The sequence below is a fragment of the Vombatus ursinus genome, unplaced genomic scaffold (assembly GCF_900497805.2).
Source record: "Vombatus ursinus unplaced genomic scaffold, bare-nosed wombat genome assembly UNPS02014818.1, whole genome shotgun sequence".
Lineage (NCBI taxonomy): Eukaryota > Metazoa > Chordata > Mammalia > Diprotodontia > Vombatidae > Vombatus > Vombatus ursinus.
The window spans coordinates 16,109,687-16,253,865 of NW_020954596.1; the positions used below are offsets into that span (position 1 = coordinate 16,109,687).

Genomic DNA, 144,179 nt, shown 5'->3' on the forward strand with positions numbered 1-144,179 from the left:
CCCTGTCCCTGCTACATGGATCTCACAGTGTTACATATAACGTGTCATGATAAATACATTGCATTCCCTGCAAAAGTTATACTCTGATTCCATATAGTGGCATGGATATGATTATGTGATCTCAGTATTATTAGAAGCATAATTTCTGGTGTGAGAAGAAACAGTCTCATTTTTGTCTCTGACCTTTGCCTTGATCAGGCCATATCTGGAGTATTGTATTGATTACACCAATATTGGAGTATTCTATTGATTACACCAATATTGGAGTATTCTATTCAGTTCTGAATGTCACATTTTATGAAGGGTATTTATGAAGGTCAAACTCTTGTACTTCATGAAAGCAACTTGAAGTTCTTGAAGTCCATATCAACATCACTCCAGCAGGTTCTGCCCAGTTAGAAAGGCTTTCAGTATGGCTCCAGCTGTCATGGACCCACTCATTTATGCCTCTTCTCATTATATCTTCCCCTCTAGTAAATATTTAGCAACCCCTAAAGATCCTACTGAGTACACAAGTCTATCTCTAGGAACATATCGTAATATATTCATTCATATGTATATAGGATTAGAAACAATTATTTGAGATATACAGGCCCCATACAAGTACATGGCTCATAAAATCCAAATTAGAGTTGCTTGCAATAGACATGCAGATATAACACATGACATCATAAATCAGGGTTGAATAGAGCAAAACAAATGCAGAAGTCATAACATCACTTATTGGGTTATTATACAAAGTGTATATTGTAATATATACCCCACCCCTGAGCATCCATCATTTGTTTACTTGAATATTTTCCTCACTTGTTATGCTTGGAGCATCATCTTGGAGATTGGCTGGATAGTCTGGCCAATTCTTCATTGACCTGTTATCCATTCTGTACTCTCAATATCCTCAGACCCAAGGGCCTTTATCTCCAGTCTTAAGCTTTTTGACGGTCCAGGCTGACTGTGGCTGCCCCATCCCCTAATGGGTTAGGTTCTAAAAGTGGTCTGACTTCCCTTGGTATGACCATAGCTGGAATATTAGGCAGGAAAAGAACTGCCTCTTAATTCGGTGTTCCAAATCTGGGAGCAAAGTCTGGGTTATCAAATGTGTTCTTTCTACTATGTCTAAACTTAATGATGGCTTTTTTTTTTCTTGGTGGGGAAGGGGAAGGGACCAAGTGATTTCCTTGATAGAGGGGAAGTTCCCCTTACTAATGCAGATCAAAAGTCTTAACATTTGCCTGGGGGCACTAAGGGCTTAAATGACTTGCTCAGTGTCATCTAGCCAATATGTGTCAGAGGAGGGATTTGAACTCTGATCTTCCTGACTCTAAAAACAGCTCTCCATCCACTCTGATATGCCATCTCTCATCATTAGATAATGCTGTACATATATCTCATTAGAAAAATACCTAACATGTTCTGTTGAAGTTCTCTCCTTCTATGTCTCGTCATGATGTGGAGGTGATCCTAGTTTCTAGAAGGCTCCATTGGCAAAGTACTCGCTCCAACAGGGTCTTTATAGCTGGAAAGGCTTTGAGTAGGGACCCAGTGATACACGGTCATCTGAAGTACCAGCCTAGCTCATCTTAGAGCGGCTCATCACCGGAAGAGTGCCAACCAGGCAATAAATTGGTTTTGGCCATGACGACCCTTGAGAATTGTCTAAGGATCATTTAAGAGTTGGGAGGGACTTCAACAGCCATCAAGACCAATACATAGATGAAAGGAATCTACACTTGGTTTTCGAAGAGGTCCAATGACGTCATGGGGTGATTGACATAAGCATGAGTAAGATTTAAGTGAGACAGAGTTACCCAAAGTCATCAGCCTCACTCTCTCTTCTTGAGTCATCAAAGTCCAGTGGCAGGACAAAAGTCAAGATGACCGGCAATGGCCTGGGATGCAGTGGATGCACCTGGGGTCTTTGATATCTGATCAAGCTCTAGGTGCTCCCCGGTGCCTGCTTCAGCCACCTTCGTGGCCTTTGGAACAAATTGTTCTCATCTATCCATTCTGCCAGGGGAAGTATTCACATGCTTGGAGTAGACATCCTCTTAATTTGCCAACTGGTTTGAAGTCTGTCAGTTACCTTCAGCCTGGTTTAGCCCATCTGCCAAGATGATTTACTGGGGTGTAGCCACTGTGCATGCTATAGATTCCTAGAGCCGCAGGTGAGAGTTAGGCGAATCAGGTGGACACCAAAGGATGAGCAGCCCTGAAAAGGGCTCTGCAGCCCTCCCACCAGAGGTACTAGTCCTCCTTGAACACCCCATACACTGTAATATACCTGACAAAAGTGGTCATCTATAGAGAGGTTTTATTCTCCACTAGTGGATAGAATATATGAAATAATGAAATGATAGATCATTCTTAGTATTGGGTTAGAATTATATATTTATAGTACATGTCAGGTTATAAAGCATTTTAATATTAGTAGCAGCAGTAGTAATAATAATAGCTGACATTTATATAGGGGCTTAGAGTTTATAGAAACCTTTTACGTACGTTGTCTTATTTAAACATCACCACATCCCTGTCATAGGAATTCTTAGTCAAAATGATCAGTTAATAGTTTAATACAACATTATAGGAACAGTCACAAGGAAGTGCATAGACTCATAGAGTCTTGGAATTGGAAGGGACTTGAGGGGATGTTTTGTCCAGATATTAAATGTTATGGCTGAATAGAGAAGGGTGAGAGAGAAAAATCTTCCCTTTCGCCTTTCAGGTAGAGTTTAAACTTCACTGCCTGGAATTGAAGGCCCACCACAATCTGGCATCTCTCCCTTTGTAACTTTCTTTGGTACTTATGTAATGATGTGTAATATAGCCATCTTTTGGTGTTCCATTCCCTTACTGGAATGTGAATTCCATGAGGTCAGGGATTTTTATAAACTTTGTCATATATAAACTTTGTACCTCAATATGAGGTTCTGTGTCCGGTAGTGTTTAATAAATGTCAAATTGTTGAGACTCAACAGAGTCAGTGTGGTATGATAGGAGTGTCTGATCTAAAGTTAGGAGAGGCCTAGGTTCAAATGATGCTTGTATTACCTTGCCTCATAGTTATTATGAAGAAAGTGCTAGAGAAATGTTAGTCCTTGTTACAAAAGCATGAATAAATTAGGCTAATGTGGTCACTTGCTACCTGAAACCTCACTCCTAGTAGAAAGTGAAAACTCCCTTTATCTATCCATTCATTTCCAGATGCCTCTGTCACACTGTTCAAGGCGGCTTTTGGCCCCCAGTAAGAAGTTAATCCAGGCCCATTGCAGAGGCTGCTTAGTAAATCAATATGCACTTGCTCTGATTAGCCCAGATTGATGTTTGGGAACTCCGGGGAACAGGAGTTAATGCTGTCAGACAGAACTGATCTCATTTGCAGAAGGGCACATTAATCATTGTGTCAAGAGAAAGGTGCAGGATGCACCCAACAAAGCCTTTCTGCAGGTTTCATCAACTCTGTCAACCCAACACAGAGAACCCCCAAAGCCCAGCTAGGTACATATATAAAGGGAAAAGATGCTATGTCTTTGCACCTGTGTGTCTTTTACATTATAAGCCAGGTGATTTCTGTTTTTCCACCCAACTTCCAGAATCACATTAATCTTAGAAGTGGAAGGAACTTCAAAAAGCTTCTAATCCAATCCATCATTGAATACAAATCTTCTCTAGTACCTTCTTATCTCAGCCATGTCGGAAATGCAGCCATGGGCTTGATCCTCCTGCTGATCCAACTGGAGCTTTATCTGCTGTATTTCCAGTCTGGGCTGGTTTGTCTCTCTTTGGGTGCCCTGGTAGCCCCCTACTCCCATGGACTCACCATATTGGTGCTGGACTTTTTGTAGACACCAGATTGGCTTTAACCATACTCTAGTTTAGAACCTCTAATCTCAGCCTCTCCAGGATTATAGGCATGAATTGGTGTTCTAGGCTTTCCACAAGGGATTATGACAGAACAAGGAAATAGTACCTGCATTTTTCTCAAAGGAAACTAACTTCCAACCTAGGTAGAGATTCAAATGAAAAAAGAATTCTTAGGTATGAAGAACCAGATGTCAGTTAATTCTGAATCATAAGGTAATTCGTAAGATTTGGTTCTGGAAAGGACTTTAGTGGTCACCTGGTATAACACCCTCATTTTCTAGAGGAAAGACTGAGCACAATACAAGATGGTGTTATTGTTCAGTCGATTCAGTTGTGTCCAACTCTTTATGACCCCATTTGGGTTTTCTTGGCAAAGATACTGGAGCGGTTTGCCATTTCCTTCTCCAGCTCACTTTACATTATTAGGGCCTCTCTCCCCATGGGCATCCAGGGTGTCAGGGAATGAATTTTTTAGGCCCCTACCCTGGCAGCTCCCAAGGGGATACAATCTGTGTTTGTTCAGGGACTGTCCATTCTCATGAAATCATGGATCTCCCAAGGATCAAAGTAGGCCAACAGTTAATCAGCAAAGGTAAGAGAGGCAGTCAAAGCAAGGTGGAAAGACCTCTGGACTAGAATCAGAGGTTCCTGACTCTGCCACTTAGTATAGTAGCTAAGTAATTTGAGCAAGCCCTTTAACATCTCTGGGCCTCAACTTTCTACATCTGCATGAACTAGATGACCTCTAAAGTCTAATACTGTATTGTCTAATGTCCACTCTAGTTCTAATATTCTGTGCCCCAAGGTGCCTTCTAGGCATGCCATTCTATGGATTTTTTTGGCATTCATACTTATTTTAAAATAAAATGTTATTGATATCTTTTATTTTTATATCATCTATATTTCTCCTCTCCCTTTCTCAGATAACAATCCCTTATGACAAAGAATAAAATGGAAGGGGGCAAACAGTTTAGCAAGATTAGTACTGCTTTGAAAAAGGCTGACATTATTTGCAGCGTTCTATACCCATATTGGGCCAGGTAGATGGCAGAGTGGGTAGGGTGCTAGGCTTGGAGTCAGGAAGATTGGAGCTCAAATCTGGTTTCACACACTTAACTAACTGTGGGACCCTGGGCAAGTCAATTAACCCCTATTTGCCTCAGTTCCTCATCTGTAAAATGGGGGTGCACCCAAGGAGGAAATGGGAAACCACCTCAGTATCTTTGCCAAGAAAACCCCATGGACAAAAGTTCATGGGGCCACGTAGAATGAGACATGACTGAATGACTCAACAACAACAACAGTAAACACCCATAGTCTTCTACCTCTGCAAAGAAGGTGTGGAAGCACTTTTTCCTAATCCTACTCCTTTGAAGAGGTGGGAAGTCTACTGGTGTGAATCATTAAATATACAGGGTGGTACAAAAGGCTTAATGTTGTCTTAAGCTATTAGTTGTTTAAACTAATAAATAATATTTAATAATATTATAATTATTATATTTACATATAATAATTATAATAATATTATAAAAAATAATAAATAAACTAATAAATAACTAATAATAAAGCTAATGGCTTAAAACCACACTAAGACTTTCAGGACACTTGGTATCATCTCTGTGAATTACTGTCATTTTAATCCCATGCATTGTTAATTAACATTTGCATTTATTTTAAGCTCCTGTAGTGTAGGAACCATTTCCTGTTGTATCTTCCAGCTTGATATGTGGTAGGCACATGGTAAACTTCTTGAATGAATGAATTCTGAAAACAGTGACAAGAATATTAATCAAGAAAGACATATAAATGAAAGCATTTTGACTTGAGGGCCTATGACGCTGGCACAGTCACAAATTGAGCAACCTTCCTAAGAGGAAAATGGTGAACCCCACATTGGGTCTTGGGATCCCCAGATGTAGTTAGGGGCAGGTTTAACCATTGTCTGTATTGGTCATTTTCTGACCAGTTTGGAGGATCTGGAACCCAGTGTTTCACAGAATCACAGACTTTCAGAGATAGAAGGGACTTTTTCAGAAGGGAAAATCCTCACTGTGACACTCTATCGATTGTATATGAATAGGGATTGGATCTCTGATGCTATGGAACTCCCAGGTGAGAAACCTCTAACCCCAAAGTTCCTAACCTGGCCTCTGTGAACTTTTTGTTTTAAAACATTTTGATGACTATTTCAATATATTGGTTTCCTTTGTAAAATCTGACATGTTTTATTTTATGTATGTTAAAAAAAAACCAAATAAACAAACAAACATTAGTCTGAGAAGGGGTCTGTAGCCTTCACCAGACTTCCAAAGGGGTCTATGACACATGAAAAGATTAAGAGCCTTCTTTGCAATGTTATAGTCTTAGGGAGTTACTTAGAGGACTGAGAGGTTAAGTGCTTTAGCCCAGGGTCACACAGCCAGAATGTGTCAGAAGAGGGATTTAAACCCAGGTCTTCTTGGTGCTAAGGCCAGTTCTCTAGCTGTAGTGCCATTCTGCCCCCCTATCATTTATATACTTTATACTAATTCCTAGGAAAGTCACTTGAAGATCCCCATTATGTTTTTGGAGCAGCTAGGTGGTGCAGTGGATAGAGCACTGGCTTGGAATCAGGAAGACTCATCTTCGTGAGTTCAAGTCTGGCCTCAGAAACTTACTAGTGATGTGAGCCTGGGCGAGTCACTTTGCCCTGTTTGCCTCTGTTTCCTCATCTGTAAAATGAGCTGGAGGCAAATGGAAAAGGAAGTCCAAAAGATTACTGAAGAAAATACTTCCTTAAAAATCAGAATAGAGCAATTGGAAGCTAGTGACTTTATGACAAATCAAGACACTGTAAAACAAATCCAAAAGAATGAAAAATTAGAAAACAATGTGAAATATATCATTGGAAAAACAACTGACCTGGAAAATAGATCCAGGAGAGAGAATTTAAAAATTATTGGACTATCTGAAAGCCAGGATCAAAAAAAGAGCCTAGACATCATCTTTCAAGAAATTATCAAGGAAAACTGTCCTGATATTTTAGAACCAGAGGGCAAAATAGAAATTGAAAGAATCCACCAATCTCCTCCTGAAAGAGATCCCCAAAGGAAAACTCCTAGGAATATTGTAGCCAAATTCCAGAGTTCCCAAGTCAAGGAGAAAATATTACAAGCAGCCAGAAAGAAACAATTCAAGTATTGTGGAAGCACAATCAGGATAACACAAATTTAGCTGCTTCTACATTAAAGAACCGCAGGGCATGGAATATTATATTGCGGAGAACAAGAGAGATATGATTACAACCAAGAATCACCTACCCAGCAAAACTGAGTATAATCTTTCAGGGGAAAAAATTGTCATTCAGTGAAATAGAGGACTTTCAAGCATTTTTGATAAAAAGACCAGAGTTGAATAGAAAATTTGATTTTCAAATACAAGACTCGAGTGGAACATGAAGAGGTAAACCAGAAAGAGAAAATCATAAGAGACTTGCTAAGGTTGAACTGTTTACATTCCTGCATGGAAAGATGATATTTGTAACTCATGAGACCTTTGTCAGTATTAGGGTAGTTGGAGGGGAAAAATTATATGTACCTATGTATAGATATAGATAGATAGAGGGCACAGGGTGAATTGAAAATGAAGGGGTCATATCTGGAGAATAAAATTAAGGGGTGAGAGAGGAATATACTAGGAGAAGGAGAAAGGGAGAGGCAGAACGGGGTAAATTATCCCACCAAAAAAAAAAAAACAAAAGAAAAGGCTCTTACAGTGGAGGGGAAACAGGGGAAGGTGAGAGGGAATGAGTGAATCTTATTCTCATAGGATTTGACTTAAGGAGGGAATAACATACACACTCAATTGGGTGTGGAAATCTGTCTTACCCTACAGGAAAATAGGGGGGAAGGGGACAAGAGAGTAGGGGAATGATAGACAGGAGGGCAGATTGGGAAAGGGAGTAATCAGAAGCAAATACTTCTGAGGAGGGTCAGGGTCAAAAGAAAGAATAGAATAAATGGGTGGGCAGGATAGGATTAAGGGAAATAGAGTTAGTTTTTCACAGCATGTCTACTATGGAAGTGTTTTGCATAACTGCACATATATAACCTATATTTAGTTGCTTGCCTTATCAATGAGGGTGAGTGGGGAGGGAGGAAGGGAGAAAATTTGGAACCCAAAGTTTTAAAAACACATGTTTAAAAAAAATGTTTTCACATGCAACTGGGAAATAAATACAGGAAATGGGGTACAGAAATCCATCCTGCCCTACAGGAAAATTGAAGGGGATAAGAGAAGGGGGGGAGAGATAGAAGGGAAGGCAGACTAGGGGAAAGGGTATTTAGAATGCATGTCATCTTGGGGTGGGGGGAGGGGCGAGATGGGGTGAAAATTTGGAACTTAAAATCTTGTGGAAGTAAATGTTGAAAACTAAATAAATAAATAAATAAAAATTACCATAAAAAAAAAAAGAAAGTTGTCAGAACCTGACATATTTAGGACTTGAACCCAGGTCTCATACCCCCAAACTGGCCCACTAATAAGTATATCATGCTTTTTCTCAATTAAACAAAACTTATGACAATTGTGAACTTGATGTTTGTAAGTGATAATGTATTTTTAAATCATATATATAATGTATGTATATGTAAATATGCATGTATTTTTAAATTATATAAATATATATTTAAAACACACACAAAAAAACAAAAAAATAAAATAAAATGAGCTGGAGGATGAAATGGCAAACCACTCCAGGATCTTTGTGAAGAAAACCCTAAAGGGTGTCACGCAGAATTGGACATGACTGCAATGACTGAACAACAACTTATGTTTCTGGGTAAGCTAAAGAGGAGTAGGTTAACATGTAGTGAATACAGATAGAGAATGACCCCCCACCTCATCGGTCTAGGGAAGCATCCTCATGTTGACAAGACCAAATCTAGGGCCACCAAGAGCATGTGTGTCAAGACTCTGGCCAGTCCCCCCAAGTAAACTGTCTTCCTTCTCCCTCCACAGTGTCATCATGACTGGTGCCTACAATAATTTCTTCAGAATGTTTGACCGGAACACCAAGCGTGATGTCACCCTGGAGGCCTCCAGGGAGAGCAGCAAGCCCCGGGCCATCCTCAAGCCTCGCCGTGTCTGCGTGGGTGGCAAGCGCAGGAAAGATGACATCAGCGTGGACAGCTTGGACTTTACCAAGAAGATACTTCACACGGCCTGGCATCCCGCCGAGAACATCATTGCCATTGCAGCGACAAACAATCTTTACATATTCCAGGATAAAGTGAACTCAGAGATGCACTAGGTTTATCAATAATCCTCTGTATTTATCAACCAGCCTTTTGCAGATTGTCTGTGACCATCAGAGAGAGAAACAGAGCAAAAGAAAAGTGGTTGTGGTGGTGGAATTTGTCCTTCTCTGTCCCAGCTGCCCACCGCCGCCTCACCCTCCCAACCCCCCAGAATCCCCCAAGATGATGATGATGCTGATGGCCATTTAATAAAGCAGAAACCCAGAATTCAATGTAACTAAGAGGCAAAAGGCACTCCAGCAAGGTGACAGGCTTGTCAGTTTTTTAACAAATAGGGTCCATTATACACTCTCTTCCTAGGTCTTTAGTGTTTACCACATTATTAGAGCTTTTTTACATCCACAGGTTAAGTTTCCACTTCAAGCTTCTCTCGGCACTTTGGTTCCTATACAGACTTAGCATGAGGGATGGAGAAACCTTGCTCCATCACCATGGCTCTGGAGACAGCTGATGAACCCGAGACCAGCTCTTATGGTTGGCCTGGAAAGAACCCAGGTTCAAACACTGACCTTGCTATTTATTCACTATATGATCTTGGGCACGTCACTTCTCTCTTTTTTTGGGGGGGGGCTCAGTTTCTTCCTCTGTAAAATGGGAGGAAGTTCAACTGAACGATCTCTAAGGTTCTTTCCAGGTCTCATTGTTTTAGGACTAACATTCACTCTCTCTTTTTCTCCCACCCACCTCCCTCACATCCAAAAGCAACTCCACATATTTGCCAAGTTCATTCAGTTTTACTTTCCCCTCCTTAAATAATCCAGGTTTATTTCAATTTCTGGAGGAAAAAAAATGGTGACTCATGATGGCTAGTGGTCCTTGAGACCTGACTTTAAGGTGACTTTTTCATCTCTGTAGGATATGCATCCTGGAAGAGATAGAAACAAATTCGATTTGGCTTATGTTCTGCAGATCTCAGAAGGTAGGAGGTGGCCTGTTAAAAGCATTGTCTTCCATGGCTGGTACAAGGAGTATTGGAAAGAACCCTGGATTGGGAGGGAGATGACCTGGGTTAGATACTACCTCTGCTGTATGTTATCTTGGGCAAGTCAATTCATCTCCCTGAGCCTCAGTTTCCTCAATGTGCAAAACGATGTAGTTAGACATGATGCACCCTAGGGTCTCTTCCTTCTCTAAATGGGATCATAGGATTTTAGGACTGGAAGGGTTCTTAAGGATCATTTAATTTCCATTTTCCAGATGAAGAAAATTAGGCCCAAGGAAGAAAAATAACTTGCTCAATGAGGCCACACACAGGTAGTCAGTGGCAGAGCTGGCATTCTCACTCAGGTCCTCTGTCTCTGAAGCCAATGCTTGCTCATTGCCCCCACACCATGCTGCCTACAATCCCAAGTTTGCTCTGCCATGTTTAAAGGTTATGAGCTTCGCCCTCTGTGTGCATGTGCTGCTCATTACCCAATGGCTCATGTCCTTGGATGATTGAGCTGCCTCTAAAAATTAAAAAAAAAAAAACCAGCCCATTTAGAATCCATTTTTTGGGGGGAGGGGAATAATTAACACAACTAGGCCAAGAAAACAAATGGCAAATTTGTTCTTTAAGAGTATTTTACTGCACATATGGAGTTGAGAGCTCTAACTCTCCCAAAGTCAGCAAACACATTTTGCAAACTGTGGCTGAGACAGATCACTGATTTCATGAGCCCATCTGTGTCTTAAAGCAAAACTCATCAGTCCCTTGAGAAAGTCCATATTCACCATTCCCCCATCAGCAAACAGAAAGTGAAATGATCCTGCAGCATTTTGTATTTTGATTTAGAAAGCAGAGAAACATGACCATGGCTTACACAGATTACCAACAGGATCCAACTTTTTTTATAACGATGTCTTGACATGACCCAGGAAATATTGTCCAACTGAAGTTTTCTCGACCAATAACTATTTTTGTGTATTTAAAAGCACAAACGCATGTGCACCCACTTCCAGCCATACTATACAGACACTATGAAATGTGTACGTTACTTTTTTTTTTAAGAATCAAAGGGAATGAGGAATGTTTGTTTATAAATCACTGTATACTCTAAATGACTTGGACAGTATTATATGTACATATTTATTCTAATTAAATTTAACAATCAGAGGGTTGGTTTGGGGTTGGTTTTGTTTTGGTTTTGTTTTCCTTGTAAAAAGGTTTAAGAATGTGGTAAATTGTATAGAAATCTTGTTAGATCCAAACTAAAGCTTTGAGGGCCTCACACAATTATTTGGACATTTTTCCATTTACCCATTTCCCCCTTTTGGCTCAAATGGCTAACAGCTTTTACTTGCATTTACTAAAAATACTGTCAAACCATATACTTAACTTTCAACATCTTCAAAGTATGAGTCTATAGATAAGGTATTATAAAGCAGGTCTTAATACAACAGTTATCATTTGGATTTCTTGTACCTTAATTCCGTTTTTAAAATTTAGGTACAAAAAAAAGCTCTTCTTTGAAGGAAAATGTGTCTCTGGAACTCTGAGAGATTCCTAATTTCCAGACAGAAGCATGCTCTCATCATGAATCAAGTGCAGAAAGTGTTATAGGAGGGAAAAGAACTAGAGAAAAAAACAACATTAAGGACCAGTATGTTATTCATAAACTTTGCATTCTTACTGTGATTCAATTTTCTGGTCTTCTTGAATGTATGAGAGGTAACATTGTCATTGTGAGGGTTTTTTGTTTATTTTCTGGTTGGGTTTTTTTTTTTTTTTCATTTTGTTTTTTAACAACTTTCTTTGGGGATTAAGGTTTCGGTGGTGTAGAGTAAGTGGTGGTAAAGTTGGTCAAGCTGATTGTTTGGAAAGCTGTAGTTCATGGCTGCATTCTTTCTTTGTGTTTCACAAACTAGCTAACTGTTGGATAAAAATATAAATATGTTAATACCAGCTTTTTCCAATAAAAGGACAACAAAAATGACAGACACAAAGGACTCTAAAGTGTTCTTCTTTCTGTCTGCAGACAATATGGGAAAGGGGAAGGATTCAATTCAATTTCATTCATCCACCATTAAGTGTGCTCCCTGCTAAGCACAGTGCTGGATACTGAGGATAGAAACCAAAAAACAAACAAACAAAAAAACAACAACTGAGAGCCTGTCCTCAAAGAGCTCATATTCATTTGTCTGATTTAGCCTAGCAACCCAAATTAATGAACACTAGTGTGTGGAGTGGCTTCCCATAGTGGGGGGCATTGCCTAAGAGTTTGGGAAGCAAGTCCCTGGTATATTGAAGCAAGCCTTCCTGTGCTGTGTTACCACAATCAGTATCTGATCTCTCCTGCTGAAAAAGCTACAGCTGCTGCCAATAATCCTGACATGGACACCAGCCTTTCTTCCTTCCTGAGAATGCCTAAAAGATGGAGTTAGATCAGGCTTCTGAGCTTGTTTGATACTAGTATTAGGAGGAAGAGCAAGAATGCCTGGTCAAACCTCTGGCAGAGCAGGACAGTTCTGGGGAATCAGGTTACCTGGATGACTTTCTGTATGTATCTCTCTGGGTCTATGTTTAGTGTTTGTGTGTGTGTGTCTGTCTGTGTAAACAGCATGCTCACTAAAGCCATTGAGATTTGTACACACAATGGATTGTATAAACATCCTACACCGAAGGGCTTGGCCAGTGATCACACTGGGCCACAAAGTTGCTGATGATGGGATCTTTAAGTATACAGTATCTTCTGAACCCTTCCCTATTCTAAAACCCAGAGTTGCAAGGAGCCTTTAGATCAGAGGCCAAGAAATGCCTCCAGCCAGGATTCGACATGGTGATGGCTAAGATCTTTCTGAATATAATAGCATGAGGCCTGGCCATGGTCTCTCCCTTTGCGGAATTCACAGTCAGGGAATGGGGTGTCCATGGGAGGATTAGACCCCATGCAAATCTAATATGCGATATTATATAAATAAGTTCCTCAGAGACAAAAGAAAAGTGAAGTGTGAAGTCTGTAGGGGGAGGGGATTATTACTGAACTGAGAAGATCAAAAAAGGTTTTAGTCGGAGGTGGCATCAGAGTTGGACTGTGAAGAATGGGTAGGAATTTAGTAGCAGACTATGAAGGAGAGGGGGAAGGCCATCTTTGCCCTAATTTGTTATACTCAGTGAGCTGAAAGCACCTGTGAGTTTAGAACTGGAAGACACCCAGTTTCTCTAATTGTTGCCATTGTGGAACAAAATCATCCAGAATGGGAGGCAGCTGTTTCTGGTGGCCATCCTGGAAGTCTAGCAATCACTAACCCTGACTTGGTACTATCAGTAACCAACCATTTGGAAGGTCACTTTGACCTTGTTCTTAATTGGCTTCATGTTTTTCCACCTGTATGCACTTTACCTCCTATTCTAGATGAATGATAATAAAAATTGCTCTCCTATGTGCAGGGATTTAGGGTTACAATATTTTCTAGCTTAGTAGGAAGAGCACAGGATCTGGAATCAGGGGCTTGGATTCAAAACCCTACTCAGACATTTATCAGCTGTAGTACCTTGGATAAGTCACTCCTCCTCTCCAGGCCTCTACTTCTTTAACTGTAAAATGAGAGGGTCTCAAAAAACCCTCACAATCCTTCTTGTTCCAAATCCTGATATATGGTATGGCAATTAAAAAGGTTCAAGAGACAGAATTTCTGGGTAATTAATAATTTTATTAATAATGCCAACACATTTGTTAATAAAGGGATAGTCATTTGGCTGTCTGTCTTAGGCCAAAGACAAACATGGCAGTGGGCTCACAGTTTATATACCCTTCAAAGAGTAGGTGTTTCCTGGGGTGGGAATCAACCCTGATTGGTTAACAATGAGAGAACGAATATTTCAATGACAGACTGAGAGTGACACATCCTTAGAGACTATACCTATACCCAGTTCACCCCCAGCCTTGGGCAGTTTAGACAAAAGGGTCTGTCTCCACCCAAGCTTGATTGAATGGAATTCACCTTAGACTAGAGATTCCTTGTAAGATTGGGTGGGATTGGATAGAGGAGAAGGTTAACTCAACCTTCAGAGACTGAGGTCCTGAAAATAGAAAAAAGGGGAACTCTGGATCTCCCCAAATCATTAGTTACTAATAACCATTTCTCTCAATAGCAGACACTTAGTAAATGCTTGTTTCCTTGCCTTGCATATGGCCTAAAGAGGACAGCAATAGCTGATATATGTAAATATGTTAAGCATAGCTTGATTTACAAGTTGCTCATCCTGCCCAAAGCCCAAACAAATTGGTATTCCATTCATATGGTGAGATTGTTCAGATTCTTCTGTTTGCAAATGACTTTGTTCTGATTCCCAAAAACCACGGGTTCCTAGATGCAGCCAAAATTAGAAGAAAAGCAGGAAACTGATGAAAAAACATTTTTTATAGCAAGTTTCCTTCAAAAAGAAAACCACAGGGTCCTCAGTCCCTTCTTCTTGGGATCTATAACCACTCAGGAGATCAGTCTAACAATCCAGAAAAGAAAAGCCCCCAAATAATCTAAACTGTGACATTCAGCTGGACAGATTATAGGTCTGGGGCAACAGTATGCGTGTTTTGGATCGACACTGTAGGTGATCCATGAACTGGGCCCAGAATTGAATAGAGAAGATTGAACTGCATTTGGGAAACTATGCAGTGCTTTCAATGTTCTTAAGGTGCTCTATACCTCCCAATCCCACCCATTCCCACCTCCTACATCACCACCACCACCAAAACCCAGTATCTTTTTAATATCAGCATTTTCTCAGTGATACAAATCATGGGTCTTCTTGTAAGACAAAGGTGAAGAAGGAGATAGTTGGGGAAGGCATCTGAGTGATATGTGTTGAGGAGCAGGATGTGAATGACATTTTTTTTAATTTTCAGCAAAGCAAGGTTCTTAGCTGAGGGGGTGAGGGAAGAGGAGCCAGGTGAAGTTTGAGAAGGAATTAAAAGGTTTGGAAATGCTATAGTGGTGAATGGAATAGTAAGCTAATTGGGGAGGTGTAAGAAGATTGTCTTGCCCAAGCAAGGCCCCAGGTGAGATAACATAAATTTGTAGTGGACCCAGTAAACTCCACTTTGTGGTCTTCTCCAGTTCCATTCAACAGCATGCACATAGGAGCAAAAGCATCAGCTGCCGGATGGGAGGGGAGGGGAGTAATCCAAGGTTGGGACTTGACAAGGTACGATCATCAATGAGTTAAGGACAAGGGACTCAAGGCAGAGGATAGTGTAGATTTGGACTGGTTCACTGAAGAGTCAAGATGGGGAAGGGAGAAGAGTGTCACCAGTATAAGGGTGATGGTCTAAGAAAGCAGTGAGGAGTTGAGGGATTGATGTTCTCAATGAAGATGAACAGAATTGGGAATTGTAAGGCAGAGGGAGAGCTGGGAGGATAAAAGGTTATCATCAGAAAAAGGCACTTCCAAGTTCATCACCATGGACGTGAACTACTCATGGATGATGGCAAGATCAAGAGTGTGGCCATCTCTGAGTAGAGCTCAGGTAAAGTGGAGGAGTAGGCCATGGGAGATGAATAGGATGATCAACTGGGGAGGTAGGATATTTGAGACAGGATCCATACATGTGTGTTAGAAGTTCACAAGCATAAAGTGAGACTTGAAAGTAAGTCCTTTGGCTCCATCAGGAAAAAAAATGGTGCCCCAGGGAAAGAAACATCAGAAACTGTACAGAATGAGCTCTACTCCTTCCTTCCCCTCCAGGGCCTCATATAGGTCCCCTCTCTTTATGGGTATAAAGAGCCCACCTCAACTGCCACCTTCTCCATGAAGCTTTCCCTGTCCCACAGCATCTTCCACTAAATCATAAGCTCCATTAGGCCAAGGGCTGTCTGTCTCTCCTCTACATGTTGTACATACTCCATTGCTGTACACAGCAAGTGTTTAATGTTTGTTGAATGGATTACCAAATTCTAAATTCCTTATCAGAATCAAAAAGATCTCCAGTTTGCTCATAGATTTGCCTCCAGAGTTAACCCCACCTGTCATCCTAGAGGAAATGAGAACAGAGGTTTTATTTTATTTAAAAATTTTTTTTTATCTTGATAGTTTCGTGTGGGTAAAGCTCATTTTCTGGGAAATGAAGAGCTCTCTATGTTTTATGCAATAGTTTTTGGCTAGTTTCTGATGTTTTAAATTGCACATTAATTATGTGATTGAGAACACACCAGTTTGGCCAGAGTGACCTGGAGGAAAAATTGTTGCTTAATGAGAGAAGTTAAGTAGTTTGAAGGAAGCAATGTCACCTTCTTTTTCTGGTCCTCATGGTCCTCATCTGTAAAATGGGGATAATTGAACTAGACATAAGGGTCTTCCCAGCTCTAGCATGCTCTGTCCTCTTCTGTGCCATTCGATGTTTTCTGATTCTGTTCCGAACTTTACTGCGATTTCCTGCTGTATCCCTTTAATCGTGTGTTTTTGGTGAGAAGACAAATGAGATTACAATGTCAAAATAATATTTACCCGGGTGTATGATGAATCTGCATAGATAATGCACATGAAATCTCATTAACTAGCTTAGCTTCAGAAGACTTTGAGAAATTGTTGGTCACTTTTAACCTAATCTGCCACTTCTCTGGGCAGGGAGATTTTCAGAAATAATTGAACTTGACATCATCCTCATTCAAAAGAATTGAGTCATGAGTGATACGACTTCTTAAGGAAAAAAAAAAGTCATTTGGACAACAGGGAGAAGCAAGGGGTTCGTTTTGGAGGTACTGATAAAAGGAATTCAGAATATAATGCATTCAGAGGGACTGCGATGAGTATAAAGCCTCCTTTATAGCTGGAGCACGTGCACTCTATGGCCTCATTGACTTTGAATATTAATAATAATAATGATGATGGTAATTCCCAATTCTATGGTTCCTTCTCAAATGAACCCTGTGGGGTGTGCAATGCAAGCATTATTATCCACATTTTTCGGATGAGAGAACTGGAGTATAGAGATAAAGTGGAATTTCCTTATATACCAAGTCTGTTAAATTGGTTGACTAGGAAGAGGGCAAGCAGATGTGACAGGAGCCATCAGACACAGATCTCCTAAGGTGTTCTTCCCTGGGTAAACAACAGGAAGTAACTGTATAATAAACTTGCCTCCATACTATAATCCAGGCCCAGAGAGGTGCTGGAGGTAGCTCAAAATGGCTGGAGAACCCATTGTTAAATTTTAACATGGACACCTTGGAAATCCCCAAACATTACAGATTAGGGTTTGGCTTGTTGTTTTGTTGATTATTTAGATTTAAGAAAGTGATTGAGAGAATATTCACAATGCAGATTAAACTTAAAAGTGAATTGTGGGTACATTTTTCAGAGAACCAGTTGAACATTTCATGGCCCTCCCAAAGCCAAGTCTGCTCTAGAGGCTGGGTCCTGGGGGGTCTCATTGTTGGCTAATTTTAGATCCAAGGTTCAACTTCACTGTATATGTTTTTTTTTAATCATCTTTCCATAATCATTGGGCAGCCACCCTCCTCTGTCAACTTTACTAGACAAGCTCAGTTTAGATTCTTTGCACACTTACTATTGGTGTGACCGTAGGTGAGTCATTCAATCTCAGCCTCAGTTCTGGGTCTGTAAAGTGGAAATACTTTATATCCTTCATACATTCAGGGCCTCCTGCATACTCTGGGTCCAGTGTTTCTGGAAAATATGGCAACTCAAGAAGGCAAGTTCACAGGGCCCCTTAACAACAGATAATATTTGTCCTCTCTGCTTTGAGAGGATTATGATAAGAAAAACACTCAGTGGTGAGGAAATTGGAGCCATTATCATTTCCTCTCCCCAGAAAAGATTTCATTTACATTTATATGACTTATTTGCCAATTGGCACCAGCATAAATTTGATTCAACAAATATTCATGAATATTATTAATTATTAATTTATGATTATATAATATTACTAATTATTAAATAGTATTATACAACTATTAACAATTTATTATTATATTAATATGAACACATGTACTGTTTACTACATAATTATTAATTTATGAATAGCATTAATTCATATTCAATATTTATTTATAATAAATATTTATTATTTATGTGTAAGGCACCAAATTTGACATTGGGGATACAATGATGAAAAATGGTATAATCTTGGTTCCCAGGAAGATTATAGTCTGGGGCAGAGGGTGGGGGATATAGATATGACATAGATAAATATAATTACCATATGAAGTACATTTTACATCAATAATAGCTCATATTTACAGATTTAAGTTTAAGGTTTCCACATCCTGTTATGTACATTATCTCTGATCTATACAACCCTGTGAGATGGGTGCTGTTACCCCCATTTTACAGATGTGTAAACTGAGGCTCAAGGAAATAATGCAACTTATGCAGGGTCCCGTAGTTAGTAAATGTCTAAGGTAGGATTCAAACCCAGGTTTTCTAGGATCCAAGCCCAGGACTCTAGGTAACATATCATGCTTCTTGACAAAATGCTCTAGGAAAATCTGAGGCAAGAGAAAATATATTTAGTTAAGAGGAGCAGAGGAGGTTTCATAAAGAAGGTGGCACATAAGCTAAAGGGAAGGAAAAGGTAGAGTAGAGGAAGGAGTCCATTTCAAGCATGGGGAAAGGCAGGGGAATGTACGGAGGGAGGCAAGAGATAGAGAGAACTTTAGAGAACAGCTATATAACATTAGCTATGACAGTTAAAAAGGGCCAGGTCTTCAGACACCCAAGGCCACCAATTCTTTCTACTTCTACTTACTGCCTTTGGAAAAGTTGAGTAGTCAAAGGACTATAGCTTTGTTTTGGACAGAACAGGGTCAAATGAAGAGTTTTTATGACTTTCATGACTTGAACATACAGACAGTTCTGTTATAATACTTGTTTCAAAAGCGCAAATTTGTTCCAACATGATTGATTCATTAGGGAACATTTTTAGCAGAACTCAAATTTCAAATGGTCTCATGCCTGACTTCTTATGCAAAAAACAGCGCCACTTCACAATAACTCACAAGCTGTGAGTCTTCAGATGCCTCTTTTCATAAGCAAACTTCAGGTCTTTGTCAAGGTACGGTGCCAGTAGGTGAGGAGGATATTTCTTAGTGATAAGACCTATGGGAGCCATGCCCACCTTGCCTGAGACTTTGCCAGTCCAGCCTGTGGGGGAAAAAGACATGGGCTAAGCAGCCTCAGACCCCACGATTGTTTATTGTGATATTTATACATTTCTTAACCATTTGACATGTACAAAACTGTGGTACCTTTTAAAATTCAGTCCCTACCTATTTTGTGTGTCACTGAGAAAGTTTTTGAGTGTTACACCCCTTCCTACCTCAACTGCCCCCATAAACCTTGTGGCTTTTATTATTTTTTTATTATTGTGTGATTTTGCATAGCAAAGTTCCTTTTGGGAATGCATACTTTTGTGTCAATAGCAGAACTGACTGTATTTGGAGGCAGGGGGTAAGAAGTCATGACAAAGAGCCTAGGATGGCCTGACTATAGTTGGCATTTCAGAAGCCTAAGTTATAGTATTGCAAACTCATGGCATTTTTGAAATACCAAAGAAGTATTTACAAGGGAAGGGTAATTTCAGAAATATCAACATGTGATTACAGATAATTAGAAATATGTGTAGGACCAAGACAGCCATGCAAAAGGAACAGTGAAGGGGAATGCATAATTCAAAGGAGACTTACAGATACTGACAAGTTGTTATAGGCATTTTGTAAATTGAAATTCATTTATTCAAATGTAAATAGTTGTCAAGCAAGTTTAGTGTTATTGATGTTTAATCTTATTTATAATACACCATTTTAAAGTGTGTACAAGAAATTTACCCAGATGGAACTAAGCAGCTGTATCATAGAATTTTCATGGATATTTTTAGGGGAACCAGCGTGGTTAGGTACAGTGGAAGGGTGCTGGGACTAGGGTCAGAGGATCTGGGTTCAAATCCTGTCAGCTATTTACTGCTTGACGTTAGGCAAGATTGTTTAACCTCTCAATTTTCTTGCTTGTAAAATCATGTAGTCTAACTCCCTCATCTCGTGGAAGAGAAAATCTAAACCCTGTGATTTAGAAAAGACCTTACAGGTCATCTGGTCCAATTCTCTCATTTTACAAATGAGGCAACTGAGACCCACAGAGGTAAAATTCATTGCCCAAGGTCACACACTTGGTAGAGATTGGATTTTCCAGTTCTCTTATCATGGCACAAGGCATCCTTCTCTTATCACTTACTAAATATATCCTAGCTTAATTAGTCCTTCATTCCCACCTTCATCTCCCTTCTAATGGCTCCCCATAATTTTCAATTTTCCAGTTCCACCTGTACCTTTTTATCAAAGCCTAGAAGGCTTTTTTTCTTGCAAACATGTCCCAGCCCAGCCCAGTTTGGGATCCATGTATCTTGAAACAGAGGTCATTTGTTTGGTTTTTTGAAATCAGCTAAAGAAGAAGCCTTCCATTTTCTAAGGGGAAGGGAGAGTGTTTGGCATTTTACCTACACATTCCTTTTAATCACTAACTTTCTGAGTCACTGCCCCCGCCCCCAGGAGAGAAATAGGAAGGTTCTAACAAAAGTGATAACACTTTCCCATCAGCTATCAAATAGGAATCATTCTCCCCACAATTCACAGAGAAATAAACTGTTCGTTGCCAGCTAGTGGACAGGAGGAGGTTAAAGGTGCTTGAGAGAGAAGGTGATGATTAAAGACGGAGGAGGAGAGAAAGGGAAGAGGGGAGAATGAGAGATTAGCTTTGGGAGCAAAACTATGGCAGGGATCAGAAGAAGTCTTCAATTCCCCACCTTCCTCGTTCTCAAATTCTACCCAGACAATACCTCTGCCAAACCCCAGGAGCCAATTTGCTTAGGGTTGTATGCCAAAGATATACTTTTGTGTTAGAAAAGGTTTAAATGCCATGAATCCAGCTCCTTTGTTTTACAGAGGAAGAAACTGAGACCCAGAGAGTTGAAATGACTCATTTAAAACTATACCGGAATTTGAACCCAGGTCTTCTGATTCCAGATCCAAATATTTTCAATATGGCCCAGAGATTAGAAGCAAATGGACAAAAACAAAAGGCCTTTGTAAAATGTTTTCCCTCCCTGGGATTATTCCATCACTAAGGAATGGTAAGACATCTTCCTTGAGCAGCAGACAAATTGGGTAGTCAACCAATTCTTTTTCAAGGAAGCTTTGAAGAAGATTTGTTGATAAATGGGAAGACAATGGTCCTTCTGGCTAAATATTTACATCAAATGCAAATAGTCTATTCGTGAAAAGAAAACAAGATGGAGTTACTTTGATGTAGTGGTAACACCTGTATACTTCCTCAATTACTTCTCTCAAGCACCCCTGGAAAAGAAAAGGAGAAAAACCACTGAATTTTTGTTTTAATTGCACCTTCTCTAGGTTTGGAAGTTATACTTTCTTGCAGGTTAACAAATCTTCTCTGGAAGATTTCCAGGAGTGTCTCCTAGCAACCACAGAAGCTCTTAGAACCCGGGGGGGGCGGGGGAGAGAATGCCAAGCTTCAGTGATTCGTGTCTAACAGTGACAGCCCTTTCCTAGGAAGGGAAGCATCTTCGCCAAGCAGTTTTCTTAGCCTCAATGTCATCTGAATGACAAGGTTTGGCCGAAGCCGCCAAGAAATGCAGTAGAGTGGAGAGAGTGCTGGCCTCAAAGACAGAAGAACTGGGCTGGAGTTCAGCTTTGCTGAACTTGCCAGCTCCATCATTTCGGGGAAGTCACTGCCCTTCTCTCAGGACTGTTTGCCCATCTATAAAATAATGAGGTTGAAGGAGATGAACTCTAGATGCCCTTCTAGAAAGGCATCATGGAATCATGGATGGAGCACTGGACTTTTGAGAGCTGGGTTTCAATTCTGCCTCTGATCCTAGCTGTGTGACCCTAAGCAAGTAGTATAACCTCACTGGACTTCAGTTTCATTGTCTGTAAAATGTGGTTAATAATAGCACCTCTCTGTTAGAGCTGTTGTAAAGAACACATGAGACAACACAGGTAAAGAGTGCTTTGCAAACCATAAAGGGGTACATAGAAATTGTCAGCTAGTGGCATTCTACTTTTGGGATTTTATCTTTTATATTCTAAGATCTTCCTTTTGAAAAGTTGCACCCTCACAATGTCATTGATCCTTTCAAGAACAAAGGATTACTGGATGAGAGAGAAGGCAGAAGGACTTCTCTGTTTTTGCTGGTGCTTTCCCTGCCTTGGAGAATAATCTTGAGACTAGGAAGGATAGAGCAAATCACTAAGGGGACAGTGTGAGCAAGCCAAGAGAGGGCAAAATGGGATCCGGGAATAAGACAACCATCATCCAACTTGGCTGGAACTTAATTCAGAGCTAAATTGTAGTAATCTTATGGCACAATAATATTCCATTATATTCCAACCATGATTCCAGAGGACCAATGATAGAGCAAGTTACCCAGCACCTGGCAGAAAACTGATGGACTCAATGCAGAATAAGATACACATTCTTGGACATGGGCAAAATGGGAATTTATTTTGCCAACCTGGGTATATTTATTACAAGGGTTTCATTTTTCTTACTTTTTTTTTCTTCTTTTATTCCAAGGGAAGGGAGGAGGAAGTAGAAAGAAGAAAAAACAAATGACTGCTAATTGAAAACCATTAAAATTAATTTTAAAAAGAAAATGATAGTAACCATAACGTGCATTTGTATAGTGGTTTAAGAAATAAATAATAAGTTAGTGGCATAGCCATAATTAGAACCTCTACACATAAAAACTGCTATTGACATTGCCAATTGAACCCACTGACACTTCTAATAGCGTCCTTATCTAGCTTCTAGATCATTGGTTTCCAAACTATTTTGATCAGTAAAAGATGCTTGAGCAAAACCTCCCATATATAATTTATTTATTCATAAATTATATATGTGTTTACTAAGTTAATAATTATGTTATAAAACATACAAAAATAAAAATGAAAAACAATGAGATAAAGATTTGATTCCAGAGTCAATACAATGCCAATAAGGAATGTAAGAGGCTGCTGAAATAGAATGAGAGGTGATGAAGACCTGAATTTTCCAATAATGGCCTCTGGATTAAGCCTTGGGTTTTTTTCTAAATCCTTTACAGTGGCTTAATAGAGCTTTACCTAGGAGTTGGCAAGATGGATAGCCTCTTAGGGTGCAACCAACAGAGTAGGGCTCAATGAACAACCTTTTTTAAATGACACTTCTTAGAAAGGTACATACAGGCCACCTTGTTCTAGACTAGAGGATAGAATGACTCCCTCGGAGCCAGGAAGCCCTGGGTTCAAGTCTGCTCTCTGACACACTGGCAGAGTGACCCCAGGCAAGGCACTTAATCTATCAATCCTCTAGGCAATTCTACTAGACTAAAAGGTCTAATGGATAAAGTGTGGATTGTTATAAGGAGTTTCCTTATTGAGAGTTCTCTACCCCAAAGAAAACACACATCTTGTAAAAAGCACATTTCTATTAGTCTTATAAATCTCACAAAAGGTACATTTCTTGTAAAATCTTGTAAATCTTGGGGCAGAGCCAAGATGACGAGGGAAAGCAGTAACTTGCTTGGTCTCTCCCCCAAACCCCTCCAAATACCTACAAAAAATGGTTCTAAACAAATTCTAGAGCAGCAGAACCCACAAAAAGACAGAGTAAAACAAATTTCCAGCCCAAGACAACCTGGATGGCTGATCAGAAAGGTATATCGCTCCGGGCGGGGAGAGGAGCTCAGCTCGGCATGGGTGCGTAGGCCGCAGTGAACCTGGAGCAGGCCTCCGAGGACTGAATCGTGGGCAGCTGTGGTGGTTTCCAGACTTCTCAACCCAGGAACACCAAAGACAACTTAGAAGGTCAGTGGGAAAAGTCTGTTACTGCATCGAGAGAAGAAGCTAGATCTCAGTCACCCTGAGGGCAGCAACTGGCTTCTGAGCTTCCGAGCCACAGACTAAGGGGGAATTGAGTGGATGATCAGAGGGGGATTGCAAGGATCTCTTTGCCAGTGCTGAGGCAGGAATCTCTTGCTTTACCGGTGCTTGGATCTGGGTCACAGTTCTGAGGGGTGGTCCTGGGGCAAGGAGGAATGCTGGTGCAGTGGAGCTTGTTGTGGCTGTGGAGAGGGAACACCTCGCCCCTTATCATAGCACCTTGGAAGAACTGACACTTTTCAAGTCCCTAGAAGTATCTCTGAAAACAGCTGTACAAACCCCCAAAGCTTGGGACAGTACATTCTCCACATTGGAAACAGACTTTTACCTTAACGAAGAGTTTAAAACTCAAGTAATTGGTTGGGATCATGAGCAAGCAGCGCAAAAAGAGTCAGACTATATTATCTTACTTTGGTGACAAGATCAAAACATATAACCAGAAGAAGAAAACAAAGTCAAAGCTCCTACATTCAAAACTTCCAAGAAAAATATGAATCAGTCCCAGGCCTTGGAAGAGCTCAAAAGGGATTTTGAGAAGCAAGTAAGAGAAGTAGAGGAAAAACTGGGAAGAGAAATGAGAGTGATGCAAGAAAATCATGAAAAACAAGTCAACAGCTTGCTAAAGGAGACCCAAAAAAATACTGAACAAAGTAACACCTTAAAAAATAGCCTAACCCAAATGGCAAAAGAGGTCCACAAAGCCAATGAAGAAAAGAATGCCTTAAAGAGCAAAATTGGACAAATGGAAAAGGAAGTCCAAAAGATTACTGAAGAAAATACTTCCTTAAAAATTAGAATAGAGCAATTGGAAGCTAGTGACTTTATGACAAATCAAGACACTGTAAAACAAATCCAAAAGAATGAAAAATTAGAAAACAATGTGAAATATCTCATTGGAAAAACAACTGACCTGGAAAATAGATCCAGGAGAGAGAATTTAAAAATTTTTGGACTATCTGAAAGCCAGGATCAAAAAAAGAGCCTAGACATCATCTTTCAAGAAATTATCAAGGAAAACTGTCCTGATAGTTTAGAACCAGAGGGCAAAATAGAAATTGAAAGAATCCACCAATCTCCTCCTGAAAGAGATCCCCAAAGGAGAACTCCTAGGAATATTGTAGCCAAATTCCAGAGTTCCCAGGTCAAGGAGAAAATATTACAAGCAGCCAGAAAGAAACAATTCAAGTATCGTGGAAACACAATCAGGATAACACAAGATTTAGCTGCTTCTACATTAAGGGACTGCAGGGCGTGGAATATAATATTCTGGAGGGCAAAGGAGATAGGATTACAACCAAGAATCACCTACCCAGCAAAACTGAGTATAATTCTTCAGGGGAAAAATGGTCATTCATTGAAATAGAGGACTTTCAGGCATTCTTGATGAAAAGACCAGAGCTGAATAGAAAATTTGATTTTCAAATACAAGACTCAAGTGGAAAGAGAAATCATAAGAGACTTATTAAGGTTGAACTGTTTACATTCCTGCATGGAAAGATGATATTTGTAACTCATGAGACCTTTGTCAGTATTAGGGTAGTTGGAGGGAAAAAATTATATGTATGTACATATATAGATATAGATATAGATAGATAGAGGGCACAGGGTGAGCTGAAGATGAAGGGGTCATATCTGGAGAATAAAATTAAGGGGTGAGAGAGGATTATACTAGGAGAAGGAGAAAGGGAAAGGTAGAATGGGGTAAATTATCTCACAAAAAAAACAGAAAAGAAAAGGCTCTTACAGTGGAGAGGAACCGGGGGAAGGTGAGAGGAAATGAATGAATCTTATTCTCATAGGATTTGACTTAAGGAGGGTATAACATACACACTCAATTGGGTATGGAAATCTGTCTTACCCTACAGGAAAACAGGGGGGAAAGGGGACAAGAGAGTAGGGGAATGATAGAGAGGAGGGCAGATTGGGAAAGGGGGTAATCAGATGCAAATACTTCTGAGGAGGGACGGGGTCAAAAGAAAGAATAGAATAAATGGGTGGGTGGGATAGGATTAAGGGAAATAGAGTTAGCTTTTCACAGCAAAAAAAAAAATCTTGTAAATCTTGTAGAACCTTGTAAAAAGTACACTTCTGTTAGTCTAAAAGTTCCATTGAGGGTGAGAGTTACAGCTTACTTATTTCTGTCCTTCTCACTGCTCATAACATAGAGCCCCTCAAACATAGCTTGTGCTCTTAAAGAAGAATTGAATTGAGCAGAGTCTATTCTAAAGTGTCATCCACCTAGGACATTTTAGCTCAGACATTCTATGTTCTAAGACCCATTCTTGCTCAGTCTATGTTCTAAAGGTATCTTCCAGTAGATAATATATGCTCTAAGGTCTCTTCCAGTTCAGATATTCTCTGTTCTAAGGTCTCTTTTAGATCAGCCATTCTATGTTCTAAGGTTCCTTCTAGCTCAGATATTCTGTGTTCTAAGATCCTTTCTAGCCAGCTCACATATTCTGTGTTCTGTAGTCTCTTCCAGGTCAGACGTTCAATGTTTAAGGGCTTTTCCAACTCTAACATCCTATTTCACTTGTCCTAAGGATCTTCCAGCCCTACCACTCCAAACCTGAGTACTTTTCTAAAGCTCTGGCAGCCACCTTTGCCTTCCTCCTTCCCCTTTAAACTCAGGGCCTTTGCTCAGAACTGAACAGATAAACCATCTTCCTGACAGCGACCCAGCTTGGGAGCTCTGTTTCAATCATTCTCACTGGAGTAGAGTCAGTTTGCAGACACATTGGATGGACAGGACTAAACAGACTTCCTGGGCCTCAGTGGGAAAGGCTCTCTATTTTCAATTACCTAACTGCTGTTGAATTCAACTGCTGTTGAATGCCTCTGCCAACATTATACTAAGAGTCGTGTATCTCCGTGTGTCTGTGAAAACGACCAAGTGCAGGCTTTGAGTGCCACCTGATGGAATAGAGGGTCATTATTCTGCTCTCCTAAAACATGATAAAAGGCTTTAGAGGCCCAAGGGGAGCGAGCTCACTGGATCTCTGTCTGTTCTGGGTAATTAAAAGGAATTGTTGAAGCTAAGACAGTGGTTGGAGAGGGACCTGAAATTCCATGGCCTTTGCTCAGTCTACATCCTCTGATGCCTCTGCAGCATGTGGTACTGTCAACTATCCCTTCCTCCTGGAAATTCTAAACTCTTAGTTTTTGACATTGTTTTTCTTTGGTTCTCCTCTTGCCCATCGGACCACTCCTTCTTAGTCACCTGGTCTGCTATCATCCATGTATTACCCCCTAATTGTGAGTGTCCCCAGGGTTCTTGAGATCTCTTTCTCTCTCTCTTGGTCTCTCTCTCTTTTTCTCTCTCTCTCTCTCATGTTTTGCATGATTGAATATATATAACCTATATCAAATTTCTGACCATCTCAGGAAGAGGGGAGGTGAAGAAGGTGGGGGAAAAATTTGGAACTCAAATTTAAAAAAATGAATGTTAAAATTTGTAATTGGGGAAAAATAAAATAATATTTTTTAAAAGACTGTAAATTACAGAGAAGATGCTAGTCTGCATTGATAGGGGGCCTTGCTTCCTGGAAACTCCTGACATGTGTGGAAACATAATCTGATAAAGCAAAAAAACCCCATGCCCTCCTTTGCTCACAGTGTAGTGATAAAAGTGTTTTGTAAACTTTAAAGTGCTAGGGAAATGTGAGTGTTTTATTGTTAAAGTTGAACCTAATCTGAGGACCTTTTGCAACTTGTGGGTTTCTTCTGAACCCTTCTGAAATCAATAGGCCTCAGGAACAAATTCTAGGTAGCTAGGTGGCACTGTGGATAGAGTGCTGGGTCTGGAGTCAGGAAGACTCATCCTCTTGAGTTCAAATCTGGCCTTGGACACTTACCAGCTGTGTGACCCTGGACAAGTCATTTAACCCTGTTTACTTCAGTTCCTCATATGAAAAATGAGCTGGAGAAGGAAATGGCAAACCACTCCAGTGTCTCTGCCAAGAAAACCCCAAACGGGGTCACAGAGAGTTGGACACGGCTGAAAAACAAGTGAACAACAGCAACTGAAACAAATTGTGAGCTGTATAAAACATGTCCACAGTGATCTCCCCCCTCCTGTGTCCACATCTTCTCTCTTCTAAGGCTCTCCAGGCCAAACTGGTGTTTGATGCACTCACGGGATCACAGAACGATAGGGCTGGAAAGAACATCCCAGACCCTTCTACCCCCCCCCCCCCTCATTTCACAGATGAGGACCTTAGAGCTGAGGAGTGGGAGGTCACATAGTGCAGGAATGGGGGACCCTGCACTCGAGCCCCTCAGGCAATCTGACTGCCAATCTGATGCTCTTTCTCTGACACCATACTTGAATCAGGAAACCACATCACCCTTTAAACAATAAAATCATTGAAGCTCTTAGCCTAGAGCACTACAAATTTGGGAGGAATATGATAGTTATCTGAGGGCTGCCATGTGGAAAAGAGATCAGATTTATTCTGCTGGCTCCCATTAATTCAACAAACATTAATTCTGGCTTCTCCCTCTGGGGATCTGGGTGGAAGGTTGCTCCTCACCCCCACCCCATTTGTTTGGGACTTGTGATTTGATCCATTCAAGAAACTCCCATTGAAGCCAACTGATCTATTGCATATAGTCTTTATTGGCTGGTAAAGGAGAGGTTGTGACATATCAGTGTCTACAATGTTAGCACCAGATGCAGCTCCTAAATCAGGTCTTCCCAACTCCAAGCCCAGTCTTTTATACACTATGCCATGGCCTCATGTGGATGGAAGTTATAGGAAAGCAGTTTAATATAGGAAACAACTTCATACACTTAGAAGTAACAATGTAATAGGTTTTTAATAAGGCAGTGAGCTTCTCAAAACTGGAGCCTGGACAGCCCTGTTGGGGAGGCCTGTGGAAATTCCGCATAGTGCCTGATACTATGTAGGTGCTTAATAAATGCTTATTGATTGATCGCTGATGAATGACTTCCGAGGCACCTTTCAGTGCTAATAGTCTACCATGTTCATCCTGGTGGCATGATCGGGTAGGCACAGTTATTGAACTTGGCTTATACCTTACCCAGCCAATGAGTCGAGCCTGCTTACTTAAAGCAGACCTTCCAAGGTCCTTAAATATGAAGCAGTCAAGTGAGAGGGTTTTCCTAAGATGAGGAGTCTCCTTTGGAGCAGGAATTAAGGCAGGCAAGGATGCCCCAAGGTTCCCCTTTATAAGAGAAAAATTGGGCTGTGAGCTAGAGAGAGAAAGAAAGAGGGGGAAAGGAAGCTCCCTTGTGTAGGAGCATGTGACAAATGAGTCAGATTGCCACACCAGCAAAGCTCGTGTGTAGCAAGGGAAGGGTGTGTGTGTGTGTGTGTGTGTGTGTGTGTGTAGGGGATGGAGAGAAGGCAGAGGACATAGACCATGGGTAGAGTGTGTGAGAAAGACAAAATGATGAAATCTCTGGAGGGGGGTGGTCTGTGGTTTGGTTTTTTTTTTAATTTATCCTCCTCACTAAGATATTATTAGCCTTTAGGGTTCTTAGCAACACCTATTCCATGAAGCCAAATGACACAATGGGAGAACTCTGGCCTGGGAGTCAAAACGCCTGTAATTTGAGTTCCTCTTCCACCAATGAGTAGCCCATGAATGAGGGCAAGTCAGTTAATCTGAACCTCAGTTTCTTCACCTGTAAAATGGAGGGAAGGAACTATCTGCCTTACACTCTAGTTGTGAGGAAAGCACTCCACAAATGTGTAAAGCACTACAGAACCATGAGCTAGGGCTTTAAAGAGGTTGGATGAGAAAAGACCTTCTGAGGTCCCTTCTAGTTCTAAAATTCTAAGGTTTATCGTTATCTGACAATCCAAGATTTTAAGGCTAGCCTCATCTGTGTTGAATAACCCAACAGGTCACAGTTGTCTCCATAGGTCTTTAAGGTTTATTCAGTGAGGTAGGCGAGTATTGTCACCTCCATTTTACAGATGAGGAAACAGGCTCAGAAAAAGGAAGCAATTTGTTCAAGCCATTTAATGAGGTAAGCGCTGAAATTGGAATCACAAGGCCTGGGCTTGGATTCCAAATTCTGTTACAACCCATTTGGTTTTGGTCAAATTACTCATTAATCAATATGAACCTCACTATTTATCATCAATAAAATGAGAGCAGGGAGACAAAGATAGTCTGGATCCTTGATTTTTAGCCTTTTGCATGTCATGGACAATTTTGGCAGTCAAGGGAAACTTCAGAATAATGTTTATAAATACTTGAAGGAAATGCTAAATTTCACTTAAAAATTAGTGAAAATAAAGATGTATTTTCCCCATCCAAGGTTATGGACCCCTGCCTAAGCAAAGGTCCCCATGAACTCCTGTTAAGAGGATCCTGTGGTCCTTTCTAGGGCTTTCTATGATCCTATGACTTTGGAGGCTGGGTCTAGAGTCAAAAAGTGGACTAAAGAAGTTTTCAAAGGTCACATTCCAACAGCTATTCATAATTGAAAAAATGCAAGATGGTAAGGGTCACTCACATACATAGAACTTTCTGTTCTATGTGTCTGAAAAAGTCCCTCAATATCCAGCAAAGTAACCATTTCTTTAATGTTAAACACTCCTCAGAAATGGAAGGGTTATAGCACTTGGGGATGTAATATTTGAAATAACTGGGCCTCACTTTGGGCTGTAATAGGAAAAGAAAGAGCTAAGTCCCAGGTGTAAGTGAACAGAAGGCTGGACTGTGGATAAGCTAGAAAGTCAGCGACAATAGAGATGCTCTAGTAGTGAACTGTGGACACGATTAAAAGGTCAAGTGGGGAGACTTTAATTTGGTTCAGACTTGATTTTCATCTGCTGAGAATTCTCTATTGCAAAACACAGAGGAAACAGGGACACATTGCTTGGTTAGTTTGCCACTAGGGGAGGGAGAGACAAAGTTAATCACATTCCAGAATTTACAAAGGCCATTATAAATTGAGAGCTAAGGTGACCTGTGTCCCCTTGAGAACACCAACGTAAATGCTCTGAGACAGGGGCAGTTGTCTCATTTTCTCATCGTGGGTGAGCCAAGTGCATTAGATTAAGATTTGGGAGTTCAAGGACACAGGCTCAAATTCCGGTCCTGTATGACTAGACAAGTCACTTAGATTCTTGCAACCTCAGTCAGTCAGTTAATGCATTTAAGCATTTACTATAGTTCCTGCTGTTTAATGAGCTCACATTCTAATGAGAAACAACATGCAAGCAACTACATAAAAACAAGATATATCCAGGATAAATTGGAGATAATCAACAGAGGAAAGGCACTAAGATTAGTGAAGATCAAGAAAAGACTTCTTGCAGAAGGTAGAATTTTAGCTGGGGATTGAATGATGAAGAGGGAGGGCATTTTGCATACGGAGACATCCAGTGAAACTGCTGGAGTATCGTGTGAGGAACAGCAAGGAGGCCAGGGTCTCTGGAGCTTAGAATATGTGGAGAAAAGTGGGGTGTAAGGAGACTGGAAGGGGGGCCAGTTGTATAGGACTTTAAAAGCCAAATAGAAGATTTTATATTTGATCCTACAGATAACAAGCAATCACTAGAGTTTACAGGAGGTGGTGATATGGTAATATGAGGACTTTGGACTAGATACTAAGATCCTTTTCTTCTAGGGGATAGTAAGATGAAGCACACATGTCTTCTAATGTACTGAATTAAATATACAATATTTAGATGCCATAAAAGGGCATCTAATGAGGGGCCTAAAAAAAGGTACAGGTATATACAATCTGCATGTAAACCAAAGTGTACATGTATATCCTTGACATTTTTTGTGGCTGGAAGTGATCCTGGGCTTTTGAAGGTTATGATATAAGAATGCAAGCACAGATAGGTTAATTAAGCTCAAAAAAGGTTTGAATATGGACCTAGGAATGAGATGTGTGGCTTTGCTATGTTTGTTGTTGTTCAGTCATTTCAGTCTTGTCTGACTGTGACCCCATTTGGGGTTTTCTTGGCAAAGACACTAAAGTGGTTTACCATTTCCTTCTCCAGCTCATTTTATAGATGAGGAAACTGAGACAAACAGGGTTAAGTGACTTGCCCAGGGTCATATGGCTATTAAGTGTGTAAGGCCAGATTTGAACTCAGGTCTTTCTGACTCCAGGCCTGGCACTCTATGCACTATACCACCTAGCTGCTCACCAGGCTAAGTACAGTGAGGCTAATGAGCAGGATGCTGGCCACAAGCTGGTGAATTTTAGCTACAATGCCGCTTTACTAAGATGAAGAAGGGTTGCAATCGTTATTGGTGGAGAGAATATCTATATACCTATATCTATGTGTATATCTATATATATATATTATATGAAATATAAATATTTACACCCACAATCCATGATGTTTCCTACTTAACTTTCTCCTCTTATTTCATATATTTCTGTCTTCAAACACTCTCTATCCCAACCCCAGTTCCCAATATACAACTTTTAATCTCCTGCCTTCATGGCATTGCAAAAGTGGTCCCCCATGTCTGGAATGCACTTTCTCATTTCTGCCTCAGAGTCCCTGGCTTCCTTTAGAACACGTCTCTGCCGTCACCTCCTACACAAAGCTTTTCCTGATTTGCCCTTTTGAAATTACTTTGTGTATATATATTCATATCTAAGAGTTATAGTCAGAGAGATTTAAGTTCCTCAGATGTTTTATTTCAGTTCAGTGCTTGCATATAGTAGGTGCTTAATAAATGTCTGTTAAATTGAACTTGAATATACACACAGAGTATATTTATGACACACTTAAACATACTTCTTTCAGGCCACTGTGGTCATATTCCAAAAATATATTAAATAAGAATGTCATCCCATTATTTACATTCCAGTGAGCTTTTCTATTATTAACCTCTAGGATCATATATAAACTGTTTTTGGCATCTAAAGCTCTTTTCAATCTGGTCCCTTTCCAATTTTCTAGTCTTCTTGTACAATACTTCCTCTACACACTATACGGTCCAGCCTAGTCTACTTGCTGTTCCTCATGCATGACTTTGTCCATCTCATCTGTGTCTATAACTGAACAGGGTAAGCAGGGTGTCCTCCCTACTCACCGCCATCTTTTATTTTTCCTGGTTTTCTCAGCTCAAGAGCCACCTTTTGCAAGAGCCATTTCCTGGTTCTCCAAGCTACTAAGACAATCTCTCCTCTAAGATTACTTTGTATATAATTTGAGTGCATCTTGTCTATACCTGTATATGTGTATGTTGCTTCCTCTATTGGGATGTAAGCTCCTGGAGGGCCCTGGCTGTTTTTGTCTTTCTTCGTATCCCCAGCACATAGAAAAATGCTTAATGGATGCTTGTTGATTGACTGATTAGTTTTCGGCACCTTTCACCTTGGTGCTCATTTTTCCAAGAATAAAAAAGGTCTATGGACAAAAGTACTTAAGTTGTTTGTATTTAAAATCAAGTGTCCCGAATCAGGCAAAATCAGTTTCTATTCTTTGTGCTCGTATGCCGCAAGAAAGTTTTCAAATCACACCAACCAAGGATATGACCACAAATGTTTTATTTCAGCCTCTTCTGTCCCCTGATTTTTCTGCTGTACAGCATTAAAGATCACCAAACTTTTGTGAATACTTGGGGCAGAGCGCCCAGCGCTGAGCTGTATTTCACAAATCAATATAGATTAGACTTGGCACATTCCCATACACGGTAGTCATTTTATACAGGATTTTGAAACCATTCAAGGCAATACGCTGTACGTACACTGAAATCTGGCGTGTGAAATAAACTCAGAGATCAATTCAAAACCCACCCGAGCTCAGTTAGTTCTATATGTCACCACACTCAGAATACAGTTAAAACTAGTATTGACAACTGAATAAATACAAATTAATATAACTTTACTTGCACACCAGATATTTTCGGTTCATATTTTTAAACAATAACAACAACAATAAATCCAAAGGTATATAACAGGGGAGGGGTATCGCCTATAAAGTGCTTTTAATATCAAGCATTTTTTTTTTTTTTATTCCAATGACCACAGCAACTTTTGGGCTTTAGATAAGCCTGTGTGCATGCAATTTCCAATGATAGTCTGCATTCATAAACAGAAAAAGTTAAATAGTTTTTTTTTCACCAAGTTCATTAGGAAATGCCAGTGGTACAGAATCAACACGCTGAATTAACACACAGTTCTAAATGAAATGTTACAGCCAGCCTGGTGAAGAAGTCAAGCTTAGAATAATAGGAACAGTGTAATCTAGGTATACTGAATGGCACTACCCATTGGATAGGCTGCGACCCCGATCAAGCTGCTGATAAGAAGGGAGAGAAGAAAAAGTCAAATGCAAACTTAACGGCGCCATGTACGGCGCTTCTCCAGTCACGCTCGATCTTCACGTGTCGCCTAGCGGGGGTAAGTTGGGCCATGCAGTTGAGACAGCTGATTGCCTTCAGTTCAAAGACTGGCCACTTGCTGCCAAGTCGACCTTCGAGAATTGTGCTAAATTCAATAACGCTGCCCTGTCTCAGATTCAGCAAGATGTTTCTGAACTCGCTGCTGGCCCTCAGTACGATATCTTTGGTAATATCATCTTCTTCAATGGTCTTGTTTCCAGTGTTGCTGTAAGGCATGCCCACCGTTATTTCAAATTTGTACCTATCAAACTTTTTAATGTGGCATTCATGTTTGGCAAGATATTTGAGCCGACAGAGCTCTTCTTCCGCGGTGCTAATGTTTCCAGGGAGGCAGTTGGGGTAGGCCTCGCCGTATAAGCACCTCATCCAGTCTCCAATGAAGAATGGGAGCATGTTTATTGCAGACTCAGCACTGTTATCAATATCGGTAACCCTGACGTATTTGAACCGTCCTGTCCACGTGACCCTGTGTCCTTCCAGGTGGCTGCACAAAATCTGTGTGCGTGCCATGTTGGTTTCCTTCCAGGCCCGGGGTCCACACAGGAAGCCATACTGTTGCCAGGTCAGAGTGGAGTTGTAGACTTTCATTCCTTCTGATCGGTAGACATAGAACCAACAGAAGAGCACAATGGCTGTGATCCACACAAGGATAAGCTTGACAATGGAGCTCTTGGTTAAGGACTTCACCATCTCAACCACAGAGAAGCTGGCTTTTGTCCACCAGCGTAAGAGCAGGGGTATGCTGCACAGAACCAGGGTGACCATGATTTTGGTGAGCTCCAAGGAGACAAACCATCTAGAAAACTGGACAATGCACATCAAGGCAATGCCAACTACTAGAATTGGGAGGGCAAAGAGGAAGAGAAAATAGCCAACTGATGCTCGGATAAGACCAAGACCAGAGGACTCAAGCAGAATGACAACAGAGAGTTCACACCACATGAAACACACCAAGTAAGGGACCAAGTAGCAGTAAGTGCCTTTGAAATTCCTCAGCTGTGCCATCCTAAAGAAGAGGTAAAAGAGGTACATAAATAGGAAACATGGGACACTCACATTCAGTATGATAAAGTGGCCTATGGGCACAGTGAAAAATGTTTGACCAAGGAATTTCAGATAGTACCAATCGACAGGAAAAGTCCTCAATACGGAGAGCAGTCCAGCAGTGACTTCAACCACCAATGCTCTTCTGGTATAAGGCTCGGCTGAAGTACTCAAACTCATGTAACTTGTCACCGTGAAGAAAATGGAGATGACGGCCAGCTCTGAGCAAGGGATCCACTCTTTGCTGGCTATGGGGAAAGAGAAAATGACAAAGAACACAGACAACAGGAAGTGGATATAGGGCTCTAAGTGGTTCCAGCCAAAGTTAACCTCGGCTTGCTCGACATCCAAATTGGGCTCAAAGCGCAGCAGTAAGTCAGTGAGGGTCCGAAAGTTTTCCCAGGCCTTACTATCTTGAAAAACCTTCAAGGTGCAGATCACCATGGAAATGAAAGACAGGTAGAAGATGACTAATGGGATGAAGAATGCAAAAAAGTCAATTGTCAGGTTGCTAATGATGAAGAAAAAGATGAGGGCATTGATGTGATGGGTTGGGATTATGCTGGAGAGCCAATGCATGCCTGCTTTGGAAGCCATGTCGATCAGGTACTCTTTGATTTCCATGATGGCATGAAGTGGGTATTTCACAACCTAGGAAGGAAGAAAATGAATTTTAAGGGGTGTGTGTGTGTGTGTGTGTGTGTGTGTGTGTGTGTGGCAACCAAAGTTCAAGATGGGAAACATGTCATAAGAAACATTTCCTCCCATTCTTCCTCTAAAAACCATAACAAAACACTTCCAGACATTTAAAGGGGCAGATTCAATCAAACTTCCAAAGCTTTCTAGAAAGGCAAACCCTAGCCTTCTACTTAATGGAGCATTTGTGGAAAATAAATCTCTTTCCAGGGTACCTCTGGGCACAGATTCCTCTGAGCCTTACCGGCTGCTCTGCTTTTCCACCCAGGCATTGCCATCTGCCCCGCTGATGCATCTGAAGGACACCTGGGTCTCTTCAACAATCTGCCACCAAATCCTTAGGATTTCTAGACCTTTCTATGCACCCTGAATCTGGAACCTTTCAGATGTGTTTTTTCCCTCTATTAGAATGTGAACTCCTTGTGTGTGTGTGTGTGTCTCTCTCTTTCCTTCTATCCCCAGTATTTAGTATAGTGCTTGGCATATAGAAAGCACATAATAAAATCTGTGTGATTAAAAGCACCAGAAGCCAGCTAGTAGTCAAAAACCTTCCTGACAGGCAAAGGATGAGCCTGTGATGACAGAATGGACAAATGAATTCCTTCCAGAGACCCTGAGTGGGGAGCAAATACCAAAATTACATGGAAGATGTTCAGGGCAGAAAGAGGCAGCTAGGTGTCGTTGCGGATAGAGTGGCTGACTTGGAGTTAGGAACACTTGAATTGAGAGCCTGCCTCAGTTGCTAACCTGTGTGACCCTTGACAAGTCATGTCTGCCTGCCTTAGTTTCCTTATCTGAAAAATGGGGATAATTATAGTACCCTATGTCTCAGGGTTGCTGTGAGGATAAAATGAGACAATATGCATAAATTGTTTTGCAAATTTTAAAGTGCTAAACGAATGCTAACTATTATTACTATTGTTATTATTTATCTTTTTTGAGGAGAAATGGGAAGATGGTGTGCCAGAGCCTTAGAGGAGATCAAGGGGACAAAAGACCTAGCTGGGATAAATGAGATAAGCTTTCACATAACTTAGTAAGAGTCAGAAGCTACCCTAGGCTGGATGGGGGTAGCACTGTCTTATGCATACTTCTGATTGCCTGACACTTGCATATTGTTGAATTATATGTTCTTTTCCCTTATGACCAAACCCTGTATGACTAAACTATGTTTTTGTAGTCTGGAATTTTGAGGTTGTAGTAATATCATTATTATTGTTATTAACAGTGATAACCATTACCCACATTTTCATAGTGTGTTTTAAGGATTACAAAGTCCTCTAGCACTCTGTCCTAACAACTTGGGTATATTTAGTACAAGTGTTATAATACCAGTAACTAACACATGACGCTTTAAAGCTTACAAAGCATTTAACACACATTCTCATTCCTTCTTTCTAACCCTGTAAAATGGGTAAGGTGAGAATTATAATCCCCATTTTACTGACGAAGCCTGAGCTCCCAGACGTTGAGTGACTTGTATGGGTATTAAGTTACACAGCTGGGATCTGAACCCTGTCTTCTGACTGCCGAGCTCAGCACTGTGCCCACCACAGCCCAGGGATGGTGCTATGCTTGTGCCAGGGCACCCCAGGCATCCACAGGGCAGAGGAAAGGGGAACAAGTGACCAAATGGGAACCCAGGTTCTGGGGATCAAGATTAGAGCACTGTGTCTCAAGCCAGAGTTCAGAAATTAGCAAGGTTTAGACAAGACGAAGAGGAATCCCCAGGTCAAAGGGGCAGCACTGCCCTGGCTTAGCTCCAGGAAGAGACTGATTCCCCAGCAAACGGAGGTCCTAAGCACAGCTCATAGTGAAATACATCATTCCTTTATGTGTAGATCTCACCATTTCCTCAATGGTGAGATCTCCTTTCCTTTCCTCAATAAACTGGTAGCTCCCTTCTGCCTCTAGGATAAAATACAGCATCTCAGTTTTAAGCTTTAATAGCTCCAGACAGCAGTGTGCCTTTTGGAACACCCTGGACTCATCATTCACTACTCCCCTTTCTATATGAGCCTTGGGGAAGCCTTCAAGGGTTAGAGCCCACCTGGACACTGTTCGGTAGCACACTATGGTGGACAAAGTATCAGGAAGATCTGAATTCAAATCCTGCTAATGTGTGAACAAGATCAATCCGGATTAATCCACCCCACTAAGCCTCAGTTTCTTCTTCTCCAGAACGGGGACGGTATCCACAATATTCCCCTTGAAGGGCTGTGTGGTTTAAATGAGATAATGAATGCAAAACTCTTTGCCAACTGTTCTATACCGAGTTCTATATTGGTTCCATTATTATCATCGTTACTATAGGGGGAATTTTTTTTTTTGCTTTTTTTTTTTTTTAAAGTGGGGTTAAGTGACTTGCCCAGGTTCACACAGCTAGTAAGTGTCAAATATCTGAGGCCATATTTGGACTCGGGTCCTCCTGACCCCAAATCCAGAGCTCTATCCACTGTGCCCTAGCTGCCCCTATTGGGGGAATTATTAATACACATGTGCAGCCATGTTGCAAATGTACCCAGCGACCCTCCTTCCTCTCAGTTATTTCAATAAGGATCATAGCTCCGGGGCCTCACTGAGGTCACCTCATCCACCACCATCAACTTCATTTTATTGGGTTTTTTTTTTTTTTAAGGCAATTGGGGTAAAGTGACTTGCCCAGGGTCACACAGCTACTGTTAAGTGTTTGGTCTGAGACCGGATTTGAACTTGGGTCCTCCTGACTTCAGGGCCAGTGCTCTACCCACTGTGCCATCTAGCTGCCCCCTACAGCCAGTAAGGGTCAAGTGTCTGAGGCCAGATTTGAACTCAGGTCCTCCTGACTCCAAGACTGACGTTCTGTCCACTGCGCCACCTAGCCGCCCCCCCCCCCAAACTTCATTTAACAAAAAGGAAGATTGGCATGTCTGACGTTTCCTTGTGGGGAGGGGACCCAAGTTCTCACTGACCTTCAGGCGCAAGGGGAGGTCTTCTGGGCTCTTTCCTGCCAGCTCATCATCATCATCGTCCTGCAGAAAAAGGCTGCTGGGGATGATTCCCTTGGCATACTTCTTGGTTATTTCAACAAAGTCATCCAGGGCGACGTAGTTCTTAGCTAGGTTAGGAGAGAAGACCACACAAGCAAATAAATCAAAGTGTGCCCTTTATAGAAACAATGGGCAAGCCAGCCCTAGAACAGAAAGGGAACATCTGAGGTTGAAAGAAGGCCCCTGACCTTCTCACAGTACCTGGTCTGGACCTCTCTACAGTTAGCACTTAGGAGATCTTTTGTATTGTTATTTCTGTCCATGGTGATCTTCCCTACTAGCTTGTGAGCTCCATGCAGGCAGAGACTGGGTCCTCTCTAAACTTTGTGTCTGTCCTAGCACTCAGAACAGTGCTCTGGAAACAATCAAACACTTAAAGGAAGTAAGGTGTCACGGAAAACATCAAGCTGAGTTAACAAATATTTATTCAACACTTACTATGTGCTATGTGTTGGTAAAACAAATATAAGCAGAAAGAAAGCCTTCTACCCTCATGGAGATTACCGTCTAACGGAAGACATAAAAGAAAGCTGAAAATTTGGGGTGAGGGTGGGGGAAGAGATGAAGGTGCCAGAGCAGAAACAATGAGGAGCAAGAGCTGGACAGTAAGGTGTGCAGCCTGAAGATAAATGAAGACATTGCCGGACTGGGCATCCTCCTACAAATGGAGATTCTGGGGAGAACCAGACCATCAGAGGGATAGGCTACAGGCGTGGAGGGTTGGGGGGAGGCATTTGGGGTTAAGTGACTTGTCCAGAGTCACACAGATAGTATCTGAGGCTGGATTTGAACTGAGGTCCTCCTGACTCCAGGGCCAGTACTCTATCCACATTGCCATCTAATGTGCTTCCAGGGTGAAAAGGTTTCTGGAGCATTGTAGACAACATTTGGGGAGGGAAATGGAGATAACTGGACACGGAAAGAGCTGTGGTCCTGGAGTCAGGGAGTCGGGTCCTGCCTCCAATAGTTACTAGCTCTGAGGCTGCTTCCTACGCCCTATAAGGAGGATAATCATCCCTGTAGTACTCACTAGAGAGGCTGTCATGGGGATGCTATGAGATAAGGTACTCGGAGAGCTTATCTCCGTGTCAGCCGCTGCCATTATTATAATAAATGCTTGCTGGAACCTAAACTTTAAAAGGGGCTGGGAAAAGCATACAGAGAAGAGTGGGAGGCAAAAGTTTTGTAAGAAGAGATGGGAAAAGAAAATGATACACAGGAAGGTGAAATGGAGAGTTACTAATGACTGCCTCCGTGCCACGTGGTGGCGGGAGCTGCTTTGGGATCCTGCTGCTATCTCGTCATCGGAGGCAGTGAATGGTAACTGGAGAGGCCCGTCAGCCCCAAGTACCAGGCTAAGGCTATTCCCTTACAAAATGCGTGACAGAAAGGGCAAGAAAACCATGGTCACCAGCGGTAACAGCTTGTACATCAACCAGTCCAGCCATTTTGTCTACCCGGAGGTATGCAAGTGAGTGGGCAGCTAGGTGGTGCAGTGGATAGAGTGCCAGAACTTGGGCCTTCCTGACTCTAGGTCTGGCACTCTACCCACTGAGCCACCTAGCTGCCACCCACCCACACACACATATGTGTGTATATACGTGTGCATGTGTGTGTTCATACATGCATGAAGTCTCCCCAGCTAAACCACAAGCTCTTAGCGGGCAGGCATTGCGTCTTAGCCCCCTTGGCATCTCGTACTGAGCCCTGCAGTTAGTAAGGAAGGCAAACTGATGAGAATGATGAGCTCAAAGAAACAAGACTTTGAAAGTGCTTCAAAAAGTAGCCCAGCACTGCATCTGCATAGGGTACTATTTTATCTAAATGATCAGACTCCCAAATTGGAAAGAACCTTAGAAATCAACAAAATGATGCAAATGTCTACCCTAATCCAAGAAATAAACCGGGGCCAGAGAAATAATAATGATAATAATACTAATAACAAAACAACAGCTAGCATTTATATAGTGCTTTAAGGTTCACAGAATGCTTCACAAATATTCTCTCGTTTGATTCCCACAGCAGCCCCGAGAGGGAGGTGCTGTTATGATCCTTGTTTTACAGATGAAGAAACTGAAGCAGACAGAGGTAAAGTAACCTGCCCAGGGTCACCCAGCTGGTGTCTGAAGCCAGACTTGAGCTTCTTGACTCCATGTCCGGTCAGTGCTCTAACCACTGTGCAATCTAGCTGTCTTCAGGGAGAAAGGAAGTGACTTGCCCAGGGTCACGCTGCTAGTCGGTAAAAGAGCCACCCATAAGACTCCATTAACAAAACACAAATCACATATTGTTTGGAAGTCAAAGCCGAATGGAATGGGAGGAATTATTTCCCGTAATCTCCACTTTCTTTCTCCAATTCTGTTGTCAGGAAGAGTTAACAACCTCCTACTCTAACTGTCTTACAGAAACTTTTCTGTTCAAAATGCCATTAGGAACCTGACACCAAAAAGTTTTGTTTTTTTAATTTAAAATTGATATTCAGAATTTTCTCTTGCTTGTATTCTTCTGAGATTTTTTCCCCAATTTTTTGATGACAGATTTCCCCCCACATCCTCCTATTTTTTTAAAGGGGGGACCAATGCCTGCCCCCAGGAACGTGTGGCTTCATTTACTATTCTGTTACTTCAGCTGCTACTTAAACCTGCAGTAAAATTCCCGGCCAGATTCCTTCATGGTCCCCTGAGACGCTGGGCCAGAGGAATCAAGGCTGCAGCAACCCGCTGGGCAGGATGACTTTCTTCCTGAGAAAGGGTAGTTTTGGGGGGTGAGGGGGAGTGACCAAGAGCAGGAAAATAGTGGCAAGGGAGGCCGCAGGCAACCAGGCCATGAGCCCAAGCACTCAGGGGACAAAGGCGGGGATGGCCTGAGGGAAAACAGTGCAGTTGAGAGAGAATGTCAGAGCTGGAAGGGACCAGGGACGTCATCGAGCTGTCGGAGGGGTTCTATCCAACCATGACAGACTCCTTTCTGTGCCTGCGGCCTCACCCCAGGGTCTCCCCTCGCTAAACCTGCCCTCCGGAAAGAATAAAATAGTATAGCATTAGTATACATGAACTTAATGAATCATTACTAATATTAATTAATCATTAGAATAAATTAATCATACTAGTTAATCATTACATTAATCATGCTAATTAATCATGAGTATAAACTTTAGCATTTTTGTGCTGAATTAAAATCAACGTGTTTCCCTTTCTAGCGGTTTTTGAATGGTGACATGGGGATCACATCACATCACATCACAGGACTGATTACAGATTCGGAGTTGGATGAGGCCTTAGAGGTCATTTGGTCCAATCCCCTCATTTTTTAAAGGAAGAAACTGAGGCACAGAGCTGTTAAATGTCTTGCTGAAGGTCACATGGCTAGTAAGTCTCAGAGGCAGGATTTGAACCCTGGATTTCCTGACTTTGAGTCCAACGCTCCGTGGCTCAGGAGACAGAACAATAGACCTGGAGTTGGGAAGACCTGAATTCAAAGCCAGCCTCAGACACTTATTTGCTATGTGACTTTGGGTAAATCACCTAACTTCTGCCTGCCTCAGTTTCCTCATCTGTAAAATAGGGATAATAACAGCACCTACTGCCCAGGGTTGTTGTGAGGATCAAATGAGATAATATTTGTAAGGCACTCTACAAACCTCAAAGTGCTATATAAATGCTATCATCATCATCATCATCATCATCACTGATATTACACTATGCTGTCTCAGGAAAGTTATTTGTAAATCTTGAGGCACCTTGTAAAATTCAAGCTGTTGTCATCACTGCATGTATCTTACCTCCTTGGTACTTCAGAAGAGGGAAGGAAAAAATGAGATAGGCTGGTAATCTTGTAATTATTTGCAAGGGCATTTAAGAGATACCAAAGGAGTAAGACTCATGGTACTCTCTGGTTACAAAGAACTTTCACAACTAAGTCAAGTCAACAAGCATTTATTAAATGCCTACTAGGTACCAGGCACTGTGCTAATGATCTCTTGTGAACTCTATCTCTCTTCCCATAAAGTCTCATCCTTCTTATCCATTTATAGGGATAATGAAGAAGACTACTATCTATGGATTGTTCATAAAGATAATACCCGATCATATTTCTTTAGTCCTTTAGGAGTTAGAAAGCACTTTCTTCATAACAATCTGGTGAGGTGGGTAGTATAGTTATGCCCATTTTATAGAGGAAGAAATTAAAGGTTAGAGAGGTGGAATGATCCACCCTGGGCTCACAACTAATATATGTGAGAAGCAGAACTCCAGCCCAAGTATCCTGACTCCAAAGACATTATTCCATGTCCATGGGAGAAAGAAAATCCAATGTTTGCTTAAGCTGTATTGAGACTAGCACAGGGTTCCGAATGAAAGGAGACTTCCATTACATTCCTGGCCTGGTCAGACCAACCTGGAATATTGTATTTAGTTCCAGAAAGACAATTTGGACCCCTTGACCAACTATATTCTCAGTTATTTCACTAGGTCCTCATACTGAATGTTATCTAGGAAAATGAAAGCACTGAAGATACCACGCAGTATGAGGACCTGGTCTTAGGCCCAAAGAGTCTTAGGAGGGACATGACAGCTATGGGTATTTGAGGGACCATCACACAAAAGAGAGATTTCACTTACCCTGTTTACCTCCAGAGAGAAGAAAAAGAAGCACTGGGTAGAAATCAGGATTGATGGATAAAACTTGAGAGAGAGAAAAGCTTCCTAACCTGAGATCATCAGCAGTAAAACATGAGCTGATTTAGGAGGTAGTGGGTTCCTCCTAATGGAGGCCTTCAAGCAGTTAAGGCTTTCCAGGTATGTTGCAGGGAGGACAGCCTGAAGAAGGTATTGGCTGGATTAGACGGTCCCCGATGTCCGTTCCTATTTGCTGTTGTCGTTTGTCCTCCGTTCTCAAAGAGGACCAATGACATCATGAGGGGAATGCCTTGACTTGCTGGTGAATTGGACTGAAGTGAGGCAGAGCTTGCAGTCATCAGCCTCACTCCTCCAAAGGGGACTGGGAGGCAGGATACTTGGCTTACAATTCCGTCTCTAGCTATGTGCCCCAAGTAGTTAAGTTCTTCTCTCTCTGGCCCTTAACTTCTTTATCTATAAAATGGGAATAATTACACTACCCACCTCAGTAGGTTGTTATGAGGAAAACTGCTTTCTAACTCTTAAGGTGTTACAGAAGTATTATTATATTATTATTATTTTTTTAAATGAAAAATCCATAGTATCTTCAGAGTGTGGCTTTTTTTATGAGATCAGGTTCTTACTCATGAACACAATTTTTCTTTTAAAATGACTTAAAGGTCACTACTTTCCAAAGGGCTTCAGATTCCCTGAATATCTCTCTTTAAAGGGTGGCATAACATAAACAGCATTCATCGGCTTTGGAGTCAGAAGATTTGAGTTTGAGTTGAGAAAGATCTTAGAACATGGAATGTCAGAGCTGGACAGGACTTTTGAATTTAGCTCTTTTCAAAGGACCCAGAGAATATAAGTAAGCTGGATCATTCCAAATAAACAATACCAATTCTTCAGTCATCTCTGGAAATTATTAGACTGGATGAAATGTCAAGGCCTTCCTTACAGAGAGACAGAAGACGAAGTGAAGGGACAGGGAACTCTGGTGAATCTGACATAGAGCTAAGAGAAGAGAAGGCGTGTGTGCAGAAAAGAGGTGCTTAAATTAAAAGAGGGAGGGCAGACAAGAAGTCTGTGCTTACATTCGCTGCTGACTAACCGCTCCAGCACTCTTCGCTGTTTCTGGATTGATTTTGGAATGGGGCCGGGCTGCTTTCCACCATCTGTAAGACAGCGAGAGTTTATTAAAAATCAAACTCAGTCATCCAGTGAACAAACATCTGAGCGACAAGGTCTGCAAGCAGTTCTATGAAGCAAAAATTACCTCCAAGTCCCCACCTCCACTTAGCATAAAAACTTTCACTGTTCAAGGCAAGGCCCAACTAAATTCCTCTCCTTCCCTGAATTCCCTGACTACCCGCTACGAGTTAGACTTCCTGTCAACTCCTCTAACACTTAGAGAGTCAAAGTTAACCTCAGAGCTTTGGCGTCCTCCCCTGAAGATGGGGATAATCCTACCTACTTCGACGTGAGGGCCAAATGAGATGATAGAAGGGGAGGTGCCCTACAGCTGTAAAGTATTAGACAAATGTAATGCGATGAGAGTACTAATATTATCCTAACAAATTAATACTTCTTGTTTAACCTTTTGCATTGTGGGATCTTGAGTATGTATTTTATGCAGTCTGTTACAGAGGATTCCTATATCATATATACACACACACACACACACACTCACAACATATATACACACATATATATGTATATGTACATATATGCAGATAGATAGACAGATGGACAGGATTAAATGAATTCCAGGGTCCCTCCCAGCACTGACATTCCAAGTTCTAAGGTCCTACTCAACTCTATGCTTTTGAGGTTTTCTCCCAGTTCTGAAATTCTATGTTCTAAGGAACTTTTGAGCTCTGAAATCCATATTTTAAGGACCCTCTCAGCTGTTCTAAGGCTCCACCTAACTCTAAAACCCTGTGTTTTAATGTCCCTCCTGGCTCTGAAATTCTATGTTCTAAGCATGCTTTGAATTTTGAATTCTATATTTTAAGGACCCTCCTATTGCCAACATTCTATGTTCCAAGATCCCACCTAACTCTAAAACTCGTGATCTAATGTCCCTCCCAACTCTGAAATTCTATGTATTAAGGACTCTTTCTCTGAATTCTATTTTTTAAGGACCTTTCCAGTTCTAACATTCTATGTTCTAAGGACCTTCTCAGTTTTGATAGTCTATGTTCTAAGGTCCCACCCAACTCAAATACTATGTGATCTGAAATTCTATGTTCTTAGGACCCTCTGAACTCTGAATTCTATGTTTTAAGGACCTTCCCAGTTCTGACACTTAATGTCCTAAAGACCCTCCCAGCTCTGAAATTTTCTGTTATAAGGAACCTTCAAGTTCTGAATTCTATGATCTAAGGTCTCTCTCACCTCTGAAATTCTGGTTCTAAAGACTCTCCTAGTCCGTATTCTATGACCTAAAGAACTCTTTTTAACCTCTGAATTTTATGTTCTAAGGTCCCTTCCCCACTCTCACCCCCAACTCTATCTTAGGACATTCTTTGTTCTAAGATCCTTCCTAGCCTTGACATTTTATGTACAGCATATAATTTAATGTTACAAAGCACTTTCCCATGGGTATTTGACTCTCAGAACAATCTGCTGAAGTAGGTAATACTACCACCTCTATTTTACATATGAGAAAATGGCTATCAAAAAATAACTTACCCGCCCAAAGCTGGGACTAGAACCCAGGCCTGTCTGACTTAAAACTCAGACCTTTGCTACTACTGTGTACGACGCTGGTCTTCCTTAGTAAATTGTTCCTGGTACCTATTTACCTTGTTCGTTGACTTGGCCAACATTTTCTAGAAGCTCCGAAACTGCCACCTGTTTTTTCTTCTTTGGGTTGAGTTTCCAATACATGACTAAGGCAGCTTTTCGCACAGCCCTCTCTAAATCGGTTTCGGAGGACAATTTTTTCACTTCCTGCTCATTTTCCGAAGTGACGCCTAAAAAAAAGACAATAAAGAACAATAACCACCATTATCCCACATTGCCAGGAAGTCATTAGACAAGAGCTGACAATTTATTACTCCATCAACTTAGTTTCAAAGTCCTTGGCCAAGGTGATTTATGTCTCCGAGCAAAGATAAGCTCCTTCTCTCCCCTACTCCAATACTTCCCCCTCCTCCCACCAACCAAACGAACTCTATTAAGAGACTATTCATATTTTTACTTAGTTTCAATAACATTAAGAAAATACTGGGGAAAATACTTCAATAAATTATGGGCATCTGGTTGGAGTTTCTTCTCTAAAATTAAACAAAACACTCTGTCCGGGTCCACACGATGCTTTTTAAGTGAAGTGCCCCCATGCTCACCTCTTCTGTCCGCCAGGCACCGACGCAGCAGCTTGACAGCTTCTCGCCGGCCTTGCTTTGCAGCAAGAATTAGCCAGTCCACAGCACTGCAGTCGTTGAGCTCTTCATCTGCATCATCTGCTAATTTCAGGTAGTGTTTCCCCACCTAGGAACCCAGCAGAAGATGATGCCCAGCCCCTGAGTTAACACAACCCTCAGCTGGTTTATACACCAAGCTCAGCATCTTCCATGACCTTTCTGGCCCACCACCTTACCCTCTCTGGAGACCAATCACCCGCCAAGTGCCTGTTACCATTCCCACTCCACATATTCCAATCTCCTGTCCCTTCCTTCCTACTCGTGGTCCCCACTCAATATCCTTTTAGCCCCCTGGATACTTTGTACCCACTGAACCTCTCATTCCCAATGTCATTCTCCCATGCTCTCATCCTGAAATGTACAAACGTCTATTTCGGTATTGGCCAAAAATTCTGATAGTTCAGTTTGTCCATCTCCTGGGACCTCAAAGTCCGAGTCAGAGAAAAATTAAAAGAGAATATCACAGCAAGGACTTTGGAGACCACACAGTCAAACCTCTTCATTTTAGGGAGGCACAGTGGATAGACTGCTAGACCTGGAGTCAGGCAGACTCATCTTTGTAAGTTCGAATCTGGCCTCAGACACTCACTAGCTGTGTAACCCTGGGCAAGTCACTTCACCCTGTTTGCCTCAGTTTCCTCATCTGTAAAATGAGCTGCAGAAGGAAATGAGAAACCACTCCAGCATCTTTGCCAAGAAAACCCCAAATGGGGTCACAAAGATTCAGACATGATTGAAATGACAGAACAACAAAAAATAGGATCATAGAATTAAAGCTGGAAGGTTGGAAATGATTTTAAGTCTTTCATTTCACAACTGAGGACCACAGAGGTCAAGTGATTTGCCAAAGGTCACACAGTCATTATGTGTCAGAGGCATGATTCAAATCCAAGTCAACTGACTTGGAAACAGGACCTGATGTTATCATAATATAACTATACACGTCCAGGTAAAATCCATACATGATTTTGTGCTCCAACCTTAAGCCTGGATAAGTATGATAAAATTTCACACTTTTTCCTTGATGAGTCAATCAAATATTTTATAGTAAATGGGAACTTTGGTTATTTAATTCTCTCTTCTGAGGCTAAAAGCAAGTCCGGGCCTACACACTTTTGCTTTTCTCTTCATCAACCCACCCCAAGTTACTACCGTAGATTCTTCCTTATGCCACATCTGCTGGTGCCCTGTGAAAATGACTAATGAAAGTCAGAGTGTGGGAGCTATACTCTAAGTATTTATACTTTTTTACAAGCAGGTTCACTTTTTTTTTTAAATGATAAATCCCGCCATCTGGGGATTTCACAGAGTCCAGCTTGTTAGCCTACTCAAAATGTGTTGGGCCTTTGAGGAGCTAAGCAGGGCTTTTAATGAAGATTCTGCAACATTCTCACCACTTCTTTCCAGCTCTGGGCCACTTACTACCAGGTGCCCAATTTTAAATACGTTTGCATCACCTTTGAAGGGAAGGTATAGTAAAGGACACCAACTGTTTTGAATGGCAGTAATTTGTCTTGAAGCTCCTCCAACCCATGGGATTTAGAGCTGGAGAGGAACTTAGGGATCAGCTTCCCAATCTTATCCCCTTATTTTATAGCTGAGGCCCAGGCAAGGGAACTGACTGGTCCAAAGCCATAAAAGCACCAAGGAATAAGGTAGAATTTCAAGCCAGGCCTTCCAACTCAATACCATGAATCCTCATTATGCAGATAAAATATAAAAAACAAAAAAAGACCCAAAAACTAATTGCCTTTCAGTTACCTGGAAAATGGAGAAGAATCAATATCAGCAGAAATTATGTTTAATTTTATAAAGAGTTCGGAATACTCCAATCCTTTCCTTAAATTCAATCAAGTTTGTTTTCCCATTAGTACCATGTTCTTTTCCTCCACTAGCAAACCCATGGCAATGACAGAGTTGTATTCCATCAGGGAAAAGGGAGCTTGGCCATGAGCAATGGGAGACAAGACAGTGATGCCACCCTCCTCATTTTGTAGATGAGGAAATTGAGGCTAAGAGGGTCAAAATGACTTGCCCAAGGTCACACACAAGTGGCATGCGTCAGAGGTGGGATCTGAACCCAGGTCCTCTGACCCCAGATCAGTGCTTTTTCCACCTTCCTCTGCTGCTAGAACCAGTACTAGAACCCAGGCCATTTAACCCTCAAATTCAGTGATCTTTCATTATGACTGTCTTTAAATATCTCTGCAAAGTTAAGGGAACATTAGAAAAAGAACAAGGTACTCCAAATTCATTATTGGTCTAACAGAAATCGACTAACATTCAGTCAATTTACAAAGAAAAGACTTGAGCTACTGGAAGTCTATGTGTCTTCAGTTCTATATCCTCTCAGAGCCTAGCACGGTGTTCTGCATGTAGCAGGTGCTTAATAAATGTTTGGTGAACGAATGAATGATATTGAAGGAAAAAGCTCCAAGTGTCAGTAGGCAGTCACCTCAACCGTGATGGATAACTAAGTAAGTTCAGTAAAGCTTGGAACCCTCTGTCCAAGTTAGACTATGAACAAAGGAATTTACCTAATTTTAAGGAAACTTCAGATAGTGATTTAGCTTCGACTGTATTACAGGTAGTGATTTTGTCGGCCAACATCAGAGGCCACCAACACCAGTCTTACTCTACGGGGACAATAGCATCTCAAAATAATAAACAAGCTCACACCTACCTGTAGGGCCTTCCCTTTGACAGCCCCAAATTCTCATTTATCTTTCAGCACGGTCAGTCCCTTGTCCTTTCATCAAAATGGCAATATCAATGATCTGGCTTTTTATCCACTCCCACTACAGTAGAATAATGGTATTTTCTCCCATATTTGGTATTTGAGAGAAAAATGGACTTATAAAAAGGAAGCAACAGGAATGTTAAGAATGGATGTTCTCTTTGAGCTGACATCATTACGGTGACATGGCAAATGTCCATAAAATTGTTGGACTCGCCGCAAGAAGCATGGCAGGCACTGATCTCACAAAGTAACATGGTAAAAAGAAGGCCAACAGGGAAACAATGCACTGAGTGGAAGCTCTGGCTAAGGGGGGCCAACACAGCTGATGTTCTCAAAAAAGGCCAAGACCAGGGGTGGGGAATTGTGGCCTTGAGGCCACATGTAGCCCCTTTAGGTCCTTAAGTGCAGCACACAATGTTCTATGAAGTTTGGATTCAGTCAAAGGGCTGCACTTGAGGACCTAGAGGGCCACATGTGGCCTTGAGGCTACAGGTTCCCCACACCTGGCCAAGACCACAGGGAAGACTCAACTGAGGCGTGAACCCAAGTGCAAGTCCTAGAGGATGCTAGTGGTTATTCAGTGGGATAAGCATTTTGAACTGGGAGGGGAGAAGAAGGGAAAGGGCCAAGTGATCCTATTCTAAATTTCATCCTTTTTTTGTTTGTTTTTATAATAAAAACAATTAAAATGTTGAAACTGCATATAAAACAAAACAACTAATGGAGTTACCTCTGTCTGTGCCTTTGGATCTCCTGCCTTGGCCTTTTCCAGGATGTCTTCAAAGGATATTTCTATTTCTTCTTTCATAATCTCTTTAAAAGGAAAAACCAGATACAAAACACAAGTCAGAACTTTAAAAGTAAAACCAGTTTCCATTCACTGATTCATTCAACTAACATTTACCAAGGATCATCCTGTTTACATGGTTAAAATTATGACTCTGGAGGCCCTGTGCTGGGGACTGCGGGTGGATGCTTAAAAGATGAAGCAGATACATTCTTGCTCCCAGGAAGCATATAATCTAGTATAGAGGCATGAAATATAAACAAATATCCAAACTACAAAGGATAAAGTGAAAATTACTATAAAGGCTACAAGAGAGGGCTGCTCAAAGTATCTTGCAATGGGATAAAAATCCTGCTTTTTCTTCATAAAATAAGGTGGGATATTACAAGAACAGGTACCATGCAAACAAAAAAGTCAACCTGGGGGAGAGAAGTTGACTTTTTTGTTTCCATGGTATCTGTTCTTGTAAAATTGTAGGAAAGAGGGTCACCAGAGGCAGGTAGGTGGTGCAGTGGATAGAGCACCAGCCTTGGAGTCAGGAGAACCTGAGTTCAAATTTGGTCTCAGAAACTTGACACTTACTAGCTTGTATGACCCTGAGCAAGTGACTTAACCCCACTGCTTAGCAAAAAAACAAACAAAAAAGAGAGTCTCCTTATTTATATGTGTGTTGAACACATACATAATTATGTCATATTGTATATATATAGTATATATATAAAATAGTGAATATATACAATATATATTTATATACAAATTTATTTATATACAACATATATGTACTATATAATTCCATATATAATAAAATATATATACACACACATACAATACAATATGACATATAATATAATATATACATACACATGTTGGTACATGTTTTTTTCCTAAAGAATATATGTGTACATAGACATACATATACTTTTTTCCTTCTCAGCACTTGCTTTGTAAATGGGCTCCAGCACATATGGATTTGGGAATTCAGGCATCACACGTGAGTAAGCTTTCTCTTCAATGGGCCCAAGCCTGCCAGGGAAATGAGCAGAATCCTAAATTCGAGTTACTGTGACTGAAGAACTTTCATGTCTGTAAAGGTCATTTTCATTGTTCTATGTCTGAAGGACTTGAAATTACTTTTGGGAGTCCGGTCTGTGTCCATCTAGTTCAGGGTTTTGTATCTGACAGGGGAAATACCACATGGTGGGAGTTAGATCTGTCCCACCATAAGGTCAGTTTTGAAAAGGGTAATCACAGAATAAAATGTCCAGGATGGAAAATAAGTGTGGTACAGTGGAAAGCATGCTGGATCTGGAGTCAGAAGATTTGGGTTCAAATCTCTCCTCTGCTCCTTACTATCTATATGACATTTGGAAAGATAAAAACTCTCTTGGCCTCAGTTTCCTCATCTGTAAAATAAGGGCATCTAAGGCCTATTCAATTTATAAGGTAACTTCCAAATCTAAATCCATCATCCTATATGTCAGGTACTGGAAATACAGAGATGAAAATGAAACAGTCCCTAGTCTCCAGAAACTGACATTTTACTAAGGGAATTTAGTCTAACACTTGCATTTTACACATGAGGAAACTGAGGTCCTGAGATGAAAAAAGACTTTTCCAAGTTTGCCAGGGATAAGACTAGAATTCTATTTTGTAACCCTAAGTTTCACTTGCATTAGTGGATCACGAACTCAACGTGGTATAATAGTCCTGAACCTGGAGTCAGGAGAGACCTAAGTTCAAATCCTACTTTCAAGCTATGTCTGGTCTGCCCAGGGGTAAGTCTCTTAAGCTCCGAGTCTCAGTTTCCTTCTCTGTAAAATGGGAATAAGTACCTAAAGTGCCCACCTCAAAAGGTTGTTGTGAGAATCAATTAAGATAAGATGTACAGGACCTTACACATCGCAGAATAAGATATAACTGGCCACAGATATGATTTCATGTTCTTGTCTTTAAAAAAAGCGGGGGGGAGGCAGCCCCTGAAACAAAGGTTGTAGTTCATGATTATTTTGTATCAGTTAATTATTCATAGCAAGGCATTTCCAAGATTGCCTGAATACAGTGTATTTAAAAATGAAAGACAAAAAACAAACGACACACCACACATTTTAAATGATTTTGGCGAGTCAAAATATTTTAGCAAAGATAAACTAATATTTGAGATCAATTACAGCTCCTCCACTGAAGGAAGAGTCGGGGGAAACACCAGTCTGTGTTTATTGCTTTACAACAAAAACAAGAATTGAGAATCACAGAATGGCAGAGCAGAAAGGAATCTTAAAGATTATTGGGCCTAATTTCCTCTTCTCACAGTAGAGGTAACTAAGTGACTCGCAGACAGGGTAGTCCAGTGATAAGAGTGCAAGCTCTGATTTTCTGGGGTCACAGATTCTGAGCTGCAAGAACCCTCAGGGGCCCTCTAGCTCAGTCCCTCTCATTTTAAAGATGAGGAAACTAAGATCCTAACCCTCCCTAGCCCCAGGCAAAATTTTGAGCCCAAGGTCATCCAGCTCTTAAATGTAGCTGGGTTAGGATTAGAAGCCAGGTCTTTGGACCCTTGACCCAAAGATGGTCAGCTGTTAAACAGGAGGGAAAATAGAAGTCAGGTTACTGGAAGAAATGACAACCAATTACACAGGTTTTATTTTAAAATGTTATATCAGAAAGGCTAGAAGGGATCACTCAGAAACCCAGCCAGAGGCATAACATTCACTGACTTGAGAGCAGAAATGTCTTATGAGGTGGGAGCAGTATCCAAGGAAAAATACAAGTACCAATGATGTCAACAGTAGCAACTAGGCAAACCAAGCCAAAGCTAGGACAGCATGGATAATGAACACACTTGGGAGGATGACAGAATGGAGGGTTAATAAGGGCTGCCCAGGCAAAGTTGGGCCATTTGGCAACATGTTGGCTTTTGGTCAGGAAAAATCCTAACCTCAATCCCAACCGCCCAGCTGTCATGGATGGGGACAGGAGGTGGTTGGGAAAGGATAAGTTAATGTCTTTTTAAACTTCATCTCTTCCTTCTCAAGACAGAAAGTTTTCTCAGAGCTGAGGAAGGAGTAAACAGCATTATTGGATAGACACATCCAAATGGCTGGCCATCTTTTCATAATTCCTATAGATGCTTACAGAATTCCAGAGTTAGGAAAACCCTGGCAGGTCATCTAGTCTAAACTCTACCCAAGATGTAAATCCACCCCTATAATAGTTCCTAACCAGTGGATAGCCAGCATCTGCTGGATCAATCAGCCCTTCCTGATTGATTCTTTAGTGAAGGCAAAGTAGACCATCTTTTACTTCACTTCTCACCTAGCCTTTAACTACCAAATGGGTATTGTCTCAGACAAACTGAGACCTGGGAAAGGCCTCAGTTTACAAAGGCCACGGTCTTCCACTGCATCGGGGGCCATCTCCAATTGTCCTGACCTATGTCTTGCCACTGGACTCTGATGACTCTGGGGGACAGAGTGAGCCCGATGACTTTGCACAGCTCTGCCTCACAAATCCATTTCACTTGCAGGTCAAAACATCACCCTCCTGATGTCATTGGTCTTCGAGAACCTAGGACAATCAACAACAATCTAGATAGCTGAACACAAAGGCTAGGGTTCCCTTTAAGTCATCTCTATTTGAAATTAAATACTCCCAGTTCCTTCAACCAATCTTCCTAGGGCAAGGCTCTGAGTCACCTTAACATCCTGGCTGCCTTCTAGCTTGTCAACGACCCTAATGAAATCTGGCACCCAGGACAGCATAATGCCAAGCACAGTACAGACACTCCAAAAACATTTACTGAATTCAGCAGAAGATGGTGTTGCCATGAATTATTTTTAACGGAGTTCCAAAGAGTAATTTTATGGAATGGCTTTCTCCTAAACAGCATCATCGTTGGGATGGACCAGTGCATTCCTGTTTTGATTTACAATCCACGACAAGGCAGATACAGAAAGAGACAAGGTGTCTCTTGTGAAAGGGTCTCACCTTTGCAACTTCCTGCCAAGTCTAATCTGGTGGCACTCTCACTGATCTGTTTTTAGTGCACTATTCAAATCCCAGTGCAGATGGCAGGGGTATAGTAAGACATTTTTTGGTGCTGTTTCCCCATTAACATTATTGCTGCTGTCAATACATTTAAATTTCTTAAAGTGAGGCTGGGCTCATGCCAAAGGCTTCCAGCAAAAGCATATAATTTTACAGTTCTAATAAATATACATGATATGCATTCACTTTCAAATTTCATCAGGAGGAAGGAGAAAAAGCACAAGATTAGGTGTTAGGAGACCTGGGATCTAGCTGCAGCTCTGCTACTCACTAGCCAGCTATACAACCTACAGTTCTAGACTTCTGGTCCTCAGTCTCCTGACCAGTTGGGATGCCCTCCAATCCTATTCAGGCTAGAGACAAAATAAGCAATTGATCTCTTGCATTATCAATTCCATAAGTTTGGAATTCCAAAGACCAAGCCGAGTTCACAAGGCTCTGTAATCCTCCTGCCTGCCTGCCTGCCTGTTCTTTCTCAGTCTCCTATGCTGGATCTTTATCTAGGTCATACCTGCTAACCCTAGTTGTGGCCAGTTCTCTTCTCCCTCTGTATTTCATTTGGTGATCTAGTCAAGTGGATTCAATTATCATCCCCATGCTGATAGCTCTCACATCTACTCATCCAGCTCTAATCTCTCTCTTGGATGGCCAGGTGATGCCATAGTGCACAGAGAACCAGGCCTGGAGTCAAGAAGACTCATCTTCCAGAGTTAAAATTGGGCCTCAGATATTTGCTAGCTATGTGACCCTGGGTAAATCACTTAACCCTGTTTTGCCTTAGTTCCTCACCTGTAAAATGAGCTGGAGAAGGAAATGGCAAGCCTTGCCAGTATATTTGACAAGAAAACCCCAAATGGGGTCATGAAGAGTCGGACACAACTAAAACGGCTCAACAACCACCCCTCTCTTGACCTCCAGTCTTGCATCTCCAACTACTTACTAGATGTCTCAAACATGATGTCCTGTCAAGACAGTAAACTCAACATGTCTAAAATTGAACTCATTTATCTTGCCTTCCAAATCCTCCCATCTTCCTAACAGCCCTACAACGGTACCGAAAGGGCACCACTATCTTCCTCATCACCCAGACTCAAAAACCAGGCTCCACCCTCAACTCCTCACTCTCATTCCCCATATCCAATCTTGTGCCAAGATCTGTCGAGTCTATCTCTGTAACACCTCTCACACATGGCCACTTCTCTCCTCTGACACTGTACCTTGGTGCAGGACCTCATCACTTCACACCTGGCCTATTGCAATGCCTTGCCTCAAGTCTCTCCCCATTCTAATCCATATTCTTCTACTCAGCTATCAAAGTGATCTTCCTAAAGTTAAGGTCTGACCATGTCACCCCCCCCCCCATTCAGTAAACTTCAATTGCTCCCTATTACCTCCAGAGCAAATATAAAATACTGTTTGGCTTTTGAAGCCCTTCACAACCTGGCTCCTTCCTGCCTTCGCAGGTACCTTATGCCTTACTCTTCTCCATACACTCTATGATCCAGTGACAGGGGCTTCCTTGCTGTTCCTTACACAAGACACTCCGCCTTCTCACTCTGCATTTGCATTGACTGTCCTTCATGCCTGGAAGGCTCTCCCTCCTCATCTTCTTGTGGCTTTCTTCAAGTCTCAGCTACAGCCCCATCTTCTGCAAGAAGCCTTTCCCAGTTCCCCTTAGTCTTTGTGGTTGTTGTTATTTCAGTTGTGTCCCACGCTTCATGACCTCATTTGGGATTTGTTTAGTTTTTTTTTGTTTTGTTTTGGCAGAGATACTGTAGTGTTTTGCCATTTCCTTCTCCAGCTCATTTTACAGTTGAGAAAACTGAGGCAGACAGGGTTAAGCAACTTGCCCAGGGTCACACAGCTAGTAAGTATCTGAGGCCACATTTGAACTCAAGTCTTCCTGATTCCAGGTCCAGCACTCTATCCACTACAAATCTTAGTGCCTTCCCTTTGAGATGATCTCCAATTTATCCTGTATCTATCTTGTTCATACATTGTTCCTTGCATGTTTATTCCCTCATTAGATAGTGAGCTCAATTAGGGCAGGGGCTGTTTCTGACTTTCTTTGTATCCCCAGCCCTTAGTACAGTACCCAGCACATAGTAGGTATTGCACATATTGTCATTACCTAACACACCTAGCATGCTAGGCTCTCCAATATAGCAATCTACATAAATACAAATTCCCTTGCTCAGATAACAGTCACTTTCAATCTAGTACAAGAAGTACTTTTCTATACTGAGATTCATTAAGTTGATTCCTGAAGCAAAATTGCTAAAGTTAGTTTCACCACTTTTCGGCAAAGAATAAAAGGCATGTTTAAGTCTTGCACCACAGAGACGTCACTTAAAATTGCCATAATGATTACCTGAGTCATGCCAAAATGGAATAATGATTCTCCCGGGCTAGGTAAACAGACTGGCTTAAAAGCCTTCCATCAAGCTAGGTTTTCAGAAATAGACATTAACTCCATCCTCCAGAGTTCCTAAGATAATATCCTTTGGTATCCTTCACATATGTATAATAAGAACAAGAAGGAAAAGGCCCCGGCTGCATTTTACATGTAAATTAAAATTCAGCTTTTATTAAGCACCACTGATGCACTAGATGTAGTGCTATGCCCTAGGACAGGGATGGGGAACCTGCAGTCTTGAGGCCACATGTGGCCCTCTAGGTCCTCAAGGGTAGCCCTTTGACGGAATCCAAACAAATCTGTTTTGTGAAGTTTGTATTCCGTCAAAGGGCTGCCCTTGAGGACCCAGAGGACCACATGTGGCCTTGAGGCCGCAGGTTCCCCACCCCTGCATTACGGAAATGAAATGTGTGGCCTCAAAGAAAAATGTGATATCCAACCTGCAGAGCAAAGATAGAGGGGAAACCAGGAGAGCCCATGAAAAATGTGGCACCCTGTCCCTGGGTCTTGGAGGAAGAGGATTTCAAATAGCTGAAAAGTAGAAATGTCTTCCAGATCAAAGGCAGATGAATGAGCAAAGGCAGAGAAAAAGAAAGCAAGGATGAGATCAGGAAATAGCTTCTCATAATAACAACCATAATAACAGGGAAGATTTACATAGTGCTTATTGCATGCCAGGCATTATATGAAGTGCTTTAAATTATTTTATTTGTTCCTCACAACAACCCTGGGAAGTAGGTGCTATTGATATCCCCAATTTACAGATGAGGAAACTGAGGCAACTAGATTTGCTCAAGGGTCACACAGCTAGTAAGTGTGTGAGGCTGGATCTGTACTCAGATCTTCCTGACCTCAGGCCCAGTATTCTATACACTTGGCCACCTTAGCTGCTCATCTAATTTGGGTGGCCCATGGAGTGCATGAAAGTAGCAAAGTTAAACAGGCTTCTTGTATAAGGTAGAACCAGACTGTAGAAAGTCTAGAATACCAGGCAAAGGTGGCTCTATTTTACTTTGGGACAATAAGAAATTATTGCCAGGTTTGTTTGTTTGTTTTTTGGGAGGGCAGGAAGATGAGAGAATCATACCTATTTATTAAGAAGACTACATGAGCAACCATAGAAATAATGGAGAGGGAAGTGAGAGAAGACTGGTTAGAAGGTTATTAACAGTAGCCTAGGAAAGAGGTAATGAGGGGTTGGAGTAGGGGGGTGACAGTGGAGGTGGAGGGAGCAGAAAGGATGGTAGGAACATTTGGAGGTCAAATTGACAGGGTTAGACTAATGACTTAATCCTCTCCACAGCTTCCCCACCTCCCTTCCCCAAAGATGACTAAAGGTTTGAAACCAAAGTTGTGTTTCAGACATGCTGAATTTGACACTGGTGGGCCAACCAGGTAGAGATGTCAAAGCTGCACGTTAGAAAGGTGAGGCTGCAGTTTAGGGAAGATCTAGGCTAAAGGGTCACATCTGAGAATCATCTACATGGAGATAAATGAAGCCAGGGTAACAGATTAGATCAGGACAGATGAAAAGATGGTGAGAGAAGAGAGCCAATGACAGAGTCTAGGGTGGGGGATGACTACACTTTGGGGGGATGAGGAAACCAGAACAGCCCAGAGATAAAGTGGTCACAAAGGTACAAGGATAGACAAAAGACAAGCAATATCATGGAAGACTGGAGGACAGAGTATTAAGCAGGTACTGGTTAATGGTCTCGGGTTCCATGGAATGACTGAGCATGAAGACTGGGAAAAGTCCACTGGAGTTAGTGATGAGGTCAACAGTGGCCTCTGGGAAAGCAGTAGGTAGTAGAAATAAGGAGTGTGTGGGTGGCAAGAAAGCATCTACTCAATAAATGAAGATGACTCTTTCTGGACAGAAGAGATGTGCAACAAGCCAAGAAGGTCAACAGGGAAGATCATAGTCAACTGTTCTTATTCTGTGATACTGCTATCAAATTAACAAACTGTAGTGCAATTCAATTGAATAGGACTCTTCAAATGACCCACAAAACAACATACTATCTCTTTATTACTGAAGGAAAATCAATGAATGGTGGAATTTATCAGAACAAAGTAGATGCTATCAGTTAGAATGAGACCAAAGTCATTGTGCAAATGGACATTATGGGTTGTCCTGAAAGTGTTAGTGCCATTTTGCCCTCCCATTCTCTTTATGTGAATTGATGCCCATCTTTAAAGCCCAACTCAAATGATGTCTTGTCCAAATAGCTTTCCTGGATCCCCAGCCCCTCTACTCTGTACCACCCTCTGGTTTGTAACAACCATTCCCCCAACTGACAGACTCAGAAAATAACAGAAGGAATCTAGAAGACACCTAGTCCAACCCGACTGAGAGTCACCTCTACATTTTCCCTAATAGGTGCTCATGTAGTCTTTGCTTAAGAACAGTTCTAAGCGTTGGGAAACTTTTGCTTACCTTGGGCCTAAATCTTTTTTTCTCCCAGAATGAACCACATCTAAGCCTTCTTCCTTAGTAAGGCCCTTCTAATACTCTACTACGGCCATTATGACCTCTCCCCCACCTGTAGGGCTTCTCCAGATGAAACATCTTAGTTCCTTCAACTGATACTCATTTGTCATGATGAGCTCAAGACTTTTTCATCATCTTATCCACCTTCTCTTTGATGCTTTCTGGGTCTGTCAATGTCCTTCCTAAAATGTTAGCAAAGAACTGAAGAGGATGCTCCAGATAATCTGATCAGGACAGAGGAGAGTAAGACCACTGCCTCCCTAGTCTTGGCCATTATATTTCTGTTAATGTAACCTAAGACTACACTAATTTTTTGACTGCCATATCACAAGCTTGATTCATACTGAATTTGAAGTATATTAAAGCCTCCATATACATATATATAAAACCTCCATATATATGTATATACACACACACACACATATATATATATATAATATTCACATATACACACATATATTTTATAAGCATCTATACCAGGGGTAGGGAACCTATGGCTTTTCCAGATATTTAAGTGTGGCCTTTTGACTGAATTCAAATGAATTCAGTCCAAATGGATTCAGTCAAAAGGCCACACTAAACGATATAGAAAGCCACATGTTCCCCACTCCTGGTCTATACCAATACACATTATGAAACACAGAAACAAGTATCTGAGCATCTGTGAGAACATGTATGAAGCACTGTATTATGTACTAGGGCCATATTTTAGGAGGGATATTGACAAACCCACAAAGGAGTTTGACTATGGTGGGGGGGAGGGGTGGCAAAGGGTCTGTGTACCACGGCACAGAGGGATCTGTTGCAACCCCTATGAATATTTAATCATGAGAAGAGAAGACAGAGAAGGCCAAGTCAACATCTTCAAGCATCTGAGAGGCCCTCATAATGTTGGATGGAACCCTATAAGGTCCCACAGGGCAGAAAGGCACCAGTGGGTACAACTACAAGGAGGCAGACTTCAGCACATTCTAAGGGAGGTCGTTTCTAACACAAAAAGCTCCCCATGGTGGAATGAGCTATTTCACAAAATAGTGAACTCTCTATCACTGGAAGTATTCAAGCAGAGAATGGATAACTGTCAGGCAATGGGTTCTTGTACTGAGTAGGTTTCAATATGACTAATGAGGTTCTATTATTATTCCCTAATTCATCTGGTTAAGCACTGATCTGAGCAACTTCAGTTGAACCACTTTCATGGGCTAATGTAGACCACTAATCATAACAACCATAGGAGCACAAAGTAACAACTCAATTCTGCCAGAATCAATGGGGGAAATCAAAGCTTCTAAAATTTCAAAAGATTAAGAATTGGAAAGATCCTTAGAGGTCATCTATCCTGAGTCCCTCATTTTATCAATGAGAAAAATTAGGCCCTGAAGGGATAAAAATGACTTGTCCTAGGTCATACATTTAGTAGGAGGGTCAGAACTTTAATAAAATAATAATAATAAACAGTATTTACATAGTACTTTAAGGATGTAAAGTGTTTCACATACATAATCTCACTTGATCCTCACAACAACCCAATGAGGTAGGTGGTATTATTATTTCCATTTTACAGATGAGGAAACTAAGGCTGAGACAGGTTAAGTGATTTGCCCAGGGTCACATGGCTACTAAATAGAGGAGTAAGGACTTGAATCCAGAGTTTCCAACTCTAAGCCTAGTGATTTTCCACTCTACCATCAAATTATGTGGAGAATTTGAGGACTAAATGAATTTTGCATAGAATCTCAGAATTAGAAGGGCTTTCTAATATCATATAGTCTCATTTCTGAGAAGAGATGCCCTCCATAAGGTTGTTGACAAGTGGTTGTCCAGCCCTTAAGTATTCCAGTGAGGAGACCCCCACCACCTTCCAGGCCAGCCATTACAGTTCTGAACCGTTTTCATGCTTTTGAAATTACTCCTCACATTAAGCTAAAGTTTGTTTCTCTGCAGTTGCCTCAGATTGTTCCTAATTCTTTCTGTCTGCCTGGACCGAGCAGAACAATCCTAATCTCTTTGCCACAACGACAGCCCAATCCTTGTAAGGCATGGTTTCCATTTCTCCTGCCACCCTTGTCAATACCCTCTGGACACGATCCAGTTGTCAATGTTCTTTCTAAAATGTGGCACCCAGAGCTCCATGCGCTACTCCAGGTGTTGGCTGACTAAAGCAAAGTATAGTGGGACCATGAGCCTCTGGGGTCTGGATGCCATGCTTCTCAATGCTGCCTAAGATCTCAATTTTTTTTTTTTTAATTGGCTGTCAATCCACTCTGTTGACTCATATTGGACCTGCAGTCTTCAAAAACAAAACAAAGCAAAACCATAAACTGCTAGCCACACCTCCTCCACCATGTACTTGTGAAGTTTATTTTTTTTTTAATATCAAGTGCAAGACTTTCTATTTATCTCCATTGGATTTCATCTTCTTAATTTGGCCCATCATTCTGGCTGGTTGAGATCTTTTATAGACTTTGACTCTGGCATCCAGTGGGCTCATTATTACTCTTAACCTTGTGTCATCTGCACATATAATAAATATGTTATCTACGCCTCTGTCCAAGTCACTGATAAAAATGTTGAACATCACAACAGCAAAGGATACTTTACTGGCAATCTCCTCCAAGTTGACACAGACCCATTAATGACTATTTTTGGGTTTAGTCATTCAATCAATTCCAAATCCACCAAACCGGCACTACCGTCCAGACCGGAGGGGTCAAACTCATGGCCCACTGGTTGTATGTGGCTCCCAACACTCCTAGGTAGGACCAAACCAGATTAAAATATTTGCTATTGTTATTCAGTGGTTTCAGTCATGCCCAACTCTTTGTGACCCCATTTCTTGGCAAAGATACTGGAGTGCTTTGCTATTTCCTTCTCCAGCTCATTCTACAGATGAAGAAACTGAGACAAATAGGCTTAAGTGACTTGCCCAGGGTCACACAGCTAGCAAGTATCTGAGGCCGGATTTGAACGCAGGTCTTACTGATTCTAGGCCCAGGGCTCTATCCACTATGCCACTTAGGGGCCCCTCAGATTCAAATATATGCATTAACAAAATAAATAAAAATACAATAAAACATAGATAATGTTAACTTGTGGTGTTCTAAATCAACATGTGGCTTTGAGGATTCATTTCCAGTTCAGTTTGACACCACTGGTTTAGACCATATCTATCATGTCCCCAATAGATGGAAATTACAAAGCAGCAAATTTAAGCTTGATGCTAGGAAAAAAAATTTCCAAATAATCCGAGCTGTCCAAAAGTGGAATGGGTCGCCTCAGGAGGTGGTAGGGTGGTTCTACTTGCCCAGAGATCTTCAGCAAAGCTCAGGAATATTGCAGTGAGTATCCCCTTTGGGTATAAATTGCACTAGATGCCCCTATATGACCAATGAGATCCCTTCTAACTTAAAATTAAAAAAGTTCAGTTGCTGGGTTTATGTCTTGCCAGCTAGAGAATTATCACCACCACCCTAGAACATAAGCTCCATGAGGGCAGAGAATGTCTCTGGCTCCTGAGAGGCTAGTTCAATGCCTTAAACACGGTACATGCTTGCTAGGTATTTGCTGAATTAATGAACTAAGCCAATACCAGCCGCCAGCATGCACAGATATGAGCCTTTATCATAAAAACAAGATAAAACAAAACAAAAGCAAGTAACACAGAGCTCATTCAGCCAGATACGGAATGGTAGCTGAGAGGCAGTGCGACACAGTGGACAGAGATGGATTTGGAGTCAGATGACTTAGATTTGAATCCCAACTCTGTCCTACTTGTATGGCCCTGGTCAAATTACTTAACCCCTCTGGGTCTCGGTTTATTCTCCTATGAAATAACAGAGTTGAGTTTAATGGCACCCAATTCTTCCCACTCTAAATCTAAGAGTCAATGAACCGTAAAATTTAGCACTGATCTGGATAATATTCATCACTGGCTACAGATAAAGAATATTACAAATCATTTAGAGAGGAGGGGCATTTCTTTTTCTATTTGCAGGTAAGATGACCCCTCCCCCCTTTCCTCTTTTCTTTTTTTAATTAATTCAGTTTTCAAACCTCAAGGGAAAAAAAAAGTCTTTAAAAAGCGTGAGAGGAAAAATGAGGGTTACTCAGGAAAGATTTCAGGGTACAACACTACAAAAAAGGAACACCCACAGATATTAAGGATCTGCTAGAAGCCTGGGTGGTATGTCTGTGCTCCGTGATCACGACTGTTCCTTCACGTGGGTAATGAAAAGGAGATGCTGAGAGGAAAGGGGGGGATTAGGAAGTGGGAGACAAATTGAGATGCGAAGGGAAAAGTCTCACGAACATTCATACTTGATAAAGTAAAATGAAAACTTCAATGAAGAGAAATCCACAGAGTCAAATGCATGACCTTGAGGGGGGTGGGGTGGGGAATGGACATTATAAAATCTAACTGGAATGGCCAGGATCTTAATTGTAGTAGAAATAGCACTATCTAGGAAGCAGATGATTTTGGTTCAAGGGCTCTGCCCACTTTTATCTTGGACAACCCCCTCACCAGGTATCAGTTTCTTCATCTGTAAAATGGGGATAAATCTAATTTCCTTACTTATGCCCCAGAGCTACTGACAGGAAAGACCTGTATAAACTGAAAAATGCTAGCAAATTGTGAACTAGTATTAAAACACAGTCCCTATCCTCATGACTAGGCAGCCTGTTAGTGGATGGGAAGCTGGCCTCAGAGCAAGGAAATCCTGGGTTCAAGTTATGCCTCCATGAGTTAACATATATAAAGTGTTTTGCAAATCTTAAAGTTCTATGTAAATGCTAGCTATTATTATTATTACTGTTTTACTAATACCTAGTATTTTACATTATATGCTTTGTACATTAATTTTTATATTGAGGCATTTCATATTTATGATCATAATAATAATATCAGTAACAATAACAGACTGGCTTGTGATCCCAGGCAAATCCCACAATCTCTGAGGATACAGGGGTAGGCATGAGTGATAGAAACACAAAAGTGACAGCCTTTGCCTTCACAGAACTTACATTCTGCTGGAATATGACATATTTACAGATAAAGCAAACACAAGGCTACATAAAAAATGCACTGGGATTGATTTTGGGGGAGTGGTAATCATCATCTGGAGTCATCTGGAAAGGGAGGAAGAGGCCTACAAGTGTAACTTAGAAGAATGGAGTCATGAGCTCCAAAAGGTAATGGAAGGGTGATAGCATTCTAGGCATGGGGGACAAAAAGCACCATGGCAGGGGACAGAGTGTTCTATAATGGGAACAGTATGCATGTTTGGCTGGAAGGAGAGGTCTTTTTGAACCTTTGTGAATGTCATTCACAGAAGAAAGATATCCTGTTCATAGTGATGGGGCTAAGGATTGGCCAACTGGGTCTCTGTGGAATGACCCTAATGTGGCTTCCTAAAACATAACACAAGTTCAGGGATTTGTATGAAGTCACACCACAAGCTACACCCAAGGAAATCCTGCTCATAACCTAATGATTTCATTGAAATTACAGGCCCAATAGCCATCAATGAACTCCTTCAATAATGGCACGCTGAAGTCATGTTTAGGGCTGGCAGAGGTCACCTTATATGAGTGGAGGTCACCTGAACCAAAAAGGATGCTCAAGAAAGACATGTGTGCTGAGGACAGTCTCTGTCCCTGAAGACAAAGAGTTCCAGGGATGGAAGTTCTTTTGATTTTGAATGAATGTCAAATATCTGGATACCTACTTTGTATAAAGCATTGTATAGGCACCCTGGGTAATGAAAAAGATCTTGAACACACAGTCCTTTTCCTCAAGAGACTTACATTCTATACAGAAGTGGAGGTCATGAGATGCTAGCTGTTGGAGGGGATACAAAGTCTAGTTAAGAGTCAAGACCATGGCTAGCACAAAGACCAACAGAAGGATGAGACTTTTCACAAACTAGGAATGATAATACTATTTGATAAATGCATTGGAGAGCTGCAAGACAACAGTGCTGGATGAAGTCTTAGGAGCAAGGTCGTTATCACCTGGGGGAGATCAGAGAAGCCAATTCTGAGTTGGGCTTTAAGGGATGTGTAAGGATTCAAGAGGCAAAGAAGGAAGACATTCCAGGTGTATCAGCTTGAGCAAGGCACTGAGGTATGATTAAGGGGACTGAGACCAGTCTAAGTTGGCTGTCTAGCAGTGAAGTGGGCATGGAGAAGAGAAATGTGCACAGAGGCCAGAAAGGCAAGGGAGCATTGGGCTGCAGAAGGCCCTGAATGTCAGGCATTAGAATCTGCATTTTATTCAGGAGGCAATGGAAGCATTGAGGGTTTTTGAGTAGAGGAAAGACATGCTCAGATATAGTATATAAACAATTTTTTCATACATATTTTAGACACAGAATGTTAGTGCGAGAAAGGACTCAGGGTCATATATTCAAAAGGACATAAAAAGAAATTCATTTTCTCTTCATAAAACTCATAACAGGAAAGGGAAATGGAGGAAGGAAGTGGGACGGGGGCAGAAAATAGAACAAAGCTAAGTGCCAAAGTCATCAGGGACTAGATTTGCTCCTGAGGAAGAGGGAGGAATTACTAAGAATTGATTCACAACATTTACTGTGGAGCTGGTTGACCTGCCACACTAATGTACTTTAAAAAAGAAAAGAAAGAAAAAAAAAGGAAACCTTGATCATATTCATTGTATAACAAAAAAGAAATAGCATTCTAATAGCTTTTAATGTCATCTGCTTGCATTATTTTGCATTTGATTTTCTGAGGAACCAGCTTCAACCTCCCATGAGGGGCCCTCCTACTCTCATTCCAGAAGTTTCCTGAGTTCCGTAACAGTGAGGTCCTGATTGGTCCGAACAATGAAGGCCTTAAAATGGTTGTGGGCAGTAGAATTCACACTATTTGAAGTTATAATTATGTCAGCTATGGTAAATGGTCACAGCCTAATGGAAATATGCAGTAAAAATTCAAATAATACAACCACTTCAGGGGTTTCTTCATTTGAAATAATCTGGACCTAGCTGTAATCTGGCATGCTTAAATTGGTATTAATCCCATGAATATATCCAAGCTTTGTAGTCTAGAAGGGCAAAGAATGTCAGTCTGTCAGTCAACATCCATGTGCCAGGCACCATGCTAAGGACTGGAATGGGAGGGCTAGAAGGGCCCTCAGAACATAGTAGGTATGGGAACGTTCCAGGTATATAGCTTGATTAAGGTAGGACAGCAGAAGTCTACATAGAAAAATCTTACACCTAACATGGCAAACATGGAAATATGTGTTGTGTGACTTCACATATCTAATGGGTATCATAGTGTTTGGGGGGAGGTGCTGGAGGAAGGGAATTTGGAACTCAAAATTTTAAAAAATGAATATTAAAAATTAAATTTTTAAAAAAGAACCCCAAAAATCTTATAGCTAGAAGGGACCTCTGAGTCAGTTTAATTCAACCCTTTCACTTTACAAGGAGAGGTAGCTAGATGGGTGAATGTTAGACTTGGAATGAGGAAGACCTCAGTTCAAATCCTGCTTCAGACAAGTATTAGTCGTGTGTCTCTAAGAAAATCACTTGACCTCTCTGTGCCTGTTTCCTCATCTGTATAAAAAAAAAAAGGGCTATCAATAGTTCCTACCTCACAGGGTTGTTTGTAGGATCCAACGAGAGAATATATGAAAAGCCCTCTGAAATTCTTAAAGCGATAAATAAATGGTACTAGGAGGAAACTGAGGCACAGGAAGGAGGAGCAACTTGGATAAAGTCACAGAGTAAAGTAGTGAGGGAAAAAGGGAATGGAAAATTCCTTATTAAATGTCCTGATCCTCCTTTGTAAAATGAGGGGGATGGGCAAGATCACTGCGGTCCCTCCCAGCTCCGATACTGTCTGTTGTAAGAATATCAGAATATGTTCCCCCTTTACACTTTCTGCCTTTCCAGCTCTGACAGTCAATGGTGCAGGGATTCTAAGCAAGCCCCAAGGGCTCAGTCCCATTCAGTGCCTTGTTATAGATGGCAATCTGCCTGTTGCTGGGCCCACGTAAGGTTTAAGTGCATCAGGTCCCACGGATGACAGCTCTCCTCCCTCCCCACCACGAGACAAGGCTAAGTCACATACAGTGTAGGTGTGATGAGACTTGTGGAACTGCAGCGACTATTTAATAATGATTTTTCTACAAGTCACAAGAAAGAATGGAGGAGGAATTTTTAAAACAAGCATTTTGGCAGCAATCTGTACTTTTTTCCCCATTGTGCTCACTGCTGCACAATGAGCATTTTAAAAGCCACTTGGGAGGGGGCCGTCTTTTTGAAAACACATACAATGGTCGTTCAAAGCCTGCTGCTGAGTTCCAGAACTCAGTTCTTTAAAGAGACACTCCCAAGTGGACCTGGGCACTGGTTTGCAGGGAGAAACAGCCTGGTCTGTTTGGAAGAGCAATCAGGAGAAAACTCAAAGTGATATTGGCCAAGGCATATCCTGTATGGAACTGGGTTTCCTCCTCTTTAAAATGAAGGCGCTGGAGTTGATAGTGTTTCAAGTGTCTTTTTACTCTGAAGTTCTTATAAAATGTTCTTTGAAGGCATGGTTGATTATGGTCTAATGGTTAGACCAAATTCTTTTTTTTTTTCAAATTTTTTTATTAATTTATTTTGATTTATCAACAATCACTTCCATATGCCTATGAGTTTAAAATGACCAAATCCTTTCATTAAGGGGATTTGTTCTGAGAAGTTTGGATTCAGTCAAGGGGCCACATGTGGCCTCCAGGCTGCGGGTTCACTACCCCTAACCCCTAGGTCATTCAGTAATCCGATTTGCCCTGTGGCTGCCAAAGAGGATACTAGTTTCGAGGGAGCTAGGTGGGCCAGTGGATAGAGCACTGGGCCTGGAGTCAGGAAGACCTTAGTTCAAATCCCAATTCAGAGATACTTCCTAGCCGTGGGATCCTTGGCAACACTGGAAAAGGAAATGGCAAACCACTCCAGTATCTTTGCCAAGAAAACCCCAAGGACAATATTGGTGTGCTATGGTCCACTGGGTTCTTATGAAGTGTCAGATGTGACTGAAGGAATAAACAACAGTAATTTTTCCGTTGTAGAGAAGTGGAAGTGTTGTCCAAGGGCTGAGGAGAACCAGGGACTTCTCTTCCCTTTGTCACTGCTTTGCTCCGTGATCTTGTGCAAGTCTCTGGGCCTGACTTTCCTCCTCTGTAAAATGAGGGAGCTGGAAAGATAAACTCTAAGGTCCCCCCTCCAGCTCTAAAAATCTATCCCAGTGGCCAGGATTAGGAAGATGATGTTCTGAGCTGAACAGAGCTCCTTTGGAATTCTTTGTTTAGCTTTGGATACCATAGGCTTAGAGGACATGCAGGGGAGGGCAACAAGGACGCTATGGGGTCTCAAAATCAAGACATAAGAGGACTGGTTAAAGGACTGAAGGCTGCATATCCTAGAGAAAGTAAACCCCTCGAGGGCAGGGGCCGCTTCACTTTTGTTCTCCATACGCTGCCTCCTCTCTCCCTGCACAATGCCTCAAACATAGGAGGCACATAAATGCACAGACAGTAATAATGGCTGGGCTTAGGATTTTGTTGGCACAGGAGATGGCACTCCTGGGTGCCAAAACTATGAATACAGGACGGTGCTACCGCCTCAGATACAGTGCTAGACAGTTGCCTTGGGGTACTAAGCGACAGAGCCAGTATGGGTCACAGGTGAGACAGAACCCAAGTCTTCCTAGCTTTGAGTTCCACTCAATGCCAATCTGTGTCTAAACGTCAATGTTGATCATACTGCACTAAGTGAAGCCTTTGCGGAAGGGGGAGGGCAGTGTATCTGTCTTCAATTATTTGAAAGACTATTACATGGAATAAGGATTAGACTTGTTCTTCTCAGTTTGACAGGACAGACGTAGGAGCAGTAGGTATGATTTGAACAAAGGAAAAGTTACCCCAAAATTAGTTATCCCAAAGCAGAGCAGGAATCTCCAGGGGGATTCTCCCTCCCTGGAGCTCTTTAAGCAAAGGAAAATGAGCAGGTTGTAGGAAAGATTCTTGTTCAGGTATGAGCTGGATGAGACGGCCTCAGGAATTCCAGCATCTTTGGCAGGAAGCCTTTCACATCCCTCCAGCTGCTAGTGCCTTCTCCTTTCATATGACCTTCCATCTACTACATAAATACCTGCACCCTTACATGACTGCTTCCTGGAGGGCAGGGACTTTTTTTTGCCTTTCATTGTATCCCTAAATCTTAGAAGTGCCTGACTTAAAGTAAGTTCATATTAAGTGCTTGCTGCCTGTCTGTCCCTTTCAAGTGAGGTTCTGTGAGTCTCATAAGGACCCACACCAAAGGGAAAGGAGTTATCATTTATCTGGGCAATTGCATGAGTCCCTGACCACCAAGCCCATATTGTCTAAATGGAAAATGTTCAAAAAAATAAGTCAATTAAGCCAATTCTCCACATCTAGCTTTCCCTCTCTCTCTCTCCCCATCTCCCTCTCCCTTCCCTTCCCTTCTCTCTCTCTCATACACCGCCCCCCCCCCCCCAGCAGTTTGCTAAATTCTCTTGGATGTTTAAATTTTTTTTAATTTTTGAACTGAATTCAGCAAAATGAACTTGATTATCTAGACAGTCAATGTCAAAATCTCTATCTTGTAGAAGGTGCAGCAAATAATTTTGTATTCTATGAAGCTCTGTGTGATGGTAATTATAATAATTATAACAGCAGAAGCAGCTCATCTTTTTGTAGCGTGGGCCTGTTTTTGGATGGAGTGCTGTGCTGTGGGGGCTCTGGGAAAGGTTAAGATTGACCAGGTAAAAGTGAACAACTATGATTGCCTTTAATTATTCTACACCATCTGGAGAAATCTGTCCCTAAAGTAGTCATGCTATATAGTATCAGTTCCATCTGTTATGTTTTTAAGAAAGTACTTTTTACCTCTCCCCATGTCTCCCCTCCCCACCCACCCCAAACTTAGCACGTGTTATTATAGTATCGTTTTGTATGAGGTTCAGAGAAAGAAGCATAAAGGCAAGCTGGACAGGGCCTCAGAGGCCACTTGTATAAGTGCCTCTCCTTGTACATATAAGCAAAACAGGAATTCAGGAAAGAGGTAAAGTGGTAGAGGTAAAGTGATTTATTTAAGAGCTAAGATCAAAGACTTATACTTTAGTCTTGGACATGAAGCTATACATTTATTTGACAAGTTAACTCAATAGGCATTTAGGGATACATTACATACAAAATCCTTGCTTCTACACAAATAGCCGGCCGCTTTAGTGGCTACAGCCCCGAAATATAAACTCCTCATTGTCAGAGACTCTACTCCAGTGGGAATCAAAAGACCTGTGTTCAAGTCTCAGATCTAGCTCTTACTAGCTGTGTGACTGTGGGCAACTCATTTAATTCTCTGTCTCTTTTCTTCCTCAGAAATGGTAATGCTTGCACTTCCTACCAGACAGGGTGGTTGTGAAGAAGGCACGAGGGAAATTAAAAAAGAAAATTTTAGCCTTTTACATCTTCCTCTATGCCAAAACACAGGCGGGCACTGAATAAATACAAGTTAATAATGGGGATAATAAAACTGCTTCATAAACCTTAATGATTGTACTAAATTAAATATGTTGAATTACTGACTCGTGTAACCCTTTGGAGGTTTACAAAGCACTTTCATTACTGTTTTCAATATTGCCCAACTTGTTAGAGACGAGAAACAAACAACTCACATGTGTATGGCACTTTGACCAAGGGCAAATCCAGCATTTGGACTTGGTTCACCAGTTTCTTGCTTGTACAAGGTCACAGATGTCTTACCCTCTATTTGGTCAGTCAATAAAATGGAGTCTGGCCCATGCCTTCCTATCTGTCCCATAGGAACAGTAAGGAAACAGATGAGTATATATTTTAAAAATATGCTCATCTTTTTGGATGGAAGCTTCTATTACATATGTGCATATGTGGGTGTACATATGTGTGTGTGTATTATATATATTTAGATTTCTTGTAATACATTTCTTGTGTGTGTATACATCTGTACATATACATACATATGAGAAATATAAAAATGAGAAATATATATCTATAACTATCTATATCTATCTATAAATATGAGAGCAGCTAGGTGGCTCAGTGGATACAGCACTGGGCCTGGAATCAGGAAGACCTGAGCTCTTGTCTCACAAGCAGAAGGTTAATAAGCAACTTAGAAAGAACTATTTATTTAGGAATGAAGAGGAGAAGAGTGTTTATTTGATTTCTTCTAAGGAAGTCAAAATTGCTGGTGGGTGTAAGGGGTTGTGTCAATCATCCTGATCCTGAAAGTTCTTAAACCAGGAGGAACTGAAGGGCCTCACACTGTCAAAAGATGCCATGGAAATGCTAAGCTGGAGGTCATAAGTGAGTGGACATGTCAGAGATGTAGTCTTACAACAGGAGGAAACAAGGCTTTCGGAGGCCAGAATTCTCAGCAAAATGGCATTAGTGACAGGTGTAGATGACAGTTGTCAGTTTCCTCAGACTCACTGTAATGTACACATCGATGAATGAAATGCAAAGGGATTGATTGGATCCCCTGGAAAGGAAACTGAAAATAAAATGGGAAGACAGAAGAGATCTCCACCCATGTTCCTGTTTTAGGAAGTTCATTTTATTGCATGGGATGAAAGAGAAATTTCATTTTCCCCTCTAATTAATGCATCAATTTAGGACTTTGATCTAACTAGCTCATATTTTTTTATTTTTATTTTTTTTTGGGGGGGGGTTAATGTCTTTTGCTTGTGCTCCCTGAACAGATTGCTATTTTTATTGCATTGTGGTTTGTAAGGTTGTGTTTACTATTTCTACCTTTTTACATTTATTTGCAATAACTCTGTGCCCTACTACGGGATTAACTTTTGTAAAAATTCTACATGGTGCTAAGAAATATGCAGTATGTAGTCGGAAAGACTGAGTTTGCTGAGAAAAACAGAGGCCCATTTTCCAGCCTTTCTGTAGGAGCTGATAGGAGGAGATACAGAAGGTATCCTTAGACATTTCAAATCCTTGGTCAATCAATAAAAAATGAAAATTTCCCTTTCATTCCATGCGGCAGGGATTTGAATATCTAAGACTGACCACAGGGCAATGAAACATTTCCTTCCACAAGCCACAGATATATACATATATATATATATACACACATATGAAGTGTTTTGCAAAGAATATATATATATATGCAAATATATAATATATATATGAAGTGTTTTGCAAAGCTTAAGGTACTGCACAAATGTTAGCAATTATTATTATTAAAAAATAAATTCCAACTCTTTTGCCTGACATAGAAAGGCTCCTTATAGTCAAGCAGGAAGCTGAGTCCCAGAGAAGAGAAGGGACTTACTTGATTTCAATTTAGCAGTCAATTAACAAATATTATTAAATGCCCATTATAAGAGAGAGGGAGGAAGGGAGAGAAAGGGAGAGAAGAGACAGAGAAAGGGAGAGAGAGGAAGGGAAAGAGAGGAAGGGATAGAGAGGGAAAGAGAGAAAGAAAAAAAGAAAAAAGAAAAAGAAAGAAAGGAAGGAAGGAAGGAAGGAGAGGGGAAAGAAGTGAAAAGAAACAATTCCTACCCTGAGGGAGTTTGCATTCCATCTAAAGTAAGTTCCATGAAGGCAGGCATTGTAATCTCAGCCCTCACTTTAAGATTTAGAAAGTACTCTTCCCACAACTATCTTGCAAGTATTTAAGCATTATTAAACTATTTAAGAGAGGAGGAAAGTGACGGTCAGAAAGGAGAAGTGGCTTGCCTCTAGTTAGTTACCGCGAGCTGGGACTGAAGCTGAGATTTTAAGTGTCTTGAATCTTCAAGCTCAACACTCTTTGCCCTCTGTCCCCCACCCCCATTTCTCTCTCTCTCTAATTCTTTCTCTCTGTCCCTCCCTCTACCCCTTCTCTCTCCCTCCTTCCTTCTTTCCTTACACACACACACACACACACACAGTGCCACTAATGTGTACAATAGTGTTTTTTTACATCAAGTTTAAAGGATTAATCACTGGTGTGTTACACACAACAAAGTAAAATTATTAGATACACTTTATTTGGCAGTTGGGGCAGCACGATCAAAGAGATCAACTGTGATCTGGTGAACCCTGAGTTGATATACGCAAAGCACTTTCTAACCATAATGCCTAACCAGAATCATATGGTTTATTAACCATATATAAAACATGAAGTAGTATCACTATAACCACCACCATGAATTTCAAGCCAGCTGTGTCTTACATATTGGTCGTCATCCACCATCAATCTACCTTGGTCATCTGACAGAGAAGGGTGGGGAAAGGAAAAGAGCAATGAATTTAAAATTAAAAGATCTGAGTTCAAATTCTAGCCCTGTTATTTAATTACTCGTGTAAACCTACAGAACAAATCACTTAACCTTTCTGACTTTGGTTTTGTCATTTATAAAATGAGGGGATTGGTCTGGATGAGCTCCAAGGTCTCTTTCCTTATTCTAATTTCTTTGACCCTCCACCAAATGACCACTCTCATCCAGCTGGGCTAATTTGCTTCCCCTGTTCAACATTGCGTTTCTCCAAGGCTCATTTCTAATCTATCAGTAATGCCTTCCTACCCCTGAAGAACTCTATCCCTTCCCTGAAACTGAAATAAAAAATTCATTGAGAATTACTAGCCTAAAAACAGGCCTTGGAAGGGATCCAATGTACCCTCTTGTTCAGGGCAGGAATCCTTCTTATGGCCTCTGCCATGAGGCCTTCTTTAAGGAAGGAGAAAGACGTGAATAAGATATTTGCCAAGGTTCCTTTCGACGCTAAACCCCCTGATCCTCTGATATTGGTCAGAGTACACAGCTAAATACTAAGAACAGGAGAATTTGCTTATGTAACTGCAGCAATGATGACAGGCTGCAGGAATAAGTGGGATGTGAAGTATCCATGCGAGGGCAGGAACTTTTAAAAGGGGCACAACTGAACTCAATTGGCCAAGGCTGGCTTGAATCATTTTGACCTCACTCAATGAGAGGCCACCGTGACCAGAGGCTTAGCATCAAAGGATACGGCTTCCTTCTACCAAAATAAAAAAGGTTCTTTTCTGCATCACAACCCTGAGACAACAGCTCATGAAAACCAGATGATAAACAACAAGATACGACAGAGAGAGGAGTGACTGAAGCTCAATCTGATAATCTTCTTCCATGAAAATTAAAATTTGAATTCATCCCAAAGGCAAAGAGACTATCTTTGGTGAGACTCTCATGCTACAGCCTTAGCATTTCTTCTTATAGCTGGTGGGCCCAAACAAGGGGGAACGAATATGACCCTACTTCTGTGTGATGCTTACAAAGCTCTTCTCATTAATCAAAAGTAGGTATGAAGTGCCTGTTACGTTCCAGGCGCTAGGAATACAAGTACAAAGATTAAAACAATCCCTCCCACGAAGAAGCTTACATTCTAATCTAATGAGGGAGACAAGTATATATATGCAATGTGAATATAAAATCAATAAATACCAATATAAACTCATTAGTTCAGTGTGAGGCAGCCCAGGAGGGAGGGCACCAGAAGTTGGTGGTGATGGTGGGGAGGGCTGGGAAAGGCTTCATGAAGAAGACAAGGACTGAACTGCATCAAGGAAAAGAAGGCCCCAGTGAGGCAGAGGGGAAGAGAGGAGGCATTCCAGGTTTGCTGTTCTAACTGTTGCTTGTCCTTCGTTCTCGAAGAGGACCATGACATCAGGAAGGTGACGCCATGACATAAAAGTGAATTGGATTTAAGTGAGGGAGGGCTGTGCAAGGGCACCAGCCTCACTTTCCCCTCTGGAGCCATCTGGCTCCACTGCCAAGATACAGGTCAGGATGACCAGAGATGGCCTCCAGGCATAGAAGACAAGTCAGGACGTGAAGGTAGGAGATGGAGTCATCTCCTTGAGTTCAAATCTAGCCTCAGACACTCACTAGCTGTGTGACCCTAGGCAAGTCACCTAATCCGGTTTGCCTCATCTGTAATATGAGCTGGGGAAGTAAATGGCAAACCACTCCAGTATCTTTGCCAAGAAAACTCCAAATGGGGTCCTGAAGAGTTGGATGTGACTTAAAAAAAAAAAAGACTGATGTTGAGTTAAGAACAGAGAGAAGACCAGCGTGGCTGGCATGCAGAGTTTGGGAAAGGAAGTTATGTTTAACAAGATAGGAAAGTCAGGCTGATGTCAGATTGTGTACAGCTTTAAAAGCTAAACAAAGGGCTTTATATTCTGTTGTAGAGGCAAATAAGAAGACACTCCAGTCGGATAAGAAGGGAAGTCACATGGTCAATTCTGCATTTAGGGAAAATCACTTTGGCAATGGTGTACAGGACAGCTTGGAGCAGTGAGAGACAGTGAAGCTGAGAGACCAGTTAAGAGGCTGTTGGGAGAATCCAGGCAATAGGTAAAGAATGAGGAATTTAAGCTACGTGAGTGGAAAGGAGTTGGATGTGAGAGCTGTTTTCACATGATCTCATTCCAGCATCACAATAACACAGAGAGATCACACAATTCAGACCACAGGGATTTGACTGGGGGACCAATGGCAGGGCCCTTCACTTGGAAACCTCAGTTTCTCCATAAAAAAGAACAAGGAGATCTGTAGTACTTACTTCCCAAAACCGTGAGGCTCAGATGAAATAATGTCTGAGGCATTTTTCAAGCCTCAAAGTTTCACAGAACTGTCGGTCATTACTGTCATCCTCGTTTAATCCACCTTTTGGTAAAAGGGGAAATATTTTGCCCAAGGTCACCCAGCTGGTGAGGTTGACTGGGATTCAGACCTCCGGTCTCAGACTCCAAATTCAGCAAGCTTTCCGTTTTTTACAGATTGTATCACACCTTAGAGACCATAAGGTCATACACTCCCTTCTTAACTTCCACCAATATTCAGGGCATCCCAAAAGTCTCAGTGCCGTTTTAAGCTTTAGTAGCTTAACGTCAGTAGCTGAGTGGAAGACAGATTAGAGTGGAGAAGAGATTGTAGGCAGGCTAACCAACTAGGAGGTGAGATGATGAGGGTCTAGCCATACCAGGGTGGCTGGTGGCTGTGTGAGTGGAGAGAGAAGGAGACAGAGGAGATACGTACTGAATGAACAACACTGGACAGCAGACTGGAAATGTGAGGAGAGCACAAGTGAGCAGCAGGGGATGCCAATGAGCTGCTTGCCTTGGTGACAAGGAGGATGGCAAACTATTAAAGCTTCAAACTGCACTAAGACTTTTAGGACACCCTGTATGTATCAAAATTATTCTTCAAGGGGAGAGCAGGACCTACATGTAGGGCAGCATGATCTGATGGTTCCATACCCTAAAAATCATCTTCTTTCATACTAAGCCAGCCCACCACAGCCATTGAACTTCATCCCTCAAGGGGTTACTCCTCTGGATTAAAAAGTAGGTTTTCTAGGGGGTCAAAGTTTACTGTACAGACTGTAAGTTATCTTGGTGGCTTTGAAAGAGCACTCATTGAATATGGCAGCAGGAGACCTGGGTCCAAATACTGACTCTGCTATTTGCCACCTGCGTGATATCTAAGATAAATAGCTATCCCTCTCTGAGCCTCAGTTTCCCCATATGTAATATCAGGATATTGTATGCAATGATTTCTAAAGTCCTCCCAGTTGTAGAGCTCATGATAATAAACAGTCTTGTTTACATTTCTGTACCCAGCAACACTGGCATGGGCTAATTTATCAAATTAGCTAGTTATCATCCTACAACGCAGAGAGAACAGCCCATAAAAGACAAGTACATTTGCATAAGGGAAATTTAGAAGAGAAAATTTCAGAGTAAAGGAACACGCTTAAGACAAAAAAAAATCAGCTTAATAGTAGTTTTCTATGTCTTCTTACCATTTTTCTCTACTCCCTCCTGGCTAGCGGGATGCCTAGGAGCTGGAGCAGCTGGGGCAGCCGGGGGTGACGAGGATGGGCCATCTCCTGATTGAGGCCCACGCCTCTGATCTTTAACCTCTTCTCTTGGCTCTGAAGAAGCAGCTGCATTGAGCTGGGACCGCCCATGTTGTGACTGGAGGTGAGATGGACTCGATGGAGCTGGGTCGGGCTCCATGCTATCTGAAACAGACAAACAAGCGTCTAAGGAGGACAAAACCACAGTCCCCCAACTCTCTTAATCTATTTGGAGCATTTTCCTCCTTCTGAAAAAAAAAATCCACACACACATATTATATCCATGACAATCAGAGTAACTCAGTTACAAAACAGAAAGAAAGCTGAACTTGAAATCACAGAATCTCAGACTAAGGCAGTGAGTCAACAGGTTTAATTAAGCATTTATTATGTGCCAGGCACTGTGCTATACGCTGGGGGTACGGAGAAAGGCAAAATCATTCTCTGACCTCGAGGATCTCCCATTCTAACAGAAACAAAGAACTGCATATAGACAAGATTCTCCAATAGACCACGTAAATGGGTGGTCATCTTGGAGGGAAGACACTAGCAGTGGGAAGGGGACCAGGAAAGGCTTCTTGAAGAAGGTGGGATTTGATATGAGTCTTGAAGGAAGGCAGGAAGTGGAAGTGAGGAGGGAGAATGTTCCAGGGATGGGGGCCAGACTGTGAAGAGGCACGGATTCTCCAGATGGCAGTGCCACAGGCAAGAAGGTTAGTGTTGCTTAACTGTCAGATATGTGAAGAAGAGTAAAGTGTGAAAAGACTGGAAAGGTAGGAAGGGGCCAGGTTGGGAAGGGCTTTAAAAGCCAAAGAGCAGATTTTATATTTAGTTAGGGAGTCAGTGGAGTTTACTGAAGGCACGGAGGAGGTGACGTATTCACACGTATGCTTTAGGGAGACCACTCTGGTCACTTCAGGATCACACATCTCAAGCACCTCCAACATCATCTAGTTCAACTGCTTCATTTTATAATGGAGGAAACCGAGGCTCAGGGAAGTTGAATGATTTGTCTTTGGTCACATAGGTAAGTAGCAGGGTGGAGGGGGGTCTCCAGTAGTTCTGATCTATGTCTTGCCACTGGACCCAGACGGCTCAGAGGAGAAACTGAGGCTGGTGACTTTGCACAGCTCTCGTCCCTCAAATCCAATTCACTTGCATGTTGTGGCATCACCTCCCTAATGGCATGGTCGTCTTTGAGAACAGATAACAAACAAGTATCCGAGCCAAGAATCAAAGTGAGGTCCTCTCACTCTAAATTCAGTGCTCTTTATATCACATCCAAATATGAGGTCACACAGAAGGCAAGAGCTAGAGACAGGATTGAACCCCAGCTCCTCTGATTCTAAGTCGACGGCCCAGTCTTCCATTCTACCATACTGCCACAATGGATTTAATCCACTGTCTCTCATATGGAGTTTCTACCACAATATATAACCTTGAAAATTGTCCTCAGCTCCCTATTTCCATAGCCGTCTTTGTGACTTACAATAGGAATCGCCTCTCATTCAAATTTATCCCCTTTTGTGAGACCACCATGCAAATAAGTTCACTTAATCTTAGAAAATACTACCACTGTTACAAGAACAACTACAACAAAAAATTACTCGTATGAACACAGTAATATTTTTTAAAGGGACCATTTGGAACACAGACCCTGGAGGCCAAACCTGGGCACTGAGGGAAGATGCTATTCCCAACCTTTAAATGGATTCAAGTCCTGGAAGAATGTCAGCCACGTGAAGAAGCAACTTCTGCAGAAATCACTGTGAAACTATATTTACTAACCAGAGAATTTCAGAAAACACGCACCCAGCTGTTTAGAAGATAAAAATAAGCAACGAGCATGGCAGTGGTGTGCTGTCACTGCCCACCCAGGCACAGACAACTGGTTATGTTCATAGGAAGTTGACCATGGTTAGTATGATTCCGCAGTGGGACAGCTAGTTCAGAGTCGGTAAGAATACCAAGGCCAGAGTCCTTCCAAGCAGGGCTTTATTGTCGTAAAAGCAAATGGAACCAGGCAGCTCAGGATACGGGTTGGTTGGGTGGAAGGGGAATGGGGATTTGCTTATATCAGAGCTGAAGGGGGAGTAACTTAGGGAAATTTGCTACGGCATATTCTTTGTGCTACACAAGCAAAAAAAGACTTGCGCCTGCGCTGTACTGGGTCTTCCGGGTGGCTATCTTGAAATAGCCATACTTTCACTCTTGAGAGTACCTTCATTACCATATACATAAGATGTAAATGGCGACTTTGACATCACGTAAGTTACTATCGGGTATTGAGGAGTCTTATTGAGCTTGTGAAGTCTTGGGAAAGTCCCCTGACCACCAGGTCACTGGTGATAGGGTGGGCTACAGAGTGGTGAGGTTGTCTATTCAGCAATATGGAGGAAGTAGTTGCCTGCTCAGCATATGGGGAAGTAGTTGCTTGCTCAGCATTTAGGACTAAGAACATAGGGGAAAGGCTTGCCTAATCAGGATATGGGGAAAGGATGGGGCCTCACTGCTCCAGGGGAAAAATAGGACTTTGCTGTTCCTACTCCAATTCTACATGAAATCAAAAGACTTGGGTTCTAGTCCCTTACTCTTAATCTGTGAATTGGTATAATTTACTTCCTCTCTCTCACTTATAAATTGGAAAGGTTAGTATATTATCATGGGTACAAGACAAGCCTTGGAGGCAGGAAGACCTGAGTTCAAATCACATCACATCAGTGTCCCAGCCAACTTCAAGACCACAGTGGTGTGTAAATTCCTTGGGAATGAGCCAGGAATTGACCCCAAGTCCTTTGTTTCCAAATCCGACACTCTTTCTACTGAAACACACTGTCTTGTGGGGGCAGGAGGTGGGTTGTGCAAATACAGAGGGAGGAGACAGTGTTTCAAGTACAGGGAACAGCTCATAGTCTAATCTGGCTGGAATGTCACTACAAATTTAAACTGTACAGAGTATTCAGAAGAAAGAACTCAAAAATTATTTTTCTAAAAAGATAGGAATGATCATCAGAATGGTAATTTCACAGATAAAGAAGAAAACTGAGGTTTTTAAATGCCCTGGAAAGCCAGCACTCCTTGAATATATGCCCCATGAAGGCTGGGACTACAGTTCACTTATCTTTTTATCTCCCTTGGTACACAGCACAGTGCACTGCATAGAGGAGGTTTCCTATGCATTTTGTTTAAGGAATTTAAAACCATAATTCTGAGAAGCTATTCACAGGCTTCAACAGACTGCCCTAAAGAGAGGCCCATTACAACAAAAGGTTAGATGACCACTCTAGTCCCTTTCAGCTTTAAAATACCAAAACCTTAACCACTTACCAATATAATCTTCCTAGTACCATGCTCTAGGCAACTAGGTGCTACACAGAGCACTGGGCCTGGAGTCAGAAAGACTCATCTTCCTAAGTTCAAATCCAGCTTTAGATACTTACGTGCTGTGTGACCCTGGGCAAGTCCCTTAACCCTATTTGCCTCAGTTTCCTCATCCGTAAAATGAGCTGGAAAAGGAAATAGCAAACCACTCTAGTATCTTTGCAAGAAAACCCCAAATGGGGTCACAAAGAGTTGGACAATGACTAAACAAGAGAACCGTGCTCTCGCCACCTTACTCCCTAACGCAGGCTGATGCTATTAGTCCCTTCACTCAAGGAAGGTAAACGGAATTGCACACAGTAACAGCTAGAGAGTGACTAATGAATACCCATGACTGTAATCTTTGACTCCAACGGAATCCTAACAACTCCTGTATTTATGTTTATCTAAACTGTCCCCATCCAAAGATGGCTTGGGCTTGCTCACCCTTTGTATTCCTCAGAATAAAGCCCCATAGTCCTAACATCTGTGGGGAAATTCGAGAATCACCCATGCCCACAGATCTGCTTCAAAGGTCAAAAGAGGGACTCAGCATCACCACAAGACAGGAGTGCACATAAGCTTGTGTTAGTGAGCATATCCACATAGACACACTCAGGATTTTAAAAACAGAAAAATGGCTATGTCCCCCAAATCTCCAAATCTGACTAATATACTCCCTCACTCAAAAACCATGCATGGTCCTTTAATGACTAATGCCTAAAATGTGAACTCCTTAGACCTCCCTGTAATCTGGCTCCAATCTATTTTTCCAACCTTATTTCTGGTTCATTTCCTAGAACACACTTCATCTAAACTGGCAAATCTACACCATCCTTGTGTGGTTGAGAATTTTGGTTTGATTTGGTCCAATCCCCTTATTTTACTGATGAGGAAACTGAGTCCTAGAGAGAGGATGCAACTTACCTAAGGTATGAAAGATGAATTAGAGATGGGAGAGAACAGTGATGGTACAAACCAAATCATCACCATCATCATCATTTATATAGTGCTTACTCTATGTCGGGCAGCATATCATCTTATTTGATTCTCACAGTAACCCTGGGAGGCAGGCGCTATTATTATCTTCATTTTACAGATAAGGAAAATGAGGCAAACAGAAGCTAAGTAACTTGCCCAAAACACCAACTCGAAAAAAAAAAGTATACCTGTGTTAAGCCTGAACTAGAATATGTTACCAGGGCCTTCCCATTCTGTGTCTTAGTTATGCTTTTATTCCATATCAAACTTAGTGCGTTGACTTAAATACTGTGGCAAAGACTTCAGTTTTTGATTTTTTTAAATAGTAAATTGTTGAGTCATTGTGATGCAGAGGAAAGAGCAAAGGACCTGGGGTATGAATAGAGAAAAGTACTACGTGTATACTTAAGTGTATTACAAGGTATGGCGTGATGGGTCAAAGAAGAAATCCAGCCCAATTCCTCTAGGAAAATCTGGGAAGAATGAGAAGACTTTCAACTGAGGGAACTGGGAAAGTAGAGGTCATAGCACCCAAGTTAAACCTTGAAAGAAACTAGGAAAGTGAACTGGAGTCAGAGGTCCCAGGTTCAAATCCTGCCTCTGACACTGACCATCTATCTGTATGACTCTTGGCAAATCACTTTCCTTGGGCCAAAGCTTCCTCCTAGGTGAAAAGAGAGGGTTGGACTACATGGTTTCTAACATTCCTTCTAATTCTAGAATTTTCATCTAAGAACAGATAGGGAATACATTCCCAACATGAAGCAGCTAGGTGGCACAGTATATAGTGAGTTAGATTCAGAATCAAGAAGATGTGAGTTCGAATCCCACAACAAACACTTACTAGGTGTATGATCTTGGGCAAGTCATCTAAACTTTCTCAAATTGAGCTTCCTCATCTGTAGAATGGAGATAATAACACCTACATTTCCGGGTTATTGTGAGGATCAAGAAATATTTGCTGTTGAGTTGTTTCAGTGGTATTCAATTCTTCATGCCCCTATTTGGGGTTTTCTTGGCCAAGATATTGTAATAGTTTACCATTTCCTTCTCCAGCTCATTTTTACAGATGAGGGAACTGAGGCAAACAGGATTAAGTGACTTGCTCAGTCACACAGCTAGTGTCTGATACCAGATTTGAACTCAGGAAGACGAATCTTTCTACTCCAAGCTCAGTGTTCTATCCACTGTGTGAGTATCGTGTGGGAAAAAAAAAAAGCAGAACAAAAAAAACTTTGCAAACTTTAAAGTTCTATGTAAATATAGTTTTTATTATTGTTTTTATCATCATCATCTGATTCAGGAACGTGAATGTAGAAGTAGGAAATTGAGTTCAATGAATAAACATTTATTAAGCCCCAATTATGTGTCAGGTATTGGGCTAAGTGCCTGGGAAACATAAAGAGACAAGAGATAGTCCCTGCCTTCAAGGAGCTTAATAGGGGAGAATGGACCCTCGTTTTCCCTGTCAGCTTAATTTTTACTTAAGTTCCTGTTTGTGGTTAATTTCTTTGTGTCTAGCTCCTCTTAAATGGGGAAGATTGAACAAGAAAAACAACAGGTTCTGGGGTGTGGGCAGTTAATGCGTTCCTGAACTAGGAGGAGAGGTAGCTGAGCACTTAGGGCATCTGTGATTTGGCACGTGCTGGTATCCTTTCCACCAATGTAGTTCTCATCCTTCTCTCCCCATCCCTGTCTTACTAGATAGATCTGAGATGCCACAGGAATCCTGGCCGAAGACATCCTTAACCTGAGGTCCAGCTAGTGATAAATCTGCAGCTTTGCTTGGCTAGTCCCTGGAAGACAGAAATACTGTCTATAACCATGCAGGTACTAGTTAGAGTGGCAAAGGGGTGAAAATCTTCCCCAGGAAACCAACAGGCATACTTCTCATATGAACATCAAAAATAACATTCCCCAGGACACTAACTATGGAAATTGATACATTCTCAAAGATTATGTCTAGGATTTTACATCCCTCCTTCCCCAGCAAGATAATACCTTGGCATATGAGATAACAATTGGTGTTAAGCTGTTATCAATTTCTCTACGTTACAACATAGGGAATGCTCACTGACCAATGCACAGTATAGTGGTCAAGGGACAAAAGGCTTCATTTTGGAGAACCCCTGTGGCAGCGTATTTTATAAATTCAGAGGGTCCTTCCAATGAACAGGATACGGGACTTGTGCTCTATCTCTGACTTGCTTCTCTGTAAGAAAAGGTTATAATGTCCTTGGTCAATCTGAGTTGCTTATTTTTGCTCTCCAGTATTAAGAGCTTAGGCAGGGGACAGGGCAGTTAAATCACATGCAACTCACAGGGAACCAAAAATTAGACCCTTGGAATTCAACAGGAAAGAACTTTCAAGATCATCTAGTCATTTTACAGAGGAGGAAACTGTCTACCCTAATTTGGTAAAAGTACATGAAATAAGGGAGAGGGGGTATGGAAGAATGGGGAAAAACAAAACAAAACACTGATTTGCAGTCCAAGGACCTGGTTTTAAATCTGACTGCTATTTACTAACTCTGTGGCCTTAAGCAAGGTATTCAACCTCTTAGGGCCTTGGTTTTTCCCTCTGTAAAGTCTATGATCCTATGAATCACAAGTATAGACCAAAAGAGAGCATGTATTGATAAACTGGAATTTTCTGATCATGGAAACATAAATTTAGAGCTAGCAGGTACTGTAGGGATCCTCTAGGAAACTGAGGGGCAGAGAGATAAAATGATTTGTCCAAGGTAACCTAGGTCACCAGTGGCAGAGATAGGATATGAAAGCAGTGCTTTGAGTCCAAAAGCAGGGCTTTCCACTGCATAATGACGCTCTCTCACTCCCCTTCCTCCACCAAAGCAGTTTTATCATGGAAAAAGTCAACCCAATGAAACCCTAAACCATCACTGACACAGCAGGAATGGAATCAAGCCATACTTGAGCATGTTTTCTGTTCTGAGGCCCAATAAAATAGTTCAGCATCTGCTCAAAAAAAAAAAAAAACAAAAAACAAAAAAAAAACCCACCCAGAAAAACTTGAAAAGGAGACAGAGTAGGAAGAAAGCCCTGGTAACACTACATTCATTAGGTTGAATTTAAAATGCTGGCAAAGGGGATACCTTAAAAGAAAGGAGATTGGAGAAAAAATACAATATAATCTCAGCTACTGTTTACAGGATTCAGAGCTAAGTTATGTTCTAGACCACTGGATATAACTCCCTCATTTTACAGTTAGAGAAACTGAGGGTGTCTCTATTATTCTCCATTCTGGAAAATTCAGCATCAATTCAATTCAATAAACGCTTTTTCAAGCACCTGCTACATGCCAGATACTGTTCTAAGTGCTGGGGATGCAAAAAGAGGCAAAAGACAGACCCTGCCCTCATGGAGCTTACAATCTAATGGGGGACACAACATGCAAACAAAAATATACAACCAAGCTATATACAGGATTAAAAGGAATAATTAACAAAGGGAAGGCGCTGGAATTAAGTTGAGAAAAAAGTCTAGGGAGAGGCAGAGAGAGGATGAATCAACCCAGAAGTGTTCTTTTGAGTATCCCAGGGTCCCACTCCTATGATTTCCAGTCTCCAGAATGCAACTAACCACACCCACCAGTTTTCTAGCTTTCTGTTTCCCACTCTTTCTTTACTAGGGACACCATTACTTACAGGACGATTAGCAAAGCAGCCTCCTCCTCCTATCACGCCCTCGGGTAGTTTAACGAGTCAAGGATCAAAGGGCTGAGAGGGGAGGCATGGTCGAAAGCCCTATAGCTTGGTCTGCAACAACCTGATCTTTTAAGACTAACTCACAGCCCCTCGAGCGGGACAGAAATAGAAGGATGGAGAGTCCCCCTGAGCACAAGAGAGACCGATAACAGAGTATAGCTTAGGGCAGCTCCGACAGTGCTGAGGCTGTTTTAGAGAAGGGATGTACAGACCTGGGAGAGATTCTTGCTCTCCCTTCCCCCTTGTCCCCATCCCCTATTGGAAGCCAGGCATACCTCAGGCATAGACACAAACCAGAAGCATTCTCAGGACTCGCCCGCTTAAAAAATGCCCTTAGTGGGAAGAGGTCAGGGACGGATGCAATTCCCAAACCCCGACCTGACCGCCAAAGCATCCCTGGCAACACCTCGGCAAAACGAAGGGGTTCAATTCAACAAGCATGTATTAAGGCAACTGTGATTGGTCCTAAAGATACAAAGTAATCTTTAAGGTCACTTTCAGCTCTAATGCTAAGATCCTGGAAACATGCCAGGGAAGGGGGTGGGCTTGATGTAAACAGTGCTGGACTTTGAATCGGGACGACCGTGTGGCTGCCCGCAGATCACAATCACCTTCCTGAGCCTCAGTTTCCTCATCTGTAAAGTGGGGGCAAACATAAACCCACTGCCTACATCATGGGGCTATTGAGAGGCAAGAGCTTTGTAACCCAGAAGGCGCTATGGAATAGAAGCAATAAAAGCTTAAGTGTAAGGGTGTCAGCCCCTCCAAGTCTTCCCTACGAGGTGCCCCCCACTACCATTTTCTTTTCTGCCCGCGCGACGAAACTTACCCAGCCCAGCGGGAGGAGTCAGCCCCCTTGGGAAGCCCGGCTCTCCCGCCGCCCGCGAGGTTTGGCTCGGGAGCCTGAGCTTTGCTTGCGTGCGCCCGGCCGCAGGAGCCGCGGCCCCAGCCCGCGCGAGCAGCAGGAGCAGCACCAGCTGAGGCAGGCAGCGCGACAGCCGAACGCAGACTGGCTGAAGAGCAGGCTAGCAGCACAATCCACCCAGGCGCTCCGCAGACCCCGCCCCTCCCCGCCTCGACGTTCCATTCAGAGCCGGCCTTCCGAACACTGCAACAGGGCGCCGTGTGCTTAGAGGCCGGATCCAGCCGTCCGTCAGGTTACGTCCCGCCCCCTTCCCGCTGCCTCCACCACTCAGCGACCTGGGAGCTGGAAAGCTCCGGGAGCTGGAGCGCTCAGGAAGCCTGAGTCAGCGCTGGGCAAAAGTTTCTGATTCGCTGACGGGGTTCCCTCGTGGCACCTCCCTCCATGCTGCTTCAGAGGCCCGGGTTGGCTGAGAGCTGGAGCCGGGGGAGACCCTAGGGATCATCCTGTCTGCCCCATCATTGTACAGAGGTCCAGAGGGCGAGCTGGTGCCGGGGCTCAGGCTCTGCCACGAGGCACCTTGTTCAGCCCCGTGAAGTCTCCAGGTTCCATTTGCCTCTTCAGTAAAATACAGGGTTTGACCAGCTGACCACTAAGATCTCTTGGTAATGCAGTTTGCTCTTAGATTCTAAGTTCAACCTAACTTGTTATTTAACCCAGAGGATAGAAGGCTTCCTGATAGCCCCAGAGTCCTGTTGTATTCACTGCAAATATGCCTCTAAATCCTATGCTTTTCTTTGAGTTTCTCCTGAGCCCTCCTATTAAACTTCTGAAAAGCACATAATCCTAGTCAGTACAGCCATGCAATGTCCTCTCTTCTTCAAACACAGCAGGACTATGGCCGCAGCTCTGGAACTCTGGAATTCTGTACCGAATGCTCCATTTAGCTCTTAGTCTCGCCGTCTCTGTCTCTCTCTGCCATTGTTCTTTCCACTCCACTCCTCTCCTCTCCTCTCCTCTCCTCTCCTCTCCTCTCCTCTCCTCTTCTCCCCTGTTTTCTCATCTTTTCTCCTGTCTTTCCTCTTTACTTTCTCATCAGTCTCTCCATCCCTTCCTCCTCACATTCCTTCTTCCCCATTCAATCATCCTTTCCATCTTCCTCCTCATTCCCTCCTCACCCTCCCTATCTTTTTCTCCTCACTCTCTCCATCTCTTCCTCATCACTACCTCATCACTCTCTTCTTCCTTATCATCACTTCCCTTTTGTCCTTGGTGATAAAGGGAAACAAAGTTTTGCAGAATTTATGGTCATGCCACTGGAGACCCGAGATTACAGCAAAAGCTTCTGGTCGGGCAGCCTCGAGGATAGAATATTCAGAACAAGTTTTATTTCTACAAAGCTTTAAGGCTGATAAATCACACATGTGACAATAAGGAGTGAGGTGAATTGTGTAACTATTATTGTCCTTTTTTTACCGAGAAGAAAACTGGATCCCAGAAACTGAAAGTGACCTTGCCCATCTTTTGCATGGTAGTGATGGGATTGTAACCTCACTTTTGTCATCACTTTACCCATCTTTGTTTTCTTCAGGGTAATTTAGACTTTTTTCTGTGAAGCATCTAGCATTGTGAGATTATAGTACAAGTGTAGTAACTCAACTGTTCTCAATAGTGAAAAGTTTTTGTCATAAAAATCTTTGTCAATCTTTCCCACTTTTTGGGCCATTTGTTGGCTTTCCAATTTCATCCTTAAATGTTCTTGAGTTGACTTTAATTAGTTGGATATCTCCTTAAGCTTTCTTCAACTTTCTTCTCTGTTAGATTTTATAAACAAGTTGTTTTGTTTTGTTTTGTTTTGCTTTTCGATACCAGTGTTGCCTTTGGCTACTATATTGCTCTGCTTGGCAAGGAAGTCAAGACTTTGCTGGCTGAGGCAATTTAGTCTCCTGAGGTTCTTTGGGTCTTCTCATTATAGCACTTGATTTATATAGTTTAAAATTCAGAATTGTTATAATCCATGTCAATGTGTGTTTTTGTACCCATTTCCCATTTTTTTGTTTCAACACTTAATTGAAATAGGTTGAAATCTCATTTGCATGGCATGTATTTTCTCTTTGTTATCGTTTGACATTGATTTTAACAGTTGTCTTAAGTCAGTGGACGTTCATTTATACAGTTCATTCATGACTGAGCAGTTGGTTATTTCCTATAAAAATCTTACAAATTTCAATTTTTGTTATGTTATTTGGTACTTGCTGTATCCAACATCTTCAAGAAAGGACCTTGATCTATCTGTATTTATAGATATGTGTATATTTATATCTATAGATAAATTGATTTATTGATATATGTGAGATTTCTGTGAATGCTCCTATTCTCTGGCCTCTTTTCTTACTCCTTAATTGTATTTTCTAACATTTATTTTCACACTACCCTTTGCCTTTGCATTGAAGTCACCAAATATCAAAATGTATCTTGATTTAATTTGGTGAGTCTTCAAATTCTTCACAGAATTTCTTAATCTCTTCATCTTCTGCAACATATGTTGACACATAAGTTTCAATTATTCTCACCCATAACTATATCATGAACACTGAAACGCAAAATGACCAAATGGCCAATGAAATAATGCCTTTTTTTGCCTTTGGTTGTATGATAAAATTAACTCTGTCAGGTCCTTTATTTACCTCTCCAATGAGAACCAGTGAATCATCCTTACATTTAGCTGCAATTTTCTTTTGTCTTCTGGTTTCATGGTGAGAATGTGAAGATTCACACAACTCACTCCTTTCAATAGTATGTCTGTTTAATCTTCATTGCACATGCATCTCAAAAATGCTCTGTTAATGTTTATTTTTTAATGTGATTATTAACACTCTTTCCCTTTTCCCACCAATCTGCTTCTCTAACTTAGAGGACTGAAATCACATGGGACTGAAGCCCACTCTATGTATTTTCTTTGTTTCAGGAGTGGCTATAAACAAAAAATTAATTTCCAGGTGGTTAGCCTACTGGTGATGTGATCCTTTGTGCTTTCCTAGGCTTGGCCTTAGAAAGCAGATATAATCATCGCCAGGACAGTACTTTACTCCTTTCCAGCATGGTGGAGACTGAATTCCGCTCCCATGCCCGTCGCATGATGAATCAGAATAGGACTTTGTAGGGAAACGACTGGAGCTGTGATAAAATCATAGATTCTTGGAGTGTTTAAAGTATTCAAAGTGTTGTCAAAATTCAACTAGATTGTAAACTCCCTGAGGCCAAGATCATCATTCCTAATATTTGTTTGTATTTTCCATAATAGCATCTTTCACATAGCAGGCTCTTAATAAGTACCTTTTTGATTGATTGACTGATTGATTAAACATTTGAAAGGCAGTCTCCTTGGAATTATAAGAATGACAATAATAGCATCATCAGAAGTGTTAGAGTTGTATGGGGCCTGAAAGATTGGTTGTCCTGGGTTCCAACCTCACCTCTGTCACTGCATGTATGGATCAATTTCCTTGGGACTCTCATTTCTCTCTTTATAAAAATGGGAGAATTGGACTAGATGGTCTCTAAAATCCCTTTCGCCTCTGAAACTATTATCCTAAGAGATATCTTCTAGTCTAGCACTCTATTTTCAGATGAAGAAGTGAAGGCTTAAAGAGACAGCATATTGTATTGGGAAGGGTTGGGACATCTGGATTCTACCAAGTACCTTAATTTGGCTGAGCCTCTATTTCTTCTTCCATAAATGGGATTAACAATAACCATCTTCTTCCCAGGTTTGTTGTGAGAAAATGATTTGTAAATCTTGCGATTATAGAAATGTGAATTATTAGTGTTTGGCGAGGTGCCTAAAGTTGTTCAGCTGATTAGAGGCAGCGCTGGAATTAAATCCAGGCCTTTGTATACTTTAGCTAAGTATCTAAAGCTGGCTTTATCATTTCATGGTCACAGGCTTGTGAGATATGTAGTACAAGGGTTATTATCTTATTTCACAGATGAGGTAACCAGTACCCAGAGAGATCAAATGACTTGGTTAAGGTCATACAGCTACTGAGTCATAGACTTAGCATAGAACTATTGAAACCAAAGATCAGATGATGAGTGGTCGCAGCTCATGGGACCGTGTGTCATCTTGGCTGGCAGCTATTTCAGGTGTCCTTCTTCCCTAAATTACTTGGAATCTTTTTTTTTTTTTGGATAATGTGAGGGTGTCTTCATTTACTCATCAGAGTAGGCAGGAACGATGACATTTACCTGCCTAGAGAGATGATTCACTAAGCACTTACAGAGCTTTCAGCTGGAGGAAAAAAAAACAAAAAAACACAATAATTTGTACTAATCGAACTTTAAGTCAGAAAAAGCACAACCACACGTATAGTACAAAGGAGACCCTCCAAAGAATCCCAATTCTTTCATAGCTTCCTAGCTTCTCACTGCTGGAAGTTGAGTGGTTGGATAGGTCTCTGAATAATATCTTGGATTTGTACACATATATGTTATATTACACATATGTATCATATATAACTATATATGTGTTAGAAACAAGGCCTTAGAGGAATAAAGCCTTCTAGTTACAAATGAAACTAAGCTTGGGGTGAGTGAAAAATCATTTATTTTATGGTTCTTGGAAGAACCGGGCAAAATCTCTTGGAAGAGATCCCGCCGATTACAGAAACGAGAAAGAGTTTTATACTGTTAAACAGCAACTCCCTCCTTCCAGGCCCGGATTGGTCCATTCCTTTATGGGTTACAATCTTACAAGTCCACCTATCTCATGTCCCTTAGACATGCCACTTCCATCCCTCATCATCCAAAAGCCTGTGCCCTTTGCCCTACTTAGGGCTAGTTAAAACTGGCTCTGCCCTCTAGAACTTTGGGGTCTATTAAAAGATTAGGGCCCTTCTCATTGGTTTGCCCTTTCAAGGTTTTACAAGCTCCTTAAGACAATGTAACTTGTTATTAACAAATTCTTTTGCTGATATTTTAAGATGTCAGAGGTTATCTTAAGTTGTAGGAGCCCTTACATTATTACTAACTTCTTTGCTGATGTTATAAGATGTCAGAGGTTATCTTAAATTGTGGGGGCATGATACCTTGTCCCTTCCATATGCATATATTTATTTACATCTATCTATCTGTCTTCTGTCTGTCTATACATCTGTCTATTTGTCTATCTATCTATTGAGGTTTGTGAACCTCTGTCCTCTTGTAAAGTCAGTAGGATATATGTCATTATTCCTGTTTTACAAATGATGGCAGTGAGGATCTGAAAGGTTAAGTGATTTGCTTGTGCTTGCACAGCTAATAACTAAATGTCTGAGACAGAATTTGAACCAGGTGTCCTTACTCCAAGTCCAGAAAGCCTTTCTACCAGGCCACAATTTCTTCTTTGATGCTTTCATCATTCTTACAATAACACCTGGAAGTGGTCACCTGTCTTCTGCTTACATACCTCAATCTCTCAATTAAACAATCAATAAACGTTTAATGAGTGTCTAGGATGTGCCAGGCATTGTGCTGAGCACTATGGATACAAAAAAGAGGCAAAAGATAAGCTCTCCCTCCAGAAGGGATAATTCACTGCATAACAATGCCCTAAGTAATCCTTATGTCAAGATCAAAATCTGTGCAGGGGCACCTGCCTTGATGATAGGGACCTAAAGTCAGTATCACTTTTCTCCCTTCCTCCTCCACCACCCCCAGCCTATTTGGGGTGAGCTGTTATCAATTATTACCAGTTATAGATAAGTCTTGATTAGTGCAAATAATGAATCCCATGAAGTGGTCTCATTATCTGAATTCATACTATGTATTTCCGCTGGGCTAGAGCCTCTTGCCAGATTTTGCATATATAACTTTGAATAGTGTGAATTTGAATAATGCAACCACTTCATAAGATTCACTGTCTACAGTAATTAAGACCTAGCTACAATGGTTTTGTATACTTTTCAGGATTGAGATACATTTAAATATTGGTAATGTGATACATTTAAATAATTAACAGTCATTTGACATTCCTATTAAGAGGTATTTGAGTACTTATTCTGTGCCCAACGCTGAAGTGGCTACTCTAGGGAATACAAAAGACATATATGCTATAGAGGTATTGGGAATCTTGTCTTCTTGTTGTGAAGTCAAGATTAAGACGTATACAAGAAAAAAACAGAAAAGATATTATATTAGTAGAGACAATGAAGATTAGAGTATTTTAAAGGAATGAGAAGTCAGCATGGGCTAATGTGGATAGGGTTCATGAAAAAAGTGGGTCTTGCAAATCAGAGAATTGAATACATGGTATAAATATTTACCAAGGATATAAGATCAGCCTGATGTAGTGAAAAGTGCACTGGAATAGGAATCCGAAGGCCTGGGTTTTAATCTGGACTCTGCCCACAGTTCCACTTGTGAGTTTGGTAAAGTCACCTACCCTCTCTTCATTTCAGTTCCTTCATCAGTAAAATAAGGATGAAATGATCCCTGCCTCTTCTGGTTCTAACATTCTATATTCCGGATCCAAGATCCTTTCCGGCATTAACTTCCTTTGTTCTCTGATCTAAAGGCCCTTCCAGCTCTAACATTTTAAAATTTCAGGTTTCTTCCCCTTCTAACATTTTATGTTCTTACGTTCTAAGGTCTCTTCTAGCTCTCACCTTCTATATCCTGTGTTCTTTGGTCCCTTTCAGCTCTAACACTCCATTTTCTAAGTGCATAAAAAAGTTTTTATGACAAACATTCAGAAAGCAAGAGGCTGTTGACATTTCAGAATTTGCCAAGTGGATTTCATTTGCCTCCTAATGGTGCAATGCATAGAGCACATAACTTGGGAGTCAGGAAGATCTGAGTTGAAATGCAGCTTCAGACACTTACTAGCTGTGTGACCTTAGGCAACTCACTTAATCCTGTTTCCCTCAGTTTCCTCATCTTTAAAATGATCTGGAGAAGGAAATGGCAAACCACTCCAGTATCTCCGCCAAGAAAACCCCCAAAAAGGGGCAGGTAGGTGGCGAAGTGGATAGAGCACCAGCCCTGGAGTCAGGAGGACCAGAGTTTAAATCCTACCTCAGACACTTGACACTTACTAGCTGTGTGACCCTGGACAAGTCACCTAACCCCATTGCCTAGCCAAAAATAAAACAAAACAAAACAAAACGGGGTTATGGGGAGTCAGCCATGACTGACAATAGCAACTAATGGAAAATAATGAACCCCTGGAATTGAAAGCCTGTTTTATGGAACACCCTAGGATATGTATAGAATCTCTTTGTTATCAGGCTCACAGTTGTCTTAATGCTTTTTTTCTGAAGTATATTCAAATGACATGTGCCCTGTGTCTTTTGAAAACTAAAAGATAGGGGGAGGAAAGGAGAACTTGCTGTTCAACTAAACAAAAGACAGTGGCATTAAATGTTACTGATTGCAGTGAAGCACTTGGAGATCACCAAGAGAAACCCAAATTACCAAATTCTACATCCTCCCTAGAACTTCCGAGGCACCCTCTTACTTTTGTCTTAGGTGAAAATGACAACTTGTTTTGCTGCTGGAGATTGGCAGAAGCAATCTGATTTTTGTAGATGCAATTTAGACTCTGAAGAATGCAGTACTGTTTTTGACACAATCTGGAAATGTAAATTAGTCTGAAAGTCTAAATTGGTGATGCTGAAAAGTTGTTCTCCTGAAAGTCAGATACAATTGAACATGTCAAGCTACAGTCTCAAATTTCTTTGTGGAGTGCCAAAGATTCTCTTCTCTTCTCTTCCCTTTTCTCTTTTCTTTTCTCTTCTTTCTTTTCTTTTTTATTTCTTCCTTTTTTTTTTTCTTGGGGGGGGCTGTATGTGTGTGAAATGGAGCTGAAGAGATCATTTTGGAAATGAAATGGGAATCTTCATTTAGTGGGATGACAGACAATTAGTATAGGGTCATAGCATCTTTGACCTAGAAGAGATTTTATAGTGCTTCGTCCAAGGATTCTTAACCTGGAGTTCATGAGCCCCCAAACCCCTAAAGGCATGAGATTAGATTCCAGGCAGTCTGTGAACTTGGTTAGGAAAAACATCACATTTTTGTATTCACTAACCTTTAACTAAAATTTAGCATTTTTTTCAATTGTTTAAAAAAAACATGATTCTGAGAAGGGGCCCATAAGTTTCATCAGGCTACTGAAGGAATCCATGGCATTAAAAAATTAAGAACCCTTAATCTACTCTAAATCACTAATAGTTCAAGAAATACAAATTAAAACAACCACTTTGTCTCAACCATTTGAGGTACCACTTCATACGCATCAGATTGACGAAGATGACAGAAAAGGAAAATAACAAATGCTGGAAGGAATGTGCAAAAATACATATACAAATGCATTGTTGGTGAAGCTGTGAAGTAGTCCAAATATTCTGGAGAACAGTTTGGAACTATGCCCAAAGGGCTATAAAACTGTGCCTACCCTTTGACCCAGCAGTACTATTATTCAGCCTATATCCCAGAGAGATCAAAGGAAAAGGAAAAGAACCCAAAGGCATAAAATATTTATTGCAGCTCTTTTTGAGGCGGTAAAGAATTGGAAACTGAGAGGATGCCCATCAATTCTGGGGAGCAGCTGAACAAATTATGGTATATGATTGTGATGGAATACTATTGTGTTGTAAGAAATGAGGAGCAGGATGATTTCAGAAAAACCTGGGAAGATTTATATGAACTAATTCAAAGTGAAGAGAGCAGAACCAGGAGAACTATGTATATAGTAACAGCAATATTGTAGAGATAATCAACTCTGAAAGACTTAGCAACTCTAATCAATACAATGAGCCACCACAAAGGACTCATGATGAAAAATGCTACCCACCTCCAAATAGAGAACTGATAGACTTGGAATGCAGATTGAAACATATTTTTTTCACTTCTTTATTTTATTTTATTTTATTTTTTCAGAACATGGTTAGTGCAAAAATATATTTAGTGTAACTTAATATGTGTGATGGGTATCATGTTTCTTGCCTTCTCAATGGGAGGATGAGGAAGAGGTGGGAAGAAAGGGGAGAATTTATAACTGAAAATTAAAAAAAAGAACCCTCATTCTAAATAAACTCATTTGTTTTAAATATGAGAAGAATGAGGTTCAGAGAGGGGAAATTGCCTTCCCTGGAGTCATCATGCAAGTAGCAAGTGGAAGAGGGGGATTTTGAACACAGGTCTTCTAGTTCAGTGCTCTCTCCATAGCATCCATCACGTTGCATTTAACGATCACAGAGAAGGATCAAGTGAACACTCAGGTGAGCACAAAGACTCAGAATTGGATGGGACCTGAAAGGCCATGTCATCTGACCTGGGAAGCCCAGAAATCTTTTTTTTTTAAATTTTTAATTAATTTTGAATTATCAACAATCACTTCCATAAGCTTTTGAGTTTTAAATTTTTCTTCCCCTCCTTCCCCATCTCCCTCCCCAAGACTGCATGCAATCTGATATAGGCTATACATATATATTCCTATTAAACATATTTTCACATTAGTGATGTTGTAGATAAGAATTAGAACCAATAGGAGGAACCACCAGAAAGAGGAAACAAAACGCAACAGAAGAAAAAAAAATAGCAAATAGTATGCTTCGATCTGCATTCAAACTCCATAGTTCTTTCTCTGGGTGTGGATAGCATTTTCCATCATGAGGCCTTTGGAGATGTCTTAGATTCTTGTATTGCTGAGAAGGGTGGTCTATCAATATTAGTCATTGCACAACATGGCTGGTACTGTGTATAATGTTCTCCTGGTTCTGCTCATTTCACTCAGCATCAGACCATACAAGTCTTTCCAGATTTTTCTGAAGTCTGCCTGTTCATCATTTCTTATAGCACAATAGTATTCCATTAAATTCATATACCACAACTTGTTCGGCCATTCCCCAATTGATGAGCAACCTCTCAATTTCCAATTCTTTGCCACCACAAAAAGAGCTGCTATAAATATTTTTGTACATGTAGGTCCTTTTCCCATTTGTATGATGTCTCTGGGATATAGCCCTAGAAGTGCTATTGCTGGGTCAAAGGGTATGCACATTTTTATAGCCCTTTGGACATAGTTCCAAATTGCTCTCCAAAAGGGTTGGATCATTTCGCAACTCCACCAACAATGCCTTAGTGTTCCAATTTTTCTACATCTGCTCCAACATTTATCATTTTCCTGTTTTGTCATGTTGGCCAATCTGATAGGTGTGATGTGGTACCTCAGAGTTGTTTTGATTTGCATTTCTCTAATCAAAAGTGATTTAGAGCATTTTTTCATATGACTGTAAATGGCTTTAATTTCTTCATCTGAGAACTGCCTGTTCATATCCTTTGACCACTTATCAATTGAGGAATGACTTGTATTCTTATACATTTGACTTAATTCTCTTATATTTTAGAAATGAGGCCCTTATCAGAGTGACTGGTTGTAAAAATTCTTTCCCAATTTTCTACCTTCCTTCTAATCTTGGCTGCATTGGCTTTGTTTGTGCAAAAACTTTTCAATTTAATGTAATCAAAGTTATCCATTTTGCTTTTTGTAATGTTCCGTATCTCCTATTTGGTCATGAATTCTTCTGTTATCATAAATGTGATAGGTAAACTATTCCTTGCTCTCCCAGTTTGCTTATAGTATCAACTTTTATATCTAAATCATGAACCCATTTTGACTTTATTTTAGTATATGGTATGAGATTTTGATCTATGTCTAGTTTCTGCCATACTCTTTTCCAGTTTTCCCAGCAGTTTTTGTCAAAGAGTGAGTTCTTATCCCAGAAGCTGGGGTCTTTGGGTTTATCAAATAATAGATTATTATAGTCATTGACTGCTGTGTCTTGCATACTTAACCTATTCCACTGATCTACCACTCTATTTCTTAGCCAGTACTAAGCAGTTTTGATGATTGCTGCTTTATAATACAATTTAAGATCTGGAATGGCTAGGCCACCTTCCCCTGCATTTCTTTTCATTAGGTACCTTGATATTCACCCAAGAATCTTTTTGACAGTGTCTCTAACAAGTAGCTATCCAGCCTCTGGTTGGAGACCTCCAGAGGCAGCCGATTCCACTTACCAACCCTAATTACTAAGGAGTTTTTTCTTGCATCAAGCTGAAATCCATTCTTACAGATAACCCAAAATATAGGGTCCCTACAAACCAGGAAGACATAGAGGAGTGAAAGCTAGACTTGGAGGCAGGGGACTTGGCTTGTAATCCTGCTCCTACAACCTAGAACCTGCATGAACGTGGGCAAATGAGTTCCTACTTTGGGCTTTCATTTTTTTCATAAAATGAAGATTTAGATTGATAATACTGGCTAGAATGTATATAAAGCTGATTTTCAAAGTGCTTTATATATAATATCTTATTTGATCCTCACAACAACCTTGCAAGGTAGTTGCTCTGATTATGCCTATTTTTCAGATGAGGAAACCAAGACAAAGAGTGTTTAATTGACTTGCTCAGGGTCATATTGCCAGTAAATATGTAAGTCAGAATTTGAACTCAGGTCTTCCTGACTTCAAGCCCACTTGGCTGCTCTGAAGCATTTTAATGTGATGGAAAGTGCCATGGACTTGAGAGCTAAAAGACTTGAGTTCAAGTCCAGATTCTGTTGTTTACTAGCCATGTTCCTGTGGGCAAGCCCCGAGCTTCTGATTATTTCATAAATAATTCACCTCTCTGAGCTTCTGTTTCTTCTACTGTAACATTGTGATAATAAATAACACTTGTAATAGGTTCTTAACATGACTATTGCAAAATGTTATATAAATATGAACTGTACTATGATTATTATGGTCTATTATTTTCATAATCTAATATTTCTGGGGGTGATGAGCGATGAGGTCCATGTGGAATTTTCTCAATTATTCCCTCTTGCTTCTGCCTTTATCCCTTTTATTGCTGTGCTAATGTTTTCTTTTCTTTCTTATTAATTTTACATTTCTTTCCCTTTCCATTTCTAGTTTTGACTGGCTGTTGTTACTATGATCTTCGTGGTAACAGCTAAAATTCATCTGGGTAGTCTATAATAATAACAGCACCTCCCATTTAGATAGTACTTTAAAATTTACCCAGCACTTTCTCCACAACAGCTATGTGATGTAGGCAGTAAGAGTATTATGATTCCCCATTTTAATGATGAGAAAAAAATTAGGCACAAAGCCGGTAAGTGTTATAGCCAAGATTCTAGCCCAGGTCTTCTGAATCCAAATCCAATGCTTTTTTCCCCCCACTACACCAGGCTGCCTATCCATGATTAATTAGGTAGCGCTTCCTCTCAATGGTTACCATTGTGGCAAAATCTCCAAGTGCATCAAAGAAAGATCTGTGAATCATTTATGTTAGAATGGAGAAGAAATGTGGAGATCATCTTAGTCAAGTCTTTTGTTTTACAAACAAGGGAACAAGCCCAGAGAGATAAGACGACTTACTTAAAGCTATACAGCAAGGTTTTTGGCAGAGCTAGGACCAGAACCCACATCTCCTGACTCCCAGTCCAGGGCTCATTCTACTAAATACACTGCATGGCCTCTCTTCAGCATGATTTGAATATATTTTATTTTATTCTAAGGCCTTGAAACTTGATCATCCATATATGGGATATGTAGTAATACTCCATTAATAAGAACATTCTATGGGTAAGCTAGATATCAAACTATGACTTGTTCCTATATTTCATGGAATTGAAGTTCATAGATTGTCTAGGTTCTTTTTTTGATCATGGCTTTCAGGTAGTCCAATAATTTTTAAATTATCTCTCCTGGATCTGTTTTCTAGGTCGGTTGTTTTTCCAATGAGATATTTCTCATTGTCTTCAATTTTTTCATTCTTTTGGTTTTGTTTATAACATCTTGATTTCTCATAAAGTCATTAGCTTCCAATTGCTCCATTCTAATTTTTAAGGAAGTATTTTCTTCAGTGAGCTTTTGGACTTCCTTTTCCATTTGACCAATTCTACTTTTGAAGGCACTCTTCTCTTCATTGGCTTTCTGGACCTCTTTTTCCATTTAAGTTAGGCTACTTTTTAAAGTGTTATTTTCTTCAGTATTTTTTTGGGTCTCCTTTAGCAAGCTGTTGACTTGTTTTTCATGATTTTCTTGCATTACTCTCATTTCTCTTCCTAGTTTTTCCTGTACTTCTCTTATTTGCTTCTCAAAATCCTTTTTGATCTCTTCCATGGCCTGGGACTGATTCATATTTTTCGTGGAGGCTTTGAATATAGGATCTTTGACTTTGTTGTCTTCTTCTGGTTGTATGTTTTGATCTTCTTGGTCAACAAAGTAAGATTCTATGGTGTGACTTTTGTTGCACTGTTTGCTCATGATCCCAGCCAGTTACTTGAGTTTTAAACTCTTTGTTAAGGTAGGGGGTCTGCTTCCAGTGTGGAGAATGTACTGTCCCAAGCTTTGGGGGTTTTGTGCAGCTGTTTTTAGAGATATTGTAGGGACCTGTAAATTTTCAGTTCTTCCAAGCTGGTATGATCAAAGGTGAGGTGTTTACTCCTTTCCTGGCTTGTACTCTGGTCTGTAAGTGACCACAGACACTCTTTTCTGTCTTGGAATTGTGAAGATAATTCTCTCTCCACTGCCACTGCAAGCTCTACCATTCCAGCGCTCCTCCTCCCCCCAGGATCACCACCCAGAACTGTGACCCAGATCCAAGCACAGGCAAAGCAAGAGAATCCTGCCTTAGCACCACCAACAAGATACCTGCAATCCCCTTCTGATCAAATGCTTGATCCCTCCTTGGTCAGTGGACTGATTGCTCCAGAAGCAGCCCCCGCCCCAGGGCTGCAGAGGGACTGGGGCTGAGACCAAGCTCCTCTCTCACTGTGGTCACAGACCTTTCCTACTGACCTTCTAAGTTGTCTTTGGTGTTTTGGGTTGAGAAGTCTGGAAACTGCCATAGCTCCCCTTGATTCAGGCCTCTGAGGCCTGCTCCAGGTTCACTGAGGCTCCATCTTTGTGCCACCCATGTTGAACTACGCTCCTCTCCCTGCCCTGTGCAATAGACCTTTCCAATCAACCATCCAGATTGTCTTGGACTGGAAATTTGTTTCACCCTGTCTTTTTGTGGGTTCTGCTGCTCTAGAATTTGTTTAGAGTCATTTTTTACAGGTATTTGGAGGGATTTGGGTCACTGCTTTTCAAGCAAGTCACTGCTTTTACTCTGCCATCTTGGCTCATAGATTGAATAAAACCTTTCTGATCTTAAGGAGTTGCCAAAAAGACCCCCCCCCAATAAAAACAAACAAACAAACAAACAAACAAACATAGTGGACATCAGCCTTTGGCTGACCTGTCAATGAGTCTCTCCAAACTTGACTAGTCCTTGGATAACCAATATATAATCTTACTCAAAGTCTTTCCAGTTTGGTAGGTTCTTCTAGAGCTTGCAAGCTACTAGTTTAGCCTGTAATAACCAAGAGGCACCTCCATATAATAATAAGACATCAGAAAAAAACTTTTGTGGAAATAACAAGGAACTCAAAAGTATTATGACTATTCCTTAATTTAAAAAAAATCAGATGTTGTGGAGTGTATAGTTATTCTTGTATTCCCTTAGCTGATTTGCCTACAGGGAACAAGCTTACATGGAGAGGTACCCAGGGTTAGTGAAATGGGATGGTACAAACATTTAGGAAAGTGAAGAGGGGGATGGAAACCAAAAGACTCTTGACACAGAGCTAGCCTGATTCTGGTACTATAACTCTTTTATTTATGAAAAGACTTAAATAGGGAGGCCATGTGATCTTTGGGCATGAAGTAGGCCAAAGGACAAGTGGTAAATGCTTAAAGAGCATAACAAATAGTAGAGGTGGATACAAGGTCACCTGGAAGAGGGGATTGTTGTCTTCTCTAAATTGGAGGGGAAAGAGAAAAAGAGAGAGAGAGAGAGAGAGAAAGAGAGAGAGAGAGAAACTAACTGAAGAACTCTGAGTTCCTGAGCCACCTCCATTGACTGGTCTCCAAAAATTTAGGAGAATTTGCCATCGATGGGAAAACCCTAGGGAGGATACTTGTTAGTTCTCAGTGGGAGTGTCTGAGGATAGGGACTAAATGTTCTAGTTTTCTCTTATCTGCAGACTAAGGAGGAAAACTGCCTGATCTTTGGCTGGAAGGATATATCTGCACTGGTTGCTTTGATATATGTAGCTTTAATTGCATATGATACACTAAAAAATTCCAATTGAAATGAATGAATAAAAACCCTTTATGACATGCTTACCATGTGCCAGGAACTCTGCTAAGTGCTGGGGTTACCAATACAAGCATGCAAGTCAGTCCCTGTCCTTCAAGAACTTCTGTTCTTATAGGGGAAGACAACATATATAGGAGCACTAGATATAGAAAGCAGGGCAAGTGGTACAGCACAATTTTGAGCTGGCAAAGAAGAAATGCAGTGGGGACTGGACAAGTGGACAAGTTTTCTTTGTGTCAGAATGAAGGTTGAGCCAGGAGTCTTGATTGAAAAAATCTACACTAAATCCTTAGATGATTATTGCCACCCACCTACAAAAAGAAGCAGAGCAAAGTAAGATAGGTGCCCAGCTCACCGAGAGCCAGAGAGAGCTTGGTGTTACCTCAGACCCACTTCTGGTGTTAATTAGATCACATAACCTCTGAGGGCAAGCATTCCAACTGCTACTGTTTGATCCTTAGTACTGAGCAGGATCAGGCAACTAGTCAGCAGTGTCCCCTACTGGTTAAATACATTAAAAATACATTAAATACATTACATTAAAATACATTAATACATTAAAAATACATTTTAAAAATCTAGCATTCTTACACAGTTTCTTTCGAGAGATATATACATACATACATACATATACATATGTTGTTTTATGGATAATTGTACAATGTTTATACATGTATGTGTGTATATATACCTATACATATATGTGTGTATATATATACACACACATACACATATACATATATACACATACACATACACATATATACATACATACACACATACACATATACACATGTATACGTACACACATACATATATATATATATACCAATATACGTTTGTACATACATATTCTGGATATGAGACAGCTAGTGAAAATACCAAGAGTTGGGGGATGCACTGTCTTGAGAGGAAGGAGGAGCAAGGTGGCCAATGTTACTGAATCACAGAGTGTATGGCGGCAGGGTAGAGTATGAAAGTATAAGAGGATTAGAAAGGTGGGGGAGGGGAAGGTTATGATGGACTTTGAGTAACAAGGTATTTTATATCTGATTTTAGAGGTGATAGGGAGCTTCTTGAGTTTATTGAGTGTGTGTGTGTGTGTGTGTGGTGGGTGGTGGTGGTGATGGGGGGGGTGACATGGTCAGACCTATACTTTAGGCAGATCATTTTGACAGATGCGCAGAGGATGGACTGGAGTAGGGAGAGATTTGAGACAGGAAGACGAAGCAGTAGGCTATTGGAATAGTCCAAATGTGAAGTGATGAGGCCCTATATCAGGGAGGTGGCCACAAAAAAAGGAGAGAAGGGGGCATGCGCAAGAGACATTATGAAGCTAAAATAGACTTTGACAATAGATCACATATGAGGGGTAAGAGGAAGTGGGGAGTTGAAGATGACATGTAGGTTGGGAGCTTGGGTGACTGAGAGGATCTCGGTGCCCTTGGCAGTGACAGGGATATTAGGAAAAGGGGAAGGTCTGGGGAGAAAACAAGCATAATGGGTTCAGTTTTGGGTATGTGGAGTTTAAGATGTCTACAAGACATCTGGCAACTGGTTGCTCTACTCCATTCAGCTAGGTGGCAGTGTATAGATCATTGGGCTTGGAGTAAGGAAGAACTGAGTTCAAATTCTACCTCAGAGAGTTACTAACTGAACTGTGGGCAAGGCACTTAATCTTTATCTGCCTCAACTTCCTCATTTGTGAAATAGGTACAGTAATAGCACCTATCTTACAGGGTTGTTGTGAGGATAAAATAAGATTATATTTGTAAAGCATTTTGTAAACTTTCAAACACAATTCAAATGCTAGCTATTATTATAATTATTATTATTAGTTTTGGCTGAAGCCATCATCTGCTTCTGGGCTTCTTCTACTTTTGTGCAGATCAACACATTTTCAGCTCTTTTATTAGTCAGGCCCATAGCCACCCACAGCTAGAACAGAGAAGTGCCTCCCAGGCAGTTATCAAATACCTTCCATTTCTACCACCCTTGATGCCTACTCAGTGCACTGAGCACAGTGCCTGGCACATAGTAGGTGTTTAATAAATGTTTGTTGACTGGAAAGTTCTTCATTATCACATGATAATTAGGTTGGGGTGAATAAATTTCTTTTAATTCCTCTATAGAACCTAGTACCAGAGCCATATAAATTAACTTTTTAAATATTGTATTACTGCTGGTTCCTGTCCCCCTTTATGCATATTTATTGATATCAATGAATGAAAGCATAATATTATGACAATGTATGAGCTTCTCAAATAATTATTTTAACCTCTATCATCTTGATTAAATCATAGGCCCATTAAAGTATATTCCAAATATACACAGAAAATACAAAATGATTTCCTGGGGGTCAGAATGAGGGAGAACCCAGGGGGATTGGCAAAGGCTTCTTATAGGAGGTGATAACTGCTCTGAGGAAAGCTAGAGATTCTACACAGTGAAAGTGAAAAGGGGGAATAATCCTGGCCCAGAGAGGAAAGGAGAGGAAGAATTCAACATGATCCCAAGGTTGTGAACTTGGGTGACCCAAAGGATGGATGATAGAGCTCTCTACTGAAATAAAGAAGTTAGGAAAAAGGATAAGTTTTAGAGGAAGATCGTGAATTTTGTTTCATACATAATGGGTTTGGGATGTTTGTGGGAAATTCAGGCAGATATGTCCAGGAGGTAGCTGGTAATGTGGGATTGGACTTCTGGCATATTGAAGTTCAAGTATTCTTTGTCCTTGCGTCACTGGCAATTAAAACAGCGGCTGGCACATAGGAGGAATATTTATTGATTGACTCAAGTACCATTTTGCAGTATGACAACTCACAATGGGTGCTGTGATTAGGAAGCCATCTGTACCTGTGCTGGGCTTTTCCTGAGTAGTTTGGACAAAAAAGTTCTCTTTTTAAATGTTTGCCCCCCCTCCACCCCCAACTTTTAAAAATAATGACTGAATCCAAACTAGGCAGATTAACTCATTTGATTTTTTTTTCTTTCTTTCTTCTTCCAGAGATTGCTAAAGCAATCAAATGAATATTCTCCCCCAGATATCTATCTTAGATAATGTACTTTGGGTGTAATGAAAATGACATCTTAAAAGCATGTTGAAATAATTCTCCTAGGAGGGGAAAAAAAAAACTATCCTTAGCTTGGGTAATGTGCTAGTTAGAGACTCTTCCACAGATGCTTTGCATAAGTGATATTGGGGAAAACTGAGTAGAGGTAAGACTAGGGGTAGAAAGGATAAGTGGTCACCTAGGGTACAATACTCAAGAGTATCACATCGAGGGACATTTACAAATTCTTTTTAAATTTAAATGAACATGGCAAACATCAATAAATAGAAAGAAAAAAAGAAAAGGAGAACTGGAACTGATGCAAAGTAAAGTAAGCAGAACCAAGAGAATAATTTATGCATGACAACATTGTGTAGAAAAACAATATTGCAAGACTCAAGAACTCTGATCAGCTCAATGACCAACACCATTTCAGAGCATCAGTGATAAAGCATGCTCCTCACCTCTTGACAGAAGGGTGGACACAGGGTACAAAAGGAGACGTACATTTTTGGGTATGGCAAACGTGGATGTATTTTGCTGGAATATGTTTATTTGTTTCAAGGACTGTGTTTTTCTTTTCCCTTTTTGTGGTTGAGGAGGGACTTAGGAAGAAAGGGGAGCTAGCAATAATGTTACCAAAAAGCGAAGAAAAGAAGGAAAAAAGCATTTTTAAAAATGCACATAACAGAAGGAAGTTCAGAAGGAAACACAGATGAGCAAGACATGTTGAATTCACTCACTAAATTTATGTATATATAATTTAGCTATACATACACACATATGTATATATGAAAGCTGTACATAATAGAGATTTGTGTTTTAACATGTAATCATACTTACACTATTTTGTATATGGAAAAGTCCTTTTTTATATTTGTCAAGATCAGCATTAAAATAATTTTTAAAAAAGGTTGGCTATAGAACCATCAATATCTACCATGCCCAACTTGAATTTTTTTGTTTAACATTCTGCTTTCTCCCCAATACATGTAAAAACAATTTTTAATATTCATTTTTTAAAATTTTGAGTTCCAAATTCTTTCTTGCCCTCCTTCTTATTGAGAAGGCAAGCCACTTAATATATTATACATGTGCGGTCATGCAAAACACATTTCCATGTGAAAAAAAGAAGACCCCAAGAAAAATGAAGAAAAAGTATGCTTAAATCTGTATTCAGACTCCATAATTTCTTTCTCTGGATATAGATGGCATTTTTCATCATAAGTCCTTTGGAACTGTCTTTGAACATTGCATTGCTGAGAACGACTAAATCATTTACTACAACTTGAATTTCTGAGGAGAGATTTATTTCAAACTTAATCTGATATTTCCAACATTGCTAAGCTTATCTGAATTTCCTTCTGCTCTTTTTGTTTATTTTTAATAATTTATCCATGCTCTTTTTTTCCCCCACCTTTTTTGTTTTTTTTGGTATCACTATCACTACACTCTAACTCCTCCACCTTCTCAAAAAATAAAATCCCTCTCTTGTAACAAGCAAGTATAGGTAAGCAAAACTAATCTAAACTTTGGCCAAGTCTCATCTGGCACCTTTAGTCCATTACCTCTCTGCCAAGAAATGGGAAGCATGATTATCATCAGTTTTCTGGAGTTCTGATTGGTTATTGTGTTTATTACAGAGCTTAAGTCTTTCCAAGGGAGACTTTTAAACATGACTTTCACTAAATGTCAATATTCTTATTGCCAGAAAATTACCACTCTCCTTGGTCTACAGAGATTTATTTTGTTTTATGTCAAGTCATTTATTTTATAGCAAAGTCTCAGGAAGGGCATAATTTTCAAACCTTTATAGGGCACAAAAAAGCCTCATCATGGCTCTGGAGCCAACTTGACTTGAGAATTTCTCTATCTCCTCATCCTCTTAAAGAGAAATTGATGTATAAATTGCAATTCTTTTCATGAGAGTCCTTTTGTTTATGGTTGTCAAGAGCACTGCAAGGTAAGATGACCATGTATCCCATGAAATGGTGCTTTTTATGGTCTTTGAGCATACACCATCTCTTTCATCATGGCTTTCCTGATCGTCATCAGTTACTGGTGTTTCCCAGGAATTATATAATCATGTTGTGAGTGAGTAAATTTCTTCCAGTTTTATTTACCTATATAGGTATTTTCCATTCCCTTCCCCTCCCCAGTAGAATATAAGCTTTTTGAAGGAAGGGATTGTTAATTTTTATTTCTCTATCCTCAGCACCTACCACATAGTAGACAAATGATTGTCAAATGAATGAGTGATGGAATGATTGCCTCTTCAAGAAGAACCATTCTTTCATTTAGTTTCAACTTTTTATGTCTTCTAATTCCTTTTGTAGAAAGAATGGTAATACTGATGTGGTCAAATTCCTCCAGTACTGTATCAATTCCTTGGTTGCAGGACAACGACCTTGAATTTAGAGTACACATAGTTAGATGAATATTTGAAGGTGCTCAAAAAAACGGTGTGATTATTAACTCTCTTGGTCCTCTTTTCAACTACTCTGCCATCATGACTGTGCAAGCAAAAGGAATTGTTCTGGACTTGGGGACATTTTGTATTTTTACCTGTTTTATGAGTTGCCAAAGACAAATCAAATGGACAGCCTAGTGGTTATGTTGCTCTATATGTAGCTAAGCTTGTTTTCAGAAAACAGAGGTGATATTACTGGAAATATACTCAAAGCCTTTTCTGCTGATAAAACCTGCCCAATCTTTTGCTCTACTGACAGAACCTTTGAGAATCCAAGGTCAGTTCCTTGCCATGATGAAGCATCCAAAGAGATCTTTTGTGAAGGTTCAAATATAAAACTTTTCTCCCTCCACCTCACAATCCTCCATTCAGTTGTGTATTAAGCTGTTTTACATTTTTTGGCATCAAGAACAAGCATGATGATAAACCCATCAATTTTTATTCTAGTGAGGCCACATCTCAAGTATTGATTCTGGGGATCATCATTAAGGAAGGACAGTCATTGATAAGTTGGAGCTTGCCCCTAGGATGTCTAGAATGGTGAGCATTGTAGGGTTTGGAGGCATCTTTAATGTGATTCCAGAAAACAGAATTAAGATGAGTGGATAGGTGTTATGGGGAGACAGATTTTGGTTTACTATTGGAAGAATATTTGAACGAAACTATTCTAAAAATGAAAAGTGCTTCACCATGAGGGATTTTTCAATTCCTGGAGATGTTCATGCTAAGGTTTCCAACCTCTTGTTGGAGATGATTGACCCCTGAGTTCTGATCCTACCATAGCATTCTCTGATCTTTTTAAAGTATGCTTATGGCTGCTCCACACACAGTTGCGCTCTCTAAAGTACTGATTCTACCTAATATGTTTGTTCAATCTTAGTGCTGGAAAGGATCTTGAGGAAATTGGGAGCTAGAAAGATAAAGTGATGCTTTCCTACCTAAAATTCTGATGTTGCCCCATCCAGTTCACTCTTTCATGTGTATGTGCTTGATAGGAGGCAGCTGGTATGGGGCAGAGAGATTGGGGAAGAGAAGAGCAAGGGAAATAGAGCTCGAAGTTCCTCATCTGTCAAATGGGGATAATATGTTGTCTGCCTCATAGGACTGTTTTAAGGATCAAATGATTTCATGAAAGTGTTTTCCTACCACTAAATGTTATCTAAGTATAAACTACTATTATTATTATTGTCTCCTCAAGGGGAATCTAAGCCTCTTGTGGGTAGGGAATGGGGCTTGTTTTTGTTTTTGTTTTTCATATCACTTCCACAGAGTTAAGTACATAGGAGGCACTCAAAACTATTTGCTGAGTGAATTGAACTGATTTGAATTGAATTGTCTCTCTCAGTGTAATTCTAATCATGGGAATGGGGCAAATATCAGGAGGAATTTAGAACTTGAAACACCACCAGATTATTATGTGGCCAATTTCATTACCCAGGTTTTTGTGTTTCAGGTTTCTAATTCCAAAGCTCTTTCCACTATGACATAAAATCGTCTCTTGGGGCAGGATCCATAACCTTGTCTGTTGCCAGTCATCATAGAGTTTGTGTACTTTCTGTTCCCCCACTGGTGTGTTTGTCCCCCAAAAGGGGGACTGTCATATTTTTGCACATAATGACCAATGGGAGCAGAAAGAGGAAGAGAAAGGAAAGCCGAGTCTAGAGGAGTTTAAATGTTGATGAGTCAGTTTCCATTGGAGCAGGATGGAAAATTGGCCAGGTCGTAACTGCCAGAGGCAGTTGCTTTGTCCAATCTAGCCTTGTATCACCTAATAAGCTTCTCTACTCTCTCCCTGCCCTAAAACAAACAAACAGACCCCAAGCCCTGGTGACTATTTATGCAGGATGTTCAGAGATAACTTTGTGCCCTTCAGTGTAGAGCGCCATTCCACAGAACAACAATTGGAAACTACAGCTTTCTTTGAAGGGTGATGAAACTTGAGACTACAAGAGTCTGACCATAAATGTAAGCATATGTGTTGCCAGAAGGAAATTATGGAGCTTCCGGTCTTCTGCAGTTCACAGAAAGTGAAGGAGGTTGAATATCTTTGGTTCTAAGAGGCTTCGTTCTACATCCTGATGGGAGAGGGTGAAAGAAAAGGAAGTGATGGTCTCCAGTGATTCCCTTCTTCTGTTTTAAACTTTGTAACAGGACAGGTATAGAGGAAAATCAACATTTTGTTAGCATTGAAATTAGACTCCTTAAGGAGATATGGGGAACAAGCGCAGGTAAGAGAATGCTAGACAATGTCAGGAAGACACTTCAGATCCTGCCTCCTACCCTTAATAGCTGTGTGATCCTTTGCAATTCACTTAACCTTCAAGCCTCAGTTTCTTCATTTGGTAAACAACAAGCATCCAACTCAAAGGGTTGTTGTGAGTCTCAAATGTGCATAAGGTACTTTGCAATCTTTAAAATTCTATATAAATGCGGGGCAACTAGGGGGTACAGTGCATAGAACACTGGCCATGGAGTCGGGAAGACCTGAGTTCAAATCCAGCCTCAGACACTAGCTGTGTGACCCTGGGCAAGTCACTTAACCCCAATTGCCTTGCACCAAAAAAAAAGCATTTAAATGCAAAATATTATTGGTATTACACCGTGAGGAGCTGCAGCAAGTGGAGGCAGCATTATCTAGAGCATAAAAGGAATAATGATAATAATAAGAGTAATATACTAATAATAGTTATATAATAATATAGCTATATAAATGTTAGCTAATATCATTAGCTATTGTTAGCTTTTATATAGTACCTGTGATACACTGGGCACTATGCTAAGTGCTTTACAAATATTATCTCATTTGATCCTCATAGTAGCCCTAGGAGGTAGGTGCTATTATTTTCCCCGTTTAACAGATGAGGAAACCGAGGCAGACAAAGGTTAAGTGACTTGCCCAAGGTCATACAGCTAGCAAGTGTCTGAGACTGGATTTGAACTCATATCTTCTTGACTCCAGGCCTAAGGCTCTATTCACTTTGCCACCCAGTTGCTACAAGTACGAATGTGATTGCCAATTCATAATTAGGCTAGCTGCAATCTGTTGGGGTTCAGGAAAGGATAACCTCTGTCTGGGTTTCCTGGAAAGTTACCTTGATGAAGGAATGTCTGTCTAGGTGTCTTCTCAGAGTTTGAGAGAGTGATACCATAATGGGGAGATTTTTTTTGTTTGTTTGTTTTTGCATTTCCCTTCCCTGAGGAGTTTGTATGCTATGGCTGTGCTTCAGTACTTATCTTAATGGCATGGGGTTGTGTTCCTGTGATAAAAGTGATGTTTTGACAAGAGCTATGCTGGTGCATTTCTCATGTTGACATTGGCTTTTTAAGCTTTGCTTCATGTATCCCAAGGAAGTCCCATTCTGGAGTTGAAATTTGGAAGTTTGGGTTCAAATTCTGGCTCCTCCACTTATCAGCAGAGAGGGTTACCTGCAGTGTGACCATGGGAACAATTAACTTTTTCTCTGGGAGCCTCAGTTTCCCCATTTGTAAAATGGGCCTAAAGATGCTTATAGTAAGTACCTTATAGTGTTGTTGTAGGGAAAAGCTTTGCAAACAGATCTTGAGAAACTATGTAAACATAAATTGTTATTACTTTCTAGGTGAGTGGAGATAGGCCAGGGATAGCTTCTCATACTCATAGTAGATTTTTTAAAAAAATTGTTATTTTTCTTTTTTATATCATCCTCCTTTCCAAATTTTTCCTAGTCAGAGAACTTTCCCTTGTAACAAAAAATAAAGCAGAAAGAGAAAAAAAATTAAATAAAGCCAGTGAATGTATTAGCTATTTGGACAGTAAATGCAACATTCTGTAACCCACTTCTCCAAAAAAAGAGAGGAAAGTACATTAAAAAAAAATTCTTCTCCAGGGCCAAACTTTGTCATTATAAATTTAAAGTTTCATTTATTTTTTATTTTTTCTATTTATATTATTATAGTCAATTGTATATTTTTTATTCTAATAGTATATTATTATTATATATTATAGTATATTACAAAGCATCAATTTCTATAAATATTCCTAAGATTCTCTGAATTCATCATTTTTATAGTACAGTAATAGTTCCTAAAATCTGTGTACCACAATTTGTTTAGCCATTTTGTAAATCTTTGTTTCCAATTATTTTCTACCACAGAAAGTGCCACCAGCCATCCTTAAACTCAGAGATTCAGTCCTTAATTGCATTTCTTTATCCCCAATTGCAGCATGTCCTCACTATAGCTCTGAGCTATCCTTTTGTGTAATAAACTAACCTGGAAGGGAGCTATTCAGGTCATTTGAACTCTCTTGGGAGGACTTTTAAAACCAAGCAAAAAATAAAACAAATATTTGTTGAGGGATCAGCTCTCAGGGATAGGCTGTGTGGGAGAGAGAAAAATCTAAGACCGTGAGTAGCTTACAGCCTGGTAAGGGAGAGAATATTTAGTATATAGGCTAATCAGTGGCACAGACTTAGAGCTACATGAATCATGGGAGAGGGAGATTATTGTGGCCTGTAGTAGACAGACAAGGCCTCGTGGAGGATTAGGTCTTGACTTCTGCATAGAAGAGTGGAAGATTTCAGACTAAGTGAGTGAGGAGCAAAATTCAGAGAGGATTGTGGTCGTAGAATCTTGGAAGTTTAGAATTCAAAGGGCATTGATATGATCTAATGGAACCCATCAATATATGGAAGAGGATGCTGTGGCCCAGAGACAGGAAAAAAATGATGTTCTCAAGGTCACACAGCCAAAGTGGAAAAGCCGACATCTTATAGTTTTCTGACTCCAAATCCGGTGGTCTTTCTACATCTTTGCGTGTGTGTGTGTGTGTGTGTGTGTGTGTGTGTGTGTGTGTGAGTGTGTGTTGTGTAGGAGGATGTGCTTTTAGTTGTACTAGGGATAGTTGAATTTGTATTATGTAAGTGAAATCTCTCCCCTTTCTCCTCCTCCCTTAATGTCATCAGAGTTTAATATAGGCTCTCATTTTTTTTTTAAATCAAGGTCCAAGCAACTGGTCTCATGGTTTCACATCTGTCCTTTCCCCTTCATGTTTTGTGGAGGTGTTTATGCCAAATATTAATGTTATTCCATAAGCTTATAGCCCTTAGATTACAGAAGAAATCTTTCCTTTCGTGTAGCTACTGAGTAGAGATTGGTCCCCCTCCCCACTTCTGTAATACACTGTGAAAAAAAAAATCTCCACTAGACATAGTGTTGACCCACTTCTCTTGCAAACCTTATTTGGAACACAATAATAATAATTTTATCTGGAGACAAAATCCATTATAAAAGCACAACTTACAAATAAACAAAGCTCAAACAAACAAACAAACAAAACCATGGAACTTCCTAAGGGTAAGCAACACTGGTTCACTAGCCAGTGATAGGGGTGAGGTGGAAATAGGGAGTGGAGATTGGAGAAATTCCCTAAGTCCCTGTTGGGAGGCAGGCACATTCAGACAAACTGCAAGTTCTGCTCGGGCAAATTACTCTATAATCAGATCCACAAGACAAGCAAGGCTTCCATTGTTCATGGTTTTAGTCAATCCAGGGTAGCAGTGCCATTCATTTGCAATTGACAGCAAAGTTCTGACATTCATTGGCTCCTCTCTCTCATTCCCATATCACGTGACCCTTCAGCCTTTCCTTCAAGTTGAGAAAAGTACTCATACCAGAAATCCATGTAACTGATATACACAGTAACATATCTGCTGGGTTTTCCTTTCGGCTCATCAAGGACTTTAAATGCCAAGCTGAGAAGTCTGATTTGGGAGGCTTGTGTATGAGTCTTTCTTTTGCCAATGGAAAAATGGAACTACTTAGAATTTTAATTCGACTCTACCCAAATCATCTTGGCAGAATCTTGCAGAGTCCATAATATTAATATAAATTTCTTTTTTTATTAAAAGAATAAAACATGATAATTTATAACTGTGGTTCATAGCTTATGCCCCATATGAGTTGGGCATATGGGCACCTTAGGCAGAATTACAAAGTAGGTGAAATTGGTCTTTGCTGTCAGACTAACTCCTCAGTCTACCCTCTTTTCCTCCCTTTCAGGGAGGATTAATACTGTGTTCATTCTAGCTAAAGTCCTTAAGATTTTGAGAGATGAGAGAGATGCCAGGTTAAGGCCTTACTCCTTATTTGCGTTTTTGTTGGGGATTTCTGGATATGTGTAAACCTAACTTCTAGTAGGAGATTCTCAAATACTTATAAGTCTAATTTTTATTCTAGTTGTTGAGTTGTTTTCAGTCGTGTTTGACTCTTTGTGACCTCATTTGGGGTTTTCTTGGCAAAGATACTGGAGTGGTTTGCCCTTTCCTTCTCCAGCTCATTTTGCAGATAAGGAAACAGGCAAACAGGGTTAAGTGACCCAGGGTCACAGAGCTGATAAGTGTCTGAGGCTGGATTGACTGAGGTCCCCAGCTCTCTATCCATAGTGCTACCTAGCTTGTTCCAATAGTTTATTCTTAATCTGAAGCCTCTGGATACCCTATACTGCTGGGATCCTCTGGGAGAAGCATTTTCCCGTTCTATGCTTCCGCTGATGGTTTTGCAAGGTTAGTTGGGCTGGTGTGTGCCTCAGTTTCTTCTTCTGTAAAATGAGTTGGGCAGACTAGGTGATCTCTCAAGCCCCTTCCAGTTCTAAATCCAGTGATTTATGTTTGGCAAATCATCAGAATAACAGTTTACACATGGTTCCATCTAGTGGCAATCTTTGCAATAGTCACATTCAGTTTTCATAGCAACCACCATCCTTAACTCCAAGCTGGGAAAAGGTTACTCTTCCCGCAGTCACAAATGGTTTTGGAGTGCTGAAGAATCTTAAAAACCTCATCTGGTCAGATTTATTGGTCTTATACTAAAATTCCTACTGGAAGAGAATTTAGAGAATAACCAGTCTAATGCCCTCATTTTGCAAGTGAGGAAACTGAGGTCCAGAGAGGTGTAGTGATTAGCACTCCTCCAATATTTGGCACAATGCTTTGCAGGTAACAGGTACTTGGAATGATATGGTGAAAAAAGCTTTGGACTTGGAGCCAGGGTTCCTGGACCCTAGTCCTGGCCCCAACACTTCTGTCTATGTGGCAGTGGGCAAATCAATCACTACTTCTCTGAAGTCTCAGTTTCCTCATCTACAAAATGGGGTTAAAGGTTCTTGCACCATCTACCTCATCAGTAGTATTTGGAAGAAAACATCCTGAGAACCTTAAAATGACATAGAAATGTGAGTTATTGTTAATATTTGATTAATGTTGTTAATAATTGAGAATGGTAGTTCACATTCTATAGCATTTTCAAGGTTTCCCAAGCACCTTCCATATTTTTTTTTCAACATTTGGTCCTCACCCTGTGAACTAGTTGCTATTATTATCCCCAGATTTTATAGATGAAGAAACCAAGACTGAGGCTGACAGAGAGTAAGAGACTTTGCCCAGAGCTACATAGCTAGCAAGTGTCCAAGGCAGGATTCAAACTCAGGTCTTTCTTCCTGAATTCAAGACCACCATATTACATCCACCTAGCTATCTCATTTGAACTGACCAATATTACAGATGTAGCCCTGACTCAAACTAGGTTACATATTGCCTACTCTATTACTCTTCCTGGCCATTTCCTCTGGGCTGTCCTGCTATCACTCCATCACTCCACTCTGACCATCACCTCCACCTCCTCTCCACTAGAAAACTGGACTCTTTTTCCAGAGCCCAGGAGCCTTCTTGGTCTGATGGGACAACTTTGGCCTTATCTTTTTCAGTTCCAGATTTCCACAGCTCTTCTCTGTCTCCTCCTTCACCTGTGATGCCTCCAACATAATAAATTCATTCTCTCTCTCTCTGTCTCTCTCTCTTTCTCTGTCTGTCTCTCTCTTCTCTCTTTCTCCTCTCTTTCTCTGTCTTCTACCTATCTCCTCATTTATCAATCCTGTACCCATTTTAGTAGACCAAACTGAAACAATTGAGCTACTAAAAAAGCATTTATTAAGAACTTATTATATGCCAGGCCCTTTGCTAAGCATTGGGGTTACAAGGAGAGGCAAAAACAATCCCTGACCTGAAGAACTAACTTTCTAATGGTGGAAATAACATATAAACAACAAGATGTGTGCAAGATATATACCGAGTAGGTAAGAGGTAACCTAAGAGGGGAAGACAGTAGCAGACAGGGAAAGAAGGAAAGGCCTCCTGCAAAAGGTGGGCTTTGAGCCAAGACTTGATGCATCATTCCTTATTCAAGGTACGCCTAGTATGCCTGTTTGGGGAGTTTTTATTCTCTGTGAATTGCTTGTAACTTTTCCAAAATGCCATTTTAAACTCTTCTCCTGAAAGGAGAAGACAATGACAGAAAGTAACCAATAGCTTTTAAATGTTCTGCAGAAAGGCCTTGACTTATTTGCCCAAGACAAGCAGCAAAGGGCAATGACCGCACCTGTTGGGTGTCCAGTTTCAGCGAAGACTGTAACGGGTAAGAAGATATTTCATAACACTCCAGAAGACACCAAGTTAATTCTCTTTCCTTCTGGATATTATCTCAATATCCGCATTTGTTCTAAGCAATTGCCAGTCTGATCAATTAAAATTATTTGAACGCAAAAAAGTGCCCACCAGATGGCGCCTGGTTTTGTGTTGAAGAGAATTCTATGGAGGCTAAACTATCTTGTCATGGGATAAGAATCAAAGACAGAAGAAAAACTATTATTTCTATAGTGCTTTAAAATTTACAAGAGGTCTACTTTGCTATTCCTCAACTTGGCATTCTCTCAGCTCCATACCCAAATCTTTAATTTCCTTCAAGACTCTGCTTATGCTCCACCTGCTCAGGGAAAGCTTTTCCTGATTCCACTAGCAAGTAGTGCCCTCTCCCTCTTGAAATTACCTTATATTGGCTTAGATTCTTAAAATCTAGCCATGGGCTCAGATTCTTATAATCTAGCCAGTAGCTCCCTAATGCTCAGACTCCTTAAGAGGCTGCCCAATATGATGGATGTTCTAATAAACCTTGTCTTTGGCTGAAAGAAGGCTTGGGTCGAATTCTTTTTGGTAGGACCCGTGTGTTGTGATTTTGGGGTCCCAGGACCCCTGAACCCCTAAACCACATCATTTTGGTGGCCCATACAGGGAAACTGCCTAACCCCAAGTTCTTCTCCAGCCAAGACTGGAAGGTATGTAAGCCTCTTCTCCCTCCCTTTCTTGCTCTGCAGTTGGGGTCACTCTCCAAGCACCAAGACTTGGAGGAGCTTTTCAGGCAGACAGTTATGAGGCTGTCTAGCACTGGGCCTGACGTTCTCAGGCTGTTGGTCCACTAGGTTGCTTCAAAGCCATGGACCTGGGTACAACTTCCACAGCACAGAGGACAAGGACAGATGCCCTATCTGGAAGTGTATCTGTTAATTCCCTTGGCGCTAGGGAATTGGGAAAAGCCACAGTTGCTTTTTGGTTCCCTGAGGCTTACTTACTCCCTTCCCTCTGAACCCCTGAATTCTCCTTCATGGAGTTTACAGGGGAAAGTTAGAACAGCTGAAAATGTCTTGGCATATTCTGGAAGTTTTGTGATTGATCATTAGGGAGTTTTGAAATACCTTTGATTTCGCCCTCCCCCACCTGGGAAAGGAAGGAGGGGGGAGGGGCAGCAGCTACAACATGGGCCCCCCGGCAATGGCCTTGGGCTCTAGGGCAGCCTTTGCCTGGAAGCATCACCCAGGTTCAGCACATCCTGCTCAAGGTAATGAAGCTAGCCTCCAAACTTGGGTAAGGACACTCTTTTAAATTTGTAGTTTTAACTGTTAATGATGAGATGTTGATTCGCTGTGTAAAGTAATTTGGAAGTGCATTTAACAAAACTGAAGTCACCTGATTATACAATCAGTTATGTCAAGCAACTTTTCATAATTTGGTTACCACTAAAATAATTTAGCTATTGTTGGTTATTGTTTTAATGTGTAAACTAGCCAAAAAGTTTGTTTGGGTTATGTATGGCTTGTTGAGAATTTGCAAGTGTATAGATATCTCTAATAATTGGCTTTTTACACCAGGACAAATTTAAGTTCGAGATGTAAATCCTGGAAAAGTTTTTACTAAGCTGTGATTAGTAAAACTTGCTGTTTGAGGTAAAAGCTCATAGGATTTTATTTTGAGTTGTCTGATGGGTCATAATCCATTATAATCAATAATCCACCATCTTGAGAGAAATGCCACAAGCTACTCAGAGAAGGTGATACTGGTGGGAAATCAGCATTGGGAAAAGCTGAGAGGACAATTTTAGCCTCAGTCTAAGATGGGATCTTCCTGGCTCAGTTTCCTCATTATATTCCTTTGAAAAGGAATGTTACCCACCTGGCTATTCCTGAGTCTGGCTATGAGGTGGATTTGATACTGCATGGTTGGAAAACTGAATTATCTGAATGGAAACAGAGCTAAGAATGTTTTATCCTCTCAAAATTGGGCCCTAAATATAGTCCTTGCTTTATATCTGGGCCCTGCAGTTTTTTCTGTCAGATTTGTGTCTTCCAGACTATAGGCCATTTACCTACAGTTGGTAACAAACAGCGAGTACCAGCCAATGTCCCCCCATCATTCCCTGGATGCAGCCTGTGCTTAGTTCCAGTCAACCTTCTCTTTCGGACCCCCTTGAGGCAGGGACAGCTCTACACCCCTTGCCAGCAGGAAGCAGTTTCAGAAGCTGAGACCTTTGCCCCTTACTCCAAAAGAATTTGGGTCCCATTTGTTTGAGGGGGGAATGATGGAGTTGGGATCTGGGCCCCAGAAAGGAAAAACCCTGAACTTTCCCTCATGGTCAAATCTCTGGCGTTCCCCTGAGGCTATAATCCCATCAATTGGCCTTTTATTGTGGACCTTCCTATGGCCCCAGGCCATTTCTCCATTCTCCCTTGCCCATGAGCTCCAGGTCCCTGGAATTCTATTACCTCATAGACTACTTGGCCACTCCTAGATCCCTCCCACAGGCTTTCTGTATATAAGGTCCATCTTGTCTCCATTAAGAGGCTCTGATTCTTATAATCTAGCCACTGTAGCTTACTAATGTTCAGACTCCTTAAGAGTCTGCCCAATATGACGGATATTCTAATAAACCTTGTCTTTGAAAAAAAAAAGGAAATTACCTTATATTTATAATACTTTGTATACAATATATATACAATATACCATATACCCCAGTAGAATGTAAGCTGCTGAAGGCAGGGCATTTTCTCATTTTTGTTGTTGGGTCCCTGGGATATAGAATTGTGCCTTGCACATAGTAGGAGTTTAATAAGTGTTTGTTGAAATGAATTGAACACTGTGAGGTAGTTAGTGAAAATATTATGGCCCCTAGTTAACAGATGAGGAAACTGGGGCCCAGAGAGGTTAAAAAGACTTGACGAGGGCCACATAGTTGTGTTATGTTATGGTTATGAAGCCAGGATTCAAACTGGGGTCTTTGTGACTCTGTGTCTAAGGTTCCTTCTGTTACACCATGCTATCTCTAGGATCATAGGATTGAGAGCTGAAAGGGATTGTAGAAATAATTTAATTATTTAATTTAATTATTTATTATTTAATATAACCCATACCTATTATAGATGAGGAAACTGAAGCCAGTGAGATAAAATCATTTGCCTGAATTTACAAAGTTAGTTAAGTAGCTGAACCAGAATTTAAATCTAGGCCCTCTGGTTCCAAATCCAGTCCCTATTCTACTATACCCATTTCTAAAAGAGGCTCACCTTGGTTGGGGATGGCAATAGAAAGCATGTTTTAAAGAAATTAAGATTCATAACTTAATATGTTAGCCTCTGATGGATCCATGCTCTCATTAACCTGGATACTTTCTTTCCTGCTACAGGGGATAACCCACTCATTCCTTCTCATCTATGTCTTTCATGTCTCTATCTTTCTGTAAATCCTCCATATAGGATTCCATCAAAAGCACTAGAATCTTTTCTGTGGTCATTTAAGTCTTGGAGTTACCATAAAGTAGCAGTAACATAAGAATAGGACAAACTCAGTAATGTTAATAATAGGACAGAAAAAAACTAACTTAATAGGACAAAAATACATACTAAAAGTTGGCTGTTGTCCAAATTGGTTTAGCAGATCCATATAAAACACTGAGTGAACTCTGTGAGAACTCTGAGGAAGAAGGTAAAAGAAAGCACCTACTATGTGCTAGCCTATTATGCTAAGCCCTTGATCTTCATAACAACCCTAAGAACATGCTATTATTATTCTCATTTTACAACTGAGGAAACTGAGGAAAACAGGTTAAGCGACTTGCCCAGGGTTACATAGATTAGTAAATGTCTAAGGCTGGACTTTGATCTCAGGTCTTCCTGACTCATGTTCAATGCTCTATCCACTGGGTCACCTGGCTGAAAAGAGTATTTTGCCTCAAATCATAACAACTCACGTTTTATAGCACTTAAGCAATTTTCCTACAACAGTACTATGAGGCAAGTATTATAAATATTATTATCAGACCAATTTTACAGATGAGGAGACTGAGGCTTATTATGTAAGTGAAGTAATCTGCCCAGGGTCATACAGCTTGTGATCAGCAGAATCAGTATTCAAACTCTGACTCAAAGACTAATAGTATGCTTTTCACTCTTCCATGATATCACTGGGTTTTAGTGCTGAACGGGATGGGATGAAGACACATTGGTACTTTGGCCATAGAAGATAGAATACCAGACTTAGAAGGCACCTCAGAATAAAGAATGGTATGTGTCAGAACTGGAAGGGTCCTCCAAGTCATTCCATCCATCCCTTCATTTTGCAGAGAATGAAACTGATCAGGAGAGAGAAACACTTGCCCAAGTTCAAAGGAAGAACCAGAGCTAGAATCTGGGTCTCCCAACTCTAAGCTTGATGCTTCCCCCGCCTCCCACCCCTAGTGACCCACAGGTAGAAATCTCCAGTCTGAAAGCTCTTGTTGTTGAATAAACATGAGGCCATTCCAAACACTGCAAGAATAGTTCATGTCTACAAAATGTAAACCCTATGAAAAATGCAGTCCACATCCAGAAAAAGAACTATGGAGTCTGAATGCAGATCGAAGCATATCATTTGCTCTCTCTCTCTCTCTTTTTTTTTTCCTCTTTCTTGTAGTTCCTCCCATTGGATCTAATTCTTATTTACAACATGACTAATGTGAAAATAGGTTTAAAATGATTGTATATGTTGAGCCTATATCAATTTACACACCATCTTGGGGTGGGGGGAGGGGAGAGATGGGGAGAAAATATGGAACTCAAAATCTTACGGAAGTGAATGTTGAAAACTAAAAATAAATAAATAAATTTGTTAATTAAAAAAAAGAAAAAAAGGTAGACCCTAATACTGATGGAAATTGGCTTGGGGGCTTTGTAATATGAAGGACTTGGAGAATTGTAGGGCCAAAGACTTACAACTGGAAATGGTTTTAGGGGTCATCTAGTCCAGTCCCCTCCTTTTATAGGTGAGGGAAGTGAGGCTTATGGGGTTGTGATTTGCTCAGGATCACAAGCTAATCATCATCATCACAATAAATATATTGACTTAAGGCTTTATAAAGCCCTTTATATGTTGTATCATTTGATCCTCACAACAATCCTATGAAGGAAAGTATTTTATAGATAAGAAAATCGAGGCTGAGATTGGTGAAGTAACTTACCCAGGGCACACAGCTACTAAGTGCCTAAGACGGGTTTTGAACCCAGTCTTCTTGATTCCAGGTCAGGCTTTCTACCCAAGGTGTCACATTGCCATGAACAGTATTCTGAGGAGTTTGTTGTTCTCAGTCCTGTTCTGACCACTTTACTGATAATAACACTCAGTGACAATGACATGCCTTTTTAAGATTTGTTTACAAAACCCTCTCCTCACGACAACCTTGGGAAGTAGGCTGGGTATTATTTGTTACCCACATTTGAAAGATGAAGAAACTAAGGAAATATTGAATGATTTTCCCCTGCTTACACAGCCCAGAAGAGTCACCTCTGAGACTTGAGCACAGACCAGTTCTGACCCCAAGACCTGAATACTCTTCTATAACTTGATACCCCATTTCCCAGGATAGGTTCTCTTAAGTGTTCTGCACTGGTTTGTTTTGGCAAGTTTTCTTCTGTGTCTTAGGTCACTGCCATTTTTGGCAGTCCCCCAATATGAATGTGATCTTAGGCCACTAAATTAACAGAAGCTGTGTCTCTAGGACAAGGTTGTCCTTGCCTTTGTCAGAACACATTTGGAATACCATGTTCTGTTTCGGGTGCCATATTTGCAGAAAGACATTGACCAAGTGGAACCCATCTAGAGGAGGTGAATAGGATGGTGAGAAGAACTAAGATTGTTCAGGAGGGAGAAAAGAAGACTCAGGAAATACCCAATTGCTCTCTCCAATCCATGTGGAAGAAGGATTATGCTTGTTCTGCTTGTTCACAAAGGACTGAACTTGGGTGGGAGCTGCAGAAAGGAAGGTGGCCACGTGATGGGTAAACTTCCTTACAATTGGAGCTGTCCAGAAGTGGGGTTAGTGACTTTGGGAGGTAATGGGTTCTCTATCATTAGAGGTCTTCAAATAGAGGATGGATGACCACTGGAGTGTCAGGTGCTGGGATGATACCTCAGAACTGATAGGAGAACAAAGGGAGGGAGGGAGTGTGGTACAGGGGAAGGAACATTAAAGTTAGAGGAGCTGGGTTCAAAGCCTGCCCTGAACCTTACTACTTGTATGACCTTGGGCAGGTCACATCACCTCTCCAAACTCTCGGTTTATTCATCTATAAAATGGGAGGATGAAACATAGGGAAATCTGAGATTATGATTCTCTTACCCTTCAGTGGGAAGATTTCCTCCTTATATCCTGCAGTTGATGGGCTTATTTTAAGGGAGACCAGTAATAGCAGTGATGTAGGGGTTCAGAGAGTATATGCATACTCAGGGTCATACATCTAGCTAGGATTAAGATAGGCAGTGGTGTTGTGAAAAACCCATTAGAGGCCTGGGTTTGTGTTCCTGCTCTGCCACGAATGACTTTGGGCAAAATCACTTTCCTCCCTGAACCTCAGTTCCCTACAGTGAAAAATGACCATAAGAAGCCTTGCATTATCTACCCCACATGGTTGTTGGTGGGAAGAAAGTACTTGTAGTCATAAAGCACCATTTAAATGTGATCAATCACAGGGGAAAACCAAGGACTAGCCCTTTTCCCTCTATGGCTCACTGTGTGAGTTCCTTTTCTCCTCATCTGAATGTTGGGTTGCAGATAGAGTCCATATAGAGCCCCATACTGCTCTGTACTCCTCTCCCTTCCTGAGATTGGGACAGATACATTGTAGATGATTAATACGTACTTCTGGACAGAAGAAAAGGAAACAGTAAATGTGCAGCTTGGCCAAAAATAATTGGAACAAAAATATAATAATATGTAGTACAAAGATGAAAGTTTATTTTGATTTTCACAGTCTTCAAAAAGTCTGTTCTAACATGCCTTTTAGATTGTTTGGGAATTAAATTAAAAAGTACATTTAAAAAACCGACTCTCTGTGATATAATTTTAGTGGCTGTAAAATGATGGTGGCAGTGGCCACAAATCTTCTCAAAAGCAGAAATATAGAAATAAAAATATTTGCCTGTGTGGTTAGAAATCACTGTATGGCATTGTTTTAAAAACCCTTTTTGGTTTTTAAAAGAATTCACAGAAAAATAAATATAACATAAATAAAAATAAAAATAACATTCACAGAAAAATAGAGGTGGGGCCTCTTTAAAAATCCTCGGTAAGGTGATGGAGTTGAAACCTCTGGCTGGGGAAATTTTGACCATCCATAGAAAGTCATTTGGTAGGTACAAAAAAGGTTTTCCCTCTACTGTATTTTTGGGGAATTTTTTCTTCTTCTCAGAATAAGACAGAGAGATTATAAAGCAGTTGAAAGTTTAGAACTTAGAAGGCTAGGGTCAGTCTTGACTTGGAGAAGCTCATACTCTTTTGCCCTGGTAGGCAGCTATGACATCCAAAGTAGGGCACTGAGGAGGCCTTGAAGTGGTATAAAGACAAGTCTAGATTTTCAAAGGTGACTGATGTTGGAACACAAATTCTGGTAGGGTTCTACCAAAGTCGTACAAAGATGGATAGGTTTGGGAGACTGACTGGATTGACTTCTTCTATACAAGAAACAAACTAACCAAAGTCTAAATTGAACCCAAAGTTGAGGTCTGACCGTGTTACTTCCCTACTCACTAAATCCTGTGGCTCCCAATTGCCTCCAGGATCAAATATAAAACCCTCTATTTGGATTTTTAAAGACCTTCACAACCTGGTCCTTCTCTTCCCAGTCTCTTTACATGTTACTACTTTCCTTGTACTCTGTGATTCAGCACCTCCGACCTCCTTGTGTTGGGGAACACCACTCTATCTTTTGACTCTGCTTTCCCCCATCCCAGAAATGCTCATCCTCCTCCTCTGCCTCTTGGCTTCTCTTGCTTCCTTCAAGATTCAGTTCAAATCCCACCTTCTTCCAGAAGCCTTTTTTTTGGGGGGGCGTCTCTCCTCCTCATCCCCATGCTAGTCCCTTCCCTCAGAGATTAGCTCCAATTTACCTTATGTATATGTTGTAAATGCATATTTGTTTACATATTGTTCCCTCCCCTCCCCCATTATGATGTAAGCTCCTTGAAGGCAGACACCATGCTTTTTGCCTTTCTTTGTATCTTTAACCCTTAGCCCAGCTCCTGGGAGGTGTTAAATGCTTCATAAATGTTTGTTGATTGGCTGACTAGCTAAGTACAGAGAGGTCCATCACTTCTAAGTTAACCAACAGGTGATTAACTAAGGTAAGCAGTGTGACCTAGTGTGAAGAATATGGGAGTTGGAATCAAGGGGCCTGGGTTCAAATTCCAGTTTTTTCACTTACTGCCTTGGGTAAATCACTTCTCCTCTCTCTAGGACTCAGTTTCTTTATCTCTTAAATTTGTGAGTTGAGTGAGATGGCCTCCAGGATATCTTCTCACTCCAAATCTATGTTCCTGTGAATCCAAACAATTCAAAAGGACCTTCAGCCCAGCTGTGGTAGGGGTAGAAGAGCAAAAAAAAAGGAGTGCGGGGTTGCTATGAATCACTGTTTTTTAGACCATCTAGACACATTCAGTTGTGGGTAACCCAAATGTGAGATCTTTGTACAAAGAATTTCTGCAGCATGCCCTGTCTTCACACAATTGATACATTCATGACTGATCACCAAAAAGCTTTTGGCTCAGTAGAGAGCAAAGTATAGCTTTCATGCCTCTCCTTCAATAAGGTGTCTCCCATGTATGTGCCAAGATCGTAAAAGATTCCTCCATCCTTGCAGCCACAGGCAGCTGGATATCTGCACTTCCCCATCACTACAATTATCTTCCTTGACACATTTGGGACTTTTTCTTCTCCAGACTCTTCATCTAATTCCTAGTTTCTGCCCAGGTGGTCTGTGGGTTGCTCCTATAACAATAATATCTACCCTCTATTGCCCCACTCCCTACCAGGTCTCTGAAATTCTATTCCAACTTCTCTGAAGTTACTCCAACACTGCTACCCCCACATCTTTCTTTCTTCTCAGGTTCTTTTGAATAAAATATACTCTTCTCTAGCCAAATTTTAGTTATTTGTCCCATCCCACTGAGTCTTAGTAATCCTCTAGTTTAGAAAGTCAAATTTGTCACTTTCCAGACTCCTGGTGAACAGTTGTCCCCACATGAAAAAAATCGGGAATGGCCAGTGGTCATCAGGTGTGACAGTTCTCAAGAGAAGTGATGGATTTGGAGTCAGAAGAACTAGGTTCAAATTTCTGCTTTGGCACTTATCATCTCTCTGTGAAGTTCAGCAAGTCATTTATCTTCTTGAATGTATCTCAGTTTCTGATCTGTAACCTCTGTGAACCTCAGTTTCCTTATCTGTAAAATAAGAATAATAATAGTGCTGTTGTGAGGGCTGTTGTGAGGATAAAATAGGATATTTGTAAAGTGCTATATAAATGCTAGCTATTATTACAAAAAGAACCAGAGACCATGCCATTTTTCCATGGCAGATTGGTACCACTCATCCTGGCCAAAGATAGCTAGGCAAAGGTTGGGAGTATAGGGGGGCACATAGGGTTTGGGGTAATGGGTTGGGTGAGACTGGCAATACAAATTGGACTGCATCCACAGAGGAAGTCTATTTGTCTCCCAGGATACCAGTCTCTGGGGCAGTTTTATAGGGTGGCAAATCCTTTTTCTCTTTTGCATGTAATTCATAAAAAAGAAAAAAAGTAGATAAAACACATACATTCTTTGCCCCCTACTATCCAAGTAAGTGTCTGGGGTCCTTGGAGGTGTTGAAATTCCTGTGAAGTCTGAGTAATGGCTGGAATTAAATTTACTAATAGGCAACCTTATTATCGGCATCCTCCATGTTGGATCTGAATCTTTTGTTATGTGGGTTAAATGCGTATTCACCTTAGAGTCAGAAGGTCTAGATTTGAATCCAGGCTCTACTCCTTGTTATCTTATGGATACTGGGAAGCTCACTTTTGAGAGGCATTATGTGGCACAGTGGAAAGAATATTGGATCTGGAGTCTGACTGGGTTTATTTCCTAGCTGTACCATTTCGTTACTGTGTGATTTTTGTCAAATTATTCATCCTCTCTGGGACTTAGTGTTTCATCTGAAAATGATGGGATTAGGCTAGATGAGCTCCACGGTCCTGTCAAACTCTGCAACTAGAATCTTATAAACTTCTCTGAGCTCCAGTTTTCTCATCTGAAAAATAAAGATGGTAAAACATAGATTTTCTATTTAGTGTCTATATAGGCAGTTTTTAATGTATGATGATAGACAAGACACCAGACTGTGTCTTGCTAAGTGTTTGGTAGATGCTGAATTTTTGTGACCTGCAGTGATATGTTTGCACAATTTCTGTTGTTTCCTTGAATAATCTACAATTGGCCAATAATGTGGTCTTCATAAGGATAGCCTTTCTGTAATAGCAGTGATGACCTAATCTTGAATCACCATCAACACTAATTCTATTAACAAACTGGCATGACAGCTATTGTTCAAAGTTTCTTTATTGACATCTTGTTGGTTGAGTTGAGTTTGCTTTCATTTATGGAGGGACCTTCTGATTACACTTGTGGATTCTGCCATTTTGTAGACTCCATCTAATTTTGATTATATTCAACAAATCCAGTGGTAGATATCAGCCTTTACTTCAGCACTATGAAGTGGTGTCTGTTGGTTCTGAAAACATTTCTGTAAGTCCTTAACCTGTGGAAAACTGCTGTGTCCTATAACTGAATTTTTCTTTCTCTCCTGATCCCCATAAAATCAGACAATCTTAGAGTAAGAGATATTAGGATCATAGATTTAGAGATGGAAGGATCTTTAGAAGCCATCAGGTCCAATGTCCTCATTTTATAGAAGAGGAAATGGATGCCCAAAGAGGGGAAAGTCACACAGGTAGTAAGGAGTAGAGCTGAGATTCAAAATTGGGTCTTCCTCTAATTCCAAATCTAGTGTTCTTTCCTCTATGTCATGTTGCCTAACCCAGGTCATCTATTTGAAGTGTAATTTTCCTTCACAATAGCCCTAATGAATGGTAATGTGGTTTCTTCTTAAATAGCTCCAAGATGTTCTTCCATCCCAGATCCTGTCAAGATTTCCCTTTGCACGTGGTATTTCTCATTTGGATTCAGATACTTAACAGAATCATTGAGACAGCTGGATGACAAAGTGGAAAGAGCTCTGGGCCTGGAGTCAGGAAAACCTGAGTTCAAATCTGGACTCAAACACTTACTAAATAGTGTGACTTTGGGCAAGTGACTTAACCTTCCTATTCCTCAGTTTCCTCATCTGTAAAATGGGAATACTAATAGTCCACCATCTGTTGTGAGGATAAAATGACATAATATTTGTAAAGCACTTAGGAAACCTTAAAGCATTGTAAAAATGCTACTGTCATCATCATCATCATCATCATCATCATCATCATCATCATCTTCTTCTTCTTCTTCTTCACCACCACCACCACCACCATCATCATCATCATTCCTCTCTAGCTGAGCAGGGCCTCTGCTAATACAGATTTTCCTCAGAGGAGTCAAATCCTGCTCTGAATACACGTCTTTTCTCAGGGGCCCAATTATTTTATCTCTTCCCCCAAGTCAAGGTGGTGCTCTGTATTTGGGGGGGGGGAAGGAAGTTCCTGAGTACAATTTGGATGGGAGTGGCAAACTCAGTGATTCTAGGGCTGTGTACATGGCTGGATCCATCCCCAGGGCTAACCTCACAGTTGAGAGATGTTAGAAGGGCGTAGGAATGAGGGTCATGGAGGAGATAGCAGCTTGGCTGAATAAACAGTAGTCTTAACAGTCAAATCAAGTTTCTATGTTTTTCTATCAAACTCATTACCTACCAAATTAGTTCATGCCACTGCTGGACAGCTGTAATGGTCATTAAGCAGAAATCTCCATTCCTGTAACTTTTGCTGATTGATTGACTCTAGTTCTGCCCTCTAGAACTACTCAGAATTGGTCTAATTCTTCTTTTAATCAACATCATTTTCTTTGAATCTCCAGCACTTAGCATGGTGCCTGGCTCATAGTAAGCATTTAGCAAATGCTTGTTGATTTGACGTGACAACTATTATGAAGTATCAGCATGGTCTAGCGGAAAGAGTCAGATTTGATTCTTTGCTACTAATTAGCTCCATGAACTTGGGCCAAGTTACTTTACCTGTATGGGAAGGAAGGAAACAAGCATTTATTAAACACTTGCTATGTGCCAGGAATCATGCTAAGTGCTTTACAAGTATTATCTCATTTGATCTTCACAAAGTAGGTGCTTGTTATTATCCTCATTTACACTTGAGGGAACTGAGGCACACAGAAGTTAAGATGCAAGTTAAGGCAGACTTGCCCAGGGTTACCTATCTAGTAAATATGAGGCCAGATTTGAATTCAGGTCTTCTTTTTTCCAGGCATTTTGCTCCATCCACTGAGCCAGCCATCCAGCTGCATGATGATGGGGCCAGTTTTCTACTTTGTAAAATACATAGGAAAGATAGAGAAGATAGATTCTAGGGTCCCTTGAATCTTTTTATCCTCTGTCCCTCTTATGTTATGTCTTTTTCAGGCTAAGCATCCTCCTTTCCTTTTATGGGGTCTCATACAGCATCATTTCCATTCCTTTATCATCCTGGTAACCCTTCTTTGGTTGTGTTCCAGTTTGTTGATGTCCTGTCTTAAAAATAGAGATGGGACACACCAGACAACAAGATTTCAACAGCTTTAGAAAGTACTATGTAACTGAAAACAATGGCATTTTACACATTTGGAAGATGAGATGGTTTTCCTTTGACGCAAAAATATGAATTGTCAAAAAATCGGCTTTGCCACCAAGTACCAAATTAGAAATCTGGACACTCCAACACTGTATAACATAGATTTTTAAGAGCAGTCTTTTCTCTGCAAATAAGGCTTGGCCCTCTACACCAAAGGTATCAAATAGACCACTTATAGGCTACATTCTGCAGACAGAATCAGATTAAAATGTAATTGGGAAATATTTAACAAGATAAATTAAAAATACAATGAAATATAGATAATGTTAATAGGCGGTTTTCCAAGTCAATACGTGACCCCCAGGAATCCTTATGTATGGTTTTGTGACCCCTGTTTCTATATGAATTTGATACCACTGGTCTATACAATTGGATACTTCATAAAATATGGACATTTCTCAGTCTTTCCATGGAGAATAATCCATCCCAAAAATTGATGTTTTGATGTGTCTTTTCTTGTCTTATGCTTCAAATGTTATTAAAACAGAACAAAACAAAAACTAGGTCAGAGATGTTTTCTGTAGAAATGTTGCCCCCTTCTGGCAGCTTTGTGTTAGACTTGTAACAGATATGGAAAAGCCAAAGTGGCCACGTGTTGAACCAATTTACTAATACAAAGAAAATCCTTCAAAATCCATAACAACGTATTTCAAAACAGAGATATGAAATGTTTTCCTTGGTGGTGTGTAAATAGAGGCTAGATGCCCATTTGTCAGAGATATTTTAAAAGGAGATTCCTATTCAGTTATTGGTTGGGATTAGATTAGTAGAAGGTCCTATCCAATTCTAGGCTTTAACTAGGATAACAAGAAGACTAGAAGACATACCGTATCAGAATTAGTTTGAGGAACTAAAGCTATTTAGCTTAGAGAAGATTAGACTTAACGGAAGATATGATCAATGGTCTTCCAGTATTTAAAGAGATGATTTGGACTAACAATTCAGCTTGTTCTGCTTTTCCCCCAGAAAGCAGAACAAGGAGTAATAGATGGAAGGTGCAGAGACAGATTTTGGGTCTATTTTCCTAAAAGTAAGTGCTTTCCAAAAGTGGAAAGGGATACTAGTTTGGGAAGCCATAAGTTCTCATTAATTGAGTTCTTCAAAGAGAAGGTAGACGGTTATTTGTTGAGGTTGTTGTAGAGGAGATTCCTGATCAGATACTGGTTGGACTAGATGGATTTTTAGGTCCCTTTGAGTCTGAAATTCTGTGATTCTCTAATCATTTACTGTTCTTAACATGTAATGAGAGGTAGGATGGTACAGTGGATAGAGAACTGGTCCTGAAGCCAGGAAGACCTGAGTGTAAACTCTACCTCTGATGCCTACTATGTGACTCTGAGCAAATTACTGAACTTCTCTATATTCTGGACATTTTGGCAGAAAGAGTGCTGACCAGCATTGGAAGGAGGTCATTCCTCACCTGGGAGTTCTTAATACCTATGAAATCACAAGGCTGTTCCACAGCCCTAACAAGTAATGAATTAGTTCAATGAGGTGGGCACTATACACAATAAAAGTCATTTTCTTAGCTAAATATCCTTCTTATTTATTTGATTTGAAATGTCAATATTCATTGCTTAGACTATCCCTCTAGGGATCATGCCCTCTCAGCCACTTCTCTCTTGCAGGTCCAATACAGAGCTTTGTGCATTATATGTCATGGGTATTATTTTACTGCTGAAATGGGCTATTGTTTGCTGCTTCAAGGGTTAAGGATTAAGGAAAAGGAGGAGGGATAGCCAGCCCTTCATTCCCAGGGTAGCACAGCTGACCAAACAAAAGCTAATTTTAGACAACATGCATCATATAGAATAGTGATGAATTAGAAAAAATTTTTTTGTTATTTTACTTTATCCTGCTATATTTTTTTATCTTTGCCGTCAAGTCAACAAGTATTTATTAAGCATCTACTATATGCCAGGCACTGTGTAAAGTGCCGGGGACACAAAGAAAGGAAAAAACAACGATGATGACAATGACAGCAAGCCAGTCCCTGCTCTCAAGGAGCTCTCGTCCAACGGGGGAGACATCTAAACATTTCTGCACAAACAAGACATTTACAATAACTAGGAGATGACAAGTACATGAGGAAGACCATAGCATTAAGGTGGATCAGGAAGGTTATTCAGGTGGGATTTTAGCTGAGATCTGATGGAAGCCTGGGAAGCCAGGAGGCAGAGATGAACAGGGAGAGAGCTCTAGGAATACGTTCAGTCACTGAAAAGGCATGGAGATAGGAGATGGACTGTCATGGTTTTTTAGAAGAAAAACAGAGGAATTAATTTTGACCCTGGTAACCACACAATGGGCAGCTAGGTGTACAGTGGAGAGAGTGTCCACTGGAGACATGAGGACCTCAGTTCAAATCAGGCCTCAGACTCTTACTAGCTGTGTGACCCTGGGCGAGTCACTTAAGCCTGTTTGTCTGGTTCCTCGTCCTTAAAATGAGCTGGAGAAGGAAATGGCAAACCACTCTAGTGTCTTCACCAAGAAAACCCCAAATGGGGTCACAGAGAGTCAGACACAACTGAAATGACTCGTCCTCTTCCTCCTCCTCCTCCTCCTCAACAACAACAACAACAACACCTCCATCACCATACAATATTAAAAGAACAGGAGACAGAATTGTTGTCTATGGGGATAGTTCTCTTGTGAAGGATTTATTGAAAGACACAGAAGAGAATCACAGAAGATGGAGAGTAAAGGGGTTGTCATCTGCTGCAGTGAGTAATGGGAATTGTCACCCCTCCTTCCTTTCCATCTATCCTTTGGAAATCATGGACTCATTGAAGTATTCAGCCTGGCATAACTAAGAGTAGATGTGTACATTGGGGGTGAGTTTAGAATTTAGAATCTGAACTAGAGAGGCGTGGATATGGAACTAAGTTTATGACCATTCACACTGCTTTTTCCTAAGGCAAAAATGATTCTAGATGTCTGAAACTATAGTACTCACTGCACTTCACCCCCATAGTTTCCTGCACCCACCTCATAAGAGTCAGAGGAATCCAACAGTTTTGTTGATAGGAGATAATGGCCTTTAGGGAAAGTACTTCAGACCAGTATTCTATGGAATGGGCCTGAGGAGAAAGACAGTAAATGCATAGAAAATTGATCCTTCTTAGGAACGATGAAAGTTGAAGGTTGAGCTAGCTATTGTCTAGTTTAGGAGTAGAATAAGAATAAATCACTTAATTTCATACTAATGTCTATAATGTTTAGGTTAAAAAAAAAAACCAACCTTTTCCTCATCCCCTAGTTAGAAGCGATTCTGTGAAACATACTTCCCCATACTATCCCTTTGCAGTTTGCCTCCCAGATTTCCTGGCTTCAAACTGTTGCCAAGAATCCTTTCTTAGCTTTTATGTAGCTTCTTTTGCATTCCATTACCCTGTTGTCTCTGGTATGGCCCAGCAAGGCTTGCTGTTTAATCTCTTGGACCCTCTCCCCTTTGTCAGGAGGCCTCTTTTTCTCTAACCCTGTTACCTGCCATAATAACCCCCCCCTCCATGACTCTAGGTGGAGGTGGTAGAAGGGACTATACCGTTTGTTCTTTCTTGTCTCCTTACCATGGCAGTGAAACAAATGAATGTATGAAAATGCATTCATTAAGTGTGTCAGGCATTGTGTCAAGCACTAGAATTACAAATGGAAAAACAAGGGATTGGGCTAGTTCTTTTTGGCCTCAGGGGTCAGAATGTGGAGCAGGGGTTAGAAGGTGTAAAGAGCCATAATTAGATTTGACATTAAGGAAAACAATTAGAACTGGCTTAAACTGGCAGGGGCTGCCTAGAGAGGTGGTGGATTCCCCTTCTTTGTAGATTTTCAAGAACAAAATGGATCATTTGCTGCGTGTGATAGTGAAAATTCTTGTGTAGTATGAGTTAGACAACATTCCAGGCTGTTGAGGTCCAACTCTCCAATTTGGTGATTCTGACTAGAACTCTAAGGTTCTTTTCAGCTCCAAATCCTGTGGACTTCATTTCATAGATAAGAAAATTGAGAGACCCAGAAGATTGAAATGAGTTCTCCATGACTGGGAGTGACACGTTTGGGGTGGGTATATGGATTCATCTTTGTGAACATCCCAAGATGAAAGAGAGCAGGGCAAGACTGGAAAAAACTAGTAGTCTCATATTGAGAAATAAGGCTAGAAAAGTATGTTGAAGCCAGTGTATTGAGGTCTTTAAGTTCCAGGCTAAGGAGGGTTCCATGGATCCTATAGGCAACAGGAAATAATTTGAGTTTTTTTTGTTTGTTTGTTTTGTTTTGTTTTTTTGCAGAAGAAGGACATGACCAGACCCCAAGGAGTGGGAAGTCTGTAAGGCAATTGGAATTGCATGAACAATTTAAGGAGAAGATGATGCATAGGTTTTACAAATCTTGTATTTACTGGATTGTCTTTTCATTATGGTTTTTGCAGAAATTAAGCATTTTTATAATAGCTAAAATGTTTCTTTTGTATAAGAATACTTATTCATTCCCTTTTATAGAAGTTAGTATTAATCTTGCAAATTCCATTTGCCGGGTTTTCCTTCTTTGAAACGATCTAAATTGTGATGCCTTTTTTTTTAAGCAGTTGGGCAACTTGGATGACAATTTGGGAAGTAATAACTTTTTTTTTTAACAAGTAAAATCACGTGTGGGTTTTAACAAGCAAAATCACCCATGAGTGCTCAAAACACAACCATCACAGTACTTTGGGAGTAAGAAGACTCATTACAAGAAACTTACCAGTATTCATTACCTGCACATCAAAGTGGAAAAGCATGGACGCTATGTTAAAGCTCTCAAATTCTTTCTCTAGTATTCCTCCTCCATAGGCCCTCAGTCCTGCCAAATCTATTTCTAGTTTCTGTTGCTTGATCTGAAAATCACACCTAAGCATTTGAACCCTTCTGAGTACTCAGAGTAATGTTATATAGATACAGAAAAATAGGATGATGATAATTTTTACAGGAAAAAAGGTGGAGGGGTTTGGCTTGGTAAGGAGAAGGGTCACTTCTTTCTGTGAGATAGGAGTGAAGGAGGAGATAGTGGAAGAAGGCATCTGGGTGATGTGAGAAGAGGAGGAGGGAAGAGTGAACTCTTAGAAAAACTATGAACACTGAAAACAAGCTACTGGGTGCTTCCTTTTATTTGGATACTTACATTTCATCAGGTTAAAGATAAATTCTTGCCAAAAAAAACCAGAGGTCAAGTAATGTAAAATTCTTTTGAAGATTTAAGACCCTAACCGAAGCATATCAGGGGATTATATTTCTTTGTCTTATTCTTCTTTGTTCAAATTTTCATCTTCTTCTTTCTCTTGGTATCATTGGTACTTGGAGGATGCCACAGTATCTTTTTCAAATTTTCCTAAAAATAAAAAGCATGAAAAAACACTCCAACTATGTCTTGTCATATAAAACTTTTCTACTTTAGTTTATGGCAAACAACTTTTGACAGTTTAAAATTTATGAACAACTGATAAGGCATGGTGCATCAACATTTTGTCTTTTTAAAAATTTACTTTCCTATGACTTATGTTTGTATTGCCAGAACAGCTGATCAGTGCGCGAATTAGAATTCTAAGTTGCTAGAAAAGATTTATCTACACAAGAGACTTTAAAGGCTAGAGATATTTGATGAAAGGTACACAAAACCAGGGAGAAATCAGTAAGCCCTACAGTCCATTTCCATTAGTCCTAAATTGGGAACTCAATTCAACATAATTGGGCCTGAGCTTCAGGTTTCTACCTCTGAGGAATGCTTTGAGCACCACTGATATCATATTGTATGTTGGCATAGAAAAAGTTAAACCCCATTATTGAGCTGATCTAACTTACCCTTCCTCTTTTAAAGGGTTTTATGACCCAAAGGAAGGCTGGATGGGAAAATAATTTTTTAAAAAATATTTTTATTTATTTCACTACTTCTAAATTACATGTAAATTTTTAACATTTATTTTTTTAAAATTTGAGTTCCAAATTCTCTACCTCCCACCTTGAGAAGGCAAGCAATATGACATCATTTATATATGTGAAGTCATGCAAAACATGTTTCTGTATTAGCCATGTTACAAAAGAAAACACACACACATACAGGAAAAATAAACTTTGGAAAATATGCTTCAGTCTGTACTCAGAGTTCATTATTTCTGTCACTGGAGGTGGATAGCATTTTTCATCACGGGTCCTTTGGAATCATCTTGGATCATTGTCTTGATCACGGCAGCTAAGTCATTCACCTTTGTGGATGGGAACATCTTAACAGTATCCTCATGAATTCTCCTGGAACAGTCTTGTGCAAGGTCACTTAGGAGGAAGCAAGGGACTGAGAGAAATTTGTACCATAAAATATGTGACTTATCTTACCTCTGGGATGGCTCTGCAGGAGCTGAATATGTGTAATATACGCCGGCCACATCAGAGATCATGGACTCAGGCCTTCCAAGCCTAGCCATTTGCTACTTATTGTCTGCAGCCCTCTACAATGTTCGCTAGAATTGGTGAGTGGACAAAGGATTATGGGATTATCAAATATCTCACATCTGTAGCCCCCAAAATGCACTCAAAGATGCCATTATGATATAAATAATTATTAGAATCACAATAGAATTGAATCAGAAGGTCAAAGATAGAGGGAACCTTAGGACGCAGAATGAAAAAGGACAGAACTGGAAGGAACCTGGCAGCATGGTAAAATGTAAGAAGCAACAGATAGACACTCAAAGGTCTTGGGTTTGAATCCCAGCTCTGCTACTTACTAGCCTGTGTGACCTCGGGTAGATGCCTTCACTTCTCTGCTTCTGTCTCCTCCTCTGTAAAACAAGAGGGTTGAACTGGATGCTCTCCCTAAGATCCTATCCAGTTCTGAATCCTTTGATCCTATGTATGTAGATCATAGAATGTCAGAGCTGGAAGGGACCTTAGAATGTGGCGCGTTACAGCTTCTTTCTCTTCTTAAATTACCGTGGATTTACTATTTGTACAAATGATATATACCAAGCTTCTTCCTCCTCCTCCTCCTCCTCCTCCCCCTCCCCCTTCCCTTCTCCCTTCCCTCAGCAGTAGAATGTAAGCTCCTTCAGGGCAGCGACTGTTTCATCTTGTCTCTGTACATCCAGTACATAGCACAATGCCCTATCAACCAAAGGTGCTTAATAAATGTTGAATCGATGTAAGCCAGGATGCGCTTTGTACCCAGTTCACAGGTGCCACACACCCAAATCTGACCAGGAATCACAGGAAAAGAGATGACTGTATGTTAAGTTGAATAAGCAGAGATGAGCCCAAACATCTTTTCCAACTGTAAAATTCCGGTTCTCTGAGATCATAGGATTATATTATCAAATGTGTTTTAGATAGAAAGCATTGAGAAATCAACATTTACAGATTTAAATCTGAAATTTAAATTCATTTTAAAGAAAAGTAATGGAATTTAGATGACAGGTTTATTACTACATATCATTACAGCCCTCACAAGGCATCAAAACATTCAGAACAAGCAATTTAGAAGTCATAGATTTTGAAAATTAGGCTCCCTCCCACCCCAGTACTCCCATGTTTCAAAAGATCAATGATTTTGTCAACATAGATGCCCCTTGCCTGAAGCAGATGGCAACTCCTCTAAGCCAACCCACTATGCTATTTTAAGTCATATAAACTCACATCAATTACATTTATTTTATCTTAACAGTCAATAAAATGTACTGTAGCCTCAGTGGTTATATAATCTATTTATATAACATGCTAGAGAAAATGTTTTATTTCTCTTTGAATAAAATAAGCAATTAGAACAAAAAAAGTTAAAACCACGGTCAAATTTAGAAAGCAAATCTATGACTGCAATGTACTTTGAATTAACACAGCTCATCTTTTTATTTTTATTTTTTAGGCAATTGGGGTTAAGTGACTTGCTCAGGGTCACACAGTGTTAAGTGTTATGTGTCTGAGTCCGGATCTGAACTCGGGTCCTCCTGCCTTCAGGGCCGGTGCTCTATTCACCTTTTTTTTTTTTTAATGACATACTGTTGGATGGGCTGCCCATGGAGTTAGTTTATTAGTACCACAGATAGATAATAAGCTGAGCATAGTGTTGAAAAGGAGGAGATTGGATTGGATCTTATTTGGGAGATTAAATAGGGCTTTCAGTGACACAAAATTGCTGCCTGGTATAAAACCTTTCTTCTTTAATATTAATATTCTGGAAGTATGGGATAGTTGGTAGCGACCTGGCTTGGAGTCAGAAAGACTGGGTTCAAGTCCCATCTCTGACATGTATTGGTTGTGAGACCTTAGCTGAGTCACTTAGCTTTGTAGTCCATGCTCCAGGCAGCTCTTTACGGCTACTTGTTGAGGATATAATGGAGGCTGCACTCATGTTAGGATGACACAGCACACCCTAGTGGTCTCTTGGTCCCTTATTCTGTCACAGCTGTGGAAAGGTTGGGGTAGGCTGCGTCAAAACTTTATCAGATAGAATTAGCTGCTAAGCCCACTGAGCGGGCTTAAAACCAGAGCTACTTTGCCCTCTCTCTCTGTTTCTTTACTTCATGAGTATGCCAAGTATCTGTGACTCCCTAGGTTTTACACAAGGGGATGAGGCAGGAACAGCACTTGTTCCAACGTGGCAGCCAGAGAAGGAGACGCAGCCAGATAAGCTTGAACCTGGACCTCCAGCTTCCTTTTCTGTTTATTTCTTTACAGATTGTAGGTGACAGAATATTAATTCCAAGGTGGACATGTCTAGCCTTTGAGGCACTCATGAGTTCAAAAGATCCTGGTTCTTTGCTTGATGTCAGATACTCCCTAAGAGATGCCCTCTCTGTCTACTACAGGGCTTCTTGGAGGAGGAGATACCCACCAGACAGAGGGTGAGGTCAAGTGTTAGCCTGGCTTGCCAGAAGACATGGTCTGAGAGGAATTTGGGTAGTACAGAGCTGAAGGGAAATGTAAAATGAAGATTTCACAGGCCTGAAAACTGTATCTTGTCTAATGCTTTAAGTATTAGCCTCCCAGGAGAAGAAAATAGTAGTCATGCTACTGCAGTCTTTTTGTTAAATTTTCTGTCAACGTGAGAGGTTTTGTGTGTGTGTGTTAGGTATTTTTTTTTTTTTTTTGTGTAGAGGAAATAAACAGCAGTCCTCTACGTAATCTATACATTTAGTAGCTTTCTACTTCCCGTTTTGGGAAGATTCTAGACAGAAGCCAAAAACTTTGTTTTAAGTAATTTTCCCTGTGGTGTGGTTGCAAAGAGTCCAAGACTGAGAAAAATGACCTAATTCCATTCTTTGGAGACTGTGCTCCCTCAAGACTGAACATGATCTGCCTACCTGCTTGGATCCAGACCTGAATGGGATCCCTTAGAGAGAAGGGATATGGTGAAACACCCCAGCCTTGACCTCTTTCTGGGCCCAGTGGCAATAGCTTATTATTCTATATAAAAGGTGCCAATTTGCATTGGTTGATGAAATTTCTCACCAAAATCTCACCACATGGATGAAATCCAAGTTTGTAAAAAACCAAACCAAACCAACCCAACCAACCAAGCAAAAACCTAAGGAAATGCTCTGGCTGCAAATCATGGACTAGGTGATATTTGGGGGGGGGTGTCAAAATTACTGGTGAGTATAAGAGCAGTGGAAATTTGGGGTTTACAGACTGCAATATATTGCCAGGGATGGCTTAAAGCATGAGAAGTGGAAGACATCCTCAAGGACATAAAGGACCAGAAAAAGAGGAAGTTCTTTTTCTTTATCCACTCAATTTCCCCAGCTGTTCTGTCTCAGAGACACCTCCAAATCTTAATCCACTATTCCCAGGGTAGAAGCAGAATCTCTGGAGGATGCTGAGGCCTCTTGACCTGAGGACAGAGGTGGTTGCACCTGTTGAGATCGCAAGATGTGGGTGCTGGCTAAGCCCTGGCTTAGGTTCTGGAACTTGAGGCTACTGAGATGAGGCTTCAGTCTGGGGTCTGGCTATTTAAAGAGGGCTGAGGTGTAGCATGACTGCTGCATCAAACAAACCTAGATTTCCTTATCCATTAAAAAACCCCAAACAAACAAAGCCCCCAAACTTCACTGAACCCCACCATCCCTAATATTGTTATCATGTATCTCTTAGAAAAAACTGTCTATACTCACTGCCTCAACTTTCTCAACTCTCACTTACTTCTTGACCTCTCATAAATTGTCCTAACCACTTGATTGAAACTGTCTACTTAAAAGTCTTCATTGATCTTTTTAGCACTAAATTCAACATCCTTTTTTCCTTTCTTATCTTTTTTTCTTTTTTTAATCTGTGGCTTTGAAATTTTTTGTAAATGTTTATTCATTTTGAACTTAAATACAAAAAGATAAAGAAAAAGAACATTTCCACGTACACAGTACAACACAAAAGAGGATTCAATATAAAACCATGAATTTCCATTTTACACTGTTTACTTAAAAAAACTATGTAATAAATACTAGACATTGTTTTCAAAGCTAATTTGCTTTTCTGTGCTTTCTTCCAAGTTTTCTTTCTTTCTCTGCTGTGCACTTTTTTTCTCCCTCCTCACCCTGCGCTAGAAAAGGCTACTATTAGACAGTAATATGTATATGTATGTATATAGGTAAGTAGATACATATATATGCAAAACCATACCATACATATTATTTATCAGTTCTTTTATTTATCAATTCTTTCCCTGGATGTGGATAGCATCTTCTTTCATAGGTCCCTTATAGTTGATATGAGTATTTGTAATATTTAAAATGACTTAGTTGTTCAAAATTGTTCTTAGAACCATATTGCTGTTACTGTGTACAACATTGTTTTGGGTCTGCTCATCTCACTCTTCATTATATCATGCAAGTCTTTTCATGTTTTTCTAAAATCAACCAGCTCATCATTTTTTATAGCACAGCAATATTCCATTACAATCATATGTCATAACTTGTTTAGCCATTCCACAATTGACAAGTGTCCCCTCAATTTCCAGTTCTTTGCCACCATACTTTCTTATTCTTCTGAAACTCTATGTAGCATTTGATACTGTTGACCAGTCCCTTCTTCTGTATACTGTCTTCTTTTAGGGTTTTCATGACTATCCTGTCATAGTGTACCTGCCTGACTGATGCTTTCTAATTTCCTTTGCAGAATAATCATCCATGCACTTACCACCCCTATGCCTTGAGTGTACTCTCCAAATTCTGTTCTTAGACTTCTCTTCTCCATACTCTCTAACTCCTGGTGATGACTTCAGTTTCCAAAGATGTAAGTACTAGTTCTATGAAGATGACCTCCATATCTAAATATCTAGACCTCATCTTACTCTGGAGATTCAGTTCCACAAACCCAACTGCCTGCTGGACGTCTCCACCTGGATGTTCCATAGGAATCACCAAAACAATGTCCAAAACTGAACTCATTATATTTATTCTCTAAATCTATTTGTCTTCTTAACTTCCCTCACTTTGTTAAGATACTACTATTCTTCCAGTCACCTAGGTCCTAACTTAGTAGATATTCTCACTTCTTTATTTTTGTTCATTCTTCCCCATATCTTGCCAAGTCTTATCAATTTTACTTCCTCATCATCTCTCACGTCTGTCTGTTATCCTTCACCAATATGGCGACCATGCTAATTTAGGCTCTCTCACCTGAACTACTGCAATAGTGTCTCTCTGTGTCCAGTCTCCTGCCTCTCCAATCTTTCTTCCACGTGTCTGCACGTCCAACTCTTTCCCTTCACTACACAAAAGCCTTCAGTTGCTCCCTCTTGTCTTGAGAATAAAAAAAAACAAACAAAATCCTCATCCTGGCCTAATTTAAACTTCTCCAAATAAGAAAAAATTGTAAAGAGCTATAGAATATGACTGCCCAGTAAAAAGTAAGTTCTTTGAGATCAGAGACTGCCTAGATTTTGAATTTGTATCCCAAGCACCTAGCACAATGCTAGGCACATAATAGGTGCTTAATATGTACTTATTGATTGATGTCAAGGCAGAGGGAATATTTAAATTATTTGTTCATTTGGAAAGGGAATAAGAAAACTGGTTATTAATCAGTATATTTATACATTATTAACCCTTTTTTAAATCCTCTACAAGTTTCTAAAGGAAGTCAAAAGTAAACCTGGAGGCTTTTTATAAGACATTGCGGCAAAGAATGAAGTAGAAAAAAAGCATTAATCTTGGTGTCAGAAGACCCAAGTATGAATCTCATCATTCCCATTTTTGCACCCATGCACTTTTGCTGTAAGGCCTTGGGCAAGTCACTCTTTGATTCTTAGTTCTTTTGTCTGTAAAATGGAGATAACAACTACCTCCACAGCTGTCAAGGAAATCAAACGAAATAAAGTATGTGGGAGCTCTTAAAAAACTGCAAAGAATTCTTTAAACATGAGCTGCTACTCTTCATGTTCAGGGAAGCTCACAGACTGCAGAATCTAGAAATAGAAGGACCTTTCTGAATTCCTTCATTTTACAGATGAGACCAATATACAAAAACGTTAAGTGATTTTCCCCTAGGCTCCTTCACAACGAATTGGCAGCAGAGTCAGGACTAGAAGCCCAATTTTCTGTGTCCACTTACATGCTTCTCCTCATGCCTCACTGATGCCAGAGAATAGAAAGATTGCTGGCTCTCAAGTCGGAGGACCTGCTCCTTGTATCCCACGTGAACAGGGCCAGATAAACTAGGACATAATCTCTCCCTGATCTCCCCCAGACTGTCACCAGATTCTCACATTCTTCCTAACACAAGTTCTCATATAATTTCCTTCTACTAGTGTCTAAGGTGGTAGCCATATTCTCTTAAGTTAAGGGAAGGCCTTGTTAACTTAAGTAGATTACGAATGACCCCAAATGATGACTATCCATTTTAAATCAACATTTTCTCCAAATATTTACATATGGATCCTGAAAAAAAGCAAGGGCCTCACTCATGTGAAGAAATTTTAGGGAGCAGTTAGAGCTCAAGCTAGGCCTTAAAAACTGTGGATGAGGAAGATAGATGTCTAGGTTCAGGGAAGAATATAAACAAGAAGGGCAGCTAGGTGGTGCAGTGGATAGTGCACCAGCCTTGAAGTCAAGAGGACCTGAGATCAAATCCAGTCTCAGACCAAACACTTGGCACTTACTAGCTGTGTGACCCTGGGCAAGTCACTTAACCCCAATTGCCTAAAAAAAAAAGAGTATAAACAAGGGAATGGGGTAGGAATGAGATATATTTGTGGCACAATGAATGGATGTCTGGCTAGAGTAGAGGGTTAGGACATAGTAGAAGGAAAAGGTGAAAAGGATGTTAATGGTTAAATTGTAGAAGGCCTTGAATGCCAGGCTAAGGAGTACTTATACTTAGTAATAATAGGGAGTCACTAAAGATTTTTTAACAGATGAGTAACACAATGAAAATGCTATATTAGGAAGATGAATGTGGCAAAGTTATACAGTCTGGACTGAGGAGGTGGGGTGGCATAAGGAGTAAGATTCAGGAGGAAAGAAGGCCAGTTAGAACCCTATATCAATGACCTAAATATAAGAGACCCAAGTGAAAGGCTTGACTCTAGCTTGACTAGCTTTATCTGTATATACATATATGCATATGTATAAGTATATGTACATATATGTGTGTATGTGTATGCACATGTATGTATTATATGTATATGAAGGCATAATTAAAAATTCTGAGTCTCTTAATTAAGATGGGAAAATCTGGTAAACTCCAATAAAGAATTCCAAGATTTTCCCCCTAAGTTTTTTTAGTTTATTATTAAGAAACAAAGCTCTGACCCCAAATAGTGAATATTCATTTTAAATCTACTTTTTCTCCAGATACTTACATTGATCACTGAAAAATCAAGGGTCTCACTCTCCAATTCACTTCCCAAGGATGGTATTCCTGTTGGAAAAATCAATGTTGGACATTATTTCTTAATGGAGGTCATGGTAGAGCAAAGTGAACATATCATTTCCAATTCACACATAATTTATAGATTCCGAGGTTACTTATGAAAGTTTGAAGTTAATTTTTAGATGCCACTACTCGTGATGTCTCCAACTATTACTGACTTATATTAACAGTTTGGTTGGAAAAATCCCAGTCTATAGTACCTTTTTTCTAGAAGGAGAAAAAAAATGGTTTTTATGACATACATTTTAAAACATGTTAGACTTCCTAAAAATCAAGACCGTAACAACTGTATTGACTAAAACACCTTTAAGTAGCATAATCATTTGACTTTATTTTATTATTAGAAATAATTCTGTTCTTCTTCCACAAAGCCACTGATCATAGAATTCCAGACCAAAGAATCCTTGCCTGGGAAATAACTTCTAAGTTTCATCTAGTCCAACCCCTCCCTAAAATGTCCTCTTTACTTTGCTGCATTCACTTCTTTAGTTCTTGGAGAATTCAACAAAAAATTCAATTTAAGCAAACATTTATTAAGTGCCTACTATATGAAATCACTAGGCACAGTCAGAGATGAGGAGACAAAGACAAAGATGAAAAAATGACACAGTCCCTGCCCTCAAGGAGCTTATGGCTTAATGGGAAAAGAGGAGATATAAAAAGTACAAAGTATCATGGCAAAATGTAGAACATTATAGGGGAAAAGTAAAACTTTTTATTGATTGGTGCACCTGATATGATAAAAATTGGTCCTTCTATTAGGGAAACCTTTATGGAGGAGCTGGCATCTTCAACAGACAAAGATCAAGAAGGAAATTGATTTGCAGCAAGAAGGACAGTATAAGAAAAAGGCATGGAGTTAGGAGAGGGAAGAATGAGAAGAGAGGATAAAGAATACATCAGTATGGTTGCAACTGAGATGTAAAGGGAGATCATACCTGAAGAGGTTGGATAATGAAGTGCCAACAATGGCCATAGACAGACCTTTTTCTAGTACATTCTGTATGATCAAGGAAAATCAATCTTGCTTTATCGAATAATGACTTGAGGGAAAGGGGAAAGAATTAGAATTGAATTTCAGAGTCTTTGAAAGAAAATAACAACAACAACAATAATACCTTATGTTTAGAAAGTACCAAATCTGGAGACAGAAGGCATGGGTTTCAGTCTTGGTTTTGTCATTTACTAGATGAGTAACTTTGGGCAAAGCACTGTATAGAACCCCATTTTGGATGTTGGCTCTGCCACTTCCTGGCAGTTTGGCTTTGGATGAGTCACTGTACCTCTCTGGGCCTCAATTTACTTATTTATGAAGAGAGAGAATTAGATTTCATGACCTCTAAGTTTCCTTCCAATAAAGACACTCCATGTTCTATGTTCTAAGGCTCGTTCCAGTGCTGACATCCTATGTTATATGGTCTAAGGGTCTGGCTCTGGCATTTTGTCTCTGCCTCTGTCTGTCTCTGCATGTCTATCTGTCTGTCTCTCTCCATAAAGATATATGCATATATCTCTTTACATATGTGAAATATATCTCTCTATATACATAGAGAGCTACATGCATAAATAGATAAATATAGAGACGCACAGGGTCTTTTAAAGATCTTGGTGCAGTTTTAAGCTTTAATACCTATAAGTATATGCAAATTAATACATACGTATATTAAGCTGAATGCAGATTCAATAGCACAGTTTTATTCTTACCCTATAAAAGTACTGTACATATAATATACATACA

At 40.6% G+C, this 144,179-nt stretch overlaps 2 protein-coding genes across 8 annotated transcripts in view; one reads left to right on the plus strand and one right to left on the minus strand.

Annotated features, from left to right (window-relative positions):
- PPP2R2C (protein phosphatase 2 regulatory subunit Bgamma) overlaps window positions 1-10,663 on the plus strand; it is a 413,824-nt gene extending 403,161 nt beyond the window's left edge. For all 6 annotated transcript variants that reach the window (XM_027836654.1, XM_027836657.1, XM_027836658.1 and 3 more), the window contains one exon: window positions 8,860-10,663. In XM_027836654.1, coding sequence (XP_027692455.1) covers window positions 8,860-9,151 — 292 coding nt within the window. In that variant the 3' untranslated portion in view covers window positions 9,152-10,663. The remainder of the gene's footprint in view (window positions 1-8,859) is intronic.
- Window positions 10,664-33,512: 22,849 nt separating this feature from the next.
- On the minus strand, window positions 33,513-86,580 carry WFS1 (wolframin ER transmembrane glycoprotein). 2 transcript variants are annotated; one of them, XM_027836585.1, is made up of 8 exons: window positions 86,501-86,580; window positions 77,546-77,767; window positions 50,678-50,760; window positions 47,130-47,274; window positions 46,587-46,757; window positions 44,874-44,954; window positions 39,083-39,228; window positions 33,513-36,086 (listed from the first exon to the last, which is right to left on the minus strand). In XM_027836585.1, exons 2-8 carry the CDS (start codon window positions 77,760-77,762, stop codon window positions 34,281-34,283), a joined length of 2,649 nt encoding a protein of 882 aa, XP_027692386.1. In that variant the 5' UTR covers window positions 77,763-77,767; window positions 86,501-86,580; the 3' UTR covers window positions 33,513-34,280. The 2 variants fall into 2 exon arrangements, with proteins under 2 accessions (XP_027692386.1, XP_027692387.1); XM_027836586.1 differs by having other exon boundaries at window positions 77,546-77,763; window positions 86,501-86,574.
- Window positions 86,581-144,179: the final 57,599 nt, after the last annotated feature.

Coding starts and splice junctions, on each gene's coding strand:
- WFS1 (XM_027836585.1), bottom strand. CDS start 77,762: ATGGAGCCCGACCCAGCTCCATCGAGTCCATCTCACCTCCAGTCACAA. Junction 44,955..46,586: donor TGGCCAAGTCAACGAACAAG/GTAAATAGGTAC, acceptor GCTGTCTTACAG/ATGGTGGAAAGCAGCCCGGC. Junction 36,087..39,082: donor ACCTCCCCTTGCGCCTGAAG/GTCAGTGAGAAC, acceptor CTTCCTTCCTAG/GTTGTGAAATACCCACTTCA.